The following is a 144179-nucleotide window of genomic DNA, read 5'->3' on the forward strand; positions in this document are numbered from 1 at the left end:
GAAATACGCATGAAATCTACCCTCTTAAATATTTAAATGTGCGGTAGTGTATTGTTCAATACAAGCACGTGGTCGTATAACAGGTCTCTAGAATGTTTCATCCCACATGACTGAAATTCTATACCCACAGAACAAAAAATGCCTTTCCACCTTTCATTCCCCGTGCCTGGCAATCACCATTCTAACTTGTTTGACCCCTAGATATACCTCCTACAAGTAGAATCATGGAGTATTTTTCCTTCTGTTACTGGCTTATTTCATTTATCATAATGTCCTCAAAGTTTATTCGCATGTAGCATGATGGGATTTCCTTCTTTTTTAAGGCTAATAGTGCACTGCATGTCTATACCACACTTCCTTTTCTGTTATCCCCCAGTGGACATTTAAGTTGTTTCCATTTCTTGGCTGTTGTGAATAATGCTGCAATACATATAAGAGAGAAATACCACTTCAGATTGTTTTCAATTATTTTGGTTGAATACTCTGAAGTAGGATTGTTGGATCATATGATCGTTCTTTTTTCGGGGGGGGGGGGGGCTCTATACTGTTTTCTATGGCAGCTACACCACTTTACACTCCTACTAATAGTGCACAAGGGTTCCAATTTCTGCACATTCTTACCTTCATATTCTGCACATTCATACATTTTTAAAAATCTTCTCTGTGTGTATGTGTGTCTGTGTTTGATAATGGCCAGGGTGTGAGGTGATAATGCATTATGTGAGGTGATATTTCATCGTGTTTTTTAATTTGCATTTCCCTGATGATTAGTGATATTGAGCATGTTTTTGTGGACCTGTTGACCAATTGTATATTTTCTTTGGAAATATGTCTATTTAAGTTCTTTGCCCACTTTTAAAATCAGGTTATTTGGTTTTTGATTTTGAGTTGTAAGAGTTCTTTATGTATTTTGAATATTAACCGCTTATCATATAAATGGATTGCAAATATTTTTCCTATCCCATAGGTTGCCTTTTTACTCTGTTGATTGTTTCCTTTGATGTGTAGAAATACTTCAGGTTGATGTATTCCCTCTTACTTATTTTTGTTTTTGTTGTCTGTGTTTTTGGTATCATATCCAAGAAATTATTGCCATGGTCAATGTCATGAAGATTTTCCCTAGGCTTCCTGCTAAGATTTATATTTTTAGGTCTTACATTTAAGTTTTTATCCACTTCGAATTTTGTTTAGTTTAGTTTTATTTGTTTGTTTGTTTGGTATGGTGAAAGATACGGTTCTCATTTCATTCTTTTGCATGTAAATATCCAGTTTTCCCAGCACCAGTGTTTGAAGAGACTATTTTTCTCCCCATTTTCTATTCTTGGCACTCTTGTGAAGATTATATGACCGTATGTTCATAGTTTCATTTTCAGGATCTCTGTTCCATGGTTCTATATGTCAGTCTTTACGCTAGTACAATATTCATTTGATTACTGTAGTTTTGTAATATGTCTTGAAGCGAGGAAGTGTGAGGCGTCCAGATTTTTTCTTCTTTCAAAATGTTGTTTTGACTATTTGAGGTCCTTTGTAGTTCCATATGAATGTTAAGATTGTTTTTCAGTTTCTCCAAAATGCCATTGGAATTTGGCTAAGGATTGCACTGAATCTGTAGATTGCTTTGGGTAGGATGAATATTTTAGCGATATTAGGTCTTCCAACCCATGAACATGAAATGTCTTTCCATTTGTTTGTGTTTTCCTTAATTCTCTAAGTAATGCTTTGTAGTTTTCAGTGTATTTGCCTCCTTTAAGTTTGTTCTTAAATATTTTATCCTTTTTGTTGCTTTTGTAAAAAGGATTGTTTTCTTAATTTCCTCTTGGATTGCTCTGATCTGATCTGAATCTGATCATGATTCTCTGATTTAACCAACTTTTCTTATTAACTGCTCATCCTGGTGTCGTTGGATAAAATCCTCTCCGGTGGGGGGCGCCTGGGTGGCGCAGGCGTTGAGCATCTGTGTTCCGGGATCGAGTCCAGGCGTTCCCGGATCGAGTCCCACATCGGGCTCCTCTGCTGGGAGCCTGCTTCTTCCTCTCCTACTCCCCCTGCTTGTGTTCCCTCCCTCGCTGGCTGTCTCTCTGTCACATAAATAAATAAAATCTTTAAAAAAAAAATCCTCTCAGGTGTATTAAATAGAAAGCATTTTACAGTTCATGACTGCAATCACTGTCAAAAGAGCTCACAGCCATCCATTATACAACAGTCAGAGGAGAAAAGACACTGATGTTACTTGTTTTAGATTTCAGTGACTTATTTCTTAAGGATGTCAGAAAAATCAAATGTATTGGTATACTTCAGTCCTGGAAACTAGTAGAAACATTTTCAAATTCATGTTATTTTCTTAGTGATTTAAATTTGGTTAACAGTCAACTTTAATAGTGTTTTTTGAGTTTTCTGGAGCATGTTTTGTTTTGCAAAGTTTCTTATTGATGTATCCCTTGGAGATGCAAAGATAGCAATTTCTATCCCCAAAACAAAAAGGACATTTGATTTAACTGGATGTATGACTATTAGAAGAAAATGTAAGCAGCCCCTTAAAAAATAATTTAAACAATATCTAATTCATCTTCATTCTATTGCTCAAATTCACTCTATTTCTCTATTTTCTGAAATAGAAAAATTGTTTGAAAAATAAGTTCATATTATGTAACCTATTTAAAATTTTAGAAATCCCAAAAATAATTATTATGCAATCCAAAATCAGCCTTTAAGACTTCTGATACACCTCAATATACCTTATTGATATAACTCATGATGTTTTTTTTCTTTCTGGCCAGTGATTGAAATCTGATCTTTCTAGAGAATTGTTATTTAGTTAAGACTTAAGAACAGTTGAGAAACAGTTTGGGATAAAAGTATGCTTTTTCACAGCTGGGACTTTAATTTATGGATTTATCTCTACCACAAATTCAAATAATACCATGTTTCATTTCATCTTGTATTTTAGAAGGAATCAGTCTGACGCTGGCTCTCTCTCTGTAGAATTTATCATATTTCCTCCTTATGAAAAGTAATGTAATATATTTGAAGTGCACAGGATTTGGCATACTATTTAGTACATTTCTGTCTCTTACAAACCATTTTCTTTTCACACACCATGCACCCAAAATGAAAATATTCAGACCTGAAAAACTGAATAGCTCTTTAATTTTGTGGCCGTGATGAAAATAATGTGTGTGTGTGTTTGATTTTAATAATGATTGATGAAACATGGATATATGTCTATGTCTCCTACTTTTTGCTGCCCTGAGAGAAATAGCCAGTCATTTTGTGAGACTGATCTCAGGCTCTTATTTTTTAAAGTATGTCAAAATTTCTACAGTGGTCCTTGCCTTTAACAAAAAAGGACCATTAAATGTTTGTGAAAAATTCATGGTTAATGCATGCTTTTATGTATGTATGTATTTTTTGCTTTGCTTTCTCTCTGTACTTGATTCTCAACCAGATGGCATTAGAGAAATGTAATTTCTAATAATCCTCTTTTCACAGGGTAGCAACTTCTCTACATTCTCTTAATGATAATTATTTAGGTATGAAGTATTGTTGAGTTTCTAAAGGGAATTCTTCATAACAGATCTTCCAACTATTTTGAGAGGGAGCCAAGCTGGGTGCATGGTCTCTCTTGTGAAAGTGAGGACACTTTTGATCCAGAGTCAACACATGAATTGCTCCAAGTTCTTCAGTGTTTGAGATGAAACACAAGCAAGGTTTATTTATTTACTAATGCCTGACCTCCCACATCACAAGAGAATTTTTTCTTAAAATCTCATGAGGGGTGGGGGGATGAGTTAGTCCGATGATGGGTGTTAAGGAGGGAAGGTGTTGTAATGAACACTGGGTGTTACATGCAAATGATGAGTCATGGAACACTACATCAAAAACTAATGATGTACTGTATGATGACTAATATAACATAATAAAAAAATCTAATGATATATAAAATAGAAACACAAGGCAAAAATATAAGCATTCCATTTTAGTTATTCACCTCTTTGGTAAAGCTTGAAAGAACTTCCTGCTGTTGAAGAATGGTCATTGCTGGAGGATAACATAAAATTTGTAACACTAACATTTTCTCTCCCTTACTTTTGTTCTACTGCTAAGCAACCATTTGGTACAAATGAGACAGTATAGGGAAAACAAAAGGGACTTAACTCCTGTGAAGCCACTGGTTTCAGGTAAGGGTTAAATGTTTCCATATGCTCAGAGACAAACACCTCCTTCTGGGAAAGAGAACAAACCAGAGGTAACAGCTGACAGGGAGTAATGGTTGTCTGGCAAAATCAGAAATAACAATTTAAATCCTGCTTGCACAAGTATTTCTATTGTCCAGGAGCTCTAAAGAATGTCGACCATGAAGAAAGGTATCCTGTGATTGTCTTGTGTCTACTACAAAGTAATGACCACAAAATAATGACCTTGGACCTAAAGGATGCTTCCCCACTCCCAGTCTCTCACCCTTTGGAAAAGAGCTTTTATAAGCCTAGCACACTTCAGAGAAGGACAGTTCTTTCTTCCTTCCTTTCTTTCTTTTTCTTTCTTTCTTTCTTTCTTTCTTTCTTTCTTTCTTTCTTTCTTTATTTCTTTCTTTAAGTTTTTATTTATTTATTTGAGAGATTGAGAGAGCTAACATGAGGAGGGACAAGGGTTGGAAGGGGCAGAGGGAGAAACAGACTCCCCACTGAGCCCAAGCCCAACAGGGACTCTATCCCAGGACCCTGTGATCACCACTGGAGCCAAAATCAAGAGTCAGATGCTTAACCAACTGAGCCACCTAGGCACACCGACATTCCTCTTTCTTGTCAGTTCCCTATATATAACTCCCTCTAATAAACTCCACCTGCTTTCTTTCTCTCAAGTTCAGTGGTCATTTCTATGACATTGAGGCTCAAGAATCCGGTCTTGGGGGTTCGGTAGCAAAAATACATTTAACATTTTAGAGAAGTTTCCCTAAAGAATCGGGGATGCTCTATATGTTTTCAGGTCTTGATCACTTTGCTCCTGAGAACCAGTACTGCTCTTGAGATGCTCTAAAAGTTTTGTTTCCAAAAGAAGAAGATGGAGAAGGAGAATGAGAGGAAGAAGAGGAAGAAGCATTATTTCCAAACTTTGAAAGACTGTGGGACAGATTTTGGATTATAATGTATTTATCACAATGATGTCATTGGAAGTGAACAACTCTCCTGTACACTTCAGCTTTGCTCTGAAATATAATCATTAAGGACCACATTTACTTGTGCTTTGTATCATCTTCACCCAAGCTCCAATATAGCTGCATGCATAGTACTTGCTTAGAATGTATGTTTTTATCCTTTTTTTTTTTTAGTTTTATGTTATTGAGAGAGACAGAACACACGAGAGCAAGGGGAGGGGCAGAGGGAGAGAGGGAATCTCAAGCAGACTCCCCACTGAGCATGGAGCCTGATGCGAGGCTCAATCTTATCACCTTGAGATCATGACCTGAGCCAAAATCAAGAGTCAGACACTTAACTGACTTGAGCCACCCTGGTGCCCCAGAAGGTATGGTTTCATTCGACTGTATTCGGAGCAGCTTTCTAGAGAAATTCTTGGTAGATTTCCTTGGATGAAAAATTTTTAACACATAAGTCTCATTGACATTGTGTCCACCTCATGTGTTAGTATGGATTGGATGAATACATGTTGTCTTTCTTTTACAAAACTCAAGTTTTGTAATAAGACCCAGACTTGAATATTTGCTTTATCATATATCAGTGGTAGATCTTTCAAAAGTCACTGTCCTGAGCTTCCTTCCCCTCATGATCAAAATGGATCTCTAAGTAACTCATCTTAGGGAGTTACTGTAACTCTGTGCTACTGTACTAAAGTCATTTCATATTTTTTATTTTTTATTATTGAATCTATAAAGATTCAATAGTGTAGTAATAATAACATGTATGAACTACTTATAGAGCACATTTAAAGCTCACAACACCCCTACGTAGTGAACATTGCCCTTATCCCCAGTTTCTAATAAGGAAATTGAGAGAGTATTTAAATTGCCCAATATCACACAGTGGTTATTGACAGACCTGGGCTTTGAATCAGGCAGATTGCTACTGGATTCTGTGTTCTTACTCCCTACACAATGAAAAATGTCTGGCATAGTGCTCATGGCCATTAAATATTTGATGCTCTCCTTCTCATTGACTCCACTCACAGACCAGACAATAGATTAATTTTAAGTTGCATATTAAAGTTCTTTTCATTGTATTTTAATAATCTACAGTCCTTTCTTGCTAGTTGGGTGCTGAAGAGGTTCAGTTTTCTGGCTATGGTCTAAATTCTCCCCTTTAGTATCTTCCATCAAATTCTTATCTTCTACAGAAGTGTTCTCGGTGATTTTAGACTCTCCCCCCCCCTTATTTGAATATTTTAAGAATTTATACTTTTAATTTAGGTTTCTTGGTTTCAAGGAAATTATTTTCTCTTGGCTTCTATGATAATACACTCTCTCAGTTTTATTCCTATTTCCCCAACTGCATTTTCCACCTTTCTTGCTAATTTCTCCTCTTCTGCTCTGTCTCCCTCAATGTTGGAATTCTCCCTCCTCCATTGGACGACCTGTACATTTCTACACATTTATTCACATTATAACAGGAGAGCCTAGATTTATCCTGATAAAACACATGAAAATCAGAATTGGGACTACAGATATTGAAGGACACAGTGTAGATTTATAGACTGGCTACTAAATCTCTCCTTCACATGTCACATACCTTCTCTTTCATTGTATCTTTCATTCTCAGTGTTGTCTACATATTGACCTTTCTATGGTAACTAGATCCCTCTATCTATTCTATTTTCTTGTTTTTTTTTTTGTTTGTTTTGGTTTTTTTGTTTTTTGTTTTTTGTTTTTTACTTTTGTGCTGCTCCCACTGCAAAAAGATTCATTCTGTTACCTGGTCAGATTTCTAAGAAAGTAAATTTTTTTGTAACACACGACATTCTCTAAGATCTGGCAGCTGCTTCCATCTCTAACCTCGTTTGAAGCTATGTAATGCCATGTTAGCTGTAACTTGTCACATCACCTTACTTTCTGTTAATCAAATGCCCTTGACTTGTCCCCCCCCACCCCCCTTATGGCCTTTGTATCTGCTGTTTCTTGTGTCTGGAATAGTCTTCTGCTCTAATTTTACATGACTGACACTTTTATCCAAAAATACACCTTTTGAACACTTGATCTGGTAAATCTCTCTAAAGTCATTTCATATTTTTAAATTTTGTTTATAACATTTATAAATATCTAAATGTATCTAACTTATCCACATATTTGATTGTCTTTTTAATATATAGTTCCTTCTACACCACTGCAATTCTAAGTTTATAGAAAGAAAGACTGGGTTTGTTCTTTCTCAGTTGTATCCCCAGCACTTCCTGCAATGTCTGACAAAGTTATTTCATTTCCACATGAATTTAGAGCCATTTCAGTAAGATATTAAATTGAACATATCTGTAAATTGCCCAGACAATTATTTCAGTAAGACTAAAATTATTGTTCAGTCTTAGAATCCTTCCGTTTGTTTTTATTTTTATTTTTTTATAATAATTTTTTATTATGCTGTGTTAGTCACCGTACAGTATATCCTTAGTTTTTGATGTAATGTTCCATGAGAATCCTTCCATTTAAAATAAAGTGTTGTATTTGAGCAGATATGGAGATATCCGGCCCGCATCATCCTTCAGGAAAGATCAGGTGTCAGCACTTCCAAGAGTGGTTTAAGGGCAGACAGCCACCTTGCCCAAGGTCATGTCCTTCCTAAGGCAGCCCACATTTGTTAATCAAGTTGTGACATTAAGGATGCCATGGTGATAGCTCCATTTCCCCCATATATCAAGGCTAGATGGCAGCACTTAGCCACAGATGCCAGATGATTTCAATTATTATGCCAGCCAACAAAGTTACAGTGGTAGCCAAGGGGGCTCAAACCAGAGATGATGATGAAGGTTAACTGGACACAGAATTCTGAGGAAAAAAATTGATAAACAAACATCAAGATTACTCCTCCAATTGTACCAGCAGAAGAAATCAAGGATTAATGCCCAGTAGCCTAATAGTGGTTAACTCAATAAAAATGATATCAGTATAATCTCTTTTCCCGTATTCAGGCCCGAGATGGTTTTTATACCCATAAATCAATGATGGAAGAGATGTCTGTTTGTCTAGGAGGTAAGAACTTGCAGCACTACCACAAGTATATGTAATCATTCTCCCAGTGCTTCCCCCAAAGGAATCTAGGCCATTTTTTAGTTAATTGCACAGTGGGGAAAGGGAAATACTCACATATTTTCAGGACTGTTGAGCACAAGTTCTGAATTGCATTTGAAATTCAGAAAACAATGTGTCATCATGTCCTCTCCATTAAAATGGGATGACATGGGAGGCAGGTAATAAATAGAATCCTAGAAAAGTGTGACTTGCAATGAGTTTACTAGGTTTGTAAATCCTGTTTCCCTACTCTTTGTGGAATAAACACCTAATAAACATCTTATACCCAATCTCCATCTAATTACTAGCTTCTGGAGCACACAACTTATAACAGATTGCTATTTCTTTTAAATAAACTGGATGTCTAGTATTCTGCTACAAGAAATAGAAACACAAATATCCCCCTATATCAGCGGTTGTTAAACTTGGGACCATGGTTGCATCTTATGGGGTCAGGAAATCCTAAGATATTTTAAGCAGACGGTGTATGTATGCATTTACGTGGTGCTGTTGTGGGTGTTGCTACTTTCTTTTTCAGGGAGAGAATGCACATATATTCACAAGAGAGAATCAGTAATTTCCATCCAAACGCCAAAGTGGTACACAACTAAGAAGTCTGACTCACTGCCATGTAGGATGAAAGCTGTTTTGTTTTTTTTTATAATCCTGGACATCTAACTGCATCAGAATTGACAAAACAATAATTGAAAAGGTTGAACAGTTGTCCTTTGCATGTTCTAATCAATTAACAATATCCTTATTAATACCATAAGCAAATGTAAAGTTGAGGGTAGATGGTCATGGGGGGAGACAAAAATAAAAATGAAAGATGAGTAAGCCTTCTTCAGGAATGTCCAGTATAGATGCTTAATACCTGAATATTATTTACATCATTTTTATCCATCAGAGCACGTAGTATTTTTTAAATGAATGAACAAATGCCGCACAGTATTTTGTAGTGTGGCCATGAAGCATTTTGGAAGCATTTTCTGGCTTAAATTAACACTGAATTTGCTTTCATATGTATGAGAATACCAGAGGCTAATTTCTTTGTAATTTTATTAACAAGTTACAGAAAAGTATGCAAATTTTACTCATTATGTAATTGAAGCTACCCCAAAATATCCCAGAATCTGACAGTCACCTTAATGCCCTGTGGCCTTCTGGACTCAGTAATTACTCAGCTTTGACTGCTCCAGCTGTGACTGACTTGGAAGCAGGATTCCAACAAAAGATCACATACACACATACGCATCAATTGTTTTGTATTACCGCTTTTAAGATTTAAATACGCTTATTCAGAATCTTCTTTTAAAAATAATTAAAGCTAAAAGATAATAATAATTAAAACTTTAAAACTACTGTGTGTATATATGTGTATTTTTATATAATGATCACAATTTATGTAAGGATTAGAGTATCTTTGTCCAGTCCACTAGTTTCCTAAAGAAAGTAATAGTCACTCTACATGATCATGAATTGAGTTTTTAATCAACATACAAAGAATTTTAATTTATTCAGGATTTGTTTCAGTGATGTAGCACTGTGATAATACGCATTAAAAGAAGCAAACGAAGCAAGACATTAACGATTGAAGAAACATCTCTTCTAATTATTCTGATAACTTTCTATCCTTTCACTTGTCTGAAATAGTAATCTTATGAATAAGAAAGAAATGTGCTTCATTGAGATTCGAATGTGCAAAGTGATGTCTAAACTGAAGGAATTTCTAGATATCTTGTTAAGAACATTGACATAATACTTAGACATAACCCAAATATAATTGACATTGACTGAGGGAAATCCAGACCTCCAAAAATGGGGAGAATTCTCTAGAAAGAGATGTCCTGGTAGATGTTTATCTTCTGCCTTTGTCATAAAGAGTCAGGTGAAAACAATTCAGAAAAGTCAGTCCTACTAGTAATAAAATAATTCATCAACGGGAAGTTATTCTAGCTAAAGAAACAGTGAGAATGAAGGGCTGATAAGAGACTCCCATGATGTGTGGACTGCCTTACACAATGTGCCACAGACAGGCTTGGCTGGGGAATCACTGGCTGCAGCAGGAACCAGGACATCTTGTAAGGCAAGCAAAAGCAAAGCGTGTCTATATGTACTGAGATGGCCTCATTTAGCCTTTGTAGCATTTTCAGCTGGAGGTAGCAGGAAGGAGGCAGCGATAGAAGGTAATGATTTCACAAATTTAAGCGTCATTTAACAATGAGGAGCCTGAGGCTCTTTGAGCAGATTGGCTGACCCAGTGTGGTATTTTTATATTCCAACCAGACAAGTCAAAGGCAAAGCCAAGACAACAGGCCAGCTCCCTGGGTTCTCAGTCTTGATCTCTCTCCAATATCAACTCTCTCCAAAAACAGTTTTCAGTTTTTAAAATATATTTCATGCTGTGAAATATTTACTCCTACCCTATATCATGTGCAATATTAGATGATTAGATGCTTTCACATGTTGTGCTTAATTATTATGCCATCCTAATGAAATAAGGGCTGTTGTCCCCATTTAACAGATAAGAAACAAACAAAAACCAGATCCACCAAGGCCAGGAAGGTAATAAATGCAGGAGTATGGGAATGATATCCAAGAATGACTCAGAGTTCTCTATTTTTTTTTTTTAAAGATTTTATTTATCTATTTGACAGAGAGAGAGACAGCCAGCGAGAGAGGGAACACAAGCAGGGGGAGCGGGAGAGGAAGAAGCAGGCTCATAGAGGAGGAGCCCGATGTGGGGCTCGATCCCATAACGCCGGGATCACGCCCGGAGCCGAAGGCAGACGCCTAACAACTGCGCCACCCAGGTGCCCCAGAGTTCTCTGTTCTTCAATATAAATATTTGCCACTTTGCTTTCATTTAGATTTTACAAATTTAGGAATACTCACTTAGAATCACAATATTTCCCTGGTATATTCCATATTTTAAATATTATAAAATGTCCTCTTTATCTTTGGTAATGATTTCAGTATGAGGTCTACTTTATCTTATACTGATATTGTATATATAATATATAAACATTTGCATGATATATAATTTTTCATCATTTCTCTCTCAGCCTTTCTTTATCCTTGTATTTTAGTTGGCTGGATCTTTTTTAATCTATGTTGTTTTTATAATGCATCTAACAATCTTCATTTTTCATAAGAGGATTTAGATGATTGAATTGAATTTAATCGCTGATGTGTTTGGGTTTAAATCTACCATTTTACTCTATGTTTTCTATTTGTCCTACCTTTTCCTCTTTACTTGCATTCTTCTTGAATAATTGCTTCAGAAATATTTATTTTCTCGATATTTGTTTGGATGTTGTACACTCTTTCATAATTTGGGTTAGGGGGTGCCTACAGTTTCAAATGTCTATCTTTATCTTATGAAGCTCTAACGTTAAGTGATACTTACCCTCTCTTCCTGAACAAGGAGAAGATCTTTATTTATCCAAGTCCTAAGATATATGCTATTTTTGATGTAATTCATATCCATGTTTAACCTATTTTTAAATTAATTAATTTATTCATTTTGGAGAAAAAATTAATCTTACTTATTTTTTAAAACCAAACCACTGGGAAAATATATCGCAGCCTTGAAACACCAAACACAGGCTGTATTATCATTTCAAGTAATAAGTTGGTAAAAAGACAAGAAGGTCCTTATCAAAATGATAAAGTGCCAGAGCTGGGCAGGAGCACTGCTTGCTGCAAACGCCCCAGGCAAAAGTAATGGGGGGGGGGGGTTGCTCCTCTTTTGTTTTAAAGGAATCACAGCTCACCCCTGAGTTGCTTACTTATTCTCCTTTGACCTTCCTGTTGCCATGGGATTATTTCAATAGGGTACGATTATTTCAGGGGTGAAGTAAGCAATACTGAGTTTAGGCTTTCATTCCATTCTGTTTTATAAAAACCAGGTTTCTCCAAATCCAGTATTTAATAACTCCCTTAATTAAGGCAACAGTTCTGCCTTCAATGTTCGTTCTTGGAGGCTGGTATATAGCACAATCAAAACTCTCTCCTTTCTTATTTTTTTAAAGATTTTATTTATTTATTTGAGAGAGAGAGTGAGTGAGTGAGAAGCAGACCCCCCACTGAGCAGGAAGCCCAATGCTCGGCTGGATCCCAGGATCTGGAGAGCATGACCTGAGCCTAAGACAGAAGCTTAACCTACTGAGCCACCCAGGCACCCTAAACTCCCTTTCCCTTCAAGGGAGAGTGTCACCGCAAGACTGTCCTGTTGCTCTGCTGTAGCTAGCCTCAGGGCTGTCATGGCAGCCAGTGAGAGGGAAGGTCGCCTTCCCATACCCTGTGTAACATTGCCTTTCATGTTCCTGCAGAGTCTCCTAGCTGAAAGATGTAATGTCTACTTCCAGAAATGCACATCCAAATCTTGACAGCCAGAAACAGATATGAACGTAGAAGTTCTTCTCAAAGTACCTCTCCCAATTCCACATGTTAAACCAACTGCACGCCCTTGTATATAAAACAAAACCAAGCAAAACAAAGACCCAGAAACCATTTTTTTTCTTTCTAAATTAGTGACCATGTGGATTTTTTTTTTTTAAAGCTTATGGAAAATGATCTGGTGAACTTTCTGGTAAACAGGAGGTTGGCAACAAACAGAAACATCTCTGCTCACACTGCGCCAGATCACAGGCAGTTTAGAGGAAACTGCCAGCCTGTTGGTACCCGTGTACTGTGAGGAATCTGGTACCTCGGAGGGCTCTGGCTTGGTACAAGGGAGATCCCTCGTGCTAGAACAAGCACATGAAATGTAGGCTATCAAAAACTCTCCTGCACTGTCTCTGACCCAAATTTTAGCACCAGTTTTCTTCCGTTTCACTTTGTAGGATTGAAACATAAAGGAACTGTGTCCAGAGGCAAGCGACACATGCCTCAAACTTGCTGGCATCCCTTAATTTCTTCATAAACTTCACTTAAAAGACCAAAACTCCCAATTTTCTTTTTAAGTAGATTCCTGCCATCAGCCTCAGTGGCCAATTGCAAACACTTCTATTTCCCCATAGATGAAAGAGACCCCTTCATTTTGGTCATCGTTGGGCTGAGGTGTGTGTGGTCTACACACTTGGTCACACAACTCTCCAGCTTCCTGGTCACCTGAAGCTCTTTACTTCCCGAATCTATTGAATCTTCGGCTGTGTCATTGCGATCCATGGTGCACCAGGCTAGGCGGTCCTGGAATTTTCCAACTCACTGGTCACCAGAGCATGGGCTTAATACAGTGGTGCACCGGCTTCATGGACACCTGGCTGTCCTCACAACAGCTGGCACTGCACCGGAACACGATGCCTAGCATCTTCCAGATGTTCTCTCCATCCACACTCTTCACCATGGAGTCCATGGCCTCCTGCACCTGGAGCTCCTGCAGCTCTGCTGTGGCGACCCAGCGCTGCACCCCTCCCCACCGGCACCCAAAAGGACTCTGGCCCGTATCCATATTATTTAAACACTACTAGATATTACTACTAACATTGTATATAGTCAACAGTTATTTAGATTTACCCACACATTTAGGTTTTCATCGTTGTTTGTTGCTGTTGTTTTCTGTATCTCTGAACTTACATCTGACATCATGTTCCTTCACTGGAAGGATATCCTTTAGTATTTAACTTGGTACAGGTTTGCTGATAGCAAAATCTCTGTTTTGTTTTGTTTTGTTTTGTTTTGTTTTGTGTTTTAAACCATGCATTTTGTTCTTGAATGACATTTGCACTAAGTATGAAATTCTAGGTTGGTAGATATTTTCTTTCAGCATTATCAATCAGACACCATTGGTTATGTTATAAAGTCATCCACAATTCTCCACATTGCTCCTCTGAAAGTAGTTTCCATTTATTTTCTGATTGCTTTTAAAAATAGTTTCCTTTGCCATTCTATTTACTGAAGTATCACTATGATGTGTTTTAATGGATTACGTATTGGATTTATTTTTATTGCAATTTAAATTATAATTTTATTTGTATTTTTATTTATAATCTTTATTCTGTGGATTCTCACTCTACATCAAATTCAGGAAGTTTTCAGCATATATGTCTTTCTATATTTCTTATCTCCACAATCACTCCCCTCTCTTACTAGGACTCAAGTCACTTATGCTGGATCCATTCACTGTATATAACACTCTCTGTTTTAATTCTTTCTAATCACTATGTGTCTAATAAAAACACAGGGGCCTGTCGCTGGAAAAAAAAATCTACTAGAACTTTTAAACTAAATAAAAGTCCATGAATACTATATATTTTTAGTCTCTACAACTGCTTTAATTAGCATTTTGGTATATAATATTTTAAATTGCCATTTAAATATGTGATTCTGTGTAACTCTCAAAATATATAGGAGTTTCTGTCTGTATAAGTGTGTTTAGGGAATACTAAATTGGCTCAGATGTAACACTAAGTGGTTTTTAATACTTGTAAAATAGTTTCTTTAAAAAATCATAAGTTTATACAGTATCTTTTCCACTACTTATAGGATTCATTTTAATTTCAAAATTTATTTTTCAATGGATATGAAACTACTGCCAGTAACTAAAATGATCTATTGCTATCTCGTATCACACAATGAGTTATCTAAAATATTTTATGTATTATATACATTAAATGAACATCCATAATTGAAGCCATTCTTTAATATTATTAAGAATTTGTAGGTTATTTTCTTGAATAGAGAGAGATAAATTAGTTGTTGTGGCATGGGTTCAAAATCTACACCTCTGAGGGAAATTTAATTAAAACATTTCTTTGTTCTACTGCTCCTTGGCCCATTACCCTCGATGGACCCTTAACATGCAGTTTGCCATACAGCCCGTTTTCACCAGTAAGCATCTAATGTCTGTTGCACAGATGTTGGGTGCTTATGTAAAGACTGGGTGAAGTCTTGCTCAGGGAGGATAGAAACAGGGTTTAAGCATTTCATCGTGAATGGATTAAATAATAATTAAAGTTCCTTGCACTTATAAGATTCTGTAATTCAGTGAATCTGTAAAATCTACTGAGTCTGGATATTAAGGTCCATGGCAAATTTGGAATCTTTTCTTCAGTAGTAGACTCCTAACTTCTTGATAAGTAACACTAGTTTACTAATTTGTGTTTACTAATTACCTCAGTGTGTGCTGGGCTCTGACTCAGATTGTTGAGGATAATTCATGATGAATTACGATTAAAATGAGCAAATATGAAAAGAGTTTATTTATAGAGTAAAAAAAAAACTCTTTGTAAATTGTGTTTGAAGTTTGTTTCTAGAGATTTAAAGGTCTATGAATGCCAGTGTTAAAATAATTATTAAAAAGTACTTTTAAAATGTAGACTTCTTTGTAGGTCAATAAGACTCTTAGTCTTCAAGATTTTCTCAGGTTGTACTTTTCTTCATTTTTCAAGGATAAAACATCATAGAACCAAAGAATTTTAAGAGCAATTTGATTAAACAATTCAATTATCTGGTGAGAAAGAAAAATCTAGAGAGGTGGAATGGGATGTGTTGCAGGTCAGGGGATTGCTTATTGAATTTTGCCTTCTCTAATCTTTGGAATCTGGAGTCTAACAATCAAATCTTGCCAAAGATGTACAGATTTAAAGTTTTTAATCATGCAGATTTTAACCATCATTAAACCTTTCAAGCATAGTGTTTGGGCAGAGTCTACGTTGTTTATTTTTCAGAGACTTGGTGCAAGTTTTAAGTGTTTAATGAAGTAGATGGGGTTTGGGTTCAATGGAAATAATCTGTATAGTCCCAACCAATGGTGAGAAGGTTTAACTCAGTAATTATCTTAAATCTCACATATGTCTCTTAATGCTTATTATGAATTGATAAACATAAAGATCACTTTTTTAAGACATGGAGGTTTGAGCCCCTTTGTATTGAGTTTCTATCTTTATAATGTTTGCCATCAGTTTACTAATTAATATTTTTAATTACCTTTTGTGTGTATCAGAGTCTTACCTAGATTTATAATGATTACTGGTGATTACCTAAGCTTAGAGAAAAGCAAATATGGAGAATGTGACCTCTGGATGGAGACACAGTTGTATCACTAAATATATATGGAAGAATTCCCATGGATGGGCAAGTTTGCAAATAACAGCGTTTAAGCCTTTGACATGTTTGGGTGTGCATAATTCAAGGACTAAAAATTAAATGACACAGTCCTCTAGAGGTAGGAGTTTTTCTCTGTTTTACTTATTTTTTTTACATTTAAATTTAATACATTGAATACTCTTTATCGAGTGCCTATTCTGCCACATAATAAATTTAAAACTGTGTATGTTTTTATAGTCAACATTAATCAATTTCATAGATCAAAAAGGGAAGGGATTTTAGAAGCCTTCTAACCATTTTCATTAATTTTGAGATAAAGGTCTTTATAGGCATTGATGAAGTGTATAGTGCAATTGATGCCCCCAGGATTCTTGGAAGGGTTCTGTTGATTTGAGGTGCACTCTATTATGTCTTGCCCTATTTTGACAATTCTCTCTCTTCTCAAATCCCTTTCATTCTCTGCTTTTGTGTGAAGGAAAGCTGTGACTTTGAGAATATTCCTTCCTTTGATTTATTCTTAGAAATATTTTTAATGTAGCTTTTAGTCACCTAATAGATATCAAGCTAAAATGTTTTTTTTTCTTGTAATTAACTCCTCACCTTCTGTGTCACACACAATTTTTTTTTTTTATTAAAGTGATCAGAGAAAGTGCATAGGAGGAGCACATTTGAAGAAATGAATAAGTTAAATGGATTCTCTATGAGGCCAGGAAGAAACTAAAACCTCTGTCTTCCTAAAAATAAAGCTGATAAAAAGTTGAAGAATCCAATTAAGGATTTTCCTTTAAAGATGTCAAATATAAATTCTGCCAGATTGTAAGACACACTTGGTGGAATCTTTTGCCTTAAAAAAACAAAACAAGACAACCCCCCCCCCCAAAATCAGGGGAACCTGGGTGGCTCAGACAGTTAAGAAAACATCTAACTCTTGATTTCAGTTTAGGTCTTGATCTCAGGGTCATGAGATTGATCTCTTCCCCAACCCTCCCAGCTTGGGCTCCACACTCAGTGGGGATACTGCTTGAGATTCTTTCCCTCTGCCCCTCCCCCCACTTGTACACACACACTCTCCCTCTCAAATAAATAAATAAATCTTAAAAAAGAAAAAGCAAACAAAATATTGATAATCCGAAGAGTTAACAGAGACAGGAATATCCCCAGTGCCAATCCTCACAAAGTTTACAGATGAATTATAAATTTTACAGAAAGTGTTAATGATTGATATAAAGTGATAGGTTATAAATTAAAAGACAGAAAAGGGAAAAAAAGAAAAAATATTTATGAATAAAACTATAATTGCCTAAATACTGTTTTATCTTCATTGTTCTAAATAGTGAGAACTATCCAAATATACATAGATGAATTAAATATAGTTCTTACTCTCAAGTAGAATATGAAAGATTAAAGCAGGTATACGACTATAGCTTTTTTTTTTTTTTAAAGATTTTATTTATTTATTTGACAGAGATAGAGACAGCCAGCGAGAGAGGGAACACAGGCAGGGGGAGTGGGAGAGGAAGAAGCAGGCTCATAGCGGAGGAGCCTGATGTGGGGCTCGATCCCATAACACCGGGATCACGCCCTGAGCCGGAGGCAGACGCTTAACCGCTGTGCCACCCAGGCGCCCCACGACTATAGCTTTTATCATGGCACTAATTATCATTTCAAGCTCAGTTTGTGACAGATAATTACTCACATTCTGACATAAGCATCACAATAACCCTGTAGAATAAGTGCTCTTGTGCTCTTTACTTTTGAGAACCTACACGATACCCACTTCCCCCTCAATGTGACCTCCCTGTGAATGAATGTTCTATGTCCATGCCGATGTTAACCATGCTCCCTAATTTTGTAGCTTCTCTTGAAGTAAGGGGCAGTGATGTCTAACTGCAAATCTGCTAGTGGGAGTTAGATGGAGTCTTGAAATTTTTGTTTCCATTAAGGGGGCAGAGCCTCAGCTGGTGCCTTGAACACTGATGTGAAATACGGAGCTGCAGCAACCAACTTGTGACTGTGGCAAGAACAAAAATGAGGACAAGCTCCAGTTCACTACAGATGCCAGAGAGGAAACAAAATGAAAGAGGTTGTATTCCTGCTGGCAATATAGAGTAGTCGAATCAACACTTACGAGGATTTCAGGTGAGAAAAATATACCAATATGTGTTTAAGTAGCTGTTTATTTAAGTACTTGACAACACATTTCTAACAAATAAAAATTTATCTCACTGGTAATATGTAGCTTACCAGGATATGCGACCCTAAGTGAAGAGCCTGAGAACTGAGCTGCCTCCAGAGTCCATGTTCATTCGTTACACATATTAAGCTAGAAAAATTATACATATTAAGCTAGGGGAAAAAAGGAACAAAGTGTTATGTCTAGTACGGCAGATAAGGAAGTATCGTCAGAGAGAATATGGTGTGTGGACCATCTTCTAGCAGAATGACAATGTTCATTTTTAGAATGTTTTTCTTATAAGAAGATATTTCTTCACCTTCCAGTGGGATTTAGAAAAGTATTCATTAAGATTTGAAAAAACACATTAGAAATAATAAAAATGTACATAGTTTGTCTCTCTAAATTTAAGTTGCCAAAAGTAAGCTATTTTTCTTAGTGAATATCTAAACATTTTTTAAAAAACATGGATAAAAATTTGCTTTTTTTTATGAAGGCAACTAAACTTTTGTGTGAGCAGAACTTTTTACTCATTTGGGGGGGTTCCGCAAGGCACCTTATTATGCAGAAAATGTATGTGGATTCTCCCCAGAGCAAGCCCTGGGGAAGACAACTGTGGCGAATTGCGGATTGTGGTCTACGATGACCATTTTAGTTAGCCTGTTCACATTATTGGACATTTAAAAACAGATGGGCAAATATAGCGTGAAGCAAGTAGAACACAGTGTTCAAACATAAAAAATAGCCTCTGTGGCCCCAGAAGCCGTTCTCCTCTGGAATCTGTGTAGATCTGTGGTATTTCTTTGAGCTTAAATGAGCTTTGCTGATGCAGCTACTGAAAAAACTTATTTCGTTTGAGACCATTTGTCATAAGTTTAGGGAAGATACTCACTCACTTTTTTTTTTTTTAAACTACTGTCCTCTTCCTTCCCTCCCTCCTTCCCTCCCTTCCTTCCTTATTTTGGTGAAAATTCTTAACAAATTTCAAGTATACAACACAATCTAATTAACTATGGTCATAATGCCATAGATTAGAGCCTCAGAACTGGTTTATCTTATATAACTGAAAGCTTGTACCCTTTTAACAGTGTCTTCCTATTTCTCCATTACCCCGTCCTTGGCAACCATAATCCTACTCTCTGTTTCTATTATTTGGATTTTTTTTTTTTTTTTTTAGATTGCATACGTAAGTGATATGCAGTGTTTGTCTTTTTCTGTCTAGTTTATTTCCGGCTTATTTCAGAAATGCTACCACTATTTTCTTTATTAAAACTTTTAGAAAACATTAATGTAATTCCTTCATTTTTTTCTTTCTTTAAAAGTTGTTTTATTGTGGGTCCTTTGATTTCACCACACATTTTATAATTAGCTGGTAAATTTCTAAATCAAAACCTGCTGAGATTTTAATTGAGGCTGTCTTGAATGATGATCTGTGAATTTATAGTTTTAATTGGGTTTGGAAAAATTTTCAACCAATATTTCTTAAAATGTTTTCTTCTGTCCTCCTTTCCTTTCCCCTATTTTGGAGACTCCCATTTCATGTTTATTAGGCCGCTTAAGAATATTTTGTTTATGGTTATAAAAAACACTTATGTCTCTTTTTAAAATTTTAAGTATTTTCTATTGTCGTTTCTTTAGGTGCATTACAAATATTCTATTTTCTGTATCTAACCTATTGTCATTACATTCCATGTATATTTTTTAAAACTCAGACATTCCGTTTTTTTGTCTCCAGAAATTTAATGAAGACTGTTTTTTAATACATTTCCTGTCTCTCTTTATCACAGTCTTTCTGTTTTCTACCTTCTTGAACATATTGATTAAATTATATTAACTGTTTTGACATTGTTTGTTAATTCCACCATCTATTATCTGATTTTACTGATTTCTCTCCTCGTTATGGCTTACATTTTCCTGATTTTTTGCATGTCAAAATTTTTGATTATATGTCAAATTGTTTTGATTATATGTCAAATTTAAATTTTACCTTCTTGGATACTGTATAACTTTTTTATACCATTAAAATTCTTAAGCCTTTCTCTTGGATATAGTTAAATTAAATGTACATGTTAAAACTAACACCAATACAGCACTGTAAGTATTTATCAAAGCTGAGATAAAAAGGGAAAATATTTATTGATTAAGAGACTATTATAATAAAGCATTCAATAACACAGTGAGTAAGGGACAGGCAACTCTTAGGTAGGGAGAGACAGGTAGGGGTCTACCTGACTAGGCTCCCACGAGAGGCTATGTAACCAGGCTCACAGAAATCCTAGCTGTGGAGGAATGTTATAGAGGAGATATTAACCAGAGAGAAGGGAACACCATGTTTGCTCTAAAGATAGACATGATATTCTCATGATATTTACAAATCTACATGTTTGTTCTAAATACAGACAGGATAGTCTTATGATATTTACAAATCCATCATGTTTGCTCTGACTGGTATTGACAAGAAATTTACGAAGTTCCCTTGTCAGTTTTGTGTAAGAGACCATCCATAAAAGCCCTCAGTGGCAACCCACTGGGGACTACTCTCACTTTAGAGAGACTTTTCTTTCCTTTAAGTTCTCACCTTCATTTAATAAACTTTCACTTCACTCTTTTGTCCACAAGATTCATTTTTCAACTCCATGAGACAAGAACCCTGCAATCCTACAACAATAGCAGAAGGAGGTTTAGGGTATGTATCAGAGAGAACTGCAAATGAGAAATTGTCAGTGGCCAGGATGTCTGGGGAAGTTAAGAGAGGAATATATAATAATTGATCTTATATTCTTTATTGTTATCTGCTGTACTACATATGACTTAATAATTACAAAATCATACCCTATTATAGCACTATCTAAAACCCTCAATAAAATTAACAACTCACACATTCTTTGATGTAATGACATTTAGGGTCATTAATGGAAAATATACATTTGGGTTGACATCCAGTCAGAGACAATAGCAAATCCAAGGGTGTCAAGATAGAGGACATTGAACATAGATTTAACCATTTTGTGAGGTCTCAATTTCCCATAGAACGTGGGAGTAATTCTCAAGAGTTTTATAGTAAAGGAAATGGTAATTCACAATGGCATAGAGAACAGGGAGGCATGAAAACCGGAGACGTTAATACAACAATTTTAAATATTAGGAGAATACCTGTGGAAAAAATTTGGCAGAAACTATGATAAACTGTACATTCAATTTCATAGTATCATCTTTGGGAATCAGAAAATATGGCTTTAATTTTTGTTTCTGATACCAGCTCACTACATGATTTAGATAAATTACTTAATCTCCAGATCTACAAAGTAGTATGTCTAACTTCCCATCCTACTTTAAAATATTAGAAATATAAATACCACAAAATCATTACCAAGTATGGCATAGGAGAACACAGAAAAATAAATTATCATTAGCTCTTCTTTTTTTCATTGACTTCTAAATTTGTGTACAGTCCTGGTCTAAGTTTTCATGGAACCATTAGTAGAAAATCAGTAACTCTAGAGTTAGGTGTTAAAACATTTTTAGAGTGATTCAAATTAAACAAAAATTGTGATCATTTATTAAGCACCTACTGAGTATGGTTACATAAGTTTTTGCTCAATTCATTGTTAATGTAATTCCTTACAGTAGTCTTTGTTAACCCAGCTGATGTGTGAGATAAAATTAGTTCTGTGAAAGCCTATGATCAAAGAGAAGAGCTGTTTAGTGTGTGTCATAGGAAATGTCTTACACATAAGCTTCATAATTTCATCCATGAATTGCATGGAAAACCAACAAAACAAAATAAAGGAAAACTAAGACTAATATGGCCCAAACGGTCATTTGATACTCTCTTAACTCTGTTAAGTGAGAGAAACTTCTGTTCCCAGGAGCTGTTTTTCACGTATCACATGGCAACATTTGTATTCCCTAGGAACAGCTTGAAATGAGGCGATAGCAACTCTTAAGAGAATTGCCTGCATGTTTTGCTAAATTCTTAAATGTAATGCTACTTAGGTTTTCAGATGTCCTGGGAATATTTCCAACTGTTTCTCCATATTTCTACTTGGTTCAATCAATACTCTATTAGGCACAATGGTTTTGTAGAACTCAGCCATGAAATTTTATGACTAGGTTTTCCATCCTCTTGCATCATTAAAAGACAAAGAGTCTCTTTGTACAATTTACTAGAAAACTTCAGACAAAAAGTTCTTTTGATTATAGTGAATTAAGCCAATAATGCTAAGCATTGTCTGATATTAGCTTTAATGAAAAGCAATCCTCACCATTACTGTAGATCATCAGGGATCTCTTATGGGTTTAGTTGAACTTGTTCGAAGAGAGGTTCTTGGCAGGATTGCACAAATTTTGATATGGTCAATTTGACTAAATGACATCCGGAAAGCCACATGAAATATTATTAGAAGCAGCTAAGTGAGAGATTTATGAAAAATTGTTCTTGGTTTTATGAAAAATAATCCATTGTATTTTATATGGTTGAGAGAGGTAGGGAGACAGCCAATATTTTGATTTCAAAATAATATCTCTAACACACTAAAAGTTTTAAGTTCTCTAAGAAAGAGTAAGGTCATATGCAATGTTCATTTATTGAGAATTTAAACAGAATCTTCCCAATAAGGGGCTTTGGGAAATTTACAAAAGGACAGATCCAGTAGGACCTATAAAATAAAAAATAAATAAAATGCACAGAGATTAGGAGGGAGTTGTTATCTCTGAAAACTAGGACCCTATGGCTACTGCATTTGAGCATTGACTTTACCTCTGAATCTTTTCCAGGTGTAGGTTAAATAAAGAATACACACATATGAACAGACACACACACACAAAATATACACACACATAAGAATTATACTACATATTATATATTCCATGTTATGCATGCATATGTTACTTGTAATATATATATTAAACTTGCACACCATAATTGTAGTATTGGAATTTATTTATTGTTTACTGTGTTAATATTTGGTGAGCACAGGTTATTACTCTCTCATTTTAATTCTCACAATAAATCTGTGAGCTATATGCACTTCTTTTCTCTATTTTATAGACAAAAAAATAGTCTTCAAGAGGTTAAAGTAACTTGTCTCACAGTTTGTGTATGTCAGAAATAGGTTATACATTCAAATGTGTCTGTTTCCATAATCTGAGTATTATTTTTTCATAAGGTTAAGAACCTCAGGCCTATATTGGTTAATTATAAGATGAGTCTATATTTGGTCACTGAATTACATAATGGGCTATATTTACAACAATTTCATTGCTGTTATTATCTTTTTGGGCAAGAAGCTTTTAGTAAGCAATGGTGTAAATATTAAATATTTCAAATATTTAAGTCTTGTCTTCACTATATAAGCTCGCAATGATGCATTTAATACCAATGTCAGTACGTGAACATGAAATAAAATGAATAGATCACTGTGAGCTTTGCTTTCCCAATATCTAAAGCAGGGATCATAATAACTAATTGACCTGTTTGGGGAATGTTTAAAGGGACAATGTGTAAATTTCCAAACACAATTACTCACATACTCATGTAAATACTATTTCCCTTTGTAATTTCTCCCACTTCTATGTGAGTAAAGATATTCCTGTGTGACCATAGACCACAACTGACTAATTTTTCTTGACCTTATTGGTAGTGTTGATTCTCTCCACCATTAATTTATAATAAATGAATGTTGTGTTGGATCATATTATATCAACTTGTTATGCCGGAAACTCCATTTTCTTGGACCACTTTCCATGTATATTTCCAGATTATAGCTGGCAGTATGAAGGCCTAGGATTAGAATTAGACAGAAGGGAAACAATCATCATCACCATTATTGAAAGTTCATCACAGTCAGATACAGTAGTAATTTCAGTCATTCTCAGTAGGTTTTAGCTTCTCCTCTTTTCCAAAATGTATGTAGATCGTCTTCTCAACTTCTTGAATACCAGTGAACAACTTTACTTTTTTCCTTTAATTCTTTTTTTTTTTTTTCCTGAGAAAAGAAGCTAATTATTTATGGGACCAGATGGTAATTTTACTGACAGTTATTGAGTACCCACTCTATCCGGGCATTTGTCCTATTTAATGCCATTTTGGTCGCAGGTTGGAAAAAACCACTTGATCGAGTTAAATAAAAAGAAGAAATCTATTGGAGAGATACTGAAGTATCTTTCAGAGCCCAAGGAGAATTGGATTTACTTAGTGCTAAGATCTAAATTAGAAAACAGTCAGGTAACTGGCACTGCTTCCTCTTCTCCTCTACCCTTCATTTCCCACTGAGACACTCCTTTTATGTAGTTCTTCATTAAAGAGAGACTTTTTCTGTTTCTCTATATTTAAAACACTTGGTTTACATTTCCTCAGTTCTAGCCAAAGGATATTTCTGAATCTTTGATTTAGATTTCTTAAAGACTCAGCCATCTGTCAAACAATCATCCAGCGGAGTTGAGGACAGAATAATGCTGCCAAGATACTTCTTCTAGCGGTAAACTCTGAGAGAAAGGATATTATCATGTCCCGTGGATATATTCCCAAGATGCTTTCCACAGCATTGTGCTGGATGGCTTAAGTATGTTCATCTAAGCACCACTGTTAATAACCTTGAAGATTAAGCCAGCTAAGAAGGCAAAAAATAGTCACTCAGCTGATGATATATTTCTATGATTTGAATCCAGTCGGTTATGTTTTAAGCCCGATCAACCCCTTAGAACTCCTAGGAAACAAATATAGAGACATAGAGAATATGTGGAGGGAGAGAATTTTCCCCAAATATCAGCTAATTTGAATACTGCGTGTGGGTATTGGATTTGGTTTTTGAGAAAGAAACAGAGAAGAGGGGTGGGGTGTGGGGAAAGAGAGAGCGAGACAGGAAGGAGGAGGAGGAGGACAAAACTGCTTTCAGTGTGAACTTTCTAGAAAATGAGCCATTCATCTGTTATCAGGAATGATTCAACATTTATTCATAAAAGCCTATATTCAAGCGTTTAAAATATTTCTTTGTAATGATGGACATTTTAACAAAATCAATAAAAATACATTATTGGGGTAGAAAATTTAAAACTTCACTTCAAGGAAGGAAAAGAAAATGATACTGTGTTCTAGAAGAGATTTGGTTTCGTTTTTCTTATTTGTACATTGGGTTGGGTGGAATTGTGTGTGAATAAATGGCATCATGACACAACTGGTCTGTAGGGCTGAGAGTTTTAAGTGCAAGTTCTTCTACAGTGCGACATTTCTGTGCATTCGGAAATCACGTTAACTATAGTATATTCGTAAAATGTAACCCAAGTGGCTCAAAAAAGCTTGGAGAGTATGTGATATTTGAAAGGCTGGATTTATGGGGAAAGACAATTCATTATGTCTGTATCACGTCATTAATAGCATAAATCATTCTTCTTTGTATTTCGTTAGCCCTTAGCCCCCTACTCTGATTTGTATATAACATGAAATGTCAGAATAGTTTCAGATGTGACAGGGAAAGAAAGACAGAGGGGAGAGAGGAAAAAATTCTTAGTTGTTAAGTTAGTTTAATGATGCCATACATGGGCTCAATAAAGAATTTGTAATGATGATATTTGAAATGTATTTATGTGTCTTAAAATATGTAGTATAAGTAGTCATGATTATCTACACCCAGTTTTATGACTTAAAGATTTAAAAGAGTTACTCAGCTAGCCTTGACCTTAGACTTTCATTACCTTCATTTAGGTAAGATTTGTGAAAAAAATCAGCCAATACAGGGTAAATGTTCTCTTAGAATAGGAAGGTCAGTACATGAATTTATTGACACAGAGTAAGACTTTCTCCTGTATTTACCCCAAAGATACAGATGGAGTGAAAAGAAGGGGCACATGCACCCCAATGTTCATAGCAGCATTGTCCACAATAGCCAAACTGTGGAAGCTGCTGAGATGCCCTTCAACAGACGAATGGATAAAGAAGATGTGGTCCATATATACAATGGAATACTACTCAGCTATCAGAAAGTATGAATACCTACCGTGCATTGACATGGATGGAACTGGAGGGGATTATGCTAAGTGAAGTAAGTCAAGCAGAGAAAGACAATTATCATATGGTTTCACTCATATGTGGAACATAAGCAATAGCATGGAGGACCATAGGGGAAGGGAGGGAAATCTGAAGGGGGAGAAATCAGAGAGGGAGATGAACCATGAGAGACTATGGACCCCCGGAAACAAGCTGAGGGTTTCAGAGGGGGTAACAAGGTGATGGGAATTAAGGAGAGCATGTGTTGTGATGAGCACTGGGTGTTATACATAACTAATGAATCACTGAACACTGCATCAAAAACTAATGATGGGGGGCCTGGGTGGCACAGTGGTTAAGCATCTGCCTTCGGCTCAGGGCGTGATCCTGGCGTTCTGGGATCGAGCCCCACATCAGGCTCCTCTGCTGTGAGCCTGCTTCTTCCTCTCCCACTCCCCCTGCTTGTGTTCCCTCTCTCGCTGGCTATCTCTGTCTCTGTCAAATAAATAAATAAAATCTTAAAAAAAAAACCAAAAATCGAATGATGTACTATGCAGTGGATAACTGAACAGCTTAAAAAAAAAAAGATACAATTTTATTCTCTATACTTGATGTGTTTCTCCTACATACGTAATGAGGAGTCAGGGAAGGGTTTAGGAAATAATAAATCCTTAGGGGTAGGAGAGCTACTTTGTTTTAGATTTTTTTTTTTTTAAAGCAATCTCTACACCTAGCATGGGGCTCAAACTCACAACTTTGAGATCAAGAGTCGGATGCTTCACTGACAGAGCCAGCCAGGAGCCCCGAGAGCTATTTTGCTTTAGAAAAAAACAGACAGAGCAAGTAAAGTACCCTGCATTATGTTTTTTAACTTGACCCTTATCCCCCAACCCCCCAGCTCCACGAGCCCATTTCAGGGCTCCAAGACTGCAAAACAAACCCTACCTCTACTGTAATAGCACATAAGAGCAAAGGTGGAGACTGAGACGTGGTTACTATTCAGGAAGGATTAGGGAATCCTGCAGTGCAAAGGGCCTGGTGGCTTAGAATTCCAGCAAAAGAAATTAGGGTGACCAATTCATCCTGGTTGGCCTGGGACTTGGGTCTTTGAGTGCTAAAGCAAGATAATCCTCAGACAAAACAGGATTATTGATACCCTAGAAGAGAGAGAGAGAAAGAGTCAAACATAGAAAGGGTTCATTTAAGATAGTGCTGCAGTCCTAAATGGCTTTAACTTAGGACATCGCCAAGTTTACTCTTCAGTTTTATGAAATAAGGTCTTTTTTATATTTAGGAGTTAAAAACCTAGATGATGACATGGTTATCTCTCCTACTGCCTTCTCAAAGTCCAAAACATACACACATTGTGTACAGCCTTGATATAGTAAACTAACACCTTTTATAAATAACTTGTTAATTTTTTTAGGTTCCCACTTTGTCTTTGCTTTGAGGAAACATGTATGAATGCACAAGTGGTAATTATGCAAATACAATTATATTTCATGATTTTATGTAACATTACGAAAGCTTCCCCCTTCCATGGATCTCCTTTGACTTTATAATAAACACACATTTAATGGTTATGTAAATATGAGTGGTATTACTATACCATTTCAATATGACTTTGCATTTCAATTATATCAAGTTTCTTTTTCATGATGGATAATCCATTAACAATCATTTTTATAGCATAATACATTGTGTTTGTTGAGTTATAACCTCAGAATAAATTCCTCAGATCGGATCACAAGGTCTTTACACATGTATGTTTGTGTAAGTACTGTGACATCGTAGCTTGCTATTTTTAAGAAGTTTTTAGCAATTTGAGTACTAATGATACAATATCTATGCATCGCTTTTACTGAAACTTTGTTAGCAATGCATATTTTAATTGATTTTTCTAATGACTTTGCTAGTGTAAAAATAGTAACTCAGGGTAATTTAAATAAACATTTTTTATGATTCCCAGAAGTAAGCATTTTTCTATACGTATGCTTACTCTTGCTTTTCTCTGTGTGTCAATTGTCTTTTTGTATTCATTTAACTTTGAAATTACATTCCCAAATGTATACATTTCCATTTAGGTGTTTTCTTCTTTTGGTTGTTATGAATTTCTTGCAAGGCAAAAAGAGAAAAAAAATGTTTTATTTGGCATTTCCATTTGCAACACTGTTACATCCATTAGGATGAATGACACATCATGTCATAGCGAGTGATATTTGATAGATGACTCAGAAGTTTGGAGAACAAAATTCCTTAGACCATGTTTACAGCTCCAGTGATGCCAGATGCTCTTTTCCTAAAGCTGCCTTATTGACTGCATTTGAAATGGCTAACAGGCAAAACAAAATTAAAGAGAAAAAGTATGATAAATGAGCATTTGGAAGGCAAAGTCAAGGATATAAACAGGTAACCTTTCCCTTGAAACCATGTTTTAAAAGACAGACTATAATTCTTCTGAACTGCATAATGTAAATAACATAGAAGTTGGCTTTAAAGTAAATTGATTGCACTGTTTACAGGAAAACATCAATCAAGAGACAAGCAAAACAAGGGTGGGATGTATCAAAAGAAACAGAATACAGAGTTATGGCATGAGAATGATGAAGAATGATCCTGAGTTGTTAAGAAAATTACAAGCCATTCATTTTTATTTTCCATTGTTTCTTAGATAGTGATGGTTTAAGTGATTAACACAGTATGGGAATCAACAAATAGCATGCCTGGGCTAGGAGGTCCCCGGAATAGAGCATTCTGCAGTGTAATTTTCATTTGGCCATAACTAAATACCCTGTTTCTCTGGCTTGTAATAGAAGGCTCTGGGTAGATGCTGAGGAAAGGTTCTGATGGAGTACAAAATTCCCTCGCAGTTGTGTCCCCAGTTTTGGCTGATAAAACCCCCTTGTGAAGGGGGTTTGATCTCTGCACTGAGTCTGACTCACATTACTTAGGACCTCTGGGCCAACCGCACCAGTGCTATTCTGCTGTTTATCCAATATGGGTAAAGGAGTCGTCTGTGACCAGCCTTCAAAACAGCACCTTTAACACACATCTGTATGGTTGGGAAAAACAGTTCTGAACATGAGTCAGTGTGTGTCCTGGAAAAAATTTTCCTTGTGATAATTTTTGGGGCAGAGCGGAGACTGATGTCCTGGGAATTCAGTTGTCCTTCCAGCTAATCCCAACTTACGGTGTGCCCCAGTCAGGCAGAACCATGCTCATGCTCCAAATCTACCGTCTCCAGTGTGTAGATCCTGACAAATGACTTCATCTTTCTGGGTCTCATTTTTTCCCACATGTAAAATTTAGAGAAATTGCTGTTTGACACCATCGGGAGGATTAAAAAGAATTCTCTTTTAAAAATCTTCTGGTGATAAAAACAAAACAAAACAACAACAACAAAAAAACAACCAAAGCAACAACAGTTGCTCCTAGGGAGAAAGTAGCCCTACAAATGATGTGTTTTCTTTCCTTTTATTTATATTTTAGCTGATGGTACTTTCGCTGAACTACATTTAGTGTCCAAGACACCTCATTTGCTCTCACCATTTGACTTTGTTTTCTGGATGACTGCAAACATGTTCAATTGACTTTGACTATGCAAATGCACCTACATTTGGAAGGCTTTTTAATGATTTTAGCAATTTTGGAAAGATTTGGAAATAATTAATCTTAGCAACAGGCCAGTTTGTTAGAGGTCAAACATGGTTAAACATAATATTGCAGAGTTCAACAGATTAGATAGATAGATAGATAGATAGATAGATAGATGATAGATAGATAGAAATTATGTATATATTAAGTATATATGTGTGTGTGTATATATATATATAAAATTGTGTATACCCTCACATAAACATACTCAGAAAATGAATTGACCACATACACATATAATAACGTGATCTGACTTCCTCTTTGCAACACTGATTTGTGAAAGATTTCCAATTGTTTTTTCAGTATTCCTTATATACAACTTTTTCAATGGCTATAGAATATAGAATTTTTGAACACATATTTTTTACTAATTCCTTTATTGAAAGACATTTGATTTCCTTTGGATTTTATGATTAACATTTAGAGGATGATATCTGCAATAATCTTTAGTAAATTGCTCTTCTGTTGTTTATTTAAGATTGATTTATAGAAGAATTATTATCACTATGGATAGAAATTTGTTACATTACCAGGATAGGCATTACCAAATTACCTGATAGTAAACTATATTTTAAATGCGGCAGCCACAGGAATATTTATAAAAGGTAAATAATATTTTGAAACTTTCTAGTTTAAATCCTCAATGGAATTCCATTACCCTCAGAATAAAACGTACAATATTTTTTCTAATTGAGATATATAATTGACATACAACATTGCATTAGAAAGATTAAATTAAAAATAGTAAATGAATAGCTGTGATATTTGACTATATAAATACATAAAATATTATCTCATAAAATTAAAAAATACAGATATGAAAGGAAATGATAAAGCGGAAATAGTTGCATCATATACGACAGCTACTCTGTAACCATCCTTTGCAGTCAGTATCTATTTGCAAAAGAGCCAGCCCTTACAATATACTTCACATTGTGCCTAGATCCTTGCTCCTGTCCTCATGGAGCTTTCCTTCTACCAGGGTTAAGAGCTATAAGATAAACAATAGACCCACTAATGCAATGGAAAGCAGCGAGGGAAAGTGACTTTTACGGAGGGTGGTCCAGGAAAGTCTCTCACAGAAGTGATATTAAGGTTGAGATATGAAGAGAGTGATCAAGATAAGAATGCAATATCCAAGCAAGAGCAGACATCCCAGGGTAAGAAATGCCCTGATTTGTTGAGAAACCAAATGAAAACAAGCGAGTCGGTGGGAGTGTGGTTTAAGGTAGGGTTAGAGAGGTGAGCAGAAACCAGGTCATACAGGGCCCTGGATTATGTTTAAGATTGGGCATTTTGTGGGCAGTGTGGTGACTGTAGTTAATAATACTGTATTGTATATTAAAGTTGCATTACGAGAGAGAGAGAAGCCACTTCCAGGTCTTACACTACATCCAATTAAAGTGACTTCATAAAAGTGGGAATTCAAGCAGCACCATAAAGATCCATACTGCAAAGGTTTGGACTTCACACATAATGCATTTTAGCAGCGGAGCCCAGCATGTTCTGTGTAATCATCTTTTGAAACCCAGCACATTCATATAACTTACCACCTATGCTGACTGCCTTTCATCCTTCTCTATATCAAGAAGCAGGCTGTCTGAATAAAATACATGGTTTTTTTCAATCGGTTTGTAAAGCAATGTTGGCATTAGTGTGTCGCAACAATGGCAGTGTTTCGATACAGCTCAAATAGGATATCTTCTTCAGACCGTCTTTCATTGACTTTTCAATTTTTTAATATTTTAAAATTCAAATAAAAATTTTGTGATTATTTTTATTCAGAGTGATCCCCTACATTTTTCAAGTACCTTATAGTTTTCTAAACACTTAACATATGCATTACCTTATTTTGGTTCTAATCCTAAGAAAAAACTTTATACCAGAAGGAAGAACTGACCTTCCGATCACATTTTTAAACATAAGAAAACTGAGAATTAGAAAATTTACATAACTTGTCCAAGATCATGCGCTAAGAGCCAAACCAGGCGCTAACAGCCTGGTCCTGACATGGTGTCCTGGAAAGTAGTTTAGTCATGAGAGCATCTCCTATAAATCAATAAGAAAGAGTGAGAAGGGGCACCTGGTTGGCTCAGTAAGTGTCCAACTCTTGGTTTAAGCTCAGGTCATGATCTCAGGGTTATGAGATCGAGCCCCACGTTGGGCACCTCACTGAGCATGGAGCCTACTTAAGATTCTCTCTCTTTCTCTCCCTCGGTCCCTCCCTCCCCACTTTCTCTCTAAAAATAAATAAATGAAATATTTAAAAAGAGAGAAACAATTCAATAGAAAAAAGGACAAAGATCTTTATCAGACATCACACACACACACACACACACACACACACACAAAATCTAAGTGGCCAATAAGCATAAGAAGAGGTGCATAGCATCATTACCTGATCATCAGAAAAATGCAAACTACGATCACTAAGAGATACCATCACTTACCCACTAGAGTATCCAAAGATTTAAAAAAAATGAATAAGGACACATATCAGGTAGAAAACTCACGCATTGCAGGCCTTATCTGCAAAGATAAATATATGTCTATCCTATGGCCCCAAAATTTCATCTCAAAATGTCTGTAGAAGTAAGTTCATAGCAGTGTGTGTGTGTGTGTGTATACATATATGTATATGTATATAAACATATATTTATAATATCACATATATTTTATAATTATATATTATAATACATACATATCAGTATATACACATATATGCATGTATATGTATATATACATATATTTATAATATCACATATATAATATGCATATTATAATTATTTTATATCTTTATATTATAATTAGTATACATTATTATTATGTCTTATATTACATAGAGAGATATATATTATATATATATGTCTATAGAGAGTAGCTATATTTTTAGGCCATGTTTGGGATCTTAAGGTATTTCACATATTGACGTGGATGATAGTTATACGGGTGTTTACAAATACACAAATATAATGAGAAGTACACTAAGGTTTGTATACTTTATTGCATATATGTTACTACCTCAGTAGTTCTAAAATATGAATTGACAACAGGTAAAAATCAATGAGATATTTTAGGATACATTTTAACACTAATGCCAGCAAGCCCTCTTGCTCAACTGTAGACTTCAACAGTTAAAACTAGAAACAGATAAAATTGCTTAACTCATGCTCTAACCCATTTTTCTTATTTCTTATTGCACTTTCTTGAGGCTTTGATGAATCAGAATATTCCAACTGCCAGGCCAGAAAAATCCTGAAGCAGCGGAATGCCTAGAGGAAGGAGCACATTCCCTTCCTCGCCCATAATCATATGCTGAACACATACCATTCCCTACCCACGATCTTGTGCTCACTGCCTGCTCTCTTGCACATACAACCCCCGCCCCCCAACCTCTCCCTATAAGACTCTAGGTGTCCATCTGGCCAGCAGAGAGGTCAGTTGTTAGGGCTTGAGCCTGCCAGCTTCCCTGGCTGCTGACGCCGGAAATAAATTGCTCCCTTTCTCTTTTCCATACCCTTGTCTTTTGAATTACTGGCTTCTCTTGTGATGAGTTTGAGTTTGTTCTTCAACAGTGCTGGCAAACCCTGTTTGCCAGGAACTATGCTTTTGATTTGTCTGGCTTCCTCGGGGCTCCCTGGCAAGGGAGCAGTTAGCCAAGGCAGCGTGGCAGGGCTCACCTGTTCCTTTCCTGAGTTGGTGGCTGTGATAGATCGGTAACACTAACACACTAACTGAAACAAAAACAATAAAGGAAAGGAAACTTCACAAGAAACATTTGATAAGATTTTCTCTTAGCAAAACAAAACAGAGCATTATAATTTATATCATTAAAGAGAAATAAGGAGTTATATCCATGTAAAATCATGAGAAATTATCAACACAAATGGAATAGCCAAAGTAAAGTATGTATATTTTTTAAAGATTTTATTTGACAGAGAGAGAGAGTGCGAGCACAAGTTGGGGGGAGAGCAGCAGAGGGAGAGGGTGAAGCAGGCTCCCTGCTGAGCAGGGAGCACGACACAGGGCTTGATCCTGAGACCCTGGAATCATGACCTGAACTTAAGACAGATGCTTAACCGAGTGAGCCACCCAGGTGCCCCAGTAAAAAAGTATTATTTACACATTAATAATGAATACATAAAAATAAAATCAACAGCAATGTAAGAAAATAAATCTCCCAGAAATTTAATGATGAAGAAAATAGTTGGATTTTTTTTTTTTAATTTAAGAAATTAATCCAAAAGCACTTCTGACTGCTATGTGTACTCTGAACAGGTTAGAAAAAAATGGACAGGAATAAGTTACTAGAGAAATAAAGGAAATAATTTAAGAAATATCCATTTTTGCAGCTTTAAAAATTTTTTTTTGCTATTTTATTCCCAGTGCCTGAAAGGAAGTTTGACAAATAATAAGCACTTAAAAATAATTATTTAATGAATAAAGGGCTTTTCCAGGATTGAATTATGCATTCAAATAAAAAGCCCCCACCAATTTCCCAATTCAAATAATGGTAAAAAGACTTAAAACCAAATCATTACAAACATTCCAAACACTAAAAATAAACAGCCTCAGGGTCTAGAAGTTTCCAGAGATAAAATCAGTTTAAAATCAAAGAATATGAGTCTTTGACCCACTCAGTCACTGTGGTGGTAAAGATTTTACACAACTACCACTCCTACCACCCAGCCTTGTGCTCCAATGCATGGCACCCTAGTCACCGCTGCCATGTGTAAATAGTGAACCATTCTTACTAGATTTTTGTGGCCAAATGCTGAAGAGTTGTCTGAACATGATAAATTACAGAACTGGTAAGGGAATAAGTGGAAGATTAACCTCATTGTGAGAACTAATCTCTTACACTGCCTGAAATTTTGAAAATTTACTCTGTAGATCTGAAATGGATGTCTTCAGGAAAAGAAAGTAATAGGGGCACCTGGTGGCTCAGTTGGTTAAGGGCCCAACTTTTGATTTTGGCTCAGGTCACTATCTCAGAGTCACAGGATCTAATCCCATGTTGGGCTCTGCATTCAGCAAGGAGACGGCTTGTCCCTTTTCTTCTGTTCCTCCCACTGGTCACGCTCACTCTGTCTCTCTCATATAAACAGATAAATAAGATTAAAAAAAAAAAGAAAGTAATAATGATTACAGTAAGTAAATAACATTGATAGCATTTCTAAACAGAAGAACATCCTTTGCATCTATATGGATGAATCTAAATGCATTAGAGCAGTCTCATGACTGGAACAGTATCATTGGGATTTCATGCACAACTAACTCCTTAAAGAATAATGTTTGATAACCCATTTGGTTACCTTCTCCCTCATTACAGATAGCGCTCCTACCATTTTAGAATACAGAGTTAAAAGCGAATAATGAGACTTCTGGTGTGGGCCCAACATGTAAGAAGCTTGGATATTGCCATTCTGTCCTAATAACAAGTAAAAACTTGAACAAACTGAAAAACCAATAACTCTTCTTAAATCTGTAAAAGAAGTGAGGTCAAAGGGCAAACTGCTGCCTTAAAATTGGAGAGTCCAATCGGAGAATACAGAGAATCACAACTTAAAGGAATAGAAAACCCATAAGTAGCAACCTCTGTAGGAACTAGTGTTATGGTAGGGAAACGGGAACTGTAATCAATGAGTTATAGAGACTCAATATGGACAACTGCAAGAGTTAAAAACTCCAGGGACTTAGTCGTAGCAGGGTGCCTATGAGTTTGTGATGTGTGCTTCCCAGAGCTCTACCTTGTCTTCACAGTGAATATTGGAGAAAAATCATCCATGCTTCCAGCAAGGGGTGGGGAAAATGTTCCAGAACATCTGTTCTTCTTAAGAAGATCTGCCCTCAGAAGAAATTAATTAAGCATCTAACCTGCTGAGATACTACAGGAGCCTAACGGACCTTGAGGAAAGGGAATATTTAACTTTGGCTTCCTTTAGCCTTCCACATTGGAGGAGGAAAATACTGAGCCACAGTCACTGTAGCCATGCTGTCCTTAAGGGGGAGGGGAGTATGACTAAGAAACACATGTGAAGTTCATAATCCAGAAGTACGGCTCACTAAAAGACTGAAACCTAACCATAGCACCACAGAGTGTGTCCCCTACACACACCTTACCACGACGTTACTAAAGGCCTATTTACATATGTTTGTTTTACGCAGTACATCATGTCTAGCTATCAAGAAGAAAAAATTACAAGACCTACTGAAAAGTTAAAAACAGTTTGAAGACACAGAGCAAACATTAAAACCAGACTCAGATATGCCAAGAATGTTAGAATTATTAGAAGGGAAATTAAAACAGCTGCTAAAATATGGTAAGTGCTTTAATGACTAAAGTAAGCTTTGTGCAAGAACAGATGAACAATTACAAAGAGAGATGGAAATGCAGAAGAAAGAATTGAAATGAAATGCTAGAGATCAAAAACGTTGTACCGGAAACGAGGAATGCCTTTGATGGGCTTATTAGTAGACAGGACATGAACTAGAAAAGAACCTCTGACCATGAAGTTATCTCAACAGAAACCTCCAAAACTGAAAAGTGAAGAGAAAAAAGACCAAGGGGGAAAATAGAATAGGACATCGGAGAACAATAAAACCACTACAAAATGTGTAACATACACATAAGGATAAGAGAGAAACGAACAAGAGCAAATACTTGAAACAATAATGAGGATGTCCTTAAATTATTGTCAGATACCAACCGCACATATTCAGGAAGCTCAGATATAAAGATAAAGCCGGATAAATGTCAAACACTCATACACACAACCATGCCTAGGCATATCATTTTTAAACTAAAGAAAATCAAAAATAAAGAAAAAATCCTGAAAGAAGTCACAGTTAAAAGACAAAACAAAGCAAAAAACAAGAACTTCTTACCTACAGAGAAGCAAATATAAGAAATGCGTTTGGCTTCTTTTCAGAGAGTAGAATAAAATAAAGTGTTAGGGGAAAAAAAGAACCCACCAACCTAGAATTCTGTACACAGTTATCCTTCAAATTATCCTTCAAAGCAGAAGAAACAAAGACTCTTTCAAACAAAACCTGAAAGAATTTGTTGCCAGTAGGTTGCCTTGCAAGAAATGTTACAATAAGTTTTTAGAGAAAGAAATAACATAGGTCAGAAACTCAATCTACGTAAAAAATAGAGCATTGAAAGGAGAAATAAGTGAAAATAAAATAAAAACTTGTTTTTCATTCTTAATTTAACAGAAAACAGTTTGTTCAAAATAATAGTAGGAAACACATATTCAATTTTGGATGCTTATATTTATGTGTATGCATATATACATATATAAGTGCTTATGTACGTATGTGTGTATATGTATGTGTGTGTATATATATGCGTGTGTGAGTGCGCGTGAAATGGGTGACAACAATGATACAAGGAATGAGAGGAGGAATTTGGATTATTTTGTTATTATGAGGTACTTGCACTACCTGTGAAGCAGTATAATGTTTTTGAAAATGGATTTGGATTAGCCATAAGTGTATATTGCAAATTCCATGGCAATCATTAAAAATAGTATAAAAAGAAAATCTGATACACTAAGAAGGGAAAAAATCATACAAAATGTCCAATTAAATCTACAAAAGGCAGAAAAAGAGTATAAAACAAAAATGGGATCAAAGAATGAAGGCAACAAATAGAAAACAGTAACATATATGATAGATATTAATTGAACTATATCAATAATTGCTCTGCACGCCATGGTCTAAGTGCACCCATTAAAAAACACCGTCAGAGAAGATCAAAAAAGAAGTCCTACCTGTATGTTGTATAAAAGAAACCCACTTTAAATATAAAGACACATATAGATTAAAAGGAAATGCTGTGCTAACACTAATCACAAGAAAGGAGTAATTATTATGAGATTTCAGGCACAGCAGATTTGCATCAAGGAAAGTTATCAGGGATAAAGAAGGGCATTAAATAATAATGAAGGTGTCAATTACCTAAGAAGACATAATGATCCTCAATGTGTATCTGCCTAACAATGGAATCAAAATATGTGAGATAAAAACTGAGAGACTGCAAGGAGAATAGATGAATCTACTATCACAGTGGGAGACTTCAATGCCCCTATGAGAAATGGACAGATCCAGCAGGCAGAAAACCAGCGAAGATCTAGCTGAGCTCAACACCACCACCAATTCACCGGATGTAATTGATACATATAGACTACTTTGACAACAGCAGAATGCACATTCTTCTCAAGCTCTCAGAGAACATTCACCAAGATAGGCAATGTTCTGGGCCATAAAACACACCTTAACAAATTCTAAAGAATGGAAATAATACAATTTCTGTACTCACACCACAATGGAATTGAACTAGAAATCAATAACAGAAATACATCTGTAAAATCTTAAAATACATGGAGATTAAACAACATACTTCTAAATAGCACATGGATCAAAGAAGAAATCTCAAGAGAAATTGAAAAAAAATATTTTGAACTAAGAGGAAATTAGGACACAACTATACAATTTTGTGGGATGCAGTGAAAGCAGTGCTTACAGTGTTGTTTATAGCAGTGAAGGGCATATTAGGAAAAAAAGTTTAAGATCAATCATCTAAGCTTTCGCCTTTATATTAGAAAAAGAAGAGGACACTGGGTGTTATACGCAAATAATGAATCATGGAACACTACATCAAAAACTAAGAATGTACTGTATGTTGACTAACATAACATAATAAAAAATTATTATAAAAAAAGAAAAAAAAGAATAAGAAGAGGAAATTAAATCCATAGTAAGCAGAAGTAAATAAATAATAGATATTAGAACAAAAAACAATGAAATTAAAAATAGGGAATCAATAGAAAAGATTAATGAAACCAAAAGCTGTTTCTTTAAAAGACCAACAAAATCAACAAGTCTTTAGCCAGGGCACCTAAGAAAAAAGAGAAGACACAAATTGCCAATATCAGAAGTGAAAGACAGGACATCACTTCAGATCCCACGGACAAGAAAGGATAATAAAGGAATACTATGAATAATTCTATGCCCACATATTTGATAATCTACATGAAATGGATCAATTCTTTGAAAGATATAATCTCCCAAAACTCACATGAGAAGAAAAGAAAATCTAGAGTCCTATTTATTCAGATATTGAATCCATATTTAATAACCTTCCAAATCAGAGAGCACCAGACCCAGATGGATTCCCTGGTGAATTCTACCAAACATTTAAGGAAGAAATTATACCAATTCTCTATAATCTCTTTCAGAAGGCGAAAGCAGAAGGAATACATTCTTATTCTATAAGCCCAGAATCACCCTAATACCAAAACCAGAAAGAGACATTACAAGAAAACTACAGACCAATATCTCTCATGAACATTGATTTAAAAACCTCTAACAAAATATTAACAAATCAAATCCAACAGTGTATAAAAAAATTATATACCACAACCAAGTGGAATTTATCCCAGGAATGCAAGGCTGGTTCAGTATCTGAAAATTAATGTAATCTATCAATGGACTAAAAATGAAAAATCATGCGATCATATCAACAGATGCAGGAAAGGCATTTCACAAAACCGAGCCTCCATTCATAATAAAAACTCTGAGTGAACTAGGAATAGAGGAGAAGTTCTTCAACTTGATAAAGAATGTCTACAAACAACCTAAAGCTAACATCATACTGAATGATGAGAAATGTGAAGGTACTATGAACAGATGGAACATGGAAGATTTGAGGGCAATTAAACTACTCTGTATGGTATTATAATGTTACGTATGTATCATGATAAATTTTTCCTAACCCATAGAATGTACACCAAGAATGAACCCTGATGTAAACTATGGATGTTAGATGATAATGACCCTTCCATGTAGATTCATTAGCTATAATGAATACATCATTCTGTTGGGGGATATTGATAATTGGGGATGCTATACAAATGTTGGGGAAAAGGTACATGGGAAATCTCTGTACCTTGCTTTCAATTTTATAGTACACTGCTCTAAAAATCAGTCTATTGCAAGGTTTTTTAAAAATAAATAATGAGTACAGGGTCAAAATATGCTTGAAAATTGTATTTTTTTAAGTTAACATGTAGTAGGCTAGAAAAGAAGTATTTTGTAAACTTACATAAACATTTTTAAGATAATCAAAATAGTAATCTTGATTTTTAAGATAATGGGCTTTAAAAGGCACTATTAATAGACACATTATTCCAATTTTTTTCCATAACTTCCCCCTCTCACAGAAAAACCAATTTTAGATACATGATTATTAATATCCCCCCTTCTGCCAAGTGTATCATCTGTTTTCCAAGACATTTCCTGAGAGAAGTGTTAAGAAAATTCTCATACATGAATTTCAACCTATGGAGATGATTGAGTCATTAGACAGAAATTTGGAAGTTCAGACAGAAGCATAGTTATTATTAAATAAAGAGGACAATTGTGTCATTTTTGAGAAAGAAAAAAATTATCCACTGACATTTGCAAATTGGCCTGTGGCTCACTCATAGGCCATGAGAGTCTAACATTGGACATAAACCACCTCGGGGAATACCAAACTCAGACAAAATTGCTCTGAGAATGTGATAAAACGGAGCAAAGCAAAGTCACTTTATAGTTTTAAGCACAGATAAAAACAAGGCCTCTGATTCACTTGCTGCTTACCTAATATTGCACATCCCTCTCTTGGCTAAAATGAGTAACTACTACTTCTTGATCACTGACAGATGTGTTATCCCTTTAATCTGTCATCCCCATAAATGAAATATTGAGATATTCTGTAGTACAACTTCCATCACTTTCTCATAGCATCCAATCTAGAGCAAACCCCACTTCCTTAGACCCTCCCTCAAATCACCCAGCTGAAGGACATATCCTGTAATAGATTCTTTCTAATGCTCTCTTACAGGGTACCCAGTGGTTTCCCCAAGGTATGTGTTCTCCTTCATTGCAACTTGTTCAACTACAGGTGTGTTCCTGGTGGTCTAGGCTGAACAGTATTGACATCTCCATAAAGATATATAAATTATATAGCCTTTCAACAAAACCTTTTTTGCCTCTCAGTAAATCCATGAGGTCTGGAAATGTTTGCTGTGTTTCCTCTACTAAATTTCTCTTTTTACTTCAAAACAGTGCAAAAATATTATCATTTATAATGATTGAATTGTGCCGTAATGCAAAACATGTCAAATGATTGGCAAAATTAATTTGTGAAATGAGTCTTACTGGTGACTTATATCAGTGGATTAGATCTATACATCTGACTGATAAACCCCTTTCTGAATGAAAATTTTAAGTTAACACTGTTCATCTATTATATGCTTAGAAATTGACTTAGTGATTAAGCTGAGAATCTTCATAAGGCATGTGACATTGATAAATAAAGTTAGTGAACAGCGATGCAGAACTGAACTGATTATTCAAAGGCCAAAAAGCTAACAGGTGATGAGGGTGCAATTTATTTAGAATGATCCAGAATCAAGTCAACATAGGCATCAGCTTACTTTATTAAATCTGTCTCTTCTTATATTTCTACATGGAACAATAAAGTAACACTTTCTGAACAGCCAATGTTAAGTCATCAATTATTCCATTCTTTATACAAGAAATATAATTATTGGAAGAAATAATTTCTTTATGGAGTAAATATATTATTTGACTCCACTATAGTCAAATAATATATGTTTTTTCAGATGGAAATGTTTTCTTTCAATGGTCAAATATTTGACTTTTAAATAGTGCATTCCTTAATGCTTTGCATACTGACATTTTAAGAGTGAGATGACAGAAGAATGAATATTTTAATCTGTACTCTGGTATTTTCCAGAATCTTTAAAATTGTTTCAATGTATTTTGCAGTTTGCGCTATTGTTTTCTAAAGCAACTGTAGTTTATTATAAAAGAGATGCTAACTGGGAAAGATGAAGGTATCAATTTTAAAAAGATATCCATTAAAAAAAGAAAGAAAGAAATTGCCCTTTAGAAGGATGTGAAGCTCAGAGCACTGTATACCGAAATTCTCTACGGCAAAGCCCCCTGTAACTTGCAACTACTAATTTGGGACACTTGTGAACCAATGTACTACCTAAAGCAATGCGTGTAGTTAATTCTTGCAAAAAGTTTTGGGGACATATATTAATATCCCTCTTCCACAAATTAAAAAAAAAAGGCTAAAAGTAATTTTATCAAGCTGAAGAAGCAAATGAATAATGGTACAGATTTCAATCATGGTTTATCTGGAATAATTAATGGGTCTTCTGAAAATCATAAAATCTCATTAAATGGAATTAGAATGTCTTCTGCCCCTCCCACCACACACACCACTGTTCTTACCTTATAATTGCATGGTCTAAAATTCTCAAATTGAAATTCAAGGAGCTATACAATCTGATCCAGTAGATCATTCAGTGTCTTCTGCTTTAGCGATGCTGAGGCTTCAGCTCTATCTTCGGCTATGAACTCACTACATGGGGTATGTGAATATTCACTTTGGCCTCCAAACCCCAAAATTCAAGACTCAGTTGAAGTCCCTTCTTCTTGAGGACACCTTCTTAGATCACTCTAACCCAGAGTAAGAAATTTTCCTCTGAAATTCTCTGGTATTTACTTTCTATAAATGTATGGCTTGATTATAATTCCATTTTTGTATTTGTATAAAGATTTGAATATGTAATATCTATATACCATAACTCAATTAAGAGGGGAAAAAAAGAAACTGATCTTTTTCTTGCTCTAGGGCAGTCATTTTTACTCAATAAATGATTTTAAAAATTTAGCCGATGAAAGATAAATTCAGATTATTTAGGTATTAAATAATCTCTTTCTGTCTATTCTAGCCACTCTGGGGTAAATTCCAGCTAAATCAAATTCCACATTTCTTATCAGAGCTCCTTTCTTTGCTTTCTCAAAGATTTTCTCTCCTCTTACTCCTTCTCAAGGTAATGCTAGGATCAGGGAGAGGTTTTTCATCTTCATGGAGATGGAGGGAAAGACCTCTGGTCCAGAAGCTGACCATCACAAACTTGATGGCTCCCAATCTGATATGGTTGGTTCCAAGGTCTTGAGATACAATTGTCAAGTGTTCCTTAATCTTACCTCTCTTTTGTGACATAGTGTGACCTTCACTGGATTAAGTTTATGATTCTTCTATTTAACATATAGTTCTGAGACCCAGGTTCTTTGGCTTCATCCGGCACCAGATCTCTAGTATATGTCTCCTCTCCTACCTCTCCCCATCCTTCACTGCCGTTCTCAGGAGGGGTCATCTTTATGCCATGCATAGGCTATAGAAATTTTGGCGCTACCTTATGACCATTTTTCTAGATTTTTTTCTTTTAAATTTTCCTTCTGTGAATGGTAAATAATGCACAAAAGCGAAGTATGTAGATGCCTCTGCTTTTTCTACATTTAATCTCTTCCCTATGACTTTACCCAAGGTCAAAGTAATCAGGATCCTGGGCCCATCCTCAGACAACTTCTCACTCAAATGTCTTCCCTTATTCCCATGGTAACTTTCTATTTCCTCTTCCAGTGATGAAAACTTCCCTTGTATCAATTTTGTTTTCTCTACATTATGGTTTATGGTAAATTTCAATGAATTAAATAACTCTTGATATGTAAAATAGAGCTTTTGCAAATTATGAATCATTTGTTTCAATAATATTGAGATTTCAAGGCAATTGTATCCTAAAGACTGTAAGTATATTTTCTAAGTTGAAACTTAAACATTGATTATTTTTATTTACCATATTCCTTTGGTGGCTCTGGCTAAGCAGGTGAAATGTTTTATACAGTTAAGTATGAAAAAGAGAAGCATGTTAATATATTTCCAAATATATAATTCCAATGAAAGATTTTATAATGTGTATAATTTTCTGAGTAGAGCTTCCCTCTTCATATCTTCATTTACCAAATAGCTAGTGTGAATCTTTTATGTATCAGAAATGTGTTGGACATTGGATTTAAAATGCCTTATAGTCAGGTCTACTAGGTACAGAACTACTTTTATATACATCTTATGTATGCCCAAAACCTAGAGCAATGCTGTTTTTCATGTATATACATAGCAATTATGCTTTCCCAATCTATTCTAATGTCCTTCTCACTAGCTTTTCTGAATTTATTTAATCCCTGCACTGTTATCTATTCTCCACAGAGCAATCATTCATATATAAAGAGCAAAACAAGTCAGTCCATAGTTTCGAAGCCTTTGTTGGCTTCTTTTTGCCTTTAGGATTAAAATTAAGATTCTTTCTATTGTTTACAAGGTTTTTCATGAACTAGTTCTTACTTATTATTCTATAATGTTTGAGTGGGTAAATATATAACATTCCTTTTACCCTGACCCGAGATTCTGAATAATGAAGAGACAGACAAGCCAGGAATAAGGCAATTAAAATATCTTATTAAGAACATTAAGATTAGCTTGTATATGTGGTATGTATATACTCTCCAGGTGATCTTGCAAATAATTCATCTCAAAATTGGACAGATTTAATCACAATGTCAGGCCTACCTATGGGATACTGGATCTTTGAAATTTATAGCAAGGAGAAGCATAGTAATATGTGTACTTCCTGAGGATCAGTTGGCTTCCAAAATAGACAGGAAGCAGCTGGTTCACATAAGCTTTTTTCCTACTTTCAAACCTCACAATTAGATCATTTATGCCACTTGGATGTTGTAGAAGTAAAGAGAGGCCGGAAGCATTATCTAATGGATGTGCTCTTTCAAGAAGAAAAGTATCCCCTCAATACTTCCTAAAAATGTCTATACCACTCTACTTTCTTTCCCTACTCTAGCTAAACTGACTTTTAAATTTCTTGTTTCTTTCCACAGTTGGTGGTTGCCTATGTTTCCTCCACTTGGACATGTTCAGCTCTTTCATTGAACTCTGAGTCACCTTCACCTCTCAGTGGGTCTCCCACTAAATAGTCTAATAACACATTGCACTTTTCATGAGATTTTTATGATCTAAATGTATATATTTTTATGTTTTTTAATTAATATAGATATCTTTCCATATACACTGTAGGTTCTATGAGTTCATGTATTGTTGCTGTTATTTTGCTGACCTAGTTATTCCTTGATGCTTACCCTCAATACTTATCATCAATAAATATTTGTCAAGTAAATGAATAACTGGATGGATAATTGCAGAACTAGTTTGATCTTTACTAAGTGCTGTCAAAGTTCTTAGATTAATACCCAATCACATGTCCCTAGATATGAATTCTTAGAAGCCAAAGGTCCATTAGAAACACAAACATTATAAATATTATAATCATAAAAATTATAAATCAGGCTCTGGAAGTCTTAAGGAATATGGTTAGAGTTCATAATGATTCAACCCACATGCATTAAGGCTCTGTTTCTACTAGTTGGATAATTCCTACCCCAGCCCACCTCCCAGTACCAGCCCAGTCAAATGGAATGCAGACATTGTCATGCAAAGAGATATTCCTGACATTTTTCTCCAAACAGAAATCTCTTTCCGTATCTTAACATTTAATTTTTCTCTGTTAACTTTATCCATCCCTTTATCAATTTGAGTGGGAGAAATGGTGGTTTTGGATCCATTTGGAGAACATACCAATAAATATGTAAGTTTATCACCCCTGGTTTCTATCCAGTAGTTATGGACTAAAATGCCATTTCTTTAATTATATTAAATGCATGATTACAGCCAATTTATCCAAGAAGTGTTAGAGTATACTGACATTCAGAAGTGTTTTAGGTGGCTAGATAAACAGTATATGGTTATTTCTCAGAAATTGTTGAACAAAAATATTTTTCTCTCCACTTCTCAGACCATCTCTTCTAAATTATCTCAAAACATTACTTTTAATTCCCTTAACTTTTGATTTCTTAACAGTAACCTCTGACTAAATATTTTCATAGAAACCTAACTTTGTCCTCAAATTCTAAACTCTCTTCATTCTCTATCAAATTTAGAAGGATGACGGTAGCTAAAGAAAGAAGTGGAAAATGTACTTGCCTCAATGCAGCTACAACTGTACATTTTTCTATGGGTAAACATGTGAGCCATGGCCTAAGACAGTATCTAGTACATAGTAGATTTTTAAATAAGAATTTGATAAATGACTGTAAGACCACTGAATTGGAAGCAGGTCATCAGGGTCAAGATCAGGAAGGCATTATTTTGCTGCATGCTGGGGGTGATTCCTACACTTGAAATCAAGAGACTTGGCTGTAGTTGGGGCTCTAGTCTAGATTCCCTTTTTCTCATTATTTTCACTTTTATTTATTTATTTGTTTGTTTGTTTATATGCTTCTTCCATCTAAGCAAATATCTTATGATGATCTTGTTCTTCCTTTCCTTTTTTTTTCTCATGAAAATAAACTAATTACTAAGGGAAAGCATTCTTTTCAAGTCACATTAGCCACAGGAGCAAGGAGCAAGTAAAAGAGAACATTTACCTCTTCAAAACTGACATCAATATGGGGGTCTTCTATATGTCTTTATAGTGGCACCTTTGAGACTGGATGGATGGAGAGAAATCATTGAACTCCCCACAAAAATTAAAATATATGGTCAACAAGGACTTTAACCACTCAGGGCATGGGGTAGATACAATACCAAACTCACTATAATGACCAACAAGACTATACCTTGCTGACCACTCTTTTTTTTTTTTTTTTTAATTTACCTATTTGTCAGAAAGAGAGAAAAAGAGAGAGAGCACAAGCAGGGAGAGCAGCAGGCAGAGAGAGAAGCAGGCTCCCCACTGAGCAAGAATTCTAATGCAGGACTCAATCCCAGGACCCAGGGATCATGACCTGAGCTGAAGGCAGATGCTTAACAGACTGAGCCACCCAGGTGTTCATTGCTGACCGCTCTTGACAACCTTCTCATCTTTTGTTTTTCTTCAGTTTCACTCTCTTCCTTGGTGTTCTTTGCAAATGGGAGGCATTAACCCCCTTCCAGGCTTTCTACTCTGCCTGTGAAGCCTTCTTGGATATTCATACAGCAAACTCCCTCACCTCCCTCAAGGCTTTGCTTTTAGTCTTCACTCAGCCTGTACATTCAGGGATTAGCCAAGGATGGTTTGGAAGTTTGATTCCAACTATTTCTGTTTCAATATTTACTGCGATTAATCATGGAGAATAGAATGAGAACAGAATCAATTTAAAAGATAATGGATCCTCGAGCTGATCTTGATCAGAAAAAGCCTCAGGAGAATTTGAAGAATCTGAAGGAAAATTTCTTTCTCTCTCTCTTTCTCTCCTTGTATAAAAATAAAGAGAAAAACAAATTAGGCTGTCAGGCAAATGCATAAACCCCATTTAAGGGGCTGAAGGATTCATCATTTTGTCAGGCCAGCTGCATCTCCATACTCAAGGTAGATTCACACCCAATAATGATAAATATCTTTCTGTAGAAATTCAAGGAAAAACTTTGATTAATGAATGATTCAGCGGCTTGTCCATAAATAGTAATGCAATTAATGCTAAAAATGAGTTAAGAAAAAGCTAGTGAAAGATCAGAGGTGATAACAATAAAGAATAGAGGTGACAGTAATCCTCCAGTAATGTGTTTGCATCAATAACAACATGGAGAAAGTTGCTCAGATAGACCCCTCAGATGGATAAGCAGAACCTACTAAATCCTAACCCAAGTCCGTTCGTTGAGGATGGATCACTTCTTTCTATATCTAAGGGAGGCAAGGTTGTGGGGAGGGAATTCAGATATTGGGAATTAACAATATGGGCTTTTTATGGGGAAAACTAATTCAATATTGTGGCAAAGCCAGCATAAATATCTTTTCAAAGAAAAATAAGAGATCAGGTATTCTCCAAGATAAATAGCTTGCATAAATCATAGGATTGTTAAGCCTGATTTTAATCAAGTGAGAACAATTGGGAACTTTATGTCTTGTGTTATGATAAGATGTAAGCATATCATGTACTCTCACTTTCAAGTACACAAATTGTCTATGTAGAGTACATTTCAGGTACTCAGTCTGTATAATGTGAACTAGATTCTTTTCTGTCTGAAGAATGTAGATTCATTTACAAAAGGATTATTAATATCATTATCAGGCCTATATGTCTCAGCTTCTAGCACGAAAGAGAAAATATAGGAGAGAAACAGTCACCCTTGCCTACCACCGCCAACAAATCTTATTTTGCAGAGCTGTTCTTAACTTTGATATTATCTACTACAATTGTGTTTTTGAATGATGACTCTGTCCTCTTGGCTTTTATGTTCCAAAATCTTATTCTGTCTGTGCAGTTAAAACATCTGTGCCCTTTGTTTTTAATCAACAATGAAGAATTCATTTGGGTTCACCCCAGCACCCAGTGACTCATCTGGTTTTCCATTCAAAGATGGGGAGATGGATATGTTTTGTACCCACAATAGCACTAGATGATTCTGACCTTAACTGAATAAATCTTCAGTGGTGGTTAAGGGTTATTATGATTCAAAGCTCATCCCTTAAGCTGCAGCCTTCATCTACAACGATCACAGAAAATTTTCCAAATAATAACATACCTCCCTTGTGAAAACCCACAAACCCTCTTTCAAGACTTTCATCTATATAATAAATTCTAGCTTAGATTGCGATCCAGTTATTTTATCAATCTTGTGCTCACAATTTAAACAGCCCTTAGAAAGAATGTAAAAGAGATGCACAGAGAACAAACAAAAAGAAAGAAGAGAAACTGAGATAAGTGGATATGAGTGGCAGGATTTGGTAGATGGTTGGTTTTGTAAGGTTCTTCGAAAGAAATAAAAGAAGCTGAGCAAAACAAACTCAGACAATGACTATGTAACCCTACTCTGAAGAAAAGATGACCAACACCTGTTTAAAGGAGGCTGAATAAATTCATTCATCCAGTCATTTATCCAACAAATATTTATTGTGCAATTACGAGTCATGCACCTACTAAACACTAAAGATAAGTAGATAATCTGACTACTATAATTCCTAACCTCATGGAATTTAGTCTAGTTGTAAAATATGAACATTAATAATTCCACAAATAATAACATAAATGAAATTGTAATTAAGTGATTCAGTCCAAAGCATTTCCAGAATGTTATGATGCACTCTGAAATAAAGTCATCCTGGATGGAGCTGACATTATAGCATAGGCTTAGGATGCTGATTGGAATAGCTGCGCTGTATCCTTCTAGTGCAACTGTGTTGACAGAATAATTTGCTATTGTCAGGGAGGAAGACCTTCCTCTGCCCTATGGTCCTTGTAGCTGGACAGAATCGAATTGACAAGAAACAGATTAACAGCAAAAAATCTAATTTAACGGCTGTACGTGTGGGGAATCCATAAAGACAAGCGACATGAGATTCCAAAGACAATGAAGAAACATGAAGCTTTTATGAGCTAAGGAGAGTAGTAGGAGCCTGAGAACACAAAGGGGAGGAAGACCACTAACAAGAAAGTGAAAGGAGACATTTTGAAAAACAAGGTTGCTCTATTAGGTGGACAAGTTCCTTAGGTAAAGGAGAGTCTCTGTTTAATAGCTCTCTTCCTGGTACAGGTTCTCTTTTCCAATGTAAATTTAGGCAGTTCTGGGGGAGGTAGAGAGCTTTTCCTGCATCTGCCTGAGTTTTGATTACTTTTAACTCAAAATAATCTTTGTGCTAAAGTGTCCCATCTTGGGGCAGCCTGTCCTGGGTCCCTACATTATGAGTTTTTACCTTGAATGTTCACATTTCTTCTTCTCTCTTTTGAAGTACAGAAGGGAAAATTAAGAGCTCTCTTAGAAAGGAAGGAAGGAAGGAAGGAAGGAAGGAAGGAAGGAAGGAAGGAAGGAAGGAAGGAAGGGAGGAAGGAAGGAAGGGAGGAAGGAAGGAAGGAAGGAAGGAAGGAAGGAAGGAAGGAAGGAAGAAAACATTATACTCAATAAATAGAACTAAACTGTATAGTTAGCTCATAGTCTCCACCACAGCTAGTATAGTTCTGCTCATTTTATGATATTCCCCCTAAATTTAGCAGTAGTGACTTCTTCCGCAGACTTATATTGATGTAGTAAGCTGGATGATCCAATATTTAAATGTATTCAATTCAATTACAATTATTCTGAGAATCAGGGGTTTATCACAAAATTAAATCATATTATGCATGGAAAGAGAGAAGGATTAGATAAATTGGTAAAGCATAAAATAGTAACTATTCTGATTTAAAGGTGATATTCTACGAGGGATGGAAGTAAAACAACAGGGACATTTCTAGGTCATTTTGGAATCCCACATGTAAGGCAGCCTACATTTTTAAGTGAAAATGTGTTACTCATGAAACTGAGCCCTATCTGTAGAGGGCCCTACTTAGAAATCCTCATATGTAAGTCACAGTATGTCTGGAACATTCAACTAGTGTAACATTTTTAATAATGCTCAAATCTGTCTAAAGGAGCCTGTAACTGCTAGCGCAGGAGATCTGAACCAAGACTGAACTGCTCTTTTTCTCATTGCCAAACAGCTGTAGAGAGGTGACATGCGTTGCATTTATAAGCGGCTATTTGCAACTACAGAGCCATTTAGCTAGTGGTTTCTTCTTAGGAAACTATGTTACAAAAAAAGGTTATTGTGTTACGTTTTAATAAAATAATAAACTGAAATATTACTGAAAACAGTAATATATATCAAAAAGAGAAAGGTTTGCCTAAATATTAGAAATCACTTCTTTTTACCCTTTACGTGTAAGCTAGAGGCAAACTCTGTTCTGCTGGGAGCTTCACGTCTCTCCACTTTTTTATGCCTCGCCTTCCTCCAGACACGTTAATCACCTTTACTGAAGTACATCCTGTGTGGCTTCATTTCTAAGTGCTTTCCACATACTGACTCATTAAATACTTATAACAATCCTAGGGAGCAGATGCTACTTCTGTCTCCATTTTATAGATGAGGTGGCTGCATCACAGGGAGGTAAGTCATTGAGGCAGGTTGTACAACCAGCACAAAGCTAACCCAAGTTTATGCACCTGTACCATCTAGTTCCAGAGGCTGTACTCTCAACTATCCTTCCATCCTACATGTCTTCACACATCCATGCACTGGCCATGGTTTTCTCCTTGCCTCAGATATTTCCCCTGCAACGTCTCCTAAGAAAACCTAATTAAAAAAATCACATTTCAAGTTTCCACTCAAATATAATCTTCTCAGAAAATCCTGCTTTTCCTAATCCTGGTGGGATAAGAAGCCACTTGTATGTAACGCTAAAGAACTCAATTTAACAGAACTCATCACACTATGTTTTAATTACCTTATAATTTGTCTTCCTACTACCCTGAGATCCTTAAGGACAAACATAATACATCCTTAACAAATGTTTGTTAAATTGACACATGGGCCTGCAAGAATCACGTGAGAAAATTTGATAAAACTGCTTTGAAAACAGTCAGTGGCATGTGAAGATCATAGGTTATTACCCTTCTTCATCGCAATAAATAGATCCTGTGGCAATAAGCCATCTCAGGAAGATTTTTTTCCTATATACTTAATATAGAGAAGTAAAAATAAAGAAAAATGGCTCAAAAATGGGAAGCACTGATTTATGTCCACATTATAAGAAACCACTGTCAAGCCTTACAGATAAAGAAGCATATGAGCATAACACTCCTAGCTTCTATAGCTGGAAGTCTTAACAGTGGTTTCGTATCATGACTTGCCTGGGAATAATAGAAGGAATCATGAAGAATCATGATTTAACTCTGCCATAAGTGACACACAGATTTTTAAAAAGATTTATTTATTTATTTATTATTTATTTATTTTAGAGAGAGAGCACGAGAGGGAGAGAGAATCTCAAGCAGACTCCATGCTGAGTGTAGGGCCTGATGCAGGGCTCGATCTCATGACCCTGGGATCAGGACCTGAGCTGAAACCAAGAGTGGGGCGCTTAACCAACTGGGCCACCCAGGCACCCCAATTTTGATGTATTTAATATAAAATAGGAACACATGACATAAAATACTGGTAGCATAAAAAATAGGCATCAATGGGGCGCCTGAGTGGCACAGCGGTTAAGCGTCTGCCTTCGGCTCAGGGCGTGATCCCGGCGTTATGGGATCGAGCCCCACGTCAGGCTCCTCCGCTATGAGCCTGCTTCTTCCTCTCCCTCTCCCCCTGCTTGTGTTCCCTCTCTCGCTGGCTGTCTCTATCTCTGTCGAATAAATAAATAAATAAATCTTAAAAAAAAAAATAGGCATCAAATGAAGACATTTTCATGGTAAAGAATATCATGTAATATGTGTCAGAAGTTAAAGATAAAGAATGGTTATAGTACAGCCTAGATTAATATCACTTGTATTTCTAAAGAAGGTGGCCAGTTCCATACTCGAATCTATGCTGGTATTTCAACCACATATTTCTATGCAGGTTCGAGGTGTATTGATTGTCACAAATGTCAAAACATCTAACAAATAGCCTTTCAGTTTTAAAAGTCATATGGCATATTTAGCTTCAATAATAAAAATAATGCCTACCATTTATTGCATCAAAACTCGCAATATTACCTCATATAATCTCCAATATCCCCCTAACCATTTCATCATCAGCAAATGAGATGACCAGCCTTCAACCTCAGATTTATAAACTCAAAAAAGCCCTGGCTTTTTACGTTATAACCATCTCCTTTCTTAACTACAATCAATTATCATTTCATTTTTCACCAATTACAAATTGCATATATTATAGAACAGGATTAACTTTATAAGATTTCCTAATCAATCTATCTATTTGGATAAACTAATGCAATTACTATGATAGCTACCTGAGACAAGGTTAATCATCTCGGCAGGTGATGAAATCTGCAGTTATTTTAGTCCTGATTCTCATTGGCAATCCTGTATCATTAAAAAGTCCAATATCAATAGAATATTAACTCTTCACTGTAAGATATAAAATCTCGGGTTTTTTTTACCAATTTACTTTAATACAGATTAGGCAAAAATGAAAGTATAGAGGTGAAATAGGCTGTGGACGATAACATGACTCTGCAATGACATATACTCCCACTTTTAACAGGTACACTTTTAAGATTTAAGATTTAAAATCTTAAAAATATCAGCACTGGCCCTAAAAATGGCTTGGTGCCCAAGGTCAAAATCATCCTGATTACTGAGAAGAGTGAGCTGGTTAATTAGGTGTAGACGTATGAATGTTGTGGTTTAATTAAAGGGCCGTGGATTTACGGTTGGCATTGAGAATGCTGAATATGTAAAATGAAACTTTTATTATTTATTCACTGTCACATGTACCAATTTAGATAGCGAAGCAAGATAATTTTTTTCTTATTTTTAAAGGGGAGAAAGGAGGTTCAGAGACGATTTAATGCCCTGAAGAAAGTAACATAGAATGAATATAAGACTTAAAGTTTCTAATGCTTGTCAAGCCAAGAAGAGACAATAAATTATCCATGATAGTGACATTGGACATCTCAAATTGCCAGCCAGGCACCATCTTAACTGCTGGAGACACAGAAATGAACAAGACAAATTTCTTGAATGCATAGAGCTTCTATTTTGGTGAGGAAGGTGGGAAATAAAGCAAGACAACACATAAATAACTATTGTACTTCTAAGAGTGAAGACTAGAAAATAAATAAAGCAGTACAACAGAATGGAGTATGATGAGGAAAGTGCTTGCATTTTAGGTAGTTAGGTCATAAGTTTCCCAGGTGAAATGTGAATGTTACTTGAACAATGTCAAGGAGCAAATTTATTCAAAGCCCTGGAGCAGGACTTTTAGGTCAAGGCCCTGTGATGGAAATGAGTTTATGATGTTCCAGAAATTGTAAGAATACCAGTGTGGCTGGACCAGAATGAGCAAAGAGAAGAGTGATAGGCTATGAAGTCAGAGAAAGAGGCAGCGGTGTGATCTCACCTGGCCTTGTAGGGACTTCAGATGGTGTGAGCACAGTGCTGACATAATATGATTTTAGTAGTTGAAGCATCCTATAGTGTGTGAAGAAGAGACTTAAGTGGTAATTCATAGTAAAGGCTGATGAGAAGTGATTGGATTTTTTTTTTTTTTTTTTGAGAGAGAGCAAGCGGGCACACACAAGCAGGGGCTGGGGGTAAGGCTGGAGAAGAGCAGAGGGACAGGAAGAGAATCTTAAGCAGACTTCCCACCTGGCTTGGAAACCCAAGCGGAGCTTGATCTCACCACCTCAAGATCATAATTGAGCTGAAACCAAGAGTTGGTGCTCAACGGACTGAGCCACCCAGGTGCCTTGAAGAAGTGATTGGATTTAGAATATATTTTCTATTTTTTAATGTCTTTTTAAAAAAATATATTTTATTTATTTATTTGACAGAGAGAGCGCACAAGCCAGAGTGAGAGAGAGAGCATGTGCACAAGCAGGGCAGAGGGGTAAAGGGAGAGGGACAAGCAGACTCCCCACAGAGCAGAGACCCTGACACAGGGCTCAATCCCAGGACCCTGGGATCATGCCCTGAGCTGAAGGCAGATGCTTAACTGATTGAGCCACCCAGGCACCCCTAGAATTTATTTTCAAGGCAGAGGCAAGGAGTAGCACCAATGAAATGGATGGAGGGAGAGAAAGAAAGGAATCAAGGTTTCCAGACCGACCAACTCAGTGGGTGATATGATCATAAAACAAAATATGAAAAATTGAACATTTTTTTTTCTCTTTTTTGGTTGGGTTAACACGTTCTATTTTAGAAATTTTACTTTATATAGTTCATAGGTTATATGCACTTTTATACATTCATATTCAGTCAATGATAATATGTTAGCATATAGACATTGAGAGTCAAAGTCCTCATTTCTTTAAGTTTGTTCAGGAGGTGAGAAACACTGCATTTACTGGGACTGTAGGCGGTAGGAAGCCGTAGCAGCAAGGCAATAACTCATAAAAGGCACCCACTGAACCTCCTGGCTTTCCGACACAGTACTTGCAGTCTCCCAACGTTGTGTTTTCTGTTTGGTAGTCCGGGCCAATCTCTCAGACCACTAGAAGGAATGCCTTTTCTGCAACATGGGTGAGCAGCCCAGGTGCAGAGAATCACATGAGCATGGCCATCTTCCCAGTGCAAGTATTCCTGTTTAGAGTGCCAGATCATCCAAATTCAGCAAGCTCAACTTAAAAAACAAGCAAAATTCCTTAAGTGAATTAGGTGAATGGTGGCAAAGACTACTCTCACTTGCACATCTCGACTTCTGGACACGTGCGTCATAGTGACAGGAGAGGCCATGCCATATACGGTGTGCATGTTGAAGGCGTAGGCCACATCCATTAGACAGGGTCTCTATCTTGCTTAGTGTTTTCTCCCAGTTGGTACTGTCCTAAAGATTTTAGAAGGTCATTCCACAGTTCCATCAAGCCAGCTCCTTCTGCGTGATAATGCATGAATAAAGACTGGTAAGGCAACTCCACGTGCTTGAACTAACTCATTCAACCTCAGGCAAGTACTTCCATGTTGGTAAACTCCGCTTTATTGAATTGTTTTGCTTTGGCTTTCCTTTTTCTAGTTGGAATTTTGTCCTCTTCATTCCAGCATCCTTAGAATTCACTCTCATATGTGTCCCAACTTCCTTCATATTCAAATTGCCAGAGTCCTGTCATTCTTCCCTTTTTAGTCTAGGTCCTGTTAGATAAGACCTTCTATTTATGGTCTGAGCTAGGCTGGATCCAGCCTTCATTAAGGGCTTGGTAATAATTAGAGATGAATAGAAATATGTTTCTTTCGGAAAAAAAAAGGTTTGGGGAGGGGGTTGGAATCACAGTTCTCAACCTTAGCTGTATTTACCCAAATACCCCATTTCATTTCTCAGATTCCAGCTCCTTCCCCACCACTGCTGCACTTTTAATGAGATCCAACAATTCCAAATACTGAATTGTTTTGCAATCCTAAGAACCTTTATATTCAGGCCTTGGGACTGCCAGATAGATCATGTTTGCTCTGTACCTCGGTGAAATAAGGAATTTTTTTAAAAACTGCTATGGACACTTTCTTGATTTTCCTCTTGTGCCTTGAATTAGGCACTAAAAGTTTTTACTCTATTATTTCCTTCCTATATCTATTTCTACTTTTGCTAGAAGCCACAGCCTATACCACATTTCTTTTCAATCACTGTTGTCATAACAGTGACCAGGTGCCACAGTCATCTCATTTTCCAACAACTTGCCTTCTACTCACACCACTTCCCATTCATCCTCAGGTAAAAATGTCAGTAATCATGATGCCAACGCAAAGCATGGATTATCAATGACATAATCCAGCTATCAAGAAAGATACACATGAGCTCATCAAATTTATGATCAACCCAACTCCAGAATCCTGTTTTAAGGGTCGGTTTTCCCAGGTCAATTCCTGGGACCAATTACTATGTCCATCAGGATCCCAGCAGGAAAATAGATGCACACTCAATAAGAGTAGAGTAGAGCTTAATGAGGAGACTATTTACAAGTACAAACAGGGTTACACAATCTAAGAAGGGTATTGAAGCACTCTGGGGCTAAGAGCAGCAGGAAGCAGCTATAACACTACCTCTGAATGGGCAAAAGTGGAGGTGAAGAGAGTTATTAGCAGAACCTTGTGAACAGGCTCTAGCCAGAGATGAGGACCAGCCATCAGGATCTGTGGCCCTCAAGAAAGGAACTCACCCACTGCCAACCCATGGTCCAGAAAGGACAGAATTAGGACATAAATCTCTCTCTCTTCTCTCCAACCTTCTAATCACTTGCTCTTGCTTCCTCCACCCCCAGCTAAAACCCAAACAGAGGGCAAGTGCAAGGAATTCCAATGATGTGTTCCATAAAGTCACACTGCATCAAATCAGAAGAAGATAGAGAAGAATGGAAAAAGGATTGAAAATGACATGTCCTTAGATGAGAGAAACCGTATGGAACATAAGAATGAGGAAGATCGGTAGGAGAAGAAAGGGATAAAGAAAGGGGGGTAATCAGAAGGGGAAATGAAGCATGAGAGACTATGGACTCTGGGAAACAAACTGAGGGCTTCAGAGGGGATGGGGGTGGGGGAATGGGATAGACTGGTGATGGGTAGTAAGGAGGGCACGTATTGCATGGTGCACTGGGTGTTATACACAACTAATGAATCATCGAACTTTACATCAAAACCCAGGGATGTACTGTATGGTGAATAACATAATATAATAAAAATATTATTATGAAAAAGAAAAGAAAAGAAAAGAAAAGAAAAGAGAAAAGAAAAGAAAAGAAAAGAAAAGAAAAAAGAAAAGAAAAGAAAAGAAAAGAAAAAGAAAAAAGAAAATGACATGTCCTATATATGCAGCATCGTCATCTTTCTCTCCCGTACACACAATCGTCCACCAGGCAATATTGACCATAAGTATGTGGCCTCTATGAATGTAATGTTCTGAAGCTTTAAATATATTGAACCAAACCTACTATTCCTTATTCGTTCTCAAACTCTGAAACTTGAAGTTTAGGTATCTCAGGCTAGATGATGGTGCTTAACTGATGCACAGTTGCACACGCATTCCTTGTGAGCTGTTTGCAGAGTAACGAGCATGCTTTAGAGTCATTTGAAAGCGACTAGGTTTTGTTCTTTCTTTCTTGAAAAGCAAATAGCCCAGTTGGGAACTAAAATTGCATCAAATCACTGAAATGCCATGGCTATGACAACTACTGCCTAGGCAACAAATCAGAAATGAACTGTCAGAGATAATGCTTTGCACAGTCTTTTATTATATCAGACGCCTTAGTTTCTTATTCAAGACATAAAGGCATCCTGATGAAAAAAGAAAAGAGTTTGGAAGATAGAACACCTAACTAAACACATTTTGAAATCTATGATAGATCTTGATAACTTGGTAAGAAAATTTTCATTATTCTCAAAAGACAGTATTTATAAAGAGTCTATATTAGTAATCCTAATATCAGTCAACTTAAAATTATTTATTTATCATCTACTACATGTCTAGCACTGTTCTAATATGTCTTTTAATACACAGAAACTATTATATACCTCACTTAAAGAGGAAATGTAATTGACTTTGAAAATAGGGAAGAAAAATTTTGACCTATGAACCAGTCGGATTCTCCATTTGCAAACAATGAGTTCTACACTAACTAGTTTAAGCATGAAAGGACTTTAGTAGAAGATGTCAAGTAGCTCACCATAGTTCTGAGACATCAAGGTCCAGGCTATGACATGTGCAGTCACGAAAATCTCTCAAACTAAACCAAAGGAAATGTTGCAGCAAAGACCCTCTTTAGCCAATCAGAGTAGAGATGCAACAGATCACATGGGGTCCTGGTCAAGAAAGTGTCTTCCATGCTGAATGTCTTCACCACTACCCCCACCGGAGAAATGGATTCATCAAAACCCTTGCTTCTTTACAATGTTTTTCCAAGAAAAGAAGGTGAATAAGAAATGCAGAAGTAATTTTAAGATCAAGCCTCTAAAGAATACACATTTCAGACTTCACCACAAGTGAGAGAAGTATATAGATATGTATAGAGTCTTTGGAGGTATAAGAAACTTAGAAACTATACCTCCTCCTTCTTTTTATTTGACAGTATTAAAACTTTTATTTTTTAAGCAGCCTATAAAGAGATAAAATTATTATTATTATTTTATTTTTAATGTTTTACATTCTCCTGAAATCTTTTTTTTCCCTTCCTTTTTCTTCTACGAATAAGAAATAGTCTAAAGTTGAAGTATAACTTGCTGCCTTGCTTATATGAGTCAGAAGGTGACAGAATCCAGAGGTTGCAGCCTTTTGGATCAGATTAAAAACTGAGTAAGTCATTTAGCTCAATGGGTTGAATTTAGCAATGAAAAACATGGTAACATAAGCAGTTGCTCCTAACTGGTATTTAGGAAGCCATATAGTAAATCAGCAGTGCTTCTCAAGTGGCAATCTTATTAAGATACAGATTATGATATAGTAGACCTGGTGGGGGGGACCTTGAGATGTGCATTTCTAATCAGCTTCCTGATGATGGCTACACTGCAGGTCCCAACCCACACACTGAGTGGTAGGTTTTTAAAGAATAGGAATAAGAGGTAATAGTAAATATTCTATCAGGAAGACATTTAAGGGTTAAGACAGATTGGAAAATCCTGGCTTAAATCCTGTCAAACAGGCTTCTTTCTTACAGATGTCTCAGAGCCTGTAATAAGCTAAGACACAAAAAGACAGTCATGTGCGCAGTGGGTGAGGATGGGGTGGGATGGTGGTGGCGTCAGGGGGAGGGCTTGGGAGGAGGTTTGGAAGGTATATAATTTTGTCTTTTCAAACTTGATTATGACAATCCTTATTACTTGCTCATCATTTTAAGTAAATAGTATCTATTATCAATATTTTTTAAAAATACCATGTTTGACTTCATAAGTACTATAAATCAATTAGAATTTTCTCTATTGTGCCATATATTAAATTTGATTTATAGTATTAGTAATAGGGATTATTTTTAAAGAAATATCACTCTTTGGTAGAAGGATATAATATGTAACTGGATTATCTATTAGAAGATTATATGGGGGGAAAAAGTGTAACCATAATTCATAACTGCAGCACCTAGTGAGAGAGAATCCCAAAGAAAGATACAAAATGCCTAAAAGCAAATATATATAATCAATAAGGACAGTCTGCAAGAACTATCTATAGAGGGGCTAGAAAACCTCCTATAACAGAATAATTTTAAAGCATATAGTCTTCTTAAAAGTTGTTTCAAATTCATTTTCTCTTCCACTATTCATTTGTTCTTGAACACTTTTGAACATTTTTTTGTGCTCCTCGTATGCTGCTAATCATGGAAGAAAAAAGAATGTAGTAAGTAATCATGACAAAGGAAAGGATCATTAAACTTGAAGGAAGTTCAAAGAAAATTTTTCAAATCAAAACACAAAGAGAAAAATGTGTATAAAAACCTTAAGACAACACCTAAAATTGGTCTATAATGTCAAACAATTTAACATGTTTATAATAAGAGCCCCAGAAAATGAGAGATACAAGGTAGAAAGAAATATTTTGAAAAATAATGACTTAACATACATTTAAACAAAATTGTCCTATTAAAGTGGGAGTTCTAGAAGAAGGGGGGATGTTCTAATTGGTCTGTAGGTATATTGGTAATTTTTGTTTGGCTGTAAGGGAGGGGCTTGGAATTTCAAAAGAAGGGAGATTGTTCATAGTAGAGATGAAAGCTTTTCTGAGGCTGGCCATTTGCTGGAACAAATAAGCATACATGGGGAGCTTTTTAAGGTCAACCTGTCATAATGGTCCTGGTAGAGGCTGTCATGTCTGGTGGTTTCTCAGCATGAACTGATGGTAGAGAGTAGGATGGTAAAAAAAAAAAAAAATCTAAAAATCAAAAGTCCTGGGCTCTGTCTTGGTCTTTGTGTTGGTCAAGGTTCTCCAGAGAAACAGAACCAATGATGATGGATAGATGATAGATAGATGATAGATGATAGATAGATAGATAGATAGATAGATAGATAGATAGATGATAGATAGAGATAGATGAGCGATAGAGATAGAGATATGATTTATTATAAGAATTGTCTCCTGTGGTTAAGGAGGCTGATGAGTTCCAAGTCCTGCTGGTTTAGCGGCAAGCCAGGAGAGAAAATAATGTACTTCTGGTCTGAAGCCTGGCAGGGTCCAGACCCTGAAGAGCCAATGATTCAGTTTGAGTCCGAAGGCATGAAAAAAACAATGTCCGATTTTAAGGCAGTCAGACAGGAAGAACTCTCCATTACCAGGGAAAGAGTCGGTCAGCGTTTTTGTTCTATTCAGGCCTTCAACTGATTGGATGAGGCCCACCCTCTTTAGGGAAGACATCTGGTTTGCTCAATCTACTGATTGAAATAGTAATCTCATCCAAAACTACTCTCAGGGAAACACACAAAATAAGGTTTGACCAAATATCTGGGTACCTCATGCCCCAGTCAAGTTGATACATAAAATTAATCATCACAGTTTTGATACTCATTCATTGTACAACTCTGCGCAAATATTACACATTTCTGGGCCTAAATTTTCTAATCCATGTAACCAGAGAGATGGAATAAATGATCATCATGTTTTCTTCCTTCAAGTTATATTTTTCTGTGGTGTCAAAAAGATGAGATCTCAAGTTATTTGAAGGGAGCTGAACAAAAATCACCTACAAAATTATTTTGCCATGTTTTCCCCCAGCCCCAATGTTGAAACTTTACGTAAATCTAACACTATCTAGTATTGCACAACAATTTTACAAATTTTGTCTCTTATCTCCTATAGTATCAAATGAGTGAGATTTTCACAGCACAGATTATATTCTTTATTTTAAATAAGAGGAAACCGAGACCCTAGTTGGTTAGAACTTTGTTTCTCCAAATTGCAAAATATGTAGGACAGACCACACTCTCAATTAGAAAATCTTGACCTGGTTCAAGATATTGTCCTGTCTCTCAGAGTCTCTTAGCTCCTCTCTCATCTGTTACTTAAATAAAAGTAATTTGTCTTTCTTTGTTAGTTCTACTCTTATCTTTTTGTTTTCTTCAACTTCTGTGTGCTAGCCACAGAGGCTTTGTTGCTCCTTATTCTTTTTATTTATTTTCATACAATACTGCTGTTCTAGATGACATGACATCAAAATGTAATTTAAATGTTTCAAATAACACATTGAACATTGGCCATTACTAATGTGTCATTCATTTATTTTTCCCCAATAGTACTTGCATTTTCATGTATATGAATAAGGCTGTAATTTTGAAAAAATACCATTTTTTATTAGTGGTAGCAAAATCTTTTAAAAATCTTAGTGTAAGAGGGTGACAGTGCCAATTATGACTATTTTCCAACTCAAATGGTAGCCCAACTTAGAAGACAGGACTATTCACTCATAGTGTCAACAGGCAGATATATTCTGATCCACCACAGAACTTATAAAATCTTCAGAAAAATTGTGTGCAAATCATCAATAGGCCCAAGGTAGAATAATTGATGAAGAGAATAAATGTTATAAAGAATGAAAAGTTTACTAATTAAAATAAAAATGGAGAGTTTGCACCTTTGAAAAGCAAACTCTAGGTACATTTCTTTATTCAAGTTTAATCAGCTTTAACTGCTCTAATTTTGGCCTACGATGATGATTGCTTGTGTGTTCATTCTTGGTTCTTTATGAGATAATTACTTTCAGCTTCGAACATGTAAAGTAATAAATGCGTCTCAAGGTTCAAATCAAAATCCTTCTGCAGGTTAGTTTTTGAGCTTTGAGGTTTCAACAGGAAATTCTGTATTTCTCTTATCTATTTTAATAACTTTCTCAATTCAAGTGCTTATATGTTCTACAATTTTAAATGCCTCACAGAGAAGTAATATACGTGTCTGTGAAAGGGGATGAGTGATGATGATTTGTAAAGCTGCAGTTTGGAATTTTGCTTTCAATCCACCACCTGAGGACATGTCCTATATCAAAATCGTTAGGACTCAAGATCCATTAACTCTCCTTATACACTTAGCTCACTTGGTATCATCATTTCCTATTCTCATAGTCCACCCTTGCTGTTAGAAGGAAGTGTGAGATCCAATAATATTAAGTCTGGCTTTCCTATATAGAAGTGTGTGTGTGTGTGTGTGTGTGTGTGTGTGTGTGTGTGTGTGTATGCAAAAGAACAGACTCAGTAAGCATTGCAAAGATCTCTCCCCTTTTGACAGAGGATATCTTAAAAGCATTTTCAAGCTGTGATGCCAGTATCAGTGCTGTCGACAGTAAAACTTTTATTCAAATGAGATACAAAAAGTAAGTATTTATGAGATAAAGCACAGAAATCAATTGAAAAATAGGAAAATAATATGGGAAGATTATTCAGAGAAAAGAAAAATTAATGGTCAATAAACATATTAGTGAGGATGCACATGTGGTAAACTTGAGAGCAAAATTCAAAGGGCTGCTGAATTTGAGAAAAAAAAAAGAGCAATGACAGTATTCTAGTTGTTCCAATTCTGGCATCCATCAGACATATACATTTTTGGAATGTCTTCATACTTTTGCACAACTGTTCCATTTGACTGTCAGAAATAAATACTAGAAAAGTTTATGTCCTTAGCTCCTGTTTTAGCCTTTCATCTGCAACCTTTCTCATAAATCTAAGCAAAGTATGTTTCTTTGTAACTTTAAATATTGCATATGATGGGTCTAAGTTGGTTTATAGATAGATTTTTGAGTTTGTTTTCTGGAGAAAACAATAGAAGAGACAGCTGTGCTTTGAAGACCAAGAGTTATTTTTGGAAAAAAACTTCTGCATGTTAAATTTTTTTTTCTAAATTTCAATTTAATGGAAAATTAAGGTGATAAGAAATGTGGGTAAAGGATGACATGGGGAAGGAGCATATAAATATAATTGTTTATGGTCAAATGTTTCCAAACAAGAAAAATACAAACTTAGCAGAAAAAACTCTTAAGTCCCTCAAAATTTATTTCCAGTTAGAAAATAAAGTTGTATTTTGGGAAGCACAAAGTCTAGAAATTAAATGACATTCTCTGTGTCAAGATTAGCTTTTATTCAAATCTTCATTCTGAACTGATTGAATCAGTAAGGGGGTGGAAGAGTGTCTAATTGTTAGCTTTTGGTGTGAAAAAAAATGGCAAATAAGTAGATTTTTAATCTGACAATGACTGCTGTCTTTTTGGGGTAAGAAAAACTTTTAGTCAATCATGTGTCAAAATGAAAAATATCCTATGGAAAACAGCATTAGTTTCTGATACTACAATATCTTATTAAAAATATGTTTATGTGTTGGAGGTGATCACTTTTTGATTCGAGAACCTATGCTCAGCTCAAGACCCAAGCGTAAGAAGTTTGTAGGAAATCTTTCCCTCTGTCACTCTCAGTTTAAGTTACTTCAATGAAAAATGAAGAAGTAGATGTTCTAACAAAATGTCCAGTCCTGAGTGTCACTAGGAGAAAAGTGGGAATGATGCGCCTGACCTCATAAGACTTTCAGATATTTTTTAAAAGATTTTATTTATTTATTTGAGAGAGAGAAAGAGAAGAGCAGAGCAGGGGAGAGGGCCAGAGGGAGAAGAAGCCTCCCCGCTGAGCAGGTTTTATATTAAGACCGCGCTGACTCAGAGTGATGGAGAGGCACCATTTGCAGGATGGCCAGGATGTCATTTACAAGCCTTAGGATGTAAGTTTGGAAGTATGGTGAAATCTTTCATCCCAGTATTTCTTTTTTTTTTTTTTTTTAAGATTTATTTATTTATTTGAGAGAGTGAGAGAGAGAGCAGCGGAAGGGACCAAGAGAGGAAAGGGAGTCTTAAGCAGTCTCCATACTGAGTGTGGAGCCCATCCAGGAGCTCAATCTCATGACCCTGAAATTAGGACGTGAGCCAAAACAAAGAGGGGACGTTTAACCTACTGCACCACCCACGCGCACCCTGATCTCAATATTTCTGACCCTATTTAAGTTCCTGATAACTGCCCCTCCCCCCCATCAACTAGCCATGGGTAAACGGTACAGGGAAGGATGCTCTTTCACTCAGGAAAAGTAGCCTGTGTATCCTGACAGCTTCAGATATGGTAAGAAAATAACAAACCAATGCTAATTTATAGTAATCTGACTTAGAAAACATTTATTGAGCCCTTACTCTTTATCAAGTCCTATGCTAATTTTCTGGAATAGGAAAATGAGTACAATATAGTCCTGACTTCAAGGAGCTATCTTACTGGTTTGGGTGAGCTAATATGCAAATAAACAAAATTTACCACACTATGATGAGAGTAAAATAAACAAGGACGTAAATCTGAAGGAAGAAAGAATAATTACTTGAACTTGGGTTAGGAGAATATTTTCAAGACAGTTCAATGGGACAGATTTAATCTGATATGAGACTTGGAGGAAAAATAAGAGTTTTCCAAGAAGACAGAAAGGACATTTCAAGGTAAGGAATCACATTTGCAAAGGCATATTCAATAAACCACCAGCAATTAGATGCTGGTTTTAAGAGATAAGGGAGAGGAAGGAATCTCCCAACAAACAAAAGTCCAGGGCCAGATAGCTTCACTGGTGAATTCTACTGAAACATTCAAAGAATAATTAATACCCATTCTTCTCAAGTTCTTCCAAAAAATAGAAGAGGGAACACTTCCGAACTCATTTTACCAGCTAGCATTACCCTGATGTCTAAATCAGATAAAGATGCCATGAGAAAAGAAAATTATGGGCCAATATCTTTGACGAAGATAGGTGCAAAGACTCTCAACAAAATAGTAACAATCCCTATTCAACATTACATTAAAATAATCATAAGTCATGATCAAATGGAATTCATTCCAGGGAGGCAAGAGTGGTTCAATATCCAGAAATCAAAGTGATACTCCACGTTAACACATGAAGGATAAAAATCATGTGCTTATTTCAGTCGATGCAGAAAATGCATTTGACAAAGTTCAACATCGTTATTGATTAAAAAAAAAAAACTCAACAGAATGGGTATAGAAAGAATGTACCCTAGCATAATAAGGCCATAAATAGTAAGTCTAGAGCTAACATCACACTCGATGGTGAAAAGCTAAATGCTTTCTTCTAAGATCAGGAAGAAGACAGGCTGCCTATTTTTGTGACGTTTATTCAGCATGGTATTGGAAGTCCTAGTCTGAACCATTAGGCCAGAAAAAGAAATAAAAGGCATCTAAATTGGAAAGAAAGAGGTAAAACATCATCAGGGAACTACAAATCAAGAGTACAATGAGATACCATGTCACGCCAGTCAGAATGGCTAAAATCAAAGCAGAAGAAACAAGTGTTGGTGAGGATTTGGAGAAGTGCACAATGGAGCCATTGTGCACTGCTGGTGGGAATGCAATCTGCTGCAGCCACTCCGGAAAACAGTATGGAGCTTCCTCAAAAAGTTAATAATAGAGCTATCCCATGATCTAGTAATTGCACTACTGGGTATTTACTCAAAAAAATACAAAAGCACTAATTCAAAAGGATAATTGTACCCCGATGTTTATAGTAGCATTATTTATAATTACCAAATTAGGGAAGCAGCTCACGTGTCCATTGATAGTTGAATGGATAAAGAAGATGTGGTATGTATATATACAACAGAATATTAGCCATAAAAAAGAATGAAATCTGCCATTTGTAACAACATGGTTGGAGCTAGAGAGTATAATGCTAAGGGAAATAAGTCAGTCAGAGAAAGACAAATACCGTATGATTTCACTCATATGTGGAATTTAAGAAACAAAACAAACAAGCAAAGGAAAAAAAAAAAAGAGAAAGAAAAACCAAAAAAAAAAAAAAAAAAGATTCTTCAACTACAGAGAACAAACTAATGGTCACCAGAGGAGAGGTGGGGGGTGATGCGTGAAATAAGTGAACACTGTACATTAACTATACTGGAATTAAAATTAAAAACTTAAGAAATAAAAAAAATAAAGTTAGCCCACTATTAAGCACTATGGTATGTTGCCTGTTTCACTCTGCTTTATACAGCTCATGCTCTTTCAGTGAGTTCAAGGACTGATTTAAAAAATCTATTTAAGAAGACATTTGGCCTCTCATAAATGAATTCCAGTATTATTTTGAAGGTAGAAACTGAGCATAGATTTCCCTCCTGTCTCTTTCCTCTATATTCAACAATTCACCAATGAAATGAAATGAAACCAATTTAACAAGCCTAAACTACACATACTGTGTCAGACCCACCTGACCCCTAAGTTCAACTTTCATTTCACCAAATGGTGCTTTTCAACCAAAACTACTATCATCACACTTTGATTCTCTTGTCTGGGTGAATTTTCACTATCAGCAGATGCTTATTCCAGTTAATAAGCACATCACTTATATGGAGACGCTGAAAATACATCTTCCATCAGTACTTTACTATGTGATCCCTGATATAAACCTCAGAGGACTTTAATGAAGTAGGGTAGTAGTTATTAGTAATAATGATATTACTGTATTCAATTTCCTGATATGAAGAACAAGTCACACAGCTGCTGAAAAGAAGTCCTACTTCTCAGACTGATTTGTGTTTTGATTTTTACATCATGTCAATGTTCTTTCCATAAAATTGTACTGCTTTGCACACAAAAAAAATTGGTGGCATCTCTCTGCCACAGTAACAAAAATTATTTTACATAAATATAAAATAACTAAGCTAATTAGAACAAGTTTATTAAATGCTATGGTGTGTTATACAGTGTTTTGAAAGCTCTCCATTTATATCTAACCCTCATAAAGTTGTTATTGATATTATCATTATATTCATTTACAGATTTGTAAACAATTCAAAAGTTAAAGTAACCTAGAGTGATTACACAGCTTGTCAACAGTGAGTCCAAAATAATAAGGAATAAGAATTACGTTGTTTAAATTCCTTCTGCATCTTTAAGATATTTATATATTGTAAATCATAGAGACAAATACTGTTAAAATTATTTTAATTATTGTAAGGAATCATATTATTTATATATGCACTATATTAAAGTATATCATAAAGTAACAATACAGAGGTATTCTAATTTATTTTTTAATGAAGGATGGTTCTTAATTTGAGGGACTACAGAGACCTCTGTGCAGGTCTGAAGAAAATCATTAGAACCTCTGTCCATACAATGCATGTAGAACGTTGCAAATGATTTCAAGGAAGTTTGTAAATTAAGGATTCAATTCTCCGTGAGACTGCCTGTTTCCACCAAAGTCTTCCCTCTAATCTACCTAAAGTTTTGCCTTATAAAAAATATGATGCTGTATATGATTTAAACTGCTGCTTTTCTTAAACATGACATTTCATATTGGGTTTGGATAGCAATTTTCTTGAAAAATTCTTTATTTCAGCTGAAGAGTACAAATTCAACTTCCTGAAAGAAGCATGATTCAGGCAGATTGAGAGATACATTTCCTAAACAAATATGCTTCCCAAGCTTTGTGTTCTGCATCAACCTCAAGGTTATAGATTATTTATATTCTCTAAGGATGACATGAAAATTTGTAGTTAAGTTGAACTATCATGACAAGAAGAAAAAGATCATTTATGGTTTTACTTAAAACACAACTTTTGCCTCACCTGACTGATATCCAACAATGCTCTTTATGTCTATAGTAATCCAGATGTAAAGATCCCTGCATTTTCTCTTTAACTTTTTTTTTGTAAGATTTTGTTTATTTATTTATTTTAGAGAGAGAGAGTGCTCGACTGCAAGCAGGGGTAGGGGCAGAAAGGGAGAGGGGAGAGAGAGAATCTGAAGCAGACTCTGTGCTCAATGTGGAGCCGGATGCAGGGCTTGATCTCATGAACACAAGATCATGACCTGGAGATCTTGACCTGAGTTGAAACTAAGACTTGGAAGCTTGACCAACTGAGCCACCCAGGTGCCCCTCTTTAACTTGCTAAAAAGAGTAATACTCAGTTGTGAATCACTAAGATTCTAAATTGAAATTTCCAGCATGAAGTTGAAGATGTGGGATTAACAATCAAGGAGATGGGCAGAACTGGGCATGAAAAGAATGATGGTGTAAGTTAGGGCATAGATTTGGTAGAAAATGTGGAGAGAGAAAAAGATCAATGAAAATCTAAAATCTAGTGGTTAAAATCGTGGTTTTGCCTGCTACTCCATAGTACTATCATTTGGGCAGTTTACTTAATCTCTTTAAATCTCAATTCCTCAAGTGTGAAATGAAGATAAATAATTTTGTCTTTAGTTAGTTTTGAGAAATTAGTGGTATTGTGTATGCCAATTTTTTACCTTTTTTAAAAATCTTTTTTCAGAGTTAGCTTTTACTTATGTTTACTTATTCTACAAAGTAGAATGTCAAGCACCTATTATACATCTCTGCCAATGATACCATTTTTAAACAGATGAGAAACAATTTCTACCCACATGAAACTCAAAAGGTGGAAGAGACTGTCACAGTAGAATGAATACATGCCTTACTGAGAGCAGCAGTACAATGAACCATGAGAGAAATTAGTAGAGCCATCTAACCTAGATTTGGGAAATCTAGGTGGGCTTTCCTGAGGAAGTGTCATTCAAACTAAGATTGAAGAGTAAGTTAGTTTGTCAGGTGAAAAAGGAGGTCAGAAAAGAGTGTTATAATATTTGTAAGAAATTGTAGTATATGATTTTATAGAGCCAGTGCATATTAATCTTTTGGTCATGTTCATTCAATATTGACCACGAGGAATGTAATAATTAATTATTTGTCAGAACCAATACTCTCTAATATATTCCCACAATTATACCACCTGAAAACAAAATACCGGAAAGAGAGATTTTTTCTTTTTTTCTTTTTTTAATGTAAATATAACACATTCATTTTCATGAAGTCCTAATAGTTCACTTTTGCCTTTGTTTCCCTTGCCTTTGGAGACATGTCTAGCAAGAAGTTGCTGCAGCCGAGATCACAGAGGTTGCTGTCTGTGTTCTCCTTTAGGATTTTGATGGATTCCTGTCTCACATTTAGGTCTTTCATCCATTTTGAGTCTAATTTTTGTGATGGTATAAGGAAATGGTCCAGTTTCAGTCTTCTGCATGTGGCTGTCCAATTTTCCCAAGACCATTTGTTGAAGAGACTTTTTTTCCATTTGATATTCTTTCCTGCTTTGTTGAAGAAGCTTTTGCACAGCGAAGGAAATAGTTGACAAAACCAAAAGACAACCGACACAATGGGAGAAAATATTTGCAAATGTCTTATCAGATAAAGGGCTAGTATCCAAAATCTATAAAGAACTTATCAAATTCAACACCCAAAGAATAAATAATCCAATCAAGAAATAGGCAGAGACATGAAGAGACATTTCTCCAAAGAAGGCATACAAATGGTCAACAGACACATGAAAAAGTTCTCAAAATCACTTGGCATCAGGGAAATACAAATCAAAAACCACAATGAGATACCATCTCACACTGGTCAGAATGGCCAAAACTAACAAGTCAGGAAACAACAGATGTTGGCGAAGATGTGGAGAAAGGGGACACTTTTTACACTACTGGTGGGAATACAAGCTGGTACAGCCACTCTGGAAAACAGTATGGAGGTTCCTCAAGCAGTTGAAAATAGAGCTACCCTGTGCAATTGCTCTACTAGGTATTTACCCCGAAGATACAAATGTAGTGATCCGAAAGAGCACCTACACCCCAATGTTTGTAGGAGCAATGTCCACAATAACCCAACTATGGAAAGAGTCCAGATGTCCATCAACAGATGAGTGGATAAAGAAGATATGGTATAGTATATTCAATGGAATACTACTCAGCCATCAAAAATGAAATCTTGCCATTTGCAATGATGTGGATAGAACTAGAGGGTATTATGCTAAGTGAAATAAGTCAGTCAGAGAATGACAATTATCATATGATCTCATTCATATGTGGAATTTAATAAACAAAACAGGATCATAGGGGAAGGAAGGGAAAAATAAAACAAGACAAAATCAGAGAGGGAGACAAATCATAACAGACTCTTAATCGTAGAAAACAAACTAAGGGGATGCCTTGGGAGCTCAGTCAGTTAAGCGTTTGCCTTCAGCTCAGGTCACGATCCCAGGGTCCTGGAATCGAGTCCCACATAGGGCATCTTGCTTTGTGGTGAGCCTGCTTCTCTCTCTGCCTGCTGCTCGCCTTGCTCGTGTTCTCTCTCTCTCTCTCTCTCTCTGATAAATAAATAAATAAATAAATCTTAACCAGAAAAAAAGAGAAAAGAAAAACAGGGTTGCTGGAGGGGAGAGGGGTGAGTAACTGGGTGATGGTCATTAAGGAGGGCACATGATTTAATGAGCACTGGGTATTACATAAGGCTGATGAATCGCTGAACTCTACCTCTGAAACTAATAATACATTGTATGTTAATTAATTGAATTTAAATTAAAAATAAAATAAATAGAACACATTCAGAGGCCGACATGATCCTTTCACACATATTTTTGGTATATATATAACACAAACGTTTTTATAAAAGAAAAAATTGAAAGCTTCCTAAACTTGGAATTTTAGCTGATTTTATTGTTATAATTATTTTCCAGTTAATGACTAGAAATTAGTATTCTAATGAAGTCATTGTTAACAAGAAACCAGCAAAGGACTCTGATGTTTGCATGTTAAAATTGATCAACAGGAAGTTATTACCACAGTCTTTACATGCTGAAGGCAATAAGTGAGCAAGAAATTTTAAAAGTTTCACAAGTTCCAGGGCACTTGGCACATTTTCCCTAGTCGATAAGAGAAGTAGAGAGAAAAGAATAAAAATTTAGGAGTCAGAGCACCTACGTTCTGGACCTGACATTTGGCAGCTCAATTAGTTGTGGTCCCTTTGTTTCCTCCTCAGATAAAATTCAGATGTTCTGTTGCCCAAGGCTTTCTTCGGCAAAGTTCTCAGGAGCCCTAGCTTTTCCATATTATTCTTTTGTCTTGCACATATCCGCTGTATTTTGAGAAAATTTCTGGGAACTTCCAAACATCTTTACTGCTTATATCTCATTGACAGAAACTTGGCACTTGTGCGTACCTCTCTGGAGGAAGGTTGGGCAAATGCAGTCTACGCAGGTATATCATGTTCTCGAATAGTGATTCGGATTTCTCTTATTCTGAAAGTAAATTTTGATTCTTCAGCTACATCTAGTGGTTTTAATCCACAGAATCATCAATAATAATATTAATGGAAATAGAACAGAAATAATATTAACCATAGACATAATTTAAACCTTTTCAAAGTTTATTTATTTTTTTAAGTAATCTCTACACCCAACGTGGGGCTGGAACTCAAGACCCTGAAACCAAGAGTTACACGCTCCTCCAAATGAATCAGTCAGGTGCCCCTATAATTTATAAATTATTCCAAACAGCCAGTTCCATTTTTTTGTGAAATCAGAAGCAGTTTTACTTCAATGACTTGGTAGCACTCTCTCTTGCCTTTCTCCCCCTGCTCTTAAAATTTCTTCCCAGGCAGTAATGGTGTCAGGTAAGGCAGGTAGGCTAGTGTTTGTATAAGTTTTTGTTTGTATAAGTTTTTGTATAAATTGGCATTGAAAAAACCAGTTTACTATTTTCAGTTCCTTTACTAGTAATGCATGTGATACTTTTCAACATTCATTCATTTTTCCCCTCCCATTATGAGCAGGATGTACTTGCTCACTTCATTGATGTTGAGCTTAGTTAGTGATTTGTCTTGGACATGATAGTGATAGCGGAACTGTCAGAAAGAGGGCCGCAAGTATGCTTGGCTTTGGTGTTCCAATCTGCCATGAAAGTGAGAGAGAGTAGGGACTGGACTTGGGTCCCCTCAACTCTAATAGTAAAATCCAGCGTTCCTTGATAGCTGAAACCCTGTGCCTCTTGAGTGATGTATCTTGGGGAATGTGAAAGCAGGAAGTTTACCAAAGGAGGGACTTGACCACAAAGACTGTCAAAGACAGAATCAAACCAGACGGTGCCAAGGTGGACCCTTGGCTGACCTTTCACTGATGTTTTCCCTCATTATAATACTAAAAATCATGGAGATTTTTAGGGTGGAGATTTAACATGCTAATTACACATGGGATGCATGAAGAAGCATGTCCTTTAAATGCACAGGTGCTAATAAACCCCACCTCTTATGTGCTTGAACATCACCCTTTTCCTGCTTATGCCTGTTCGTAATTTCCCCTGATCTCTGTCCTTGAGGGGTCAGCCTGAGGATTTGTTGTGCTTCAACATAAACCCCAACACCAAGAGGGAGGGCCTCAGGCCTTCACCAAGAGAACTCTTGGCTTTGCATAAGAAAGAATTCAAGAGCAAGCCATTTTGAGAAAGTGTCAAACATTTATTAAATATAGAAGTAAGAAAGGAGCTTCTTCATAGACAAAGCAGTGGTTTCTCCACCCAGGTAGGGAAGAAGACCCTACTTTACCTCTAAAGAAGGATTTTGTAAGTTTTTTAAAATTAGCTAACAGTATAGGGAGGGGCTTATTCTTCAACTTTGCTTTGGGTGGTTACTTTCTCCATAGTCTTAGGGTTGTGGAATTACCCACAGGGAGCAATTTCAAGAACGTCCAGCCTAGGTGTCTTTTACTGCCAGAGGGAGTGGGCCTTGTGGTTTTCCTGAGTCAGATCTTGTAACTCTTTTTATGAACTGCTGACTTTTAGGTTAAGGGTCAGCTGAAAACCAAAACGGCTTTCTTTGTTCAACCCGTCTCCTTAGTCGTTTTGTTTGTTTTCTTTTCCTCCTTTCTCAGGTTAGCCTCTTGTCAATTTCTATTCTTTAGGAAGCCCAAGGACCCAGTTCAGTAAAAAAAGGAACATGGTTTAGGTTCTTTCCACCGCCGGCTCCTCAGCATGAAACATAATTGAAAATACCTAAACTCAACCTGCAGCCTAAAACAGAACCACAGTCTCAATCACACTTCAGTTAACACAGAGATCCATGAGCAAGAACCATAAATGCGCGTTGTGGTCTTCAGAGTTCTGCATTTGGTTATTGTGTAGAAAAGCTGACAGATACACACTGTTACCTCCATCTCATTCAACTTAATAGATTTCGGTTTTGATTAATACTGCCATTTAAGAGCCAGAGACAGCAAGCAATTCTATCTTTGGGACTTATTTCATCAAAATTCTCCTATCTGGAGACACTTCTGCTTGTGCTTTATCTTCTACATTAGTCGATATCCAGTAAGATTGTAACTGGCAAGGCCGTAATGCACTTTGAATTCCTGAAGGCCTTTTAATCAAAATAAGACCACAAGGCAAGTCCAATAAGATTACTTTTGTCATTTAGTGTGCTGAAGATCTAAGTAAGATCTTCAAATAACTTCTCAAGGAAACTTCTTGTTTGGATGAGGTTAAGTCCCAGATTGCTGGTCAGCTCATACCCTACAGGATAACTTTGCTATTGATGAGATGGTCTGTCTACCCAAAGAGACATCAACCAGTATTTTCCACATAACCACATACATATACGCCAAAACAAATTCCTATTATTCTGTTTTGTTTGTTATCAACCAATTCGTTTCCTTCGATCTTTATCTAATTGATCTATGAATGTAGCTTAATTAATTCTAAAGAGCTAGAAGTACAAAATAACTAATAGCATCTTCTTTTATTGTATTGCTATGAATCTTTTTATGCAACTGGATTACTATAGTACTGTTAATCATCGGTACGTCCTGAAATTATTTCCCGATGTAATCAATATAATTCTAGAAACACGATTACTCACAAGTTTTCCAGATTAATTTCTATGTATATATTAAACACAAATGATTAATTGCCTATCAATAAGTTGTATTTACCTGCACTTTAAGGAAACTGATTCAGTTGGAGCTACATAAAGTTGAAAACGTGAACAACAATACTCTGCATAATTTGATCAGGGTTTCAGGGAATTATTTCGGAGCTGTCTACCGCCAAATTGTTTACATAAATAGACAACTCACTTATTACTTTTTTCTTCCTGTAAGGACAAATACTATTTTCAAGACTTGAATATGTATTTTCTTTTCAAGAAATTCTAAAATCTCATTTTGCCCAATAAAACATTTTTTCTGGGGCTAAAAACTTAATCTCATCTCTAAAATGATTTACTTCAGGAAAGCAACTGAATTAGACAAACATTGAAGAAAACCTGTGAAGATATTTTCACATTTTTAATCTTCACTCCCTATTATTTTATCTAAAAATATCTTACAAAATATAAGTTAATACATACAAAGCTGGAAACTCTTGCTGACTTCATTCCTTATCCTTTGGTGCTCATGACCATATTTGGAACACTTTTCAAACAATTCAATGTATTGAGATCCAGCTAAGGCCCAGTATCAGGATGGATTCAGGAATAACTAACATGAACATGAACGGCACTCTGATCTCAAGACCTTTGAAGTCCAACAGAGGAGGTCATACAAAACTAACAACACCAAAATACTGGGGAAAATTTTATAAAGAGAAAGGATCATGCAGTGATTTTGGAAGAAGAATATCTTTGCCAAAAAAAGTCTAATAGGACTTCTCCAAGATTCAGGGACCTAAATTGAGCAGGATTTTATGAGCAAAGAAGGAAAGTCCAACTGTCCAGGCAGAAGTATGTTCAGTGGGAATGCAAGTTGGTACAGCCACTCTGGAAAACAGCGTGGAGGTCCCTTAAAAAGTTAAAAATTGAGCTACCCTATGACCCAGCCATTGCACTACTGGATATTTACCCCAAAGATACAGCCGTAGTGAAGAGAAGGGCCATATGCATCCCAATGTTCATAGCAGCATTGTCCACAATAGCTAAATCATGGAAGGAGCCGAGATGCCCTTCAACAGATGACTGGATTAAGAAGTTGTGGTCCATATATACAATGGAAAATTACTCAGTTATCAGAAAGAACGAGTTCTCAACATTTGCTGCAACATGGACGGCCCTGGAGGAGATAATGCTAAGTGAAATAAGTCAAGCAGAGAAAGACAATTATCATATGATTTCTCTCATCTATGGAACATAAGAACTAGGAAGATCGGTAGGGGAAGAAAAGGATAAAGAAAGGGGGAGGTTAGAAGGGGGAATGAAGCATGAGAGACTATGGACTCTGAGAAACAAACTGAGGGCTTCAGAGGGGAGGGGAGTGGGGGAATGGGGTAGACTGGTGATGGGTAGTAAGGAGGGCACGTATTGCATGGTGCACTGGGTGTAATACGCAGCTAATGAGTCATCTAACTTTACATCAGAAACCAGGGATGTACTGTATGGTGAATAACATAATATAATAAAAAAATTAAAAAAAAAGATGAAAGGACAATGGTCACTGGAATTCTTATTCAGACTTTGTGACCCAGGAAAAAAATTCAGTGAATGCTCAGTTTCTGCTCATTTCTGCATTGAGGAAATTAGACCAATGGAGCTCTGACTAGATTGATTTAACAAAACCCCAACGACTATGGTTTCTGTTCATTATTTTATCTTAAATATGTTTGGATTTTCACTATTTACAGCTTTATAAAACTATCTTCATAGTAAGGTGAAAAAGATATTTCTTAAGATGTATTAAGTCTAATTTACAAAGAAAAACAATAATAGCATAGGAATCATATTTTTATTATTGGAGTTGTCTGGTTTGCCATTAAGAAGTTAAATAAATGTTGAAAATACAAAAAAAAAAAAAAGAAGAAGTATGTTCAGTGTTGTAAACCAGTGTTGTAAAAAAAAAATAAAGCAGCAAGTTTTTAGATAAGAACAATTTTGGTCTGTGGGATCACAGTGCAATGGATAAAACTAAGAATCTGCCTGGATATAAAGAATGCAAGTTGATGAATGCTTTATTCCAGCTAAAGGTTTTAGATAATGTACTTTACCTCTGAAAAATGCTAAGTAAAGAAATGATATTACTAAAAGTGCTAAGTAAAGTAATGATTTTCCTGAAAAGTCAAAAGTCATCTTTATTTGTAATGTTCTCATTTTTAAAAAAGAAAGCCTTTGCATTTGCATATTACTCATAATATTTTTCAAATCATGATCAAAACAAAGTTGGATGCAAATATATCAAAATGTTTAAGAGAGTTAACTCTGAAATTAGGAATATGGGTAATTTTTATAGTCTTCTTTGAACCCTTTAAACATATTTTTCAATTCTTGAATATTAAAAACAAAACCAAAACAGAAGTCATCATGAGATTGGACATTTGGATGATGACTTAATGACAGTAGAAAGAGAAATAGAGAAACAATAATCTGAGTAAGAAGTGATGAGATTCTGAATGAAGACAGAAGATTTGGAGGAGACCTAGTTTAAAAGTTGACTTCTGTATTATCCAAAGAGGAAGAAGAGGAGGAGGAAGAGGAAAAGGAAGAGGTGGGGCAGGAGAAGGAAGAGAAGCAACCACCTTTTATACATGATTCCCTCTATCACAGTGAGTCCCGGTTTTGTCTTATAAAAGTAGAGGTATGTTTGCCTTGAGATTTGTAGCTTTTTGTTTGTTTGTTATGGTTATAATAAGAAAAATATTGCAAAACCCGAACTGGTCAAATACAATAACCATGCATTATTTTCTGGATTCTTGTGAAGAGACTTCTCAACTGGCAAAGGGAAGTTGATGTTTAGAAGGGTTAAAGCTAAATACTAAGAGGAATCAACCCACTCTTTCAAGGCACATGATAAAGATAAAGATGTTGTTGGCCTTATAAGGGCACGAAAAGAAAGAGGATAGGATTATAAAGTTATGTTTCTGTCTCACCTTTATTCAGCCTTGAGCATTACAATTTATATCTCTATGGTCTTAGGTGAGCCCTGTGAAACTTCACAGGATGTAAATCCTTTTGTATTTACTTAATTTCAAATATTTGAAAAGGGCTATGACTCATTCTTTCCATTTTCAGTCACTTCTTAACTCACCCATTTTGTAGAAGCTGGGAAAATCTGGTAGGCCAAAATAGTCAGCTAGCTTTTATCTAGATCACAATGAAGAGGAAACAAACTCTTGATTATAAGCGTGGGGAAGGTGGGGGTGGGAAAAGTAGGTGAAGAGGACTAAGAGGTACAAACACTTCCAGTTATTAAGTAAATGAATCATGGGGATATAATGTACAGCACGGAGAATATAATCAATTAATATTGTAATAACTTTGTATGGTGACAGACGGTAAGTTACCTAGACTTATCATGGGCATCATTGTATAATGTATAAAGATATCAAGTCACTATATTATACACCTGAAACTAATAAGATATTGCATGTCAATCATATTTCAATTTTTTTTAAAAAAGGGAGTAGAATGGAAAAATTTCAAATCATAGTTTTTAACAAGACCCCCCCAAAAACCCAAAGGAGCATTATCAAGCATCAAGTCCAAAAATCTAAGGACAAAAAGATGAGGATTCAGGAGGTAAGGAGGTTTAAAATTGAGAGCTCAAAACAGGGAAAGGTGACTGGATTCATTACAAAGGTATATTTTAAATAAAGAGCAATATGTAGAGGTCTGCTTTTGTTTTTGTTGTTCCTGTTTTTGTTTTATTTTGTTTTTCAGTGGGTGATGCGTATATGAGAAACTAATGCCATCCTGATTTTTTAAACAAGGAAAGTGAGACTCAGAGTGGTATCCTTCGCTTCACATAACCATCCCTGTAGGAATCAGGGCTTTTATTCAAAGTAAATTCTTCTGACTTCCATGCTCGTAATTTAGGACAATACATGAGAAATGTTAAAACCTTTTGAAAGGTTTAGGGTGATAAGTTTTGGGTTTTTTTCTGAAGCCTGCTGGCAGGGTATAGAGGTAAAAAATAGTTATATCTCATCTGTCTCAACAATCTCAGTTTTCTCTCTAACCATGCATCTTGACTCTCAAAAACCTCGCTGCTCTTTGTTATTCACTATCCAGTTTCCCAGTGACTTAGATTCAAGTGTTTTGAATCTCGAAAAGCTATCAGAGGCCATCCATCCTATATATTATAGGCCTCTGATGATTAGATGGCAATACGTACATAGACTCACTCATGCTTTTCTTATGCTTTTCGTGTATTTGGATGAATTCCATGGCAAAATATTGTAAAGTTTATTTAAATGAGAAAGGCAGAGTTAAAACTCTCAAAGTGAATTGAAAATGAAACAGAGAGAAAGAGCAAAATTAACTTATAATGGTGAAAGTCATATTTATATTTCAAAATCGAGTAACCTGATTCTAAAATCAAGAGCATTAAATGTTCTATGGAACACTGGCTTAGGAATAATTTATTTTCATAGAAAAAGATGACATGCAAAATTTATTACATTTCTTCTAAAAAATGGAAAGATGACGAGATTGAAAGGAATAACAATTTTGCATGTCTTCCATATGCCAGAAATGTTGGCAGGTGAATTAAAATGGTAATTTTATTTAATCTCTATAATGACCATGGTAGAAAAAGATTATCAGTCACATTTTACTGATGAAGGAATTAAGGCTCCTAGAGTCACTGCTCAGAGTCCACAGTTAGGAAATAGAAGTCACGCAAATAGGTGTGGCAAAAATCAGATTTAAACCCAGTGGGCATGGCTCTGAAACTTAAAATCTTTCTAAGCCTAGAAATTTCGTTCATCAATGAAAGCCTTGCCAAGTAACTATCATATTACGAACATCAATCTATACACTATGGGTGATACAAACCCTGTTGTCTAAAGGTTTAAAACCTAATCAGAAAAGACAATCCAGTTCTAGTAATACCTGAATATAAAATACAAATTCAGCTGAGCCCCATATGATTAGGAGATCTAATCAACATGAGATGAAATCATTGATTAGGACTTTGTGGTAGATTTGCAAAAAAGGGAGGAATTAAGAGCATTCACAATTAAAAATAACATGTATGGAATCACTCTAGCATAGGAACAGAGTGCTACACAAACCCAGAGAAACACGTAAGACTGATTTTCACGTAATCATTTAAAACACATCTATCTTGTATTATTTGTTATATACGTAGTTTCTACACCTGCAAAATAGAGATAGTGACACTTCACAGGGTTGTTGTCAGGCTTTTATAGGAAAATATATCGGAAAGCAAACAGCAAACTGTTATTCTAAAATTCAAAAGTCACTAGAAGGCATTTTCACATTTATTAGAATGTGAAATTCTAGCCACACTTAAAGTAAATAAATAGTTTTCACAAACTGTCAGAAGTTTTATAAAAACACTAAAGATGCATACACTTAAATTTTAAAATTCTTTGAATTTTTATGATTCATCAATTATTGAAATGTTTGCTTTATATGGATCATTGATGTTCAAGGAAAAACTTATTTCTTAAATAAGATTCTGAAAGAAACCAACATAAAAGTCTACCTCAAAGATACTCAAAGGCAAAACAAAAAAAGAACAGAATAGGCAAAAGAATGAAACTGGACCGCTTTCTTACAGCATACACAAAAATAAATTCAAAATAGATTAAAGTCATAAATGTGAGACCTGAAACCATAAATATCCTAGATGAGAACACAGGCAGTAACTTCTTTGACATTGAGCATACCAACTTCTTTCCAGATATGTTTCCTGAGGCAAGAGAAACAAACGCAAAAATAAACCATTGGGGACTACATCAAAACGAAAAGGCTTCTGCCCAGCAAAGGAAACAATCAGCAAAACTAAAAGGCATCCTATAGAATGGAGAAGATATCTGCAAATGAAGTATCTGATAAAGGGCTAGTATCCAAAATATATAAAGAACTTAGAAAACTCAACACTCCAAAACCAAATAATCCAATTAAAAAATGGGCAGAAGACATGAACAGACATTTCTCCGAAGAAGACATAAAGACATGAAAAGAAGCTCAACATTATTCATCATCAGGGAAATGCAAATCAAAACCACAATGAGATATCACCTCACACCCATCAGAATGGCTAAAATCAACAACACAAGAAACAACAGGTGTTGGCAAGGGTGTGGAGAAAGGGGAACACTTATGCACTATTGGTGAGAATGAAACTTGGTACAGCCACTGTTGAAAACAATATGGAGGTTTCTCAAAAAGTTAAAAATAGAACTACCCTATGATGCAGCAATCACACTACTAGGTATTTACCCAAAGAATACAAAAACACTAATTCAAAGCGGCACGTACACCCCTATGTTTATACCAGCATTATTTACAATAGCCAAGACATGGAAGCAACCCAAATGTCCATTGATTAATGAATGGATAAAGAAGATGTCACACACACACACACACACACACACACACACACACACACACACAGAGGAATATTTATTCAGCCATATAAAGAATGGAATTTTGCCATTTGCAATGAGGTGAATGAAGCTAGAGGGAATTATGCTAAGCAAAATAAATCAGAAAAAAGACAAATATCATATGATTTCACTCATATGTGGAATTTAAGAAACAAAACAAACAAGCAAAGGGAAAAAATGAGAGAAGGAGTCAAAGAAAGAAACAAATTCTTAATTATAGAGAACAATCTGGTTACCAGAGGTGGGGTGGGTAGGGGGATAGATTAAATAGATAAATGGGAGGGGAGGCACCTGGGTGGTTCAGTTGGTTGGGTGGCTGCCTTAGGCTCAGGTCATGATTCCAGGATGCTGCAATTGAGCCCCACATCAGGCTCCCAGTGGGGAGGCTGCTTCTCCCTCTCCCTCTGCTACTCCCCCTGCTGTGCTCTTTCTCTAATAAATAAATAAAATCTTTAAATTAAAAAAAATAGGTGATGGGGATTAAAGAGTGCACTTGTGATGAGCACTGGCTGCTGTATGGAACTGTTAATTATCTATATTGTACACCTCAAACTAATATAACACTGTATGTTAACTAACTGGAACTAAAGGAAAAAGTTAAAGTAAAAACAAAATGAAAAAAGAACAGGGTAGGTAGTCACATTACAAAATAGAAAGTGACCTTGGGGTCCAAGCAGATAAAATGCCCATCAAAAGCTTGAATGTTTTGGGGGTGGTTCTGAGATTGAGTTCCACATTTGAAGCATGATATGAATTTTGTATTTAAGTATATACATACACACATATGCACATCTATATAAATATGTATATCTATATACATACATGTATCTATTTCAATTTATATATACACATATACATATGCAAATTTATATTCATGTATATATGCGTGTATATATAAATATGCACACACAGAAATATTTAGGTATACCAATATATTGATAGATGTTTCAATATCTATATACACACAAATATTCCTTTAATTTTCAAATGAATCCTTTGAGCTATTTGTCTCTATTTTCTAGATGAGAAAACTTAGGCACAGAGAGGTGAAAATGCTGTTACTTGGCCAGTGTAGAACCAGAACGTACACTTGCCAACATGACTACAGTCAATGTCCTAGCACTCAGCGAGTACAGTACAATTGACGAAGGGCAGGCATAGTAGAATGTCTCATAATCCCAGCAACAGGAAACCTCTCTTCCTATACAGAATAATGACTGTGACTGAAAATAAACAAAGGATGTGATTTGTGTGATAGCTTTGGTACAGAACAAGTACAAACTTTATATAGAGAGTAAGACAGCTTAAGATTAAGACCTACATTTACCATATATTGATTTTATGACATTTGGTTGATTTGCTGAACAACAAAAGCAAACATTTAAATCGAGCATCTACCATTTGCAGAATTCCACAGCAGAAGCCTTGTGTCTGCCACATTATGTACTCCCTATAAGAAAAATTTGTGATCAAAGTATTGTTATCCTCATTTTGCTGTCGGGAAAACTGAGAGGCAAGAAGCATAAGAACTTCCCAGAATCACCCTAGGGACTGATAAGGTCAAGACTGTAACCTTCTCCAGACACCTCGCTTTTAGCTACCGTGACACACATACTTTGGGCATTAACCTCATTTCTCTCTTCTGTTAAAAGAGGGTAAGAGCCTCTACATGTGTGATTATTACAATGATCAATGGATGGACTTAAGGGAGTGTGCTCTAAAGTGAGACATGAAAAATCCCAGAGGTTAAAAGGTCTACAAAGGAATCCATATTGTAGCCTATCGCTAGTTGTGCTTAACTGCTCATTTCTTGAATTAGAAACAGTAATGAAGTGCTCTTTGTCAACAGTGAAGAGAAAGACCCTGGTGTGGCAAGAATGCTTTGTATAAGATATTGGTATGGGACTCCAATGGCCCTTGCCCAGATTTATTGGAAACCAAGTTGAAGACGAGTCACACTGTTGAGAAATTAACCAACTGAAAAATACACATTCTTCTATCTTCTGTATTTCTCTCTATACTTCAAAGGCTGCACTTGAGTCTTGAAGAAATAGTTTAATTGAGAACCAACTGGGCTCCAGGGAATTTATTTAGCACATACTCAAGTTAACACACATTAACGACACGTTGCTGAAACATCCTGATTGAGGTGTCAACAGCCTAGTCTTCAGAAAAGAACAACATTTTACTATGTCAAAATGCAATAATATGTGTGCACATATTAGCATATATGAATATATATTAATAACATATACAAGTATATTAATAAATAAGAGGATTCATGTTCAAGTTATATGAAAGTATCAGAAATAATCAACGATTTTTGTACTTATTCACAAAATCCTTGAAACCCTATGGGAACTACATGAATATCAGTAAAGTTTACGGATTAAGAGCATGAATTTTGGAATTCCAAAAAGTCAGGGAATGAATCATAGCACTGACATTTATTAACTGTATGACCTTATGTGAATTACTTAATCTGCTAAACTTTATATCCTCCACTTGGAAATTGGTATAGAAAATGCCTATTTTGTAGAATTATGGGAATAAATTGTGATAACATAGGTCAGTCATTTATTGTGCATTAGTGGGTGCACAATAAACAGTATGTTCTATTAATGGAAGCATTTAGGGTACAGATTCTAGTAAAGTCATAAATGTTTGAAAAAGCAAAATAATAGCAGAGTTACATTAACTGATTCAAACGAATTTGAAATAATAAAAGGAAAACTGAAAAATACATTGTGCAAGAGTGAGTACTTTTTGTAAATGTACTTAATATCTGGTATTTTTTTCATCCCAAGTATTTGCTAGACGGTGTCTAATATCAGTGTTGCAGCCCTGTGTGATTGAATAGGTAAGAATAAGTTATTTGAAGATACGTAAATAACTTACAGATACATCTACTTTTTTAATTTAAAAATAATTACTAGAAAGTATTTTAGTTTGAGCTCAAATTTTCAATTAGAAAAAAATGTACATAAATAAAATATTACTCAATAATTTCTTTTAACCCAGGTAAACATTGTTGTTATTTTTGTTTTAGAAGAGTAAACAGTTAAGAATATTCATAGTGCCTTTGCTGAACTTTAAATTTTATAAAGTACACAGATGCAATCAAACTGTATTATTACTATTTTACAATATTTTTAAGAGTGCAGTTCACTAGCTACTACTGTTAGTTTGGCTAAGAGGCAGTCTATTACAGAGGTTAAGAGCACGGGCTCTATAAGGGGATGACAATCATAATTACACCCATCTTTTGGATTCACTGTTCTGGGATGCAGTAAACATTCAAATGATAGCTGCTGTAAACCTGAAATCATCCTTGACGCTGTTCATTTTTTTCACACTCCCCAGTGATTCCATTAGCACATCATGCCAGCTACAGTTTCAAAATAGATCACATTGCTGAATGCCTCTCACCACAACCATTGCTAACACCCTGTCTAATCCACCATTATCTCTCACCTCCACTACTGCATTAACATGCTAATTAGTCTCCCTGCTGCTGCTCTTAGCAGGAAAGCCTATTTCCACACAGTAATGATAATGGTAATTTAATACATAAATCAGATTATGTGACTTTCCTACTTATACTACTTCCTCTCCCAACAAACCTATGTGAAAAATTCAAAATTTTCATGTGCAAATTGGTCTTCCCCTTGCTCAATCCCTTCCAGGCTCGCTGACCCTCACACATTTCCAGCACATTCTTTCTCCGTAGACTTTGCCTGGAGACTCCTTCCCCTAAATCCTCATTCCTTCACCTCTTCTAGTCTTTACTCAGGAAATATTTCCCAAGGACCTTTCTTGGACTGTATTTTACATGCTTTCTCCTTACGCGGGTTTTTCTTTAAAGAGTTTATCACTTCGGGGGGTTCACTATGTATTCTTCAGCTGTCCGTCTTCTTCACCAGGATATGCGTTCCATAGAACTAGAATATTTTACTTTGATAACCAATGTCTTGCCTGTGCCTGGAGATGTGCTTGCAAATAGTGGGCTATATACATATGTTGAATGAATGGGTGGTCCTATGCTACGTATTTTGAGTATATTATCTCATTTAGTCTTCAAAACATTCTTGAAAGGATGTTATGTTCTTCCCGTTTTCACACCTTAAAAAACCGAGTCAAGAAGGTCAAATTAATCGACTGGAGGCACACAATACCTCGCTGTGAGTCAGGATATAATGCCAAATCTAACGATTTCCAAGTGCTCCCAATTTCATCTTGCTGTGCTCTTTATTGGATCTTTATGAATCAGAAGTCAGGCAAATGATGCCTGTTTTTCTGCCCCAAGCCAGTATCATGACGCTGTCAGTCAGTCTAAGATCTCCATTCAGCACAAATTTTGCAAGGACCTCATCTTCAGGCTGTTAAAGTCAAATCAAGGTACTGTTTTTGTTTTTTTTTTTAAAGATTTTATTTATATATTCGACAGAGATAGAGACAGCCAGCGAGAGAGGGAGCACAAGCAGGGGGAGTGGGAGAGGAAGAAGCAGGCTCATAGCCGAGGAGCCTGATGTGGGGCTCGATCCCATAACACCGGGATCACGCCCTGAGCCAAAGGCAGATGCTTAACCGCTGTGCCACCCAGACGCCCCAAGGTACTGTTTGTTTTTTTGATAAGAAGCTTCCCTCTATCTTATTATTTCCACCCAAATATGCAACATAAATATTCATTTAAAAAACTGTGTGCAAATATTGAATTTTGTATTTCAAATTTAGAAATTCATATTTCTCCATAACCTTTTGAACCTTGAGTCTGACTCGGTACCTCAGGGTTCTTCTTAAAATGGAATTGAGAGATTGCTCTAGTACGCCCTCCTGGGACATTGGAATTTTGCCCCACTTAGTACAAAGGTACTGTCTTCTTCTGCGTTAGTCCTTTCGTCCTTGTAATTATACTTCATGAGGCCTTCAACTGTTCTCAAATAAAATTATGACTAGTCCTATGACTTGCTTATCAATAGCTGATTGCTTGGCGCTAAAACTCATTTTTAGAGTCACCCAAATCCTATCTCCTTCATTGAATGAGCACCTTCGATTTAAGAAAATTTTGGTAATGCGAGAAATGCAGAAGTGGACTGATAAACAAATTATATTTTTCCTGGGAGATCGGTTGTGAAGCTAAGTAAATGCTTCACGGGACCAGTGCATCCAAATAAATAAGTTTTCTGTCAGGTTCCATTGAAATTAGTGATAAGCTGGTTACTTTACATGTTTCCACTAAAACTATAATTTTTCAACCCCCTTTGTGTGTTGGACTGCTTTTCATAAATTAATTTCTGAAAACTGTAGGAAGCAGAATCACAATATTACGGGAATATGCATCACCTATATGCACTGTGTGTTTTAATAAGGTCAAATGACTGTCTTCTAAGTAAGTAAACATTAAGTTTGGAGAAAATAGGTTAGGATGTAGAATCGATGTGATTGATTATAGAATCCTGAGCAATTGACTTTAATATGTGAATATTACATGTGTGAAAAATGATACAGAACAAGTTCTGAAAAATTTACTAGAAGGGATAAAATGACCAATCTTTAGATTTGGAACCAAAAACCATTTTGATTAAAAGGGGGGGAAATTAATTAAAGTGAATGCCAATCAACAAATGTCTTTTCAGACTTGTCTCTGATCGTTCTGTTCATAAATACACCAAATTTCACTAACCTCTGGATTCAGGCTAGACACAGCCTTGACATTCTCTTTTAATAATTAACTGTAGGAGTTTAGTCCTATCAGCTAATTTCTGCAAATTATGTGATAAGATAAAATTAGAATTTTAGATTATTTAACTCTAAGATCCCTTCAAACTCAAAACTGAATTCTTTGGAGCTAACCAGGATGAAGGATCTGGAATTTTGTATCAGAGTCTTTTAAAGAACTGAAAGTTTCCTGTTGAATATATTTAAGAGTTTCCCAAATTAATATAATGCAGAGAGCTGTTGAAGCTGCAGCCCCAGGGTGCCAGGGGGGCCTCAGTCGATCAAGTGCCCAAGATTAAGTGGCCGACTTGGTTTTGGCTCAGGACATGCATGGCCTCAGCCTGGTGAGATCAAGCCCCACTACAGACTGCGCTCAGCGAGGAGTCTGCTTGAGATTCTCTCTCTAAAATAAATAAATAAATAAAATCTTAAAAAAAAAACAAACTGCAGCTCCTCCAGCCTCAGTCTCAGAATTCCAGGTTCAGTAAGTATGAGATGAAAAATGCAACTTTTAGCATTCCCTAGACAAGTCTGCTGATCAACTAAATTTGGAAGCCACTAATCTAAGCTCCATTTGCTAGTTATAGAAATACAGAAGTTCAGAAGATTTACCTACTGTCTCAATCTTTTAAGATAGTTTTGTGTCAATTTTTAGTAGGTAAAAAATGTACTCATGTGAAAGAAAGAGAGAATATTTTCTTGCTTATTATTAGCTTATTTATTAGCTACCATGAATTTTGTGGAAGGTAAAACTCTAATGGTGATGTTGTTGGCAGGGTGTGGGGGTTAAGGAGTCACAACATCCTGTGTGTAAAAATAATCAGAATTTGAAAGAAGATTTCACTAAAAGCCAAAACAAAACATTAGGTGACAATATATAAAGAGAGAATATGAAGTATTTTAAAACATGTCAGCCAGCATTGTGGTTACTAAGTTTGAGGTATGTGTGCTATGTAATTTTAAAGTATAATATATTTTAATTAATTAGATTTAATGATCATAGAAAATTCATCTAGTCCATGTGATTTGATGAGTTGGAAAGTGAGGTGAGCCAGTTTATATCATTTAGTTTGAGTTTAAACAAAATAGCAGATCTGGGAATATAAACAGCTGGAAAACACTCTTTCAGGTTTAGAAGAACATAGATTGCTGTGAAAATTTGTTTCACACACTCCAATATAGACTTTTAAGACTTTGCTTGTTGGGATCTTACCCATATTTAACTCATAGATTGCTCCTTTCTTCCTACATAAATTCATAAACGCAATGAGATGAGACACAGAGAGGGCTCCCCAAATGCACAGGCAAAATGTAATTTAAAAACCGGAGAACATGTGATGCATACATGAACATTAGACAGTTGACAATCTTTAGGCTGCAAGTCCCAGAACACTGCTCACATGTCCCATTAAATATATTTGCATTCAGGAACAATCACAAAAGAAAACATACTGAACAGAAGTATAGCAACAGTGAGTAAATACAGTTCCCAACAATCAGAAATTCTCAAACTCTTATGAAAACAAACACAAATTTCCCCAGAGGTTGAGATCATACAGAATACAGCAAATTCCTCTTTGTGCCCATGTTACATTTTTCCTATGAATTTCCAAATACTTTAACATAGTTAATTTTTTTTAAAGATTTGTTTATTTATTTTAGAGAGAGAGAGTGAGGTGGGGAGGGGCAGAGGAAGAGGGAGAGGCAGAGAATCTCCAGCAGACTCCCCACCTAGCCCGGAGCCCAACACAGGGCTCCATCCCACGACCTCGAGATTGTGACCTGAGCTGAAGTCAAGAGTCAGTTGCTCAACCCACCTAGCCACCCAAGTGCTCCAAATAGTTGAAGTTTTAAAGTCCAAATGGATAATGGATTTCATAATGTTCAAATTATGGATAAATCCATGTTCTTTGTTAATAAACTTAAAAAGCAAAGCAATTTATAAATTTTAACTTTCTCCAAAATAGTGGGGAATTTAACCTTCTTTTCATAAAGGATGGAAATGAAATTCAGAAAAGTCAAGTGAGAAGCTGCCAGTCACACCGCCAGTTCTTTACAAATTTGAGACTGAAATTCAACTCACCTATCTAGAGATCAAGTTTTACAGATTGTTAACTGTGAGTCTGTCTTGAGGGGGCTGCTTAAGGAAAATGTGAGTCATTATACTAAAACATTTGTGGGATTAGGTGCCAGGATCCACTGTGTAATAAAAACTAAGGCTCACATTTCAAGTGGCCATATACCCCAGTTTATCAATATTAGTTCTGATTTATGTTCAGTGTCCCCACTTCCTACGTGTTTTTGCATTTTTGTTCTAATTTTTTTTCATTTCTTCACCAACTGTTATCATCAATAGTTGCATTACAATCGAATGGGCTTGGGAGACCTTCGTGTGCACCTGCAGCGTTTGCCAAGGTCTCGTCTAACCGTGTGAGACCATGTGCACTAAAAGAATTCTCACTTGTAACTCAAGATTTAAACTGAGAGAAAATCGTCATCTTTTCTTCACCAAACATTTTGAGATCAAAATAACATAAAGCATCACTTTCAAGGAGGTTGTTCTCTGGTAAGACAAGGTACATTCTGATAAAAAAACTTCCTTCCAGTGATCGGCATTGAGCTTGCTGGGTGCTGTGTTTTATGTGGCTGTACTTGGAGGCCACTTGGTGGGTAAGTGTGAAACCCAGCAAGAGGCATCAATCAGTGGAAGAAGCTCAAGGGAAAACATAGGAGATTATGTCATCCATTTGTAAAATCCGTGTGGGACAAAAAGCTTAGCCAGCTTGCCATAGAGAAGTTAGAGCAGTCTAAATCCTTGCCACTCAGCATCCTGTTCTCAGACTAGCTCCCCCTCTACCTTGCTAGAAATGCAGAATTCACATTAAACATGTGCAGCTTTTTGTATGTCAATTGTACCTCCATAAAGTGGTTGAGAAAGAAATGGGGGGCACCTGGGTGGCACAGTCGGTTAAGCATCCGATTCTGGATTTCAGCTCAGGTCATGATCTCAGGGTCATGAGATTGAGCCCCACGTTGGGATCCATGCTCAGCATGGAGTCTGCTTGAGAATCTGTCTCCCTTTCCATCTGCCCCTCCAGCTCGTGCTCTCGCTCTCAAATAAATAAATAAATCTCAAAAAGAAGGAAAGAAAGAAAGAAAGAAAGAAAGAAAGAAAGAAAGAAAGAAAGAAAGAAAGAAAGAAAGAAAACGAGCAGAATCTCAGGTCTCACACTCAGAATTTTGCATTTTATGAATACCCCTTTGTCAGTTGTATGTTCATTAAAATCTGAAAAGTGCTAGTATAAACATTTTTACCAGAGAATTTATGGTATATTGAACCCCAAATGGATAATTACATATTTTGTACTTCTTAATTTGCAATTAATCCATTGGACAGCTATTAGGAGAAAAATTGTTCATATTGAATGAAAAATCAATACATGATTTCTTCATTTCTAAAGAAACTTGATAATAAAAGTGTACGTATCACCAAATATCCATGTAGGTTGAACTTCTACTGTGGTAGATGGTAATTTAAGACAAGAAAATGCAAGAAAGTACTATTACATATCGCGTCGTAAAGCAGGGCTTTCATTTAAGCTTCTCATTTGCTGGAAGGTATTTTACTCATTATTCCCAGGATGTGCTACCTGTGTGTGTGTGTGACGGGTAGTATACATTTATGAAAAGATAGTGATGGTTGCTAACATGATGGCTTCATTAGCACAGGAATTTTGCAAACAGTTAAATGATAGCTGTTTTGTATCAGCATCATCATATATTTCAAACAAAAATGTAAGATTAGTTAATTCCAATAATTAAATTTTTAAAATCCAATACATAATATACTGCTTTGAAAAGTTCATTGTGTAATAGATGAAGTATTCGGTACTGTGGATTCTATTGCATATTTGTTTAAAGGATCAATGTTAAAGTTAAAAAATTTTTGCGGTGGTAAAAATAAGTGAGTTCCGATGCCACAGAGGGTCCGTTAAAGGTAATGCTCTAATAAAACACAGGAGAGAAATATACTTGAATTTAGTTATAGAGGATAAACCAACTGAAATAATCTGCTCTATAGAAAGAAGCAATCTCATATGCCAGACATACAACATGTGAGTATGAATTCTTCATTTTTTATAACTGAACTATAAATTTCAGGGATGAATATGATGTTAAGAAAGTTAGTATGGGGGCGCCTGGGTGGCACAGTGGTTAAGCGTCTGCCTTTGGCTCAGGACGTGATCCCGGCGTTATGGGATCGAGCCCCGCATCAGGCTCCTCCGCTATGAGCCTGCTTCTTCCTCTCCCACTCCCCCTGCTTGTGTTTCCTCTCTCACTGGCTGTCTCTCTCTCTGTCGAATAAATAAATAAAACCTTAAAACAAAAAAAAGTTAGTATGACAGTTTGCAATTTTTCTTTTGCAACCCATAGTCTGTATGGTTTTAGAATTTTTTTAATCTTTAAAAACTACTACTCATGTCAATCTAAGTGCCTGGCAATAATTTTGAGATCGCTTTTTAAAATAAATCATTTTAATTTAGTTGTACTTTCTTCAAAATCAGCTGGAAATCTAACCAAAGAGAAATAATAGAACACCAAAAACTTTGTATTTGAAGCTTTAATAATTTTCAGTCACTGAAAAATATTTTGTAAACAAAAAATTGATTAAAATGTAATCCCTTCAAAATTAAAGAAGGAACTGAATGAATTAAATGGTGGGAGATTTCAGAGTACCAGGTCCAAGTTTGAATTCTAAAATGCACGGTGGAATGTTTTGACTTGAGAAAATAGTATTTTGAGGAGACTTTTTAAAAAAGATTTTATTTATTTATTTGAGAGAAAAATAGCACAGAGGGAGAAGCAGACTCCCCACTGAGCAGAGAGGGCCCAACACAGGACTCGATCCCAGGACCCTGAGATCATGATCTGAGGCAAAGACAGACGCCCAAATGAATGAGCCACCCAAGTGCCCCCTGAGGAGACTCAGTTTTAGTTGGTTGAATTTGCTTTCTGGACTGAAATAGAATGGAGAATGAATGCCTGCAATTTTGTAGCACCTGAATTTTATAAAACATTTACGGTATCATGTATATAATGTAAATTCTTATAGGTTATTTGTTGAAGAAAATATTCTGAAGGGGATGCAAAATATTTGTAAAAATATTGGGGCTATTATACACTTTAGTATACAATGTTTCATTCAAAATTTCTTTTCAGCAGAATTTGCTGTGAGTTACCACCTCCATTAGTACCCATAGAAAGAGTATATCCTCAGTTAAAATATTCATCCACGGAATAAATGTTCTACATCTAGTAATGATGGATTAGTTTGCTGCAGACCAAAGACCAATTGCAAAACTGGAAAAATGCAAGAAAAAAATCATTTTGGGGTTTGGTTTAAGGATTTGTTTGGTTGTTGTTGTTGCCGTTTTGGCATTTGAGAACTTTCAAGACAGCTACGTTTAAGAAGAAGCTGGAGCATAGAAGAAAAGAGAAGTTCATTGAGATAGAACCATACATTTTGTGTTGCCTTTGTTCTCCGGCTGTTTGTCAATTTGTAAATTCTGTGGGGCTGAAATCCTACGAAATCAACCAGAAAGGACAATTGAAACATTGGGACCTTGACCCAGAGCTTCTTTCATGAGCCTGGTGGAAATAAAATTTGGAATTCAGAGCTATCAAGGAATCAGTACCCGCAGACAAAGACACTGAATGGAAGAAACGCACACGGAAGTCAGCCCGATATTCTGAGCCACTTTTCCCAAAGACACTTTGAATAAGTGAGTCAGATGAGAGGCTATGAAGCAGATCTGCAAGTTTCAACCAGGCCAAGCCAAAGCAAGAAGTTGTCTCTCTGAACTTGAGTTAACAATGAGAGCATACGCATTATGAAGAAGGAAGGTTCATGGTTAATAGACCAGACTTCCAGTTAGGAACCTAGAATGACTGTATTCTGGGGGTAAATGACAGCCAGATATAGACCACTTCTCTCAAAGACTGTAGCGAGCTTTAATAAAGCTACATTTTAGCATGAATTAAGGTAATATGTCCTTAGTCTAAATTTCTGTCCGGAGGCACCAATAAATCTATTTAGAGGGGATGATAAGGATAGCCTGATCTTTAAGTATCTCTTCAGATGAATAAGAAAATATGACCTCGCTTTCCAGGAAACAAGAAAGAAAAGTAAAAACAAACAAACAAACAAAACACAGATAATAGAAACAGAAGGAAAAGTAATACAAATAATGGAATTATCAAATACAGATTTCCAAATAACTGTGATTAATATGATCAAGAAAATAAATGAAAATATTGAAATTTTAACCACAGAATAGAAATCAAGAAAAAAAAGTCATAGGAAATTGTAAGACTTCAAAGCAAGTAACACAGATTAAGGCTCCAGTGAATAAAAGTAGCAGTAGATTAAACAACAGAAATAAAGACTTGCTCCTGGAACTTCTCATATTTTATAACAAAATGTGGGATATCTATATATGGAACATTATTTGGCCGTAACAATGAATGTAGGATGATACACGCTACCACATGAAGGCATCTTGAAAACGTTATGCCGAACGAAAGGCCCGTCACAAAGACCAATATTTTCATGATTATATTTATGCATAATGTCTGGGATAAGCAAATCTAGGGGACAGAAAGTAGATTAGGATTTGTTTTGGGCTGGAAGGGATGGGTGGATAGGAGACTGAAATGTTCTTTCTCTTCTAGAAGAGTTGAATTACACTCAGACCCTGAGATATGTAAGGGACAGAGTAAAAATAAAAATGTATGTTAGGTTGTGAAGGAGCAATATTACATCAGTTGTAATACTTGAACTTGATAAGGCTGAAGGTGATTTTAAGGCAGATTAGACTTAACCTCTTTTATTTTATTTTTTAATTTTTTTATTATGTTCAGTTAGCCACTGTATAGTACATCATTAGTTTTTGGTGTAGTGTTCAATGTTTCATTAGTTGCATATAGTGAACTCTGGTTATTATGGTCAATTGGAGCTTCAATGACCTAATTCTTTCTCTACCGGTAAAATGGCTTTTAGATTGATTTTTATTTTATTTTTCAATGAGTTTTATTGGGATGTAATTTACATAAAATAAAATGTACTTATTTGAAAACTACAGCTTGATGAATTTGATCAAATATATATATCCAATGAACACTAAATCAATGTGACTATAGAATGTTCCACCTTAAAATGTTCCCGTCTGCCTAATTCAAACCATTGATACCCCACCTCCATTTCCAGGCAACCTACTGTCAGGTTTGATTATTTTAAGTTATCACGTAATAATTCAAATGAATGTATTCAAATTACATCTGATCTTTTTCAATCAGCACATTTTGGAGAGTCATTGTTTTTTATTGTAAAATAAAACTTATTCAATGTATGGACATAATCTAACTTATTTTTCCATGCATCTGTTAATGGGCATTTGAGTAATTTTCAGATTTTATCTGTTATGAATATGGCTATCATAAATATTTTTTAAAAATTCTTATGTGGATGCATATATTAATTTATTTTGTATTAATACAGAAAATGAAATAACAGAATTATATGGAAAACATGTGTTTAATTTTCAAGGAAGCTATAAAAATGTTCTTTAAAGTACTTATACAGTTTCATACTCCCTCCAGCAATATATGATATTTGGGTGCAGAGAGGTTTCTCATTATGGCATTAGGATACATTTTCCTGATGACTGCTAATAGTGTGAGCATTTTCTCGTGCACTTATTGGACTTCCATACATATTCTTTGTGAAGTATCTCTTCAAGTATTTTGTTCAACATTTATTTTTCTTTGTCCTTTTATTGAGCTGGTTTTGTTCTTTATATACTGTGGATGTAAGTCCTTCCAGGCACACTTGCATATACAATTTCTCCGAATCTATGACTTGCCATTTCAGTTATTGATGATGTCTATTGAAGGTTATTTTTTGAAATCATATTTTCATTTATTTTTTCTTCTGTGGTTATTGCTTCTTGCATCCTAGCTAGAAAATGTTGACCTTCTGACCTTTCATAGTAGCTTTGAAATTTTGGTCTCTGATTAAATTCAATTTAATATTTACAAGTTATGTGAGTGAAGAATCGAGGCTATTTTTTTTCCATATGGCTTTCTGATGGTTTCAGCAGCTTTTTGAAAAAAATTATTTCCTCATTGAATTATCATGATCTTCTTAAAATCTATTGCCCTGAACAATAAACATGTCCAAGATTATTCCTGCTTTTGGTCAGTTCCATTGGCCTGTGTTTCTATCATTATTACAATATCACACTGTTAGGATTACTGTTGCTTTATAATAGTTCTTAAAAATCAGGATATATATATATAAATATATATTTATATAAATTTATATATATATTTATATATATTATATATAATTATATATAAATATATAATTTTTATATATTTATATATAATAGATATAATAAATAATAATATTATTATTTATATTATTATATATTATATAAATATATATAATATTTATATATAATTATATATAATATATTTATATATATTTATATAATATTTATATATATTTATATATATATTTATATGGTCTCTGATAAATCAGGATATATATATATATATATATATATATTCCTCCAATATCATTCTTCTTGTTCAAAATTACTCTGAGTATTCTAGTTCCTTTGCATTTCCACTTAAATGTTAAAATCAGTTTGCCAGTTTGTCACCCTTCCCTGACCCCCACAAATAATTCTTGGTCTGATGCCTGGGTTTTGGTTGAGAAATAAATGGAGTGAAATGATATTATTAAAAATTTTGTGTTACAAATCCAAGAAGGTAATACATTTCTCCATTTATTTAGGTGTTTGACATTGTAAACAAAATTTTTGTTTTTTATTTAATTTGCTGATTGATGTGCCAGCATTTACAATTACAATATTTCGTTACTTTTTCTATTGACTTTGTAGTCTGTGACTTTGTTAAATATTGGTAGTAGAATAAATAGCTTTTTTGCAGATTCCTTAGAATATTCTACAAAGAAGAGCAAGTCCTCTGCAACTTAAGCCAAGCCATCTTTGGACTGATTTTTACTTTATTTCAATCAGAATGTATTTTATTTATTTTTGTTCCTATACTGAACTGGCTAGGAAATCCAATATAGTGATTAAAAATATATCATGAGAGACGACTTCCTAGCTTTGTTCTTTGTCTTTTAAGAAATTTGGTTGTGACTGGGGCCCACCTTCAGCTCAGGTCCTGATCTCTGGGATAGGCCATGTCAGGCTACCTGCTCAGTGGGAGCCTGCTTTTCCCTCTACTCCGAGCTCCTGCTCTCTCTTGTTATCTGCATAGAGACCTGTCTCTCTTTCTCAAATTAATAAGTGAGACCTTTTAAAAAAATTTTGGTTATTATTAATTCTTTTTTGATGGCCATTCTCAGGTTGAGGAAGTTTATTTTCGTTCATAATTTTCTAATCATTTTTTTCCATGAATTGGTGTTAAATTTTATTAAATGTTGTTTCTATACCTATTGAGAAGGTCATATTATTTTTCTCCTTTAATCTTTTGATAATGAATTCCATTAATTGCTCTTCAAATTTTAACAATAACATTGCATTTCAGGAATAAATATGATCTGATCGTGAAGGTGTCCTTTTTATACATTTCTAGATCCAATTTGCTGAATTTTTTTTAAGAAATATGCGACCTCTATTCGTGAGGGATTTCGATCTGTAGTTTTCTTCCAATGCCCTCCTCCAGGTTTTGAATTAAGTAACAATAGCAACATAACAGGGGGTGGGATTAGACTCACTCTATTATCTAAAAGAATATAAGAATTATGTATAAAGTATAAAACATTTTACATATGTACCATTGAGGTCATTTTAGTTTGGAATTTGTTTAATGAGAAAGTTTTAAATTATAAGTTCAGTGCATGTAATAGATTGAAGTCAATTTAGATACTCTATTTTTTCTTTTAATAGTTTTGGAATATCTTTCATTCAAAAATTTTTTTCTACCTTGTTTAGTTTGTCAAATTTAAAATTCTCTTATTATCATTTAATATCTCCAGGATCTATAGAGATATCGCCTTCTCTTTCGGAACTCCAAATAAACGTACATTAGATTGTTTGATATTTTCCCACAGGTCATAAAGCTCTTTTTTTTTTTTTAGAGCCATTTGATGCTTAAATTTGGATAGTTTTATCCAAATGTCTTGATGTAACTGACCATTTCTTCTGTAATACCTGTTCTTTGGCTAAACTCATGAAATTAATTTTTCATTTGAGGAATTACGTTATTCAGCTTTGGAGTTTCACCTTTATATATATTTTTTATTTATCTCTTATTTTTCCATTTTTTCATGGCTTCTTTGAGGATATTATTACTTATATTTCAATGTCCTTGCATGTAAGTTTCATCACATCTGTCATCCAGACATATTTTTCTTTACTTTTTTCTCTTGGATATTGTAAGTTTTCGTATTTCTTCACATATCTAATTAGCAGTTGATTGGATATTAAACATTGTAAATTTTACATATAGCCATTTATTTTACATAAAGCTATTTCAAATAAATTTAAAGATTACATGTTGCTAATTAGAGCTATCCTAATTATATTAAAAGAGTCAAATCCAGAAAAATTACCGGTGATCAGGAGCAGATATTCATTTACCATAGGGATACGATAAACAATTCACAGAGTGGTTACCTAATGGCAATACCAAAAGTTTTCAATACAGTTGGAGCCATTCATATTTCCCCTGAAATTTCCAGTTGGTGGTTTCTTATGTGTTATTGCAGCATTTTACCAATAGTCATCCACAGATCACTATTTTATAAAGACAATTTCAGTACCCAAGATATTTGAAAAATGCTACAATCAGCATCTCCTCCTTTAGATTCACAATGCGCTATTTCATATTGTAGACTGTGATTAGAAGCAACTTGATGAATTATTCTCTCAGAGTGGCAAATTTTATAGTTCGTTATCACCCTCAATAAATGTTGGCCATTCAAAAAATAACATTACGTCTTCAGGAGAATCCAGGACAGGAAATGTGAATCTTTTACTAATGCTGAGGAAAATCTAATACACAAAGGCAAGTTGAATTATTGATGAGGATTTTATGTAACTCTTTGAAATGTAGAAGTTCCCTTAGCATTGTGGCATTTATCTCTCACACTGCACTTAATGAAACTGAACAAGTTGTGTGTGGGAAAAATCTTTGTTGACAACGGAAAAGAAAACATTTTTTCAATGAGCAGGCATCGATTGAACATTTGTACACCAGGCTACGTGTGAAAGTAAAAGATATTAGCAAGACTGGGTCTTTTCACTGAGAAATATAGGATCCAATAAACATCAGCACAGCCTGGGTCATTTTTATTCCCCACACCTATGTCCTGTGTTCCTACCACACTATTAACTATCTGTCACTTGGCTGATGGAAATTTAACAGCTATTGAACATCTACTATGTTCCAGAAACCAAACAATCTTCTTTGATTCTCGCAAACACACAATCAAAAGCATACTTTATTATTTGCATTTTACTGTTGGATACTAAATTCAAAGAGATTAAGTAACTTGTCCAGATTTAAATAAGGCAAAGAGAGCAGGACTAGGAATCTAACTCCAAAGCCCACGAGATTAGTCAGTTTAGGCCGCCATAACAACCAGAGACTGCATGGCTTAAACAACAGAGATTTATTTTCTCACAGTTCTGAAGCCTAGAAGTCCCAAATCAAGATGCAAGAGAATTGGTTTCTGGTAAAGGCTCTCTTCCTGGCTTGCAGGTGGCTGCCTTCTTGCTGTGTGCTCACTTGGCCTTTCTATAGTGTGTGTGTGTGTGTGTGTGTGTGTGTGTGTGTGTGTGTGTGTGTGAAGAAAGAGAGAGATCCCTCTTCATTTCTTATGAGGCCTCTGATCATATTGGATTAGGACCCTACCCTTATAACCTTATTTGACTTTAATTGTCTCCTGAAAGGCCTATCTCCAGTATAGTCACTTTGGGGGTTAGGACTTCAACATATGAATTTTAGGGGAATACAATTCAGTCCATAGTACCAACCTTACTGTTTCTTGAGTTTTTCCATTCTTTTATTCCAATAAACATTAAGGATCAGAAGCCCAAATTCACATTACCTAGAACATTGAAGCTGAAACAGTGTAATTTCCATTTTGCCTTTTAATCAATTAATTTTATACTTTACCTTCCTTCAGTCACTTTCAAAGCAAAGATCTACATCTCCTAAGATTCCTCAGAAAACTCAAGAGGATTTAGTTTCTCTACCAATTTGCTAAATATGACTTGTTGTTAAGCAAAGGCCCTAATAATTTCTAATATCTATCATTTTAGGTAAAAATTGACTTGGCTGGATATAGAAAATAAAGCATGTTCATGCTTTTTTGTTTTGTTTCTTTTTGTTTAAACTCTCTGAAGGTTTATATTGCTTTTGGCTAAGAGAGAAACTTAGGTTATGTTTCCCTAGATACCAACTCTTCAGCAGACAGTCCCTAAGGAACTGTACTTGAGACAAAAGACAAAGGCAAATTATTTTGCTTTCTCTTCCATTAGTTATTTTTGTACTCAAAAGAAATACTTTAAGTTTGATTTTTATTTAAGTCAAATGTTCAAAAATAAGCTCAAATACTTAAACTTTCTGGGAAGTATGGCATTTCCAGGGTCTTGGAAGCATAAAAGTCTTTGGAAAAGCTCTGGCCACATCTGCTGCTCCATTCACCTCTTCCAAGGTGCACATTATCATAATCCATTCCAGACTTGGTTTTCTCATTTGTAAGATAAAAACTATTTTACAAAGTAGTTGCACAGGTGTTTATTTCTTTATTCAATATGTATTAGCTACCAAACACTGAAGATAAAAACTAGGTAACTCATCCATACAACTGTTCTCATAGAGCTTGGTGTACAAATTAGGATGATTTTAGTATTCCTTTGTCTTCATTACCATAACTACAATTCCAGAAGACCCTTGCCCAGGTAATTGTCTTCATTGCTCATTATAAAAATTTCCCCCAAATTAAAATGAATCCTAAAAAAGATCCATCAATTCTTCAGTAAAGAACCTTACCAGACAGTGTGTGACCGAAGGCATTTTTGAAACCACCACCTTGATGTTTTCTCCAATCCGAATCTGCTGAGAAACAAAAAAGCAACCCTGATAGATCTAGGATCTATCCTGATACTGTCAGCTGGACCTTGATGTTCTCCTATTGAACATACGCAACTTCATAGCACATCAATTTCAGACAAGGCCATTCTAGGACCATAATAAATCAGGACGAAAGAGGACCAACTTGTCTTGAGTCTGTAAAGAGGCAAAAACTGTTTCTTTACCAATTACAATTTTAACCTCAATCTGTTCTTCTCTCTTTCTAGGTAAGATTATTAAGATTATCATATAATTACTCCCACTTCCTGAAAGCATACAATCCCATGCAGAACTGCACTCTTTTTGGATCTTCCCCCAAATTATCTAATACAAGCCCACATCCTATTATAAATCATTCCTAACATCTTCTTACTGAGAGGCACCTTTGTTCTCCATGGTGTGCATTCTGCCTTTCTGCAACAAGTAATTAACTCAACTTACACAATTACAGGTTTGTTCTTGCTGTTTGTCTAGAAGACTTTGTCATTATTATACCATAATCCTTACTCAACGTTAATCTAACTCCAGTCCACTCCCACCCCTCGAATTCACCCACAAACCCCTATATTGAAAGGCCTGCCTTAAACCAAACTTCAAATTCTGAATTAATTCAGATCTTACTTTTCCACCTCAGAGACACTAACAAAGCTTTGCTGAGAGAGCTTTCTCCCTGTAAGCAATAAATCTTTTTTTGTCATATATGTAAGTCATGTAGCTGACACTTGACACCATTTTGAAATAGGCATTCTGCTAGGCCAATAAGAAAACCAATACGATGTAATTTGAGTAGATTAAAGTCTCCTTAATATTTTCTTCTACAAATTTCTGGCGTGTGATCATGTTAGTTCAGGGAAATATACAGTTATTTAAGTTATTTATAATTTATAATGTTTATGAAGACACAACTCAAGTTTCTAGAATTGACTTTCTTCCACATGGCAGTCTGCATGATCTAAACTGTTCATGTCATGTGCGTTTTTTAAACCTTACAATGGCTTTAGTTGCACTTAAAATGTAATCTCATTCCTTACTTTGGCCTATAAGACCCTAAATGATATGGTACCTGTCTATCTGTCAGCTCATTTCTTGATACTTTCTCCTGAGTTCAGCCCCATTGACCTTCTTTTCCCTTCTAATGCATATCAAACTTAGCCCTGTCTTAGGCTCTGGCACTCACTATGTCCTCAGCATAGACTCTTCTCCCCAAAACCTTGCATGAATTTTCAATATTCAGGGTTTATTCAGTGGACTTCTTCGCTTCCATCTAGTACCACAAAGCAACCATCATTACATTGCGCATTTTGTTCCTTTAGCATATCTTGCCACTTATTTCAGTTTTTAAAAAAACTCAAACACAGTCATAAAAACTACAAAATTATATCACCATCATTATTTTGTATAGTTACAAATTAAGGTAACTCGATGGTTGAGTTTAATTTACCAAACCATGCACCCAAGAAGGGTTGATCAAAGACCAACGTTCATAACTGATTTCCATTTGTGTCATCTGCTTTTAATCTTTAAAGATTATATGTTTTAAAAACTGAAAATATTTTACAAAAACTATAGTTCTTATGTTTCATATTTTGTTTTATTTATTTGTTGTTGAGATCATCTTAAGTGTCATCATGAAAATTTGTCTTAGGCCATTTCTGATTGAGGTTAAGAAATTAACAAATCAATATGACATAACTGAAAATTAGGTTTGGCAAGTGGCTGTTATTCATATTATTATTATTATTTGCTGTTAAAATGCAGTCTTATATTATGACTCTAATATTTTAGAGCCTCTGGATTATATTAACTGACTTGTGTTTGTTCCTGGGTTGTCACGTGGTGTAACATCAGAATAGAATGAAAATGATGACTAGAAGGCCGCCTGGGTGGCTCAGTCAGTTAAGCTTCCAACTCTTGATTTTTGGATCAGGTCATGATCTCAGGGTTGTGAGATCAAGACCCACATTGGACTCCACGCTGACTGCGGAGTCAGCTTGGGATTCTCTCTCTCTTCCCTCTGCCCCTACTCCTGCTCATGTGCTTGCGTTCTCTCTAAATAAATAAATAAATAAATAAATAAATAAATAAATAAATAAATAAAATCTTAAAAAAAAGGAGAAAATGATGACTAGAAAATACTGCCTAGTCTCTTCATATAATCGTTAATAAAACAGCACGGGTGCAGGGTATCTTGAAGGGCACTGATTATTACATTAGGTAAAGAATATAAATTATCTCACCAAGGAAATAAAATAATCAAAACAGTGTTCACTGAGCTGTTTGTCTATTGTGTGCTTTAGTATTTTAGTATGCTTTGTGTATTTTGAAACATGAAAGTTATTGGGTGTCATTTTATTGCGTACAATGTAAAAAAAGCTACTAATGAAGACTGATATTTGATGATCACATTTTTGTTTTATGTTTGGTTTGGAGCTAGGGCATGTTCCATATGGGACACTGGATGGCTATTGTGTTGCATCAACCTTAACAGAGCTATTTCATAAAGAGAACAAACAACATGATGAAAACTACTATTAGGAGAGCTGGAATTTTCACAGGTCTTTAAACCATGGTAGATGAAAATCTACTTACAGGATGATTGTGTGTGTCTTAATGCTCCTGAGTAAAGACAAAATTATGATGAATACTTGAGTTAAAAGTGAACAAACATTTAAATTTCAATATCATAGTATCATTGACTGAATTGTTGTGTTTTTAATTGCATATCAGAATTATACTATTTTTCTTGGTAATTTTCTGTGCCATTTAAATAATCTGTCTGAGGGCACCAGTGTGGCTCAGTCGGCTAAGTGTTGGACTCTTGATTTTGGCTCAGCTCCTGATGTCATGGTCGTGAGATCGAGCCCCATTTGGAGCTCTGCACTCTGTAGGGAGTCTGCTTGGGGATTCCCTCTTTCCTCTTCCTCTGCTTGTGCTCTTTCTCTCCTTCTCTCTAAAAATAAGTAAATAAATCTTAAAAAAATAAAAACAAGTTAGTAAATTAATAATCTGTCTGCATTAAAATTGTTTAGATTTGTGGATTTCCAGATAAAATATATCAATTAAGCCGTTAGCAAACATAAAGCAAGTGATGAAGAATTTCTTGACTTTCTGACTTGCCAAAAAGGAAGACTGACAATAAGTGAAAAGAGATTTAGATATTTGTTTGGGCATTGCCGCTAAGTCATAGAGGGAACACTGAAATATCCTAATATGTAAAACAAGACATTAGGTTTGCAGCAGTTCTAATACTCCATGTAAATTATTGGTTCAATGTGGGCAATAGCCGTGCTACTGCTACTTGGATATGTTTACACTTTGAATATGTATTTCGTTATACAGCAAGGATTTGTGTTTCAATTAAAAAAATAAAAATAGTAGCAATGGCTAACACACATAAGCCTACAGTGATCCGGATACTCTTTAAGCACAGTATCATTGTAAAAACTCTGATGGGTAGGAACTATATTATCTTTCTTTTATAGATGGAACTCGAGTCTGAAAAATGTTAATTTGCTCAAGGCTACTCAGCGGATAAGTTATAGGCATAGTATTTAAAACCAAGTGTCAGTTCTGTTAACTGAATTTATTTGTCTAATATATGTTTATGGTTTAGCCTATTATGATACATTGCACTGTATCTGGTATAGCAGTGAATAAAGCAGACCAGGTCACTGCCCTTGTGTGGCTTACAAGGAAATAGAAAAGGATGTCTAATAGAAAAGGAATGAAAAGTAGACATCGCTATGCAACAGTATCCAGGTCTTCCTACTTCCTGGCAGCTGGATGATAATACTGTCCAGTATTTGGAACTTGGGCCTCATATGTGACTGGATCCAGCCAAGGAAAGAGCAGCAAAAGGGAAAGTTTTCACATGGATTGTTAGGCAGGAATCACTTAAAGAATGCTACAGGCTCTTGCTTTTCCTGCCAACGTAACCTAAAGGATTTTTGTTACAGATTGGCAGCCATAAAATGGCAGAATCTGCCTCACCCTGGATCTCTGAGTGGTTCTGGAACAGAACTTTACTCAAACCCCCTATAGCTACAATGGGCAAGTTAGTAGAGTGAGAAACAAACCTTGGCTGTACAGATACTGGGATCTGATGATAATACCTATCTTCACATTATATAGTTAATCCTGACAAAACAATAGGCATTGAACAAGTGGTGAGTAGTGTGAATGGGGTTAGCATTTGTTCTTCTGAAGAAGTCACATGTGAATGAGACCTGAATTATAAACAAGAGTTAGCCTGGCAAATGGGGTAATAAGTATAAACTAGTACTGCAAGCAAAGGAGAAATTAATCATAGGTCAATCATAGATACAAGAGTAGAGTAAAATAAAAATAAGGTTGGAATTTTAAAATATCACTCAATTAGCAATGTGCCAAATCAACTGGAGATAGCAAAAATGCATGCAGTCTATTAATTGAGAGATTATATCTGTAGTCAGATAAGAAATGGAGATGGTACAGATGTGCTAGTGGTGACATGGGGAAAAGTGGACAGATTTAATAAATACTTGGTGGTTGAAAGAGAGGGGATTTGGTATTGGCGGAATGGGGAGGAAGTTATTGAGGAAGAGGGCGTCCAAAGGTAATGCTCAGCTTCCTAGTTTGACCAACTATCTTTTTTCTTTTAATAAAACAGACTGAAAAAATGAACGTGATAGGAAAAGAGGTTTCACAAGATGAGATAGAAAAGTTCATCCAAATGTTGAGTCTGCTAAGTCCAAGATGCCTCATGATATCCAAATGGAGACGTTAAGTATTTATGCTTTGTTTTGCTTTGTTTTTTAAGATGGAAGAGGCTTGAATATGTTTAGATTTCAGTGGGGATGGATTTAGCAATGAAACTTTTTGAAGAAACAAAAGAGATGTAATAAATGGACAGAAAGAAACTATGATCGCTGATATAGTGGGAATAAAACATGTGCAGATCAAACTCTGTTACATCTCCAAACGTCTCTGGCAGGTGATGAGACATCTCCACAATTATATTATTCTATAATTAATTATCAGGGAAATTTTGACATTAAGTATCTTCTTTAAATATTGCTTATTAGGGTTATAACCATCTTCTCTGTCCAAAACACATATCAATTCTTCCATCAGTCCTGAATCAAAACAAAATTCTTTTTTAATCATCTGAATCCAGCTCATCTCAGATTTCAAGTATTTCAGCACATCAAGGTATCTCTTCTAAACTCCCACCACAGTATTTTTTTTTCTTAAAGATTTTATTTATTTATTCGACAGAGATAGAGACAGCCAGCGAGAGAGGGAACACAAGCAGGGGGAGTGGGAGAGGAAGAAGCAGGCTCATAGCGGAGGAGCCTGACGTGGGACTCGATCCCATAACGCCGGGATCACGCCCTGAGCCGAAGGCAGACGCTTAACCACTGTGCCACCCAGGCACCCCCATCACAGTATTTTTATGCAGTTAGACATAAATTCCTGCAGTCGATATCTAAGCTACACATGTTCATTTAACATAAAAATGATTCAACAAGAAAACAAAACAAAGCACCCTAATTGCTATGCCATATGCAAAAATTGCTGTGGAAATGTAAGCTAGAGTAACTGGTATTTATAAACAAAAGGCAAATGTGGTACCAGGAGATGAGGTGCTCTAGGTCTGGGACTACTATTTTCCGATACAGGGCAAGATTTTTTTTTTTTAAATATTTCTGAACTACTTTTTCTTTTTCCATTAGTTATGGCTGAAGGCAATATCTGATATATATTTCCATCAGAGTGAGAATCAACCAGATAATACATGCAAAATTATAGAAATTACACAGATAATCTGGAAAGTGCTTTATAATTGTCAACCATTAATAAGTTTCACTGGTGTGCCAGAATGCATTTCCTGAAGGTAAAGGATATTCAGAGATGTCCAAAGTGAAGACAGCTTCTGGCTTCAAAAACATGTGATATTGGTAAGAAACAAGAAGGTATAGGACTCTATCTGACCCTGAGATGAGGGGTGTGTGAGGTGGAGGAGAGACTGGGAGATGAACAGTAGTACCTCACACTCTTAAATCAAGACTTTATCATACATTTGTTCCCAGTTGTGCCCTAATTGTTCTTAGTCTTTGACAAACTGCAGGTAGAATTGAGTGGAGCTCTAACTTTATATTTAATACATTCCAGATTCAAAGTCACACACTAGTCTGATCCAATGGTTTTTCCTTCATAATTATTCTGTTGATGGTGATTTTCCTTTTAATCAAATGAAACTCATCAGGAGAAGGAAGGGAATAAACCTACATTTACTGGACATTAAGTGTATTAGCCAATGTGTTAAGTGTTGGAGATCAAGCATTATTTAATAAAATTTGCTGTCCTCCTGTAGTTCAATCTACTCGAGAAAACAAAGATATATACAAATAATCAAAAGAGAATGTGAAATTTTCAAAAAGTCACTAAACAACAAAATGTATAAGAAACATGGAAAAGAGATTAATTCTTACAGAGTGAAAACTGTCTCTATTCAGTGTATTTGAAGAGGACTACATAAATGATGGGGTACCAAAATCGAGTTCTAAAGGGCAAAACAGGAATTCACTAAATACAAGATGGATAATATCATAATTTTCCTCCTCCTGTTTGTCTTCCTTCTCTCTACTTCTAGTTGATCCTGCGTCTGCTATGGCTATCCTTGTTTATTATTTATTGAGCCATTACTCTATAATGGCCACTACACTGAATGTTGCAGGAAGTTTCTTACTGACTTTCCTCCCCCTGCTCCTCCCCCCCTCCTCCTCTTCACCCCCCTCCCAGTCTTCCTTAGCCTGTCCCATTGGAGACCTCACTGCGCTCCCCCTGCCTTAAGGACAAAGAAGGGCTGGACCCACGTGGGCCCACTGGTCTAAGGTGGGCTGAGTTAACCCTTCGTGGACCAGACACCAGAGCCCAGAGGAGGCAGAGGGGACAGGAGGCTGCCTGATCTGCAGCCTGCGCTGCCCCCTGGTGGAATCCCAACCCTATGACTGCTAATACTTTGCTAATAAGCAAAATGAGGTTCATAAAATTGAACACATCGCAATCAGGTAATTGGAAAGAAACAATAAAACTTCAGGATTAATGGAGTAGTAAACAAATAATTGGGCCTTGTTGGTGCCACGTATCTTTATGGTTCAAGGTAATTGGTGTTAATTCTTTATGCTTCTGTGATTCTTCGAGGTCTTTAAAAATATTTGACAAACCTTTGTTGAGGCTACTTATTCTTGACAAAGATAACATATTATTTTAAAATAATCAAAAAATAATAAAAATCAAAATCATTCCAAATTTTGAATGCAAAAACTTGACCTGGAGGAGATAATCTTATATCCTTTGTTTCCTTTATCTTTAAAAGTGAATAGTCTAGAAAGTTCAATACACTGTTAACAGAATATAAGATTCAGAAACAAACGTAAAAGTATCGCTTTTGCTATTATGACTGAAGGACACACGTTATATTCTTAAAGTAACATTTTAAATAATAGGTATTTTGTTCATATGAATGCAGAAAGCAGGCAATAGATCATGAATTTTAGAGCTGATTTAAAATTTTTTTAAGGTCTATTTCAACTGAAAGCCTGTATCCAGGTCACTAATGTCATGTGCTCATTCTGTTGACTGTATAATGGAAGTAAAAATTCGGCTTCAGGAGATAGTTTTACAGTACCTGTGTCTCAGACCAGTTTCCAGCAAATTCTAACAGTGAAAGTATATTTGTCTCCACAACAATATACTGTGGAAAATTTCAGCACACTCATATGGTATGAACAGTGTGTTAAATTTCTTTTGACCTGCAGTGAAAAGTTCATGGGGAAAAATAAACCAACACCTTATTTTATAGAGTCAAATAGGAGAGGATGGAATCTCATCAGAGATGATGTGTAAAACAATTTCGGCATGACCTTCTTTATCATATCAATTGAAAACATAAAATGGTAACAATATTTTAGATGAAATTGAAAAGCAGGTACAATCCCAGACCATAATCTGAAAAGAAGAGTTTGCCGGTAGTGCAAAAATTGTCCCTTATAAGAGGGAAGGCTCGGAAGCAGAGCCAAGTGAACAGAAGTTTCCTTGATGACCAGACTGAATTACCTCTAGTCTGTAATGAACATATACCCATGAAACACGATAAATTAAATACTTATCGAATTATAGGTAGGAAATACAAATGACAAAAAGTAATATCAAAGTACCGTAATTGAAATTTTTAAATAAAAGAAGAGAATGATTGAAACAGAAAGTAGATAATTATATAATGGAAGAATTTCAAAATAAAATGCAGAACTTCCCTGAAACAAATGAATTGCTGAATTCAGAAACTGAAAGTCTTCCCTGAATTCCAGAGAAAAAATACTGTAGACTAATAAAAAGCGTTTAGCATCTTCAGTATCATCTAGTTTTTATTTTACTTCCACTGCAATTTACTTGAATCATAAATTACTAGAACATTTTAAAAATTTAATCCTACATTTACTTATCTATCTTATTATTTTAAATTTTTTTCTGTTATTTTTATTGGGTCCAGATGGTTAATCAGTGCTTTAAAGTGGATTCAGAATTTCTTTATCTCAGTAGATGATCACTTTATATCACTTCTATGAATATTTTACTTAAATGTATGAATTCTCTAATGTTAGGTTATCTCTGTATCATTAGACCAAGCTTATTAACAAGTTTTTTTCCACAAATATCTTATAACCTTCCTTATTTTTTTTTTGTTTGTTGTTAGGCTATCAGGTAGTAAGTCAGGAACATTAAAATTGTTTTTGTGATGGATTTTTGAATTGTTCTGCTTAATTCTGTCCTTTCTATATTTTGAGACTGTAGTAAGAGATCCACATATGTTTAGAATTCTGTATCTACCTGGTGAATTGAAATATGCCCATTATACATATGGCCTCTTTATATCTAATGATGCTATAAAGTTTATTTCATTTGATGACCATAATACTAACCATAACAATAATAATATCTAACAATTTTTGAATATCTACTTATGTGCCAAACATTTTTTAGTTGCTGTATATGTATCATCTTATTTAATCCTCTCAATAAAATGATGAATAGGCATTACTATTATCAAAATCTTCCAATACAGATGATGAACATATGTAACTTGACCATGCTGACAGAATTTACAAGAGCAAGCATCCTAAATCCAGGTAGTCTGGCTTCCAAGTCCATGCTCTCAAACACTACACCAGCCTCCTTTTGATTAGTGTTGCAAGAAATACCTCTTTTCATTCTTTAATTCACAAACTTACTTTGTAAACTTACGTTTTAAGTATCTCTTGCAAATTGATATAGCTGGATTTATTTTTATCCAGTCTAAACTTTATGTATTTTAGATGGGGCTTTATTCATTTTAAATGTATTGTCATATTTGTAATTATTTCTATCATGTTATTTTACATTTGTTTTGCTTTTTCAACACATTTTCTGTTCTCTCTTGCTCTATTTTTTAAAAATAGAGGCAAACCACATGTAAAGGGCATCAATTTTAAATGCACATCCTGCTGATTTTTGTTGTATCTCTACAGTTGTATAATTACCACCTAAATCAAGACACAGGCTGTTTTGTTTGGGGGATGGTTAATTTTATGTGCCAACTTGACAGGGCCGCAGGGTCACCAGATAATTTGGTTAAACATTATACTGAATGTGTCTGTGAAGGTGCTTCTGGGTGAGATTAACATTAGAATCTGTAGACTGAGTAAAGCAGATTGCCCTTCCCAATGTGGTGAACGCCGTTCAATCTGTTAAAGCCCCAAACACAGCAAAAAGGCTGAGGGAGGGAGAATTTTCTCCCTCCTTCTCTCTGCCTGTCTCTGCATTGGGACATTGGTCTTCTACTGCCTTTGGACAGAGAGTGGAGCTTATACCATGGAGTCTTCCAGGACTTAGACCTTTGGACTCAGACGGAAAGATGTATGTCATCAGCTCTCCTGGGTCTTTAACATGCTGGTTGAAGTTTTTGGAATTTCTCAGCCTCCATTATCACCTAAGCCAATTCCTTATAGTAAATCTCTTTGTGTGTGTGCGTACGGGCTCATGCACACACTTAAGAGTTTTCTTTTCTGAAAACTCTAATACACTTTGCCTTTTTAAAGTTTTTATGTTGTATTTTCTCTTTATTTTTTGAAAGTTATGGATTTTGTTTTTATTTTATTAGCGATATTTTAATTTTTAATGTTAATACTTAATTTAAAATCTAAAATTCGTCCTTTATGTCTCCCTTCCTCCAAAACATTATAACAATCTTAAAACATTTTAACTTCAATTATACCCCTGACATCTCACATGTAGTTACCTTGCAACACTTTAATTCTACCTCAGTGAGGTTTCTATTACTTATATTTGTCGTCATCAACATCACCATTGTGATCATAATTTTTGTTTTTGTTCAACGTAACATAACTTGCTAAGATTGAAACCCACATCTGTTTGATACCAGAAAGGGAACTCACCCATCTGCTCCATTTGCTCTCCAAGTATATCATGATAGAATGGAGAAAACAAATGACCATAGGGAGGATCTCACTTTAAATGAGTTTTATATCTGAAAAGTGAAGTTTTGCAGCTTTAACAGAAGGGGTAATGAACCATGAGAGACTGTGGACTCTGGGAAACAAACCGAGGGCTTCAGAGGGGAGGGGAGTGGGGGACTGGAATAGGCCGGTGATGGGTATTAAGGAGGGCACATATTGCGTGGTGCACTGGGTGTTATATGCATATAATGAATCATGTAACATTGCATCAAAAACTGGGGATGTACTGTATGGTGACTAATATAACAAAATAAAAATTATTTTTAAAAAAGAGAAAAAATAAAGTCGTGGACAATGTAGCGGAAAGGATGTATTGCAAGCAAAGGGGTTCTGGTGTGCTAGGGGGATGGGCTTAGGTGCTTAGAGAAGGGGACCGAACCCACTGAGATGATAATCTTACTCAGTAATTTGCAGCACCAACCTAGAATAGTTTCTTAATACCTAACTTGGTCTATGTTCCCAGGTAAACAGTCTCTTGCAATTTTTTTTTTAATCTTTAGGCTTACCACATTATAAAAAATATCACTCAAATTAATCTCTCTGTTTGGGTGGCAAAAGGAATCTTAGTTTATTTTAACATGGAAAGTTGCCCCCAAGGAGGAGACAGTGAAATGCATAAAGATCATTAGCCTGAATACCCTTCTACATATGAAAATAATTTTATATTTCTGCTATAAAGCTCCTTCCCTTTCAGATTGTGAAGAGCAATGCATAGAAAGATAAATTAATCAAAATATTCTCAATCAAAACCAAGGAACTCAAGGTTAGTAAATGAATTGCTCTCCATTAAGGAATAGTTGTACTATGATTTTGGCATTAATAAGCATTGTATGTAGGGAAATATTTATCTAAGAGTTGAGTACTTTAACAAACATACAAAAAAGAAAAATTTATGCAAACACATGTAAAGTTTAGTTTTAAAAGTCTAAATAGCTATGAAGGGGTACCTGGATGCCTCAGTCTGCTAAGCATCTGACTCTTGATTTCTGCTCAGGTCATGCCTCAGAGTGATGATGGAGTCTGCTTACGATTCTCTTTCCATCTTCCTTTGCCCCTCCCCATGCTTGCACTCTCTCTTGCTCTCTCTCTAAAAAAAATTAAAAAATAAATAAATAGTGGGGTTTTTTTTAAAGATTTTATTTATTTATTTGTCAGAGAGAGAAAAAGAGCGAGTGAGCACAAGCAGGGAGAACAGCAGGCAGAGGGAGAAGCAGGCTCCCCACCGAGCAGGGAGCCCAATGTGGGACTCGATGCCAGGACCCTGGGCCGAAGGCAGATGCTTAACTGACTGAGCCACTGAGACACCTGAATAAGTAGTGTTAATAGCTATGAAATAAATCACTCCTAAGGTAATGATTTTAGGCTTTTCTCCATTACCTTTAAAAGTTTAACTGTAAAAAAAGAAGAAAAACCTCTTTTGATTATCACTTTTAAAAAAGTAAAGAAAGTTCCTAGATAATCGGTGGGAAATTTCTATAGTTATGGCTTCATTTACGGTGTTTGGGAATATTTGCCTTAGTTTTAAATTCTAAACTAAGTGTAAAATGTTGTCTGGATTCATAAACCTCTGCTTAGCACCCAAATTAAAAAATAATCCCTTCCAATTATTTTCATCTTTTTTCCTATCTTTAGACGTAATAGTAAAAATAATAGATCATAGTAAATATTTACTTTGCGGTTGCTTTGGGTCAGCCCTAGTTCTAAGTCATTTAACTTTTACAATGTTCTGATTTGGATGATGTCTATAGAGGTGAGAAGGGAAGCAGTTAACAAACTGAGGCACAGTTAGTAACATTAACAAAGTTTTAAACGTACAGTAGAAATAAGTTTGTTTTGTGAAAGAACAAAATTCAACCGAGTATATTTTAAAGATCCTTTGGCTTCATTCAATGACTCATGAATCGGGCAGCATCCCATCTAGCAGACAGAAAGGAGCTCCAAGGAGTGTACAAAAGGAAAGACTCTTATTGGCAGAAGGGATTGGGAACAAGGAAGGTATAGCAGGCAAAAACGCAGGTTGGTTATTGCAAGACCACTTTCCTTTAGGAGATCGATGGCAGCAGTCTATCAGGCGGAGGAAGGAACTAACGCTCATCAGGCAGTTCCTAATTGACTGGTTCCAGTTTCCACTTCTGGGAGAGCCTCATCGGTCACTGTCTTGGTTTGGTGACGTGAGGTCTGGCATAAGTGCCTCCTGGGGGCCTGCTGTCTTGTTTTTAATAATTCTTTCCTTCTGATCAGATTTTCAGCCTGAGAGGTGTGATCAAAATTCAAGGCATTAGTTCTGCTCCCAGCTACTGCTCTGAAGTTCTTGCAATGTTTTGCTGAGCTCTGTGGTAGTAGTCACAGGCGATGACATTGGGATCACATTCTTTGTATTGGTCCTTCTCTTTGTTCCTTTTCTGATGTTCCATTCTTACTGTGTTTCATAGTTTCCAGAATGTTGTTGCAAACATTAAGTTAGTTAATTGGTAAAATTTTGCCTGATACACTGTAAAGTACTCGTCATGCATGGTTCATTGTTAGTAATTATAAAAGTATGAATGACACTAGGTATATCAGTAGCTTCTCAACGATTGACACAAAAATATCTAATTTTATAAACAGATCTTTTGTACTGCTTTATTTTAATCACAGAATGGCTTCAATTTTTACTGCCAATAGTTGATTGTTTTGCTATTTTACAGGGTAGCTGTTACAGCCTTGACAAGGTCACAAGCAAACTTTGAAGGTCAGGTGTGAAATAGCTATGACAAGAAAATAGCTTTGCACTGCTCTTCAGGGTGGATGAATTTGAGCCAAAAGTTCTCTTTAGGGTCCAAATAAAAAGACTTCATCAACTGAACTGACCAGTCCAGGAGTTTCTTATCCTCAAATAGCTACCGTTTATAAAAGTGTCTGTAACCTACCTGATCTTGCCCATTAGTGACATTCAGACTTCTACACATTTGAAAAGAACCGCACCGAGTCACCAGGGAATAGACGCTCTTTAAGTGCAGCCATTGTGTCCGTACCTTCTCAACCACTGAACTCCCAGGTGTATGCACATTCTATTTTCACAGGTCTCAGCCAGGGTGCCACTTTCCTGTAAATGACTTGCTAGTTAGCCCGAGAAAGCAGAAACACGGTTCTGACCACCAAAACCACTTGCGGTCACAATGAGGTACTATCAGAGAGGTGCCTGGAGATAAGCAGGTTGGACCAGTAGCCAATTTTAAATGGTACATAAAGGTTAAATTTATTCCTTTTTCAAAATGTGCCTTTTCCCGTGTTTCTTGGAAATATATATATATATATATATATATATATATATATATATATATGTATATATATATATATATATTAGTTTGAATTGCTAATTATTAAGCCTTCTTAGCCTACAGATTAGTCAGGTCTGATTATCTGTAAGGATATGTGACATAGCTAACATACTGACTCTGGTGATCACTGATTTATTTTAAAGAAAGTAAATTTAATTTTTATACCACTGCATGTCATTGAGATGATACTGTCTGTTGCTCAATATGATCTATCAGTTACTTAATTCTTAATTTGATTAAGGCTGATCAAGTTTTACTAACAATTGCAATTTGAATGATATTTACTCATCATGTTTCTAATTTGATGGTGAACTTTTGAATGTGTATTAATCAGTATGTTTAAGTAAGGGACTTTATGAAGTAGGATCTAACCAAGAACTAGTATCCTTCTTCAGACTGGAAACAATGAATTATTTCATGTTGCTTTGATAACTTTTCAAGACTCATTGTGTCAATGTGGGTCTTCCAAGAAGCAGACACCAAGATGGATTTAAAAGTACAAAAGAATTAGGGACGTCCAACTTTTGATTTTGGCTCAGGTCACGATCTCAGAGTCATGAGATAGAACCCTGTGTTACCGGGCTCTGTACTCAGCTGGGAGTTTGCTTAAGATTCTCTCTCTCCCTCTGCCTCTGCCCCTCACCACCCACACTGCTCGCACTCTGTCACTCTCTACATAAATGAATAAGATCTTTAAAAGTACTATTTGAGGTAATACCTGTGAAAGGTAGAGGAAGAAGCAGGAGCAGGCAGAGAAAGACCTCAGAAAGCAATACAGACCTGACAACTGTGAAAGCAATTAGAAAGGAAGACCATGAGAACAATCGTCACAGTGTAGTGTGGCTCAGAGAAAGTTGCCGCCATTTCAATGGGGAACCTAACGTAAACATTGTCCATTGAGGAGCCTCACTTTGGGCAAAAATAGCCAGAATCTACCCTTCTTCCATGCATGCTTGTGGTAGGCAGAATAATGGTCTCCAAATCTACCCATGTCCTAATTCTCTGAACCTGTGAACATGTCACGTAACGTGGTAAAGGGAAATGAAGGTTGCAGATAGAATTAAGCTCCTTCCTAATCAGTTAACTTTAAAATAGGGAGAACATCCCGGATTATCCAAGTGTTCACAACGTAATCACCTTGTCTTGAGACATAGAGGCTCTGGGGGGGAAAATGAAGAAGAAGAAAACCCTATAACCGTTGTTTCAAATATTGTCAACAGATTGGAATTTAGAAATCCTGTAGGGTCTTGTTCAGAATTAAGTATGGGAGTTTTATCAGGTTTCTCTATATTGTCTTGTTTCCAATTTCTCCCTCATTTTCCCTTTGTCTTCCTGTAATACATTTCATAAACACAAGTGAAATGGTTCTGATGTATTATTCCTTTTACATGGGAAATTTCCTTCTCAATTCAGATTAATGTCTCCAAGTGTGATGTAATAAAGATTCTGACTCCATTTGTGATGTTCCAAGCCCCTGCCTGCCCCCTTTTGCCTTGGAGCTGCAGCGATTCGAAGAAGGATGAGGCACAGACTGGTTAGCTGTGAAAGAAATGAGGGAGCAAGGGACGACTGCAAAGAGTGCAATCGCCCTGAACAGCGACAACCTCGCGTATTTATTGGCGATAAACAATCAAAGACAATCAAGGGCAATCAAAGGGAGTCTCGTGGCCTGTAGCACACCCTAGTGAATAACAGTACATCACGGGGAAGGTCATGGGAGTAAATGATGTAACATTAAGCAAGTGAAGCCCATTCTTAAACATGTTTCTACGCACCCCACGGGCTATCCTCAGGAGTAATCAGGTTTCGGTTGGGGTGGCGTTCTGCCCTAAGCGGACCAGGCATTCCTGGCAGCTCCTTATCCGAGGGGGTTTCGGGGAGGGCGGCGTTCCGCCCTGAGCAAGCTGGCGTTCCCAACTGCACTTGCTCTGATGTCCACGCTAAAGTCCGCGGGGCTCACAACATGTTTTCCTATTATATCTTTAGCATAAGCTCTTGGCTGGGGCGGCTGCACCCTTTCCTTCTTATCCCACAAATAGGGAAGCCAAGAAGAAAGCTCAAACACTCCCTTGCTGGCACCAGCATGGAATTCAAACCACGCTAACCCCACCATGTAAGCAAGAGGCACTTTTACCCAGTCCCACCTCTAATAACAAAAAATACGAAAGCCACAAGCCCCCTGTAAGCTACTTTATTTAGGACCAATGTGAATGGCTGTCTTACTTTCCTAGGAAACTTCATTATGTGAGAAATAAAGCTTTTCATATCCTCTCTATGTGTGTGGCATCTTAGCCTCATCATCTGAACCGCTTCTGGATGGGGATCTGAGCCCATCACCTGCAGAGCACCCACACATGTGACCATACCAATATCAATATCTAAATGCTCAAACTCTTAAGACAGTCTCCACTATCAACCATACATTCTGCAGTTATCTTAAGACCACCTGAAACACAGAGAGCAAACAAGAAACCCAGAAACAATACTGTTAATTTTCTCAGCATTTAGTTTGGGGTTTGATTATAAAACTGATAATGCTACTACCTTTCCTGTGATAATGAATTCCTAAATCACAGATAGTTGACCAAGATTCTAATAGTTGCCAGGGGGAGAACTTTCAAGCTTATTGTGCTTCATAAGCAAGCATAAAAGCAGAGTTCATCTTTTAATCAAATTTTCCTTCAATTAGTTCATATATGTATTTAAAATAACTTGGAATAAGGTGAAGAATAATAAAAGCATTGTGAAGAATACAGAAATGATTAGGTAGGTTCCTGCTTCCCAGGAGGTCACTAGCCAGAAAAAAAGAAATCCTGTAAGGCAATACTGTTCCCAGAGCGGGCAGAGTGGCTCCGCTGCAAAATGATTCGAAGTGACCTCGGTTTGAACATAACTCCATTGTTTACAAACAGAGGAAATTTGGGTAATTTTCTTAACCATTCTATGCTTCAGTTTTCCTTATTTAGAAAATGAGGGTCATAATTTTATCTGTCCCCCAGGGCTGTGCTGCGGCTCTGCTGGAATTCACTTGTGCTCATTTATCAGAGCCTTTTATTAAATATTCAGGAAATTTGCAAGCTGGTCATCAAACCACTGGTGGATTGACATTGACCACACCGGGGGCATTTTCACCGTGAAAATGACAAACACTACAAACCACCAGGAGAGAAGTTGTTTACCAGCACAACAATGGTTGTAGTGATGGCTACGTGCCTTGTGAAACATTTGTACATGTCTGGTGCATAGCAAGAGTCCCCTATACATATAATGCTCAACACATATGTGTTTCGTTATTGTCCAAAAAAATTGAATCATAATGGAAGCATATAAAGTTAGTAAAAGATATGAACGGGATATATAGACTCAGGGCAGAATTAACAGCACCTGTGGGTAGTGAAAAGGAGAAACTTAAAAAGTCATCGTGGAGTATAGTAAACACGGTATCAATCGTTGGTGAGACATTATGAGTCAGACTGCGGTTTTTGGAATCCTTTGAAGGCCTGTTGTGTCTGTTTTGGTGAGTTGTACTTTTTAAGAATTTGCGTTTCTATTTTGTTCGGCATGTCAAGTAGATTGGCTTTAATTGTAAATATATTATTCCCTTATAATTCTTTTATTATCTGCACCACTTGCAAGTGGTGACACCTCCTGATATTGGTAATTTGTGTTCCTTTTCACGTTTTGTTCTCCAACCTAGAAGGTGTTTATCAATATATTTTTTTCACAGTACCAACTTTTGGGCTCTGTTAATTTTCTCCATTGTTTGCCCGATTTCTACTTTATTGATTTCTGTTCTTATCTTTGTTTTCTTCCTTCTACTTATATTTGGTTTATTGGACCCTTCCTAAAATTTTGAATGCAATTACATACACTAGTGATTTCTAATTTAATCCTAGTTAGATGATAGTATATACTCTGTATGATTTCAAAGTTTTTACATTTAATGACACTAGTTCCTGGACTGGCATATGTGTATAGATGAACATGCCATATACACTTGAAAATACTCTGCTGTTGCTGGGTGAATAGCATCTCATGATTATCATGCAATTTGAGGTGGTTGTCTTTACTGATAGTTTGTCTACTGTTTGTTCAAATATCTTAGGAACTGTGGAGAGACAGATGTAAAATATCTACTATTGGTAAATTGTCTCTCCATATGAAATCTAATTTTTTTTGCTTCATGTATTTTGAAGCTTTTTTTTTATTAGACACAAACCCTTTTATGGTTTTTATATCTCCTGGATGAATTGGTCTTCCCATTTTATGAAATAGTTATCTTTTTCTCTCAGTTCTAAATCATCTGATGTTAACATTCCATTCTAGCCTTTGATGATTGATATTTGCTTGGTATAACCAATTCATCTATATATTTTCTTCCTTTTTCTTTTTTTAAGTAGGCTTCATGCCCAGAGTGGAGCCTAGCATGGGGCTGAGATCAAGACCTGAGCTGAGCTCAAGAGTTGGACACGCAACTGAGTGAGCCACCCAGGTGCCCCTCAACCATATATTTTCAAATGATCTATATTATTGCAGTTGAAGTATATAACTTTTAGATAGTTAGAATGTTTGCTTTTAAAAAAAACTATATTGGTCATCTCTGCATTTAACTAGAGTATTTTGTCCAATAACTCTACTGTAGTTATTTATGATGGCTAACTTAATGTGTCAACTTGGCTGGGCTATGGTTAATCAAACACTAATCTATGTGTTTGGTGAATGTACTTTTAGATGTGTTTAACATCAATAATCAGTTGACTTTAAGTAAATGGGCTTGTATGAATAATATGGGTGGCTCATCCAATCAGTTGACAGTCTTAACAAAAACGAGGGTTTCTCATAGAAGAAGAAATCCTGCCTAAAACTGCAACATTAACTCCTACCTTGGTTTCCAGCCTTTGAGCTTGTCCTACAGATTTTGGACTTGCCTGATTCCACAATCTCATGAGCCAGTTCTTAAAAAACAAACAACAAACAAAAAAACACTGTATCTATGGCTATATCAGTATCAGTATAGAGGTATAGAGATCTATACAGATATAACTATGGGTAGATATATGTAAAACCTATTTGGTTCTCTTTTTCTGGAGAACACTGACTGATACTTTATTCAGGTGTTTGGGTTTAAGTCTACCATTTTATTACTGGCTTTCTTGTCTACCCCTTTTAAGTTGTTCTTCAGTTTGACATTTTCTATATTGTTTTAGATTATTTAAATGATGTCTAGATTTTTATTATAATTAATCTACTTGATATTTGGCTACAACTTTGTGCAAAATTGTTTACTGGTTGCTCTGGGGGTTAAAATTTATATTAAAATTTATATCCATACCCTACTTAGAATTAATAATCTATCAATTCATATAAAATATAGAAATTTGCTTGCAGATAGGCCCATTTACTCTCATACCATGTTATACTGTAGTTTTCATATATAGCATATCTAATGCAATATATTCCTTATAAATTGTCAGTATAATTTTTGCTTGGAAAGTCATAGATATTTTACAGATATTAAGATGAAAAATAATAGTTTACATTTACATAAATATTTATGTCATTTCCAATGTTCTTAATTCCTTAATGAAAATCTATATCTCCATCTCTTACCATTTTTCTTAAGCTTTAAAAATACCCATAATCATTTCTTGGAGTGCAAACTTGCCATCAGTGAATTTTCTTAGTGCTCTTTTATTTGAAAAGTTCTTTATTTCCCCTTTGTTCTTAGAGGGTATTTTCATGTGGTAAAGAATTCTGAACTTGGTGCTATTTCAGGCATTTTAAAGTTCTTTCCACAGTCTTCTAGCTCCTCTAATGAGAAGTGCATTGTCATTTGAATTGCTATATTTCTACATAATTTATCATTTTTCTTGGCTGTCTCAAGATTTTCTTACCGTTTTCAATTTTCAACAGTTTGACTATGATGTATCTAAGCATTGTTCTTTTCATATTTATCCTTCTTGTAGTTTGTGGGTTTTCTAGAATCTGTAAGTAATCTCCATATTGGGGAAATTTTGAGCTATAATGTCATTAAACATATTTTTTTCATAATTTCATGTCTTTCCTTTTGGCACTCCAATTACAGATATGTGAGAACTTTTGATATTGTCTCACAGGTCCCTGAGGTTCTATTCATTATCTTCAATATTTTTTATCTTGATTTATCTTTCCTGCAGAGAAAATGGCTACCATTTTCAGTAGAAGAAGTAGTACGGGACATAGAAGGCACGGAAACACAAATGAAGATTGTGTGTACAGTGCATAAAAATGAAACAACCCCCTTTGGCTATACATGGGCTCTGAACCTATAATTTACAATATTTTTGTGATAGCAGCCCCAACAGACTAAAACAAGCCACTTATTCTGAAACTGATGTCATAAAAGGAAATGGAAAGTAATGAAACTTATATTTTTTCTTTTTAGTCTTTCTTTCCTCATCAGTAAGCAGAAGTTAGATCATATTAAGCAGAATAGGTGCAAATCAAATTTATTTTTTTTAATTTGATGTAGTTCTGTGCAGTGTTTCCAATGTTATGAGTAAAATACAAATGCATGTTTAAACAGCAAAATAAAAATTGTGTAATTTCCTATTTCACCAAAAATGAAACTTAATGTAAGCTATCAACTTACAGTGATGCTGATTCATTGATTATAACAGAGGTACTACTGTGGTGTGGGAGATTATAATGGAGGAAGACGTATGTAGAGGAAGAACGAGTATATGGAAAATGAGAAATCTCTGTAACTTCTGTTTAATTTTACAGTGAACGTAAAACTGGTCTAAAAGTAATGTATTTAAAAAAAAACAAAACCACAACAAAAAGAAACAAAAAGTTTCCTAAAATGAAAGTTGCTGCTGGGATTTTTCTGTAATAGTGCCATTTGCCCAACAATATTGAATGTATATCCCTATATCTTTCTTTTCTTCCTTTGGAAATAAGTTTAATATTGACAAATGCTGTAAAATAAAACCCATTTGTAGAGGATATTTTTGTGGATGGTATCAAGAAGTTATTTCTTCCGTGTTTTATAAAAAGCTCTAAACTTCCATTTATTCATTCTATGCTATAGAAATCAGAGGCGACAAATCTTCGATTACACAGTTCCACTTGTGATTTCCATGTTCCCATGGCAGACATTTCTATTTTTTTAAAAGATTTTTTAAAAAGTTTATTTAACAGAGAGAGGGAGAGAGAAAGCACAAGCAGGGGGAGTAGCAGAGGGGGAGGGAGAAGCTGGCTTTCTGCTGAGCAGGGAGACCAATGAGGGGCTTGATCCCAGAACTCTGGGATCATGACCTGAGTTGAAGGCAGACGTTTAACCGACTGAGCCACCCAGGCATCCTTAGACATCTCTCTTTAATCATAGCACTTGATATCTCCAAGTTTTCAGATTTCTTTTCAGCACAGCAATCCAGACAGACAGACCCAACTGTGTTTGACCAATAAGTTGAAACCTGTTTGATATCTGTGTAAAAAGTGGTGAATCCTTTTAACATGATTTCAATTTCTTTATCCTCCTGCTTAGGAAATGGAGTTTAAGTTAGCTTTGCTGATATGTTAGTCCCAGAGGAAGGGACACAGACTTACCGGTTTTAAACAACACAAAATGCTGTAGAAGTCTAATTATTTGTGTTAAACACAAATAAGGTCTTTGTTGGTGAATACATAACTTTTCTCTCTACTATGTCAGCCACTACGCATCCTAACATATTGAGCTCCCCAGTATTTAGTCTTGGCCGTAATACCAAGCCTGGAGTTTGTATTTTGCTTAGCAGAGGAGGGATACTTCTGTGTAATGTGATGGAGTTAATTAAGTATGACTCAAAGATAAAAGTTGGCAGAATCTTGAAATATTTTTCATATTCTAAACATTTTTTGTGGATGACTAATGAATTATAATTATTAGAAATTATGTCCCATAACTAACAAAGTAATAATTCTCAATGGTCACAGAACTTGGAAAAAATCTGTTAGCATTTTCATCCGTCCATCATCATCAACATCTAAAGTTCATTTACTATTTACTATGTCCCAGGCATTTTGCTAAGTGGTCCACACATATATTTCATTTGATCCACATGATAAACCTATGGGTTAGGTTATTATTAATCTCCTTTACAGATGAAATTGTTTGCCCACCATCATAGAATACAAATGATGCTACTAGAGCTTGAATTCAGGTAGTCAGCCTCCCAAACCTAGAAACCTGTTAATCACAAGACCAAATTCTACACACACAAACAGAATATATAGCCTCTAATTCAGGAAATGTATCTAACATTTCTCCAGCTCTTTAAAGCACATTCATGTTCTTCTTATATTTTATCTTCATAACAATCCTAAGAGATAGTTATGATGACAATCTGAACTTTCAGAAAAAGCAGCTGAATTTCCAGGAGGCTAAGTGATTTACACACGACCCCAACCTAGGAAGTAGTAAAGTCTTTACTTGAAAGCAGAGTGTTTAACTCCAAAGTTCAATTCTAACACTTGTTATGAGTTTAAATATCAAGCATATGAATGTTTAAGACTCAAAATCATCGCTTAGGATAGAAGCATAGCTAGTAAACTATGATTAAGGACATTTATACTTTAAAATCTCATGCAAAGAACTGAAGTCATTGAATAGTATTTACATGGGAAGAATGCACCTGTGTGCACTATTGTCACGAGGTTTGAGTTGGCATCTTAAAGCAGTTTAAGTAAGGTGAATGGAGGCATTTGGGGCAGGGAAACTTTTCTCTGTGGAAAAAGTCATCAATCGCTTTACCTAGTACCAATTAGCAGAACCAGCTTTACACAGAAGCTTTCATGGTATGGCCTGATACCAACCAAATATCTCCCTTACTGACTTTTTATGGTGTCTCAATTCTACTGCTCGCGATTTTCCTTTGAATTATGATATCCTCTATTTTCAAACACAGGCATACCAGAGTACTAACACCATGCTGTCTACTTCTCCGTATATGAGAAGGAGAGTAGACATGGCATCATAAGCATGCTAGGCTTTTGGAATAAAAAGGGGAAAAGTGGTTTCTAGAATGAGCATTAAAGAGGATGGTAGGCTTCAGATACAAGTTTCTCCCAACTACAAATGTTGCCCTTGGCAAATTTTAAAGGTGTAAATAAGATAACCTGACATAAATGTCCTTCAGCAAAAGATAAGATTGCTGATGTTTATATCACAGCTACTCATGCAAGAGAGGAAACATACCTGATTCAAACATAACGAGGGAAGAAGATGAGAGGATGAGAGACCCTTGTCATAAACCTGGAAGCAAGGGATAGACACATGTATTTATTTGTGTAATTATCTTTATTTCACCTTACTTATATTCTTTAACTTCTCTAAGAGGTAAGTTTCTCAAGTATATTTAGGGCTGATTACTGTTGCTAGCTCAGAGAGTTGTGAAGATTGCATGAATGAATATGAAGCTTCGTATATAATGAACATGTAATAAATGTTACTTGCTAAACCCAAAGTCCAATGCCATTATCTCAGTTTTTCAGGGACAATAAAATGATTTGATCCCCTGTAGTAATCAGGCTTCTAGTCCATGGTTCTGTATCATATTAGGTGTCAAATCTCCAGTAAACCTAGATTCTTCCAGTCAAAAATCTTGAGAAATAGACCAAGTGTCCCTGCTTACTGAGTAGCCAATATCCACTAATTTTACCATTTCCACATTTATGAAGAGAGACTTCGTAGCTTATAGACATAATGGTCATGGATCCCTGATTTTCCAGATTTCTCAAATTTAAGGAACTTACTTTTTCTGTATGATGGAAACTTAATAATTTTATCAATAAAATGTATACCTTTCTCATGTTATCTACCCAAATATACTCATAAAAATGTTTGTTTACTAATTTTCCCAAATTAAAATATAACTGTGATCTGTTGGTCCTACCATCACAGAGAATACTTTGGCTTTATTTAGTAGGTTGAAGACATACATATTCTCTCTACAATATCCATCATTATTCTGGTAAAAGGGCCCAGAATTGTTTTAATGAACAAACACTTCAGCACTTGTGGTGGTTTACACTTAGTCTAACAGAATCAAAGTCATTTCTTCAGGTACAGACATGTAATTTATTTCTGGCTGACTAGCATTAGATTTAGTAGTTCGGCTCAAAATAAGGATTATGGAAAGTCCTCATTTAACTGAATAAAAATGGTAGGATGAAAACCTAGAAGTAACAGGGACAAACATGGCTATTCTATAGATATATCTTTCTTGAGAATTAAACCAATATAAAACAGAAGGAGCGCAGTCTCAAGAGAAGGACATCACATTCTGATTATGGAATTTAGGTCCTTTAAAGCCAGTTACTCTTGCAAACAAATTAGCCCATGACTTCATTAGAGGGTTTATAATCCTCTTAAATAGTTGCTCATCAATTACTTATTCAACTTTTACTAAGCCAGACATTCCTATAGGTGTCAACAATAAAAAGGTAAATAAAATATTTTTAGAGTTATGGAAGGGCACTGAATGTCATTACATGACCTGAATTGCATTTTAAAGGGATCATTTATACTACGCTTGGGAGAATAGGCCATGGATGGGAGAAAGGGCATGAGACCCATGCAATTGCACAAACTTCACTCTCAGATGGCTCCACGTTCGGTTTAATGGTCTGCTTTCATTGTTTTGAAATTTTTGATTTTTATTTTTGACTTTATTGCGTAAGTGAAGTCTGATGAGACAATAGACCAGGCACATGAACAAGGAGATATGCACAGTATGAACGTCTACTGTCACCTCATTAACATACAGCATGTGTGATGCCCCATGAGTGGAGAGAGAGGCCACAAAAGAAAGGAAAAAGCTTTATATTTTAGTACATTTTTAAAAAAAGATTTATTTGTTTATTTGTTTATTTATTTATTTTAATGCCTGGAACGGCCAGCAATCCCTCTACTTAGGGATGAAAGATTACTCCAAGCTTTGCTGTGAAAGAGAGGAAGGGCAGAGTGCTCCCGCAGGACTTGGCATTCCAAAGGCCTACGCCCTTCTCTGAAACCTTCCAATTCCCACAGCAGTCTCCGTGTTACATTTTAGCTAGTCAGCTGTTATGGCTGATTTCATGCTCTACATTAACCCCAACATTTTTAGAGCGAGAGCACGTGCGCGGGTGGGGGAGGTAGAGGGAGAGGGGAGAGAGAGTCCTAAGCATACTCCATGCGCGTCTCAGGGCTCAATCTCAGGATCCTGAGATCAAAATCAAGAGTCAGATGCTTACCCAACTGAGCCATCCAGGTGCTCCTATTTTAGTTGATTTTTAAAAACACAACTTTATTTTTTTTCTTTCTGAACAAAAGGCCTCACATTTTAATTTTGCTTTGGGATTTGCAAATTATGTGGTTTATACAGGGTGTTAGTTTAAAAGGATGAAGTCACAATAACATGATGGCATTATTAATCTCATATTTACCCTAAGAAGCAAAGTCAACAAATACAGATGCTTTCAAAGGAGGACAACCTCAGGAACTGAAAGAAGGCTAGTGTAGCTAGATTCAGAAATCCATTGAAAGAAAGGTATATCATGGATTCAAGAGCCTGGCAGTGTCCAGGTCATATATATCCTTATGAGCAGAGGGTGTATTTGAATGTTTTTTAATTATGATGGTGAGCCCTGAGAAAGTTTTAGGCATTAAGGCAGGAGCAATAGAATTAGATATAAGTATTTTAAGCGATTTTCTGTTTGTTGCATGAAGATATTAGAGAAAGAAAAGTAGAAATAGTTAACCAGATGGTAAAACCATGTTGTCTTCTGTTTAATGTTCTATAGCATTTTTATTAATATGTAATTAACATGATTAAAATTAATAAAACCCTATATTAATAAATAATAATCACTAGTAATTTTAATTATTTTGTATGGTTATTACTGACATTAATTATTTATATAAATTCATTCATTTCTATGTCTTTGGAACTCTACTAGGCTTTTTACATAGACATGTATTTTGTTTCACGTCTTTTTAAATCTATTTACCTGAATTTACTTCATTTATGATAGTTTTTTTTAAGTCGCTGAACATAGTTCTCAGTAAACATGTGTTAGGTGAATAAATGAATATCAGGGCAGATATGATGAACTGAAAGGTACAACAATATACAGAAGGTTGTGGAATATACAACACACAAAAAAGTTGAAATGATTAGGGATTTAGCTAAACAGCCAGGAAGAAATGTGGATGAGGCCGCCAGAAATATGAGGCTGGACCGGGAGAGTGCCTGAAGTTCCAGACGCGGATTCGGAGTCAGCCGAAAAGAAGTGAAAATAGAGAGAATCGGTCTGAAATGCAACGAGAGGCGAGAACTCCCGTTAAATTTGAATAAGCTCGTTTAGACTGGATCGCGTGCAGCGTGTATTTAGCGAAGTTCATAAAAAAGCTTCTGAAAGTTGATTCCTAATGTGAACAACATCTTTCTGAGTCACTTGCATCCTAGATATGAAGGAAGATGATGACAAAGTCTTTATCTCTAATTATGGATGAGAAAATGGAGGCTCAGAGCAGTGGGTAATTTGCCGAAGGTTATGAGAGACAGAAGCAGAACTTCGATCCATTGTGCAGATTCTGAAAAAGCCAAATGGCTTTTTTATATCATCATTTTCCACAGTGTGATCACATCTGTGAGATGTTTCTTAGTCCCCAAATGCAGGATGCTCCGTGTATTATGGTAGCCATGCATGTATGGAAGGCCTTGATAAGTGTTTCAGTAAAAATAACTTGTTTAATTTTGCCCCATGTGGTCCTCCCCCATTTTGCCTGGTCACCGACCCTCTTTCTTCCTGCATAACATCTGTTGTACTTCAAACAGTCACAGCATATAGCCTCCATTGGCATTTTTAGGGGATGCAATTTTCTATTCTGGCACAGACATTTCACAACAGGGTCACTGTGGCCAGCCTTCTTGAGTAATCAGCTTTTAGTTTCATAGAGAAAGAGGAAAATGAGGTCTCCAATAATGCTGAGTAATTTTTATTTGAGAACTGACTTTTCTGAATAGGCCAAAACATGCTTAGCCATGTCCTATTTTCTGGCTGGTAAAAAATGAAATAATTTGAAGAGCGTGTCTCATCCTTGCCTACATCCCATAAACATGAGCTTTTTTTTTTTCCCTAATTGGAGAAGTTAATTTGGTAATGATGGCAATTTTCACACCCTCCGTGAGTTTCCTTCAGATATGAATACCTGTCCCTGATATTGGGACACCTAGTTCCTTTTATGTATTCTCTTTCCAAAGTTCCTAAATTATCACAGTAGTGTCTATATTTTTTATTAAGTATTCTATGTTTCACATAGATACATTTTTTTCACCCTGTTCCACTATGCCCAGGGCTATTTGAACGCACAAGAACAGGAGCCCCGAAAGCTGCTTACGTTGAGAGGGCATCATCCGCTCAGTTTCCTAACAGAGAACTCTAATCTAGTATTATCATCTTGCGGATGAAGACCCACAAAGACAGAGAACTGATGGGCTTGCCGGAATTACAGAAACAAATTAACCTTTCTCTCCGTCTGTATCCTGATAATAAAAACCCAGGTATACTTCTAAATCAAGCCTTCATTAATTTATTTAATCCTCAGCAAAACACCAAGAGATAGGTACATTTGTTAACCCCATTTTCCAGATGGGGAAACTGAGAGGAATATTAAGTCACCTAAAATTATATAGCTGTTAAGTGGGTGACCCAGTACTATAATTCAGAGAATCCGTTTCTGGCTCCAGAACCCACGCTTTTAACCACACTATGCTGTAAGACCATTATTTCATCGATCACCTGCTTGGCTTTTGGTATTGAAACTAAAAAACTAGTATATAAATCTGTTTGGCTTAAGATGACTAAGACTGCCCATGGTCATTTCTGGCAGTATTAAAATGGTATGTTGTTTGTTAACCTCCAAGCAGTCTAAATATATAAACAGAATAGAAAAGTTTTCAAACAGGGGCGCCTGGGTGTCCCGGTAGGTTGAGTGTCTGACTTCAGAGCAGGTGATGATCTCAGGGTCCTGGGATCAAGCTTGGGTGGGGCTCTGTGCTCAGCAGGGAGTCTGCTTCTCCCTCTCCCTTGTCCCTCCCCCACTCATATGTGTGCACATCCTCTCTGTCTCTCAAATAAATGAATAAAATCTTAAAAAAAAAATTTCACACAGAAATACCGTGGTGGTTTTCTCATGCTGACATGAGTTGATGGTCTCAAAGTATGACTTAAGGCTCTGTAAAATCCCCAGCCATCAAGTAAATGGTATATTTGTTAACATTGATTGACTTTGTGAATCTTGTATTTCTATAAGGGTAACAAAAATTTCTAAAACAATTATAAGTTTGTGGGGAAAAAGGCATTTTAGGTCAAAGACTCACATAATCAAAAATTTTATTTAACCAAGTTTCTCTTCCTTCTCTGCTTGTTTTCCTCTTAGACCTCTTAACACACAGTGCGGAATGTCTGTAAGATTAATTACTGAGTCAATGAAGATTTGATTTGCGTCCTGCATTTCTCACTTTGTAGCCAAAGACAACTTGTTCATTTTCTCTGAGTCTTAATCTGTCACTAGTGAAACTCTAGTTTGTTCAGTAATGTAGAGTCCAGAAAAATGCTTGATAGATAGTAGGTACTCAATAGAATAAATACCTAGATTAATGAATAAATGAACTTAAAATGGTGTTTAATCACAGTTTGAGATAAATATGTGCATATTTTTATTTTATCAATGATATTCATATATACTTTCATAAACTAGGGCACACTAAGGTGTGCTTTTTTCTTTTGCTTGCTGCATCAGTAAGATTTTATACAAATATTTTATTTTTTCAAAATTGCTTTCCAAAAATAAGGCTGTCCACAATCATGATAAATAAGTCTTAACCAAATTCTTATTTTAGAAAGGAGTTTTCTAGAATATGCTGTCAATTATGAATACTTCTCCCTTTCAAAATAGCATGAGTCATTGAAGGTCTTCTACAAATGCGATAATAGGTGTTTCTGGGGGTGATGTTCATTCTGGGGGTAAAGAAGAGCGTAAAAGTTTTTTAAGATACATTTTGATCTTTGTAAATAAAGAAGTTAAGAAAGGGAAACAACATGCGAAAGGCATGAACTGAAGTTTAGGTTTCATTCCCTATTTCTATGCTACTGTATGAATGATTTAGCACATTGACTAATATATCTTTACTTTGAAAATCTACTAAGTTTAAAGTAAAGTGTTTGTGAATGTCAGATATTAATAGGGTAGTTGTAATTCTAAAACAAATAAAATTTATCTTGTGTGTTTGGGAAACTGTCTTGTTTCATATGGACATGGACTGTATATAAACTCATCATCTCAAGTTTCCAAGTGTGGACACGCTAAAGACTTGCTTCTTGCTTCAGAGCACCAGCCTTTCATGAATCATGTGTTTAGTGTCTTGGTATGTATTTGCACATTCACAAAGCAAATATAGTCAATCCAATTAAACTGGTTTTTTTTAAGTCTAAATTCTTTTGAGATTTTAGAAATCTCAAAAAGAAATTGCTATCAAAAATGTAAAGTTCATCCATTTTGCCTATGGCCATTTTAGAGATTCATAAGAAGAAAAAATACTATTTTAATGTAAAACAAAAATATTTAGCAAAATGTTTAGAGTACTGTGTTTGTATGTATATATTCAGAACATTCACGAGTAGGTGTTAAACTAAATGATTGTGACGGGGAATCATGGATGGATTAATCATGGATGAGGCTTAAAAAAGCTTAAGAGATGACCTGGCTCAACCATAGGATTCTCTCTAAAATATTCACACTTTCTGGTGTCTTACCACTCACAAAAAATATACATATATAATTTTGAATTTGTAGCCACTAAACACCATTTTAAATTCATTTATTCATTAATCTATTCATTTATTCACTATCTATTGAGTACTTCCTATCTACCAAACATTTTTCTGCACTCTACATTACTGAACAAAATAGATAATAATCTTTGCACTTATGAAGCTCATATTCTGTAGAGAGTAAAAATCCCTAAACAATAATGACAAAATTTACAAATTATAATGTATGGTAAAGGTGATAGATTTATAAGAGAAATAAGAAGTAAAACAGAGAAAGGAAGATTAAAAGTTCAGATGTCCATTTATTTAATGTAAAATTATTCATATATTCATAAAGAGGCTATGTAAGTATATATGATAATGCATTGCTTTATGAGTAGAAGAAATATTTTGTTCTCATCCAAGATTTTATTTAAATTCAAGTTAGTTAATATATAGTATAGTATTGGTTTCAGGAATAGAATTTAGTGGTTCCTCACTTATATATATATACCCAGTGCTCATCACAAGTGCTCTCCTTAATACCCATCACCCATTGAATACATCCCCTGCCCTCCAGGAACCCACAGATTGGTCTCTATAGTTAAGAGTCTCTTAGGTTTGCCTCCCTCTCTGTTTTTATCTTATTTTATTTTTCCTTCTCTTCCCCTATGTATTTAAATAAGAAAGACCACCCTCTATTGATTACCTAGAAATAATCTTAATTGGCTTCCAAGGAGAGTTAACTTTTAAAAGCACCCAATTCTAATTGATATGGAACGGAACACTGGTGACCTCCCATTTATGCTTGTTAGGAATTTTGTCATGGCACCGGGAGAACAAGCAGAAATAACCTGAGTCCTCAATCATAAAGTCATCCTAAAATTTCATGCAATCTTCTGAAATTGATCCTGCAACTTGATGCAGAGTTCTCTGATGTTGTGAATACCAAGCAAGTTTCCTCTTTATTCACTTTCCTCATTCATTTCGTGGAACACTCCTACCATAGGTCTCTTTCATAACCACAGTTTTATAACCAAAGTGTCACACAAATGTCTCACCTTCTAAGATCACATTCTTCCACTCTTTCAAGCAATCTCTCTGTCTCAACACTTTGTGTCATGTCATCTCTTTTATTTTCTTTTTAGCACTGAAGCTATTCTTTTTGTTTCCTTTATAATTCTCCCTCCCTCCTTGAGTCCGGATTTCACTCCTTGAGAGCCCATTTGCTGTCTGTGTCATTCATAGCTATTCCCTTAAGGTGTCACCCAAAGCCTGGCAGAGTAAATGTTCAATAAATATTTGATTGATGAACTTCTTTAATAGTTAGCATTTAAGTTAGCCTTTACACATCAGTTGAATGAGCAGTTCAAGTGGAATTATGGAATTAACCGTTGGTACAAGTATAAAATAGTGTAGGTTAGTGGTTCAGTAAATGGAAACAGGAATCCAAATTCTGGATTTGTCACTCCTCTCTGCCTCCATTTCCTTATTTGTAAAATAGGGATAACTTTAATGCTCACCTTAAGTTTTATAGAATCACTATAATTCTCATTTTCGTGATTGCACCTGTGAATATTATAGAAGGAACACAAGAGCAAGTGTGACATAATTGCTCACATCTTAACCAAACTACCCTTGTCTTCTATAGCACAGCTGTTTTCAGAGACTTGTTAAGCTTAGTTCTTTTTAGGAAAAAATGAGAAGAAAAGATTGCACACAGATGAGGCGTATCAAAGTTTCTGAGGATATGGCTACTGACATCAGTATTTACTGGAAATTACCTAGAATTTCTACAACATACTTTGATCTGATGTTCCTCAGTTCTGCATTGTGTCCCTAGGGACATCAAATGTCAAAATCAAGGTTTACTGCAATATATACTTTCAATGTACTTTCCCTTCTCTAATCCAAATTTATTAAGAAAAATGTTTTTACTGCCTGGGTAAATATTGTGAGTTAAATTTTATCTATACATGTTATATAATAGCAGCTTAATAATTCTCTTGGCCCAGTCATTCAGCAGAATTTATATTAAAGTAGTGCAACTTAGTGAGAATAAATATTCTCATTATACCTGAATAAATATTCTCTTTATCGTTGTGCAAAATTCCTTGGGACTCAAATGTGTCCATTAAGTCTTTTTATAAAAGCAGAGATCAGACTCAAAGCTATTATGAAAATATGAATATTTAGAAGAAAACACATCAGAAAAAAAATTGGTTATGTCCTTCCAGACCTGAGAAATTCCAATGATTCTTGGTTAAAATGACCTTGGGAGTTGATGTGTTTTTCAAATGTAACATTATGTGAAGAGAGAGAATTATTTACATAGGATACCTTTTATTAAAATTTTTAGTCCATCTATTATAGGTTGAATTGGGTTCCCTCCCAGCCACCCCAAATTCGTAAGAAGTCCTAATATAAAGAATGTGACCTTATTTGGAAATTTCTTTGCTGCAGGTGTAGTTAGTTAAAATAAGGCCTTTTGTGTGGGCCCTAAACCAGTGTGACCAGTGCTGTTATGAAAAGGGGAATTTTGGACACACACATGCACACACAGGGAGAGGCCATGTAAAGGTGAAAGCAGACATTCAGACAATTGGGTGATATTTCTACAAGTCAGGAAGCACCAAAGATTGCCAACAATCACTGAAAGCCACAGGATAGGGGATGAGTATGAAACAGCTTATTCCTCACGGCCTTCAGAAGAAACCAGCTGCTGCTACCTTGATCTTGGAGTATTACCCTCCAGAACTGTGAGACAACAAATCTCTGTTTCAATCACTCCATCTGTGGTGCTTTGTTCAGCAACACGCGCAAAGTAATGCATTAGCATAATGAAATATGTATGAAATATGAGATTTGGCAACTATTCTGACTTTAGACAGAAGAGCAGTCTACGTGGCGTAGGTCCTAGAAAAACGTAGGTGTCATAAAGGACTCCTTCATAAAGCATTTGTGAATGTTTTATGCAGTCAAAAAAATGTTTTTCTTATCATGCCTGATTCCCCATATCACTAATTTAATTCTGCATTATCAAGCATTGCCCTGGAATGGTTATTCTAATATTCCCATCAGAGCTAGCCAAATTTAGTGAGTAATAACTATACCCAAGTTACTCTTCTTAGGTGCTTTCTCCGCTTGTATTCAGGCACATTTCCATCCTTTCAAAAACTGCGCTTAGTTAACAAGACGGATGTAGACCAGTGACTTTAGTTGGAGGCAATAAGTGCTATATAGCCGCGATCAGTGGCTAGCCTTTTGCAGAACACTTACACATGCCAGATACTGCTCTGACACGGTATATAGGTTACTCCAGTTGATCCCCCAAGATGTGTATGGCATTATACAAATGAAGAATTTCAGACCCATTCCCTTAACTACAATGCCTAAACCAAGGGTTAATATAATTCTATGATAACAGAAATGACCAAGGATAACGCATTTAAAAGAAATGCAAAGTAGAAGTGTTTCAGGGGGAAAAAAAAAAGTGCCATTTTAAGTGGATCTCAAGATGTGTAGGAGTTTCCAGGCACATAATTAGAGGAAGAAGAATATACTTCTTTGAGGAAACAGAGGGTACAAGAGTAAGTACATCGTTGACCTTTGAGTGTACCCCTCTTCCCTAGAATATGACAAGGAATAACTAAATTGATAACATTCCAAACCCTTCATCTCTCCCTCTACCACTCCCGCCCTGCAAATAATTTAGCAATTAGCTCTGCTGGTATTTCAGACCCAACTGGTTGAAACCCTAATCCAACTGTCTAATCCTCACTTCTGCTTCTCTGACCCTTACATCCTGAATAAGTTGCTGGTACTCTCCAGCCCTGTGCCCATCCCACCTCTATCACGTAACTTATACCATCTCTCAACATACCTAGCTGCCATGCAGCAATCCTCATTTCGCAAATGCACCCAGGTGATTCTGATGCAGATGAAGAACTGGCAATAATTTGAGGAAACAAATTATGAGTCAGTGTCTGATATACATTAACTAATGAAACTCAACTGGAATAGGTGCATACTTATCTAGTTAAATACTGCTGTCCTGGGGCGCCTGGGTGGCGCAGTTGTTAAGCGTCTGCCTTCGGCTCAGGGCGTGATCCTGGCATTATGGGATCGAGCCCCACATCAGGCTCCTCCGCTATGAGCCTGCCTCTTCCTCTCCCACTCCCCCTGCTTGTGTTCCCTCTCTCGCTGGCTGTCTCTATCTCTGTCAAATAAATAAATAAAATCTTTAAAAAAAAATACTGCTGTCCTGGATGAAGATTTTTAAATTTGTTTTTTAATTTTTGTTTGTGTATCTCTCTCTCATTTAATTTTAGGGGGGAAAGTCTTTTGATTTTTCATCAAATATTTGCCTATTTTATACATATACCTTGATAGTGTAAAGTTCTCTGTGCTTACTCATTAACAAGAATGTTACAATCATAAGCATGGTAATAATAAATCGGTACAATAATTGTGAAAGGGAAGTTGAAGTTATTGCCTAAAAAAATGTTCATTCCAGTTTTTGTAGACTGACATTGGTTTTGTCCTGAAAGTGCAATTTAACATGACTCCTTGAAATATCTAACTTTAAAAAAAAAAAAACAAAAAAACAAAACAAAAAAACAGCATGCTTTGCACAGAAAGCTAGCACGAATGTCCATGGTTACAGGATATGGTCAACTAACGTTGATTCCCAAATCAGAATTCAACAGAGATTGGTTTTGTTTGAATGCTTCCTTGTTTTGCATCCTTAAGATTTTTTTTTAAAAGATTTTATTTATTTATTAGACAGAGATAGAGACAGCCAGCGAGAGAGGGAACACAGCAGGGGGAGTGGGAGAGGAAGAAGCAGGCTCCCAGAGGAGGAGCCTGATGTGGGGCTCGATCCCATAACGCCGGGATCACGCCCTGAGCTGAAGGCAGACTCTTAACCGCTGTGCCACCCAGGCGCCCCTGCATCCTTAAGATTTTTACAATACAAACTTGGGTCTCATTTTAGAAAGTCTGAGTAAATATGTGTTAGCTGAGTAATCCATAATATCAAAAACCTTTTCAGGTAAAGTCTGTTATCAGCCAGGTTTGGGAAACACCAACCATCGAAAGTGTGTTCCTTAAATCAATAGCTTCAAAATACAACAGAGGATTCCTATGCGAAATTGCATACTAAAACCACAGACTCCTAAGCCCTTTCCTGATACATTGCATTAGATCGTCAAGGTATGGGATCCTAGGACTATACTTTAATCAAATTTTCCTGGTAATTCTAATGTGTGCCCGGCTTGAGAATGACAGCACCGCTTATAATACAAATGCTGCTACTTAACAATTAAGTTCAGGGGGGCTTGTTTGGTTTTGTGTTTTGTGATTTTTTTTTGGTGGTTCTTTGTTTATTTTTGTATTTCCACTGTAGAAGCTTAATATTTCTCAGTGATCAGAGGATATGATGCTATCCAGCAAAAACAGACAACAAAGAGAAGTGCAATGTTACAGTGGTTTGGGGAGTTTCTGAGACAGAGCACTAAATTAAAGGTCAGGAGAAGAGCGTTCCACTTTTAGTCCTTGTACCATTTAGTTGTTTTATCCTCTGTCATTTAACTTGAGTTAGTTTCTCTAACTTTCAGATTTCTAATCTGTTCAGTGGGGGAAGCTATCACATGAATAGTTTTTCCAGGCATGCATTTTTCCTGCTGCAGTACATATTTTTCAAACAGAATTTTACAACCCAAATCTACAAAACAGATATAAAGGAAGTTTCTCCAATTGAAATGGGGCCAAAACTCCCTAGGTTAAATTTGGAGGTCCCTTTACACATGTTAGGGGTCCAAGGAAAACAATTTGAAAAGCAATGAACTAGATGAACTTGAAGATTCTTCCAAGTCTTACATTGTGCATTTGTATAATGCTAGAAAGAGAACAGAGCTGGTTTTATCTTCTCTTTGTAGGTCAGAATTAATAATCCCATGGAAACACAGACTAAATCTGTAAATTGAGTTTCCCTTGAAAGAGAAAACTGTGTCCTGGAAGTTTTCTAATGTTTAAACTAAAAGACAGCAGTAAAAATCTTATTTTAAAGAGCCGAGTTAGTGCCATGCAAAGATAAATCCTAAAATATTCATGTTATATAGCATAGCTTTTCTTCTGCATAGGAAATAGCATGTGTCCTCGAATATCTTTGACATCTCTGTTTAAAAATACAAAATAAGAAGCCTTATTATCTTGTCAATGTATCAAGCGTTTCTGTTTTCATAAAGCCAGATTTATCCTAAAACTTCGTGCCAAAAAAGACACCGATAGTCTCTTTCATGAACGCAGATAACAAACTCTATTTGTCTTGCAGATTCTGATTGAAACCACTGCTGGAGGATAAAGTATTCACGACATTATTAAAAAAGTTATTTTAGAAGGACTTCACGTTAACCAAATTTATGAATTACCAGATGCCTTGAAATATAACTTTTGTCCTAATGTTGTTACATGTTATCCCCCAAAATTTATCATAAAAATGTTCAAACTTATGGCAATTTGAAAGAACTATATAACACCATATGCATTCGATAATAAATATTTTGCTATGTTGGCTTTAACTGATACATATCCTTCTAGCCACTTCTCTATCCTCTCATGTATATGCCCTTTTTGTGAGCGCAATTCATCTATCATAGGCTGGATGTGTTTAATCCCTAGTTATTAACTCGGTATACTTCACTCCTAGAGACTTCAGCCTGAATATCATTAACCAGAGTTCAATATTGTCATTTATTTATTTTAGTGGAAGCGTAATGAACAGAATGCACAAATCTGAAGTGTGCCATTTGCTGAGTTTTGACACATGAATATAGTTTTGTTACATCAAGATATTGAACATCACTATCACCCCTAGAAAAGTCATTTGTGTCCCTTCCCAATCAATTTCTACTTCTCTCAACCCCAGCCAGATGCAACAATGGTTATGATGATTTTCATTGTAGATTGACTTCACATATTCTAAAGTTTTCTTTCACTCTGCATAATGTTTCTGAGATGCATCAGTATTTTTGCATGTATCCATGGCTTGTTCTATTTTTATGCTAAGCAATATTCTGTTTTATGAATATATCACAGTTGTTTTGTTTTGTTTCCTTTTTCATTCTCTTCTTAATGAACTTTTTGGCTGTTTAAAATTGTCAGCTATCATGAATAAAGCTCTTGTGAATATTTTAATGGATTTCTTCTTGTGAATACATGTATTTTTTTTCAAATATGAGTCACTGAGGAATTTTATATTTAGTTTTATGAGAAACTACTAGAATTTTTTTCAAAGTTGCTGTAATAGTTTACACACACCAACAGTGTGAGAGTTTCCTCACTCCATATCCACAGCAATATTTGATGCTGTCAATCTTTTTAATTTAAGCCTTTCTCTTGTTAGTGCTGTAATTTTAATTTGCAAGTCACTGATGACTAATAATGTTGAGTGCATTTTCATATGCTTGCTGGTTGTTTGTATAACTTCTTTTTTGAAGTATTCAAACCTTTTTGACCACATTTCTATTAGGTAGTTGTAGAACTTATAGAAGTTATATATCCTAGATACCATTTCTCTGTCAGACACACACACATGCACACACACACACACACACATGCATAACAATAGTGTGTGATAAGTAAGTATATAATTGTTCCTGGGATGGGGGAAAACATATATATACACCTTTCATCCCAGTGCCTACAACCTTACAGGATAGCAAGGCATTATCCCCATCTGATATCTGATGGAACCAAGACTCAGAGAGGTGAGGTGTTCTACCCAACGTCACACAGCTGATGAGTGGAAAAGCCAGGTTCATTGCATTGCATTGTACTGACTTTTAAAAGATGTCTTGCAAGTACCTCTAAGGCTGCAGAAGAGGAGGCTGAGCACAGATCTAACACAGTGCACCAGACCCCTTCTCACTTCTATGCTCCAGCAGGATGCTTTCACATATATGCTTTTATTCTCAAAAATCAGTCTTGCAATTTACATGTAGCATAGTGAAAAACGTAGACAGCAGCTTAGGTTTATGAGGGGAGGATCAATTTCAGAAATAGTTAAAAGAGACTGAACTTTGGAATCAGAAACTTTTGTGTTTAAAGACCAATTCAACCACTCGCTAGCTAAACAATCCTGAGCAAGTGAATTATCCTCCCTGACCTTCGGTTCCCATGTATAACATGGAGGAGCAGCCTTTAGATAGTGGCATTATCTTGTAAACTGTAAGAAATAATGCATGTAAATCTGTAAGTACAGTGTCAGATATAATCCTCCAAATCATGATGTGTGCAATGGATTCTAATGATTTTCACAACTTCATACCTTGCTACATGTGTTACTTCTGGGTTTAGCATATAGTCTTATTTTTTCATCCATGTTTTATTTTTTTTAAAGATTTTATTTATTTATTTGACAGAGAGAGACAGCCAGCGAGAGAGGGAACACAAGCAAGGGGAGTGGGAGAGGAAGAAGCAGTCTCCCAGCGGAAGAGCCTGACATGGGGCTCGATCCCAGAACGCTGGGATCACGCCCTGAGCCGGAGGCAGACGCTTAAGGACTGTGCCACCCAGGCGCCCCTCATCCATGTTTTAATACTTACTTTAAGAAATGCTTTTCTTGGGGTGCTTGGGTGGCGCAGTCGTTAAGCCTCTGGCTTTGGATCATGTCATGATCCCAGGGTCCTGGGATCGAGCCGCATCGGGCTTCCTGCTCAGCGGGAAGCCTGCTTCTCCCTCTCCAACTCCCCCTGCTTGTGTTCCCTCTCTCCCTGTCTCTCTGTCAAATAAATAAATAAAAATCTTAAAAAAAAAAAAAAAAGAAATGCTTTTCTTTCTCATGCCAAAGGTGTTTTTTTCCCCTCTGACTGAAAAAAAACAAAGACTAAAACAGGCAAAATATTAGAGTTAGGAGACTGAAATTCTTTCAAGATTTCATGTTATATTCATCAAACATCGAATGAGAAACTCCTATAAATCTAGGAGCCTAATGTCAGTGTATTAAATGGGACTTAATGACCATTACTTGTTATTTTTTCATGTTTTTCGGGGTGGTGGTGGTGGTGGTGAGTGTAATTCAGTTAAATACTTTCTTTGCATAGAGCAATGAGGTATGCAGAATAGGCAATCTGGATCACTGTTATTCCTTTTCTGAATTTTAAGATGTTTTGCCTAGATTCTGGCTCTTTCCTCCATTCTCCAGGGAATGCTCTTTATCCTAGTAGACCTGCATTGGCTTACTGGGCTCTTATTCTTCACAGATTGCTTTTTTTTCACAGCCACAAATAGTATCTATTCTAATTCTCTATTTCAGCATAATATCCAAGGATTAAACATCAAGTCATCGCAGAGCAATAATAAAGTGCAGTAAAACACATAACTCTCCACAATCCAGTAGAGACAATCAGGGTAAGTGGGAGCTTCTGCTCTCCAGATACTTCCCTAGCAGAAATGGGAGAGGTAACATGAGTAAAGATACACACACGCGTTATTTTGAGTAGCAGAAAGAAAGGGAAGGTAAGAAAATTGCCACATTTAACTGGTATCTACCTGAACAATAGATTTGACCCAGCTACTGCTGAATGTTGGAAATAGATGTCTGCTCTTACTTTTAAAGCAATAAGATAACATTATGGAGAATTAGAGTGATTGTACTCAAAAAAACATTTCATATCCTCTTACCTGATAGCAATATTTTAGAGCAGTTGGCAAAAATATGAAAAAGGGATTGTTTGTAAAATAACCTGCTGTAGGAAAGGTAGAATAAAAGACATTGAGAAAGCAGAGAAAGAATCTTTTAAAGTTACAGTCTTACAACATTCATTCGGAAATATGAGGATTTCTTAACATAAACTTTCTATAAATATAACGTCTAGATGTACCGGCAGCCACATGATTTAAATTATTAATGATAATATTTTTGACATGAGGTTTGGGATAACATCAAGCATTTTATTTTTAGTATGTTACCTCTGCATATTCTTATAAGTACTGTAAAAGAGAAAGATTTTTGAATATACAAATATCACAGATAAATTAGGTTTGTCCTGTTGCACATTGCACGTTGTTTATTTCTTGTTTGTTTCTATGCTTGTGTCCTTCTTAAATTTTATGGTTGTGAAAGTCAATTTTTTAAAACTTACCATAAATAATAAGCAGTAACTCAGTCCCCGGAAAAATTCACATCCGATGTCTGAATAAAATTTTCATTGTCACAATACAGGCTCCATTTGGGTAGAGATCTGATCTGTTTTACCCAAAGGACAGTCTCGGTGCTTAGAAGAGTGTTTGGAGTATAGTAGGTACTCAGTTAATGAGGTGTAAATACATTAATAAATGCTTTAAAAGTAATAAATCTTCAAATATCTGAAATAGAGTTCTGGAAAAGGAGAGCAAGAAAGGGAGACAGTTAAGAAAAATTGATCTTAGTATGAACAACTTTGAAAGAACTTTATTTCTAACATTGAGGGACTGGACAAAGTTAAACTCACAAAATCCTCCTAGATAATTCAGAGTTTTCATGAGTCCCAGAGTAAACACCTGGTTCTAAGACTGCACTGGAGTCTTGGAGATGAGAGAGCTGAGAGGCAGAAAATATCTTTGAAAGCATGTCTTTCTTGTCCCAGGCAGATTCTGGTAAAGATGAGATCACACGACAGGCAGACTTCTCCCTTCCTTGTGGTTTGCTGAGTATAATATTTAGTTAGTATTGTCTTAAAGTTTTTGTTGCAATTGTTCCCATTTATCATTGACCACTTCTGAAAAGTAAAAATGTTGTCCTTGGCTTTTTCTTCCTTATAAGTTAGCATGCATTGTATGTAAGAGAAAATTTCCCCTGAATACATTTATTCTCTTCACCTGTTCTCTGCGAAAGGGCTTTAAGGTTCAGGATGATTGACTACAAAGCTCTGGTTTGGGGCCACTGACATTTGTCATGTTAAAAGCTACTAAGATGAAAGGAAACTTTTGTCCAAATAATAGAACATCAGACTTACTAGTGATATCCTACATGGCCATTGCAGCCACCTAAGGATGCCTTTTCATGATTGTGCTTGGTGGTGTTGCTGGTGTAGACAGCATGTGGGTTTGTCACTGCTTTCACAAGTCTTTCTTCGGTCTACACAGGCCACGAAAGCAGAGCCTCGTGTGTCTGGTATTTTATCCTCAGTGCCTGTCAGAGCGCCTGGTGCATAGGGAGCAGGGGGTCGTTTGACGTTGAATTGATGTACAAAGTTGATGTTAGCACCAAGAGGTGCCAGGGTAGGTGTCGGTGTTGAGAAATGGATTAGACTATCTTTGTAGTCAGAGAGCCTCAGTTTAGTGGAGGAAATAGATATGTGTGAGATTATTACACAGATCAGTAAAAATCACCACTCTTGCCAAACAGCCCAATGCCATGGCAGCATTAATTCAGACTCACATAGGTAGACAAGATCAAGTAAGATTTTCTAGAGATGGCATCAGAGTGAACTGTTGAAATAAATCTGAGATTTAGCCGATTAGAAAGGAAGAAATTGGTATCCTAGAAAGAGATAATAGGAACCAGTGTGAGAAAGAATGCCTGATTGGTATATCCCTGAGTTCCATGTAGCAAGAAGAAAATTTCCTCTCCGTTTTCTTTTCTTTCTTTTTGATTCCTGACTATTTCTCTTCTTCTCTCTTTACTCTAACAGCAGTACCAGCACCAGCCCATATTTGCACCAAAGAAAGAGAAACTCAGTTACTATAAGAACAATAATCACAGCGTTCCTCAAAAACGGCATAAAAGTCAGATTCTCACCCTAGAACGTGTAAAGACAGAGGTCCTGCATAAAGCATCTAGCATATTAACTTCTATGTCTTATTAGTACTGCTTTATTTTAAATTACGAAGGGTTTTATCTGGAAAATCCTCTTTTTGCCCAGGCTATATGGTGCTAAACTTTCCACTGAGGGCAGTGGCTGAAAGTATAAGCAAGATCTGCCATGCAGGAGCTCGGGCACATGGATTATGAGGCAAAACTTGGAGGAAAAGCATTTTCTATACTTACAGTGAATCCCAATTCCATTTTTCTCTTTGTTGAGGCCGAAAACCTTGGAGTCATTTTTGATGCATTTTATCTTCTCATAGCCCACTTTCAATTGTCACTTTTATTTTCGCACCGACATATAAATATACTTAGAATCCAGAACTATTGAATATTTTTGTCACCTTCAGCCCATGTCCAAGCCCTTTCTATCTTTTACCTAGATTATTGTAATAGCGTTCTGATGAGCTCATCCTCCTGCTTCTCCCTACTCACTCAGCATACACTTAACCAAAGATCTTAAACAGTTCTGTTAAGATATAATTGAGATTGTGTCACTCCTCTGCTCAAAACCTTGTAATGGTTTCTCTTCTCTTTCAAAATTAAGAACAAAGTCCTTCAAGTGACTCAAAGACTACCTACATGATCTGCTTCCCAGTTACCTTTCAATCCTTAGTGTCTCGATTCTCCCTCCTTACTGCTTTGCCCCTACCAAACTGGCTCCCTATGATGTTTGTAACTTGTCAGGCCTGTCTGCCTCAGGGCCTTTGCACTTGAGGTGTTTTCCACCTGGAGTGCTTTTCATCTCTGTCAGGTCCCTCTTCAAATGTCATAAGCCCTTAAATTATCAAATCTTTTATCCAGCTAATCTATTTGTAGAATGCTTTCTTTAACCAAAAAAAAACAAAACATGTTCACAAAAATATTGTATGAAAAAATACTAAATGTAAAACTATATATAGTATTTGCCATATATACAGCCATATATATGTGTATATATATATGTATGTGTGTATGTATATGTACGTGTGTATGTGTGTGTGTGTATTGTGTGTGCTTTTAGAAATTCTGTGTAGAATTTTTAAAAATGCATTGCTAGTCGTCGGTAAGAAATTAGGAACTTTGAACATGTTATTTTTTCTCTGTAGACTACAGTCTCTATGAAAGTATACATTTTATGTAGAGACTTTCATCCACTGTATTTCACAGGACCAATGTTGAAAGAAAAATTAATCTAATTATTGATGTCAACTAACTTCAATGTTTTTCCAGATAATTATTATTGGTAATTGAAATTCTGATGAAACTGTTATTTCTAATATCTAGCTCTCAATGTTTGAGAATAATTCCAAGTTAAAGATTTTGTAACAAGATAATGCTTTAATAACAAACATTTGTTTTTTAAGTGGTGGGATGGGGTTCTTCTTTTTTTTTTTCCCTAATTTCCTATGAAAATTAAGGATTTTTTAAAATGAATTAACATTCCATTAGATGTAGGCCAGGTATGTTAAACATAATTATACACATGGAAAATAACAAATAATCATCAGTAAGTCCCATTTGATACAATGAAATTAGGCTTCTAGATTTATGAGCTAATACTGGCTCTGTAGTTGAAAGCTGGTGCTATGTGGACATAGTAAGATGCTATGCTACAGATTATGAGTATCCAATTATAACCACCTTGTCTATTCATTATGCCCATGTCCATTTATTATTATTTAAATTTGTACACAGATTATTAGTAATAATTGTAGCCAACATGATTACAATGATTTGTGTGAAACCACAATAGTCTTTAAGAAAACGTAATTTCACTTGAAAATAGACCAGGAAAACCCCATTTTGACCTTGGAAGCTATATTACTGTCTACCTATCTCTCTGAATTCTACTTTCATAGACACTGTTTTTGTCAGGATACGAACAGGAAAGTAGAAACATCCCCAAATATTTAAAACAGGAGGAAATTTAACTTAGAAAATTAGTTATGGAAGAGCTGAGAAGTCAAGAGGGGAAGGGGAGAAAACCCAGAAATGATTAACAGCAAGAAGTCACTCTCACCCCTAGTCTGGAGAAACTGAGGGAGGAGGTAAGCTTATTGGAGGCAGGGCTGTGGTCTCTTGTCAGAGCCTGGATCCATGACAGGGATTTTCTTTGTGTTTTGGGAGTGGTGTGGTGAAAGTTAGGAACAATGGATCAAGAGGGACCAATGATGAAGCTGCCAGTGAAAAAGGACTGGCTGAAAGAAAGCTGCTTGCTGTTGGGGAAAAGAGGATAAATGACTAAATGGTGTTATATATTCTAGAGCTGAAGATGAGGGCAAACAGGAGATACACCTGATTCATTTAGTCATTTGTTCAATCAACACATAGTCATTGAGTACTTACATAATGTGCTGAGAGGAAAATAATGGAAACTCAGTCTCTGTAGACCAATGGATCTTAGAGCCATTTAGAAGAGATTAGAATTGCAACAGCAATATCTATATAGATGATAAATTAATAGAAGTATGCTTTGTGGGCTATTATAGGAGCTTAGAAAAGTGAGAAGTAAACCAGAAGTAGAGTACTTTAAGAAAGGAAGTAACTCTTAATCTTGATTTAAAAATATTATTGGGCTTTCGCTTGTTGAAATGAATGCTGAGAGGTGTGCCTAGCCATAGAAGTATAAGAGGTGTATTTTGATGGTGCGGTCATGGGATTTCAAGAAATTTGGAATGATTAAGACAGAAAGCATTTTCATAGTATTGGGTAATGCTAGGGAAGTCAGCAGAGCCCTGTGGGCAGGACTGCGTTAATTATTTTGCTTCAGTCAAGACCTGCCATGACCAACTATCTTTCTCATTGAGAATCACTCCATGGATTTCTATAGCATATCATTGTGGACAGTGAAAATGACCTTTAACATCTGAAAACTATTCAATATTACACATGGCCAAAGAACTCATGGCAATTACTATCTTTTTATATCCTCTACTGGTGAGCTTTACAACTATGTACTGCCCCCAAATTTTCTGGGAAAAGTTTTAGTGAGTTAGATTAAAGATCCTTTATATTTTTTGACATTCCCCAAATCCACAGTTGTGATCTACACCCCTTCCTTTGTT

General features: G+C 35.8%; 1 pseudogene; it reads right to left on the minus strand.

Moving 5' to 3' along the window:
• Positions 1–13237: 13237 nt before the first annotated feature.
• Positions 13238–55321, minus strand: LOC123799524 (TIM double twin CX3C motif protein pseudogene; annotated as a pseudogene).
• Between the last annotated feature and the right edge of the window lie 88858 nt (positions 55322–144179).

Source organism: Ursus americanus, chromosome 24, assembly GCF_024610735.1.
Source record: "Ursus americanus isolate L20-20 chromosome 24, mUrsAme1.1.p, whole genome shotgun sequence".
In the NCBI taxonomy this organism is placed as follows: Eukaryota; Metazoa; Chordata; class Mammalia; order Carnivora; family Ursidae; genus Ursus; species Ursus americanus.